This window comes from Podarcis melisellensis, assembly GCF_964234715.1.
Source record: "Podarcis melisellensis genome assembly, chromosome: 14".
In the NCBI taxonomy this organism is placed as follows: Eukaryota; Metazoa; Chordata; class Lepidosauria; order Squamata; family Lacertidae; genus Podarcis; species Podarcis melisellensis.
In genome coordinates this window covers 28822619-28966797 of record NC_138546.1, presented here as the reverse complement: position 1 = coordinate 28966797, position 144179 = coordinate 28822619, and the positions used below count along the sequence as shown (strand labels likewise).

Here is a 144179-nt window from a genome sequence, read left to right as displayed (position 1 = left end):
ATCTGTCCTTCCAGTGAGCACTCAGGGCTGATTTCCTTCAGAATGGATAGGTTTGATCTTCTTGCAGTCCATGGGACTCTCAAGAGTCTCCTCCAGCACCATAATTCAAAAGCATCAATTCTTCGGCGATCAGCCATCTTTATGGTCCAGCTCTCACTTCCATACATCACTACTGGGAAAACCATAGCTTTAACTACTACTGCTACTAATAAATTATTTATACCCCACCCATCTGGCTGGGTTTCCCCAGAGACTCTGGGTGGCTCCCAACAGAATATTAAAAACAGGATAAAACATCAAACATTAAAAACTTCCCTAAACAGGACTGCCTTCAGTTGTCTTCTGGGAAGAGGGATTGATGGTTAAACCACTCTGGGACTTGTAATTTTCTGCAGAGAATGAGGGGTCTCCTCACAGCACCCTTAACAAACTACAGTTCCCATGATATTATTTTTTTTTTGGGGGGGGGAGCCATGACTGTTTAAAGTGATACCACAGTACTTTAAATGTATGGTGGAACCTCCTTGAAAACAAATCAGAATGAATGCTCGATAATCTGAAAGCAAACATAGATGCATCTTCTCCTTTATTCAGGGTGGGAGAGTGAAGTGAAGTGGTGGCGAAGAGGAGGAGAAAGAGGGAAGGATTTAGCTGGCTGGTCACACAAGAGGTTCATTTCTTCCAGTCCTGTCATCTGTGAGCTGATCATCAAACATTCAAGTGGGAGAGGTGAGCCGAGGCCAAGCTATCCTCCCGCAATCCCTGTCTCCGTCCAAATGAGCTAAAGGTTGGCAAAGGTAACAGTGAGCTATTTGGCAGCAGGACCTGCCCTCTCCACAAAGTGGAAAGCAGCTTTGGTGTCAGGGAGAGAGGTTGTCACTGTCTTGTTGCTCCTTGCCTATCTAAAAAGCACGCACTTTAAACTTCAGCGGGAGGTACCATTAAGCCAAATATGTGTCTGTGTATCCTGAATTAGAGGATGCCAGCTTGCTGTCAGCCAGATTTCCTCCTTCCCCTTTTTGCATTAGATCATGAGATTAAATGTGCTTGAAACCATTTCTTCTTTCCTGCCATGGGAGATGGATGTGTGATGTTCAGCATGGTTACAAGCAAAGGGAAAGTGCCAGAGGGGAGTTGGAGGGACAAAAACAAACTTTTGGCCAATTGGATGATTACCACTAAGTCCCCTACTCTCTTGTGTGGGGCAGCTTTTGTTAACTTCTTAAATTTCCTGCACAGTTCTCCAATTTTTAGAGCACATAAAATCTGAATTCGGGATGAAATGGAGCAGTAACACCTTCCCCACAAGTGTATATTTGAAGCACCTGGTGGGGTGTAGTAGTAGCTGTCCTGCCATTTCCTGAGGTTGCAGCAAAATTCCTGATGGGGAGATCAGTCCCTTTCTGTTTCTTTCAGTGTCTCATGTTCCCAATCCTGAGTTCAGTTCTCATTTCCACATTGGTTTGCAGACTTAAGTTTGTGAAAATCCACCAGCATTTTAGTGCATTTTTTTCCTTGTATACACTTTTCTTTGGCATGCAATTTTGCCCAACATGCACATTTTGGGAAAACAATTGTATATTATTTCACTAATATGTGATTTTTTTTTAAAAAAATGCACATTTAACTGTATAGATTTCTGTAGACCTTCCTTGCTTGGAGAACTGCACTGTAAATTTAGGGGAAGTGTGAATCTCAAGGGACGGCTGTGTTTCAGTTCACACATTGCTTCCGAAAGTGTGAATTAGATAGGTTCACTTCTAAATGAACACTAAGTCAAATATCTCCCTCATCTTTAGCTGTGTGACTCTGCAACAGTCTTGTCCTTCCTTACTTTCCAGGTCAGCTGGGGACCCTCTGAGCAGACTGTGTCTAAAAAAAAGGTGTTCCTTTGGAAATGTCAGAGGCATTGGGAGCATTTGAGGCAGAGGCCCAGAGACTCCAAATTGCATAAAAGTTGCAAATGCTAATCTATACGTGGAGATACACATCTATAGACTTCAAACCAAGCCTTATGAGGGACGGTTGATGGAGTTGGGTATGTTTAGCCTGGAAAAGAGGAGACTGAGAGGAGATATGATAACCATATTCAAATATCTAAAGAGCAATCACAAGGAAGATGATGAAGAAGAAGAGAAGAAGAGTTTGGATTTGATATCCCGCTTTATCACTACCCGAAGGAGTCTCAAAGCGGCTAACATTCTCCTTTCCCTTCCTCCCCCACAACAAACACTCTGTGAGGTGAGTGAGGCTGATAGACTTCAGAGAAGTGTGACTGGCCCAAGGTCACCCAGCAGCTGCATGTGGAGGAGCGGGGAATTTAACCTGGTTCACCAGATTACAAGTCCACAAGTCTACATCATGCTGGTGGAGCAAGCTTGTTTTCTCCTCCTCCGGAAGCTAGGACCTGAACCAATGGATTCTAATAACAACAAAGGAGATTCTGACAAAACATCAGGAAGACCTTTCTGGCCCTAAGAGCTGTTCCACAGTGAAATGGACTGCCTTGGAAGCTGGTGGACATTCCTTCACTGGAGGTTTTTAAGCAGAGGTTGAATGGCCACCTGGCCATATGCTTTAGCTGTGATTCCTGCATTTCAGGGGCTTGGACTGGATGACCCTAGGAGGTCTCTGCCAACTCTGCAATTCTGTTTCTATGAAATGTCACAGGAGGCAAGCCAAGAAATCCCCCACTCCAAATTCATTTGTGGTGCAAATGAATTAAAGAACCCACATACCTGTAGGTTCTTTAATTCATTTGCGCCTCAAGCGTGGTCACCCCAAATCACTCCTTCAATTCATTTACCTCCCATTTAATCGATCAGATCTGCTCAAGTTAATTCCATTCTCTCATTTCCCTCAAATCACCTCTGGTTGTAGTAATTGTAAATTAATTTATTTTCACAAATTAATAACTTCTCCAGGAACTCAGTTCATCCCTGAGTTCAATCTCATCCTTCATCGCCCAGCCCAAAGTATCCAGGGTACTCAGAAAAAGGCTGCCCAGAAGTACTGGGGGCAATCCATGTCCCCACAGGACCACCCCTAGCAATCTTTCTCTCCCTCTCACTGATTAAGCCTGTGAACAATCTTATCCTGGCTCCAGAAATCACATTCATTGGTTGTGGTCTCCTGTTGCCCTGTACATGTAAGTAGGAGGAGAATTTGCTTTCTTCTGCACATTCTGTTAACCCAGAGTCCAATCCCATGCATGCTTTCTCTGAAGTAACCTCCAACTAAATTCAGTGGGGCATCTGGTCCCATGCAAACCTAAAAAGGTAAAGGTAAAGGACCCCTGGACAGTTAAGTGCAGTCAAAGGCAACTATAGGGTGCAGCACTCATCTCTCTTTCAGGCTGAAGGAGCCGGCATTTGTCCACAGACAGCTTTCAGGTCATTTGGCCATCATGACTAAACTGCTACTGGTGCAACTGAACACTGTGACAGAAGCCAGAGCGCATGGAAACACCATTTACCTTCCCACCACAGTGGTACCTATTTATCCACTTGCACTGACGTGCTTTTGAACTGCTAGGTTGGCAGGAGCTGGACAGAGCAACAGGAGCTCACTCCGTTGTGGGGATTTGAACCGCCAACTTTCTAATCAGCAAGCCAAGAGGCTCAGTGGTTTAGACCACAGTGCCACCCACGTCCCTACAAATGTGCAGTATGCTGGTAGGGTGGAATTCAGGGAGATGCACAGCAGGGGGCGCCAGAGTCAATGAGAGGCAGAGCCAACCAATTTGAGGTTTGCCTCCACCCACTCCCTGCTGAGTTCTAGAAGGGCAACACTTGGGATTAAGAAAGGGAAGGACTTAATTATGCATCTTATAACTGCAACTCCTCTTGCTGTTGCTAGGCACTGCAGGACACTGAATGCAAATTTATATGGCATGCTCATGTTTGGGACTTAAGCGTGATTGAAGAGTCGACAGAAAAGGTACAAGAGAGAAGATAACGCAGTATCTTGGAATGGTTGAGTTGGAAGGGAACGCAAGAGTCATTTAGTCCAACCTCCTGCAATGTAGGAATCACAGCTCAAGAATCCCTGACAGATGCCCCCGTCCCCCAACAGATGGCCCCCTATTTAAGTGAATTTACAAAAGGCTTTACAAAATGTGGTCCACTTTGGTAAATTTTTGGAAGAAGGCGATAGAAAGAATTAATGTGATTGTACTGAAAAATCTTAAATATGCAGAGGAAAATATCCTCTTGAATTATATTCCCAATACATGGAATCTAACTAAGGGATAGTATGAATGGATTCTCCATGCCCTTACTAGCACAAAAAAGACTGGTACTGATGAACTGGAAGAATATAAATGTGGCTCCCTTCAACGGGAGGATAGAAGATATGCATAAATTTGCAACACATGAACAAGTTGCATATAAATGTAGACTTGCCATGGACAAATTCAACAATATTTGGAAATCATTTGTATAAACACTGTATTAGGTAAAGTTTAGAATAAGTACAATAACAATATTGCAAGTTTATAAGTTTGGAAAAGAGTCTAAAGGATGGGACAGCTACGATATGAGAGTTGCTCTGTCCTAGCCTCTGCCAACCTAGCAGCTAGAAAGCACACCAGTGCAAGTAGACAAATAGGTACTGCTGCGACAGGAAGATACCTAAATGGCATTTCCGTGTGTTCTGGTTTCCGTCATGGTGTTCTGTTGTGCCAGAAGTGGTTCAGTCATGCTGGCCACATGAACTGGAAAGCTGACTGCAGACAAACACCGGCTCTCTCGGCCTGAAAGCAAGATGAGCACCGCAAGCCCATAGTCGCCTTTGACTGAACTTAACCATCCACAGGTCCTTTACCTTTACCTTTACCATCAGACCTTTTACTTTGGGGCAGATGTCAGGACCGTCAAATGCAGCAGGGCTGGCTGACCACACTTTGCACTAATGCACATTGCCATTTGAAGGTGGTGCATGTATCTCTGAGACCATTAAAGTACCAAGTTTAAAAATATCTAATTGCCCCATTGCCCTTCCAGATCCAATTAAGTCCAGTGCCGCCTAGTGACTAGACTGCAATGGCATTTTCCCTGCAGAAGGAAAATCCCCGCATTGAAAAGTGTCTACTTTGAAGCAGGCAATGATCTGATGCCATTAAGGATCAAAGTAGCAGTTCACCGAAGAGACAGAGACAAGGTAACCAAACAGAGACTTCCCTCGGCAGGGCACACAAGAAGCATTTGTGTAGCCAAGGGTCTTCTCAGGTTCCCTCCCGCCTCTCCCAGCCTTTGAATCAGCTTTAATAAATCTGTCAACCTTGGTGAATGCAAACCCATTTTTGCAGTGCGGCTTGGGACAGTTGGGTGTGTTGCGTTGGATGTGAAGAGCAGGTCTGGCTGATGATGGCAGCAGCTGCGCTCTGCTGCAGGATCCCACAGTGTTGCTTTCTGCAAACAACTTTCAGTCAAACCTTCAAGCCTTTATTTTTTTTTTTTTTTGCAAATCCCCCAAAATCTCTCTAGGGGCAGAAAAGAACTTCTCTCCTGGAGAAATTCGTTAGAAGGATTCAGTAATGCTAATCTGAGCAAAGCCCTCCATCTTCTTTAGGGAATGCTCTTGACAATAAGATAGCCCCCGCCTAGGAATCTGACCAATGCTGCAACTCTTGCAGGACGAACCTTCTCTCCCCTGCCTGCACCATTGCATGGATATTTCCTGAGCAATTCTATTCGCCTGCCAGAAGTGCAAAAAGAGCAGGAAGCACAAGACTTTTGTCACTAATCTGTTTCCACAAAGGGCAGACATTTATCTAAAGACTGCATTTTTTAAAAAACACATCCTTAGCAAGGCTTGTGAGAAAACAGGCAAGCTTATGCAGAAGACTGTTGAATTTAAACAGAATGCTAATCCTTAAATCTGGGGCACAGAATGTCTTGGGCCATTGCGTACTGAAGGGCAAACTATAAAAATAGTTAATTGTCGTAAGTCAGTGTAACCCAAAAACGGGGAATCGGTTTCTCATCTCTGAGCCCACACCCTCCTCCAAGGCTGACATCTGACCTCCTTGTCATGTACCCAACCCGGTTTTCTTCATGGATGTCACAAAGTGTTAATTGATCCTGTGAGAATTCCAGGACATGTGCTTCAATGAGCTAAAAAACCAGGATTCCATTATGTAACATAGGAACGTAGGAAGCTGTCTTATACTCAGATCATGGGTCCATCTAGCACAGTGCCTTTTACTCTGACTGGCAGCAGCCCTCCAGGGTTTCAGCAGGGGACAGTCTGGAGATGTCAAGAATTAGAGCTAGGACTTTCTGCCTGCAATGGAGTTGCTCTACTATGGAGCCGCAACCTTCCCCTGTAAATGAGATGATGTTTCATGGTTATATATACACTGATGATGCAAAATCACTGACTGTGAGGAAGCAATTCTATGCCACCATTGTCTACAGAATGAAATATTGTAATGACATATGATGCTCCAACTGCATGGCATGATTCAAATATTTAACTGAAGATGCACGAGAAGATGTGGTTATGCGCCACTAGGATCTCTGAGCGGTTAGTGGTACCAGACGTGCCTGCACTGTACCCCGGGTGCAGTTTCCTTGTAACGAGGGTCAGCAGAGATACACCCTGAGCATAAATGTAAAAGGTAAAGGACCCCTGGACGGTTAAGTCCAGTCAAAGGCAACTATGGGGTTGCGACACTCATCTCGCCTTCAGGCCAAGGGAGCTGGCGTTTGTCCACAGACAGCTTTCCGGGTCATGTGGCCACCATGACTAAACTGCTTCTGGCCCAACAGGACACCGTGACGGAAGCCAGAGCGCACGGAAACGCCATTTACCTTCCCGCCACAGTGGTACCTGTTTATCTACTTGCACTGGCATGCTTTCGAACTGCTAGGTTGGCAGGAGCTGGGACAGAGCAACGGGAGCTCACCCCATCATGGGGATTTGAACTGCTGACTTCTGTTTGGCAAGCCCAAGAAGTTCAGTGGTTTAGACCACAGCACCACCCACTGAGCATAGGGTGGAGGGGCTCACAGCATTGACACTCCCGTAGATCTTTCTTATCCTTTAGGTTTACAGTTAAACTCTAAAGTCCAGCACAGATCAGCATATAGAGCAAGATATGCCCCTGTCTCTCCAGCTCCCAACATCCAGCTTCCTTCTCTCTCACACAGTAATGCTGGCTATCCTTATTTTACGCAGGATCATGTGGCCTCCAGCCAGGTGAGAGGGTTTGGGGAAGATGCCTATCCAATTTCCTAGAGAGCAGCATCACCCAGCTCATTCTTTGAAATGCGGGAGGAGCAGTTAACTGGCCATTTGAAACCATTACCTAGACAAAGGGATCAGTTTGACATGGACACTAGTTTCCCTGATGTTGATGATTCTTTAACATCAACTTTGTTGGACTGGTCATGTTGTGCAGATGCCTGATTATCGTCTTCCAAAGCAACTACTCTATTCCGAACTTAAAAATGGAAAGCATAATGCTGGTGGTCAACAAAAGAAGTTTAAAGACTCTATCAAGGCAAATCTAAAAAAATGTAGCATAAACACTGACAACTGGGAAACATTGGTCTGTGAGAGCTCCAGTTGAAGAACAGCCTTACCCAAAGGTGTCATGGGCTTTGAAGATGCTCAATCTCAGAATGAAAGCAAGAAATGTGCTAAGAGGAAGGCACGTTCAGCAAACCCTCACCATTATCAACTCCCACCCAGAAACCTATGTCCCCACTGTGGAAGGATGTGTGGATCCATAACTGGTCTCTACAGTCACTTATGGACCCACTGTTAAAACCATGTTTATGGAAGATAATCTTACTCAGCTACGAGTGGTCACCAGCTTCCCTCTTCTACATTATAGCCTCACAGATACAGGGTCACAAGAACTGGAAGACACCCAGGATATCATCCAGACAGATACCGCCCCCCACCCCCACATAACACTATGTAAGGATGCTGAAGATGGAGAGCTTGATTATGCGGGAGTTTCAAGGAAAGGCAACACCTACTATTAGGTACAGAACAAAGAGTTGGGACATTGAAAATCATCTGGACCAACCCAAAAGCAGGAACTTGCAACAGTAACATCTCTGATAGGCGCCCACCCAGCACCTGATTAAATGCTTCCATCACAGGAGAACCCGCTATCTTCTGAGGCTTACTTCCCCACATCCAAATAGCTCTCACCATTGGAGGTTTGTCTGAGGACTCCTCCTGATGACCTGTTGATTCAGCATCCGTACTATTGGAGTTAACCTGCAACAGGGCCTTCTCAGTGGTGGCTCCTCATTTTTTGGAATGAGCAAAGAGTGAATACAGAGTGGAACTAGGGGTGAAATTTTCTGAAGATCTCAATCTGCACAGATTCCACACACCCACACACCCCGATTTCACAGTTGTATTAAAAATATGAACAATTCTAGCATATTATATGCATTATTCTATGCATATTCTATACACATAATATTCCATGCATTGTTATACATATGTGCATATACACTCTGGCTTACTCAGCACACAGATACCTACAACAACATATATACCTGTATGAAAATACATATGTTCCTCCCTCGGAATCATCCATGTATGATTGGTAGGGAAGGTCCTGTTCTTTAGCCTGTAGCTAAAGGAAAGGAAAACAAGAAACTACAAGCTGCTGCCTGTCAGTGTGAACAATACTGAGTTAGATGGATACAAAATCTGATGCAGTCAAAGGCAGCCTCCAATTCTCCTAACATATCCACTGTTGGGAATTGGGAGCCAACAGCCATCACATCATCTAGGATGAACCTTGCACAAAAAGATAGAACAAAATTGAATTATACAAAAAAAGATAAGAATCAATCAGTAGGGAATAAGATTCTACTTCTCAGGCACTAGGAGAGAATTACAAATGAAAGCGGGGGGGGGGGAGGGACCCGCTTTTTTAGAAAATGCACCAATTTTCCTTTCATTGGAGAAAAGGAGAAATTAAGCAGGCTGTATAAACAGCCAATTGACTTCCATTTGGGATGAATGCACAATTACAATAATCACCTGTTTTCCCTTCTTTCTCCCAGTGTAGCATGTTGCAAAATAGGATGCTCCACTTTGGATAGCCAAAGGTTTTTATTTTTATTTTTATTTTTATGTGTGTTTATTCTGCATCGTGCCATTGATGCAATAGCAGTGCATTTAGTGGTGGAGTTCTATTGGGGTGGCCACACATTTATTAGTTGTTTCGCAATGGTTCTGCGATGTTGCCGCGTTGCTGCCAACTGGAAAGGGCCTCTTGCCCCACAGAGCGCAGCAAAAGCAGGACCTGGATCATTCGGAATATGAAAAAGTACAGGAATTCAGCAGGAAGTTATGGGACGTGCACTCACTGGAAACCAGGCAGTACTTTTGCCCCTAAATCATTACCCCTGAAACAGTATTGAAAGCGGGATCATGGTAACTGTCCCAATATCACAATGAGCACAAATCAACATGAATGCACAAATGACCCTTGGTTGTACGCAGCTTGCCTTTTCTGGAGCACAATGTTTGCTCTAAAATGGCAACAATTTTTTCTCATCTCCCCACTCTTGAAATTCTGTTTGTTTGCTTGTTTGTTTGGCTTTTTGCTCCGAGTCCCTGCCTTCATTAATGGAAACCTTTCCTTACACAAATATGCATTTCACATGTGAAAAAATCCCAACTGGTTCAAAATATGAAGCCTTCCCCATCTTTCCTGACACTTCTTGTCCAGACCGATAAGGTGGATTTGCCTCTTGTTTCACAATTAGCTTAAACACTGACAAAATTAGGAAAGTAGAGGGGAAAGGGGCTCTAACCACCTGTCGTCCAGGATTAGTGCAAATGCATTGGCATTGCTGTTCATTTGTCTGGCACTAGACCAGGGTTATTATGGCATGGGCGCTATTACTGGGCACCTCCAGTTTAAAAAGGTAAAGGGACCCCTGACTGTTAGGTCCAGTCATGGCTGACTCTAGGGTTGCGGCGCTCATCTCGCTTTATTGGCTGAGGGAGCCGGCGTACAGCTTCTGGCTCATGTGGCCAGCATGACTAAGCCACTTCTGGCAAACCAGAGCAGCGCACGGAAAAGCCGTTTACCTTCCCTATTTATCTACTTGCACTTTGAGGTGCTTTCGAACTGCTAGGTTGGCAGGAGCAGGGACCGAGTAATGGGAGCTCACTCTGTCACGGGGATTCGAACCGCCGACCCTCTGGTTGGCAGGTCCTAGGCTCTGTGGTTTAGACCACAGCGCCACCCACATCCCACCTCCAGTTTAGGAAGGCAGAATTTATTTCAGTGAGGTGAGGGTTGTGGCATTGCCTTCTGCTGCAAGTGGGAATGGATGGGGCTGTCTGTTTTGGTTCCACGTTTCTCCAATCTTAAATTCAGTTTACGACATTTCCAAATCGGGCTTTTCAGACCCTGCCCTACCTGGAGATGCAGGGGGTTCAACCTTCTACAGATGCTGCACCACTGAGACACAGCCCTTAACCCCTCCGCCCCTGGTCTTGATCTCCAATATCAGGTGGGGGTGGGGTGAAATCATGTGCATGGTCAAGTACAGATATCCTCAGCTGCTCTGTAACCTTTCTGTGGACCACTCAAAAGCAGTTTATGGACCACAGTTTGAGAATATCAGTTTTGGGGATTTCCCCCCATGGGAAAGTGTTCAGGCATATAACCTAGCTAGCCCACAGCGGACCTACCGCCTGCAAAAAAAGAAAAGGAGAAAGAAATTAATTATTCCATGAATACCAGCAGAGTGCTTCCTTTCCCCCCGTCATTCTGATATAAGTGGCAGGTGTAAACCCACACAAACTGCCTCATCTGCTGGTTTAATCCCAGGAAATGTGCCTTTCCTCTCTCAGATCACATCAGGACAAGGAAGGTGGGGATGCTCAGACTGTCTCACCCTGGAAGTCTGATTCTAACCTCAGGCACTCCCGTGAAAAGACAGCAATGAATGTCTGCAGATGTCAGTTAATTGACACAACATTTTCCCAGGAGAAAACAAGGCCATTCTGATGCAATTTTGAAACATGATGTAGCTTATTATATTTGAATTCCCTGGCACTCTGTAAGGCAGCAAGCTGACTGCAGAGGAAGAGGTCACTTTTGGGGGTGGGTGTGTATGTATGTATGTATGTATGTGCAAGGATTCCCAGATCTAGAATCTGGGATTCACAACCTGAATTTGCACCTGCTAAATAATAACAGTCTGTAAGTGGCCTTAGTATTATTGAGCCTGAAATTACTTATACCAGTAAAAAGAAAAAGTCTTGAAATGACTACAAATGCAACCTCTTTTTACCTTCATCTCTCATATTGAATAAGTCTCTCTCTCACCTCTGCAGACTTCTGAGTACAGTGATACCTCAGGTTAAGAACTTAATTCCGTTCTTAACCTGAAACTGTTCTTAACCTGAAGCACCACTTAAGCTAATTGGGCCTCCCGCTGCCGCCATGCCGCCATCGTGCGATTTCTGTTCTCATCCTGAAGCAAAGTTCTTAACCTGAGGTACTATTTCTGGGTTAACAGAGTCTGTAACCTGAAGTGTCTGTAACCTGAAGCATCTGTAACCTGAGATACTACTGTATATGCAGAGGTTCTTGCAGCTTACTAGTAAGTAACCAAAGCTGTCTCCCACAGACACCTGGGATAGATTGCTGGACCCCTGTCCCTTTGAATCACAGCCCCTGCCTTAAAGCCCTGATCTGTTGGCCTCTGGGTTTTCTAAAACCATCACCACAATCATTTGTTACTTTCAGTTCAGGCCTTTGGTGAAAGTCAAAAGAGTGATCTCTGTTTCTGGCAGGCCCAATAAATTCTTTATTCTTCTTTCATGTACCAAAAAGTTCAATTGCCATGTAACATAATAACTCTCACTAGTCAATTAGCTCGCAATTAAGTTGCCTTTAACATACATGCTGAACATTTCCTGTGGCAATTAAGGACACCTAATGAACTCGCGGCAGTGATGAGATTTACACAGATAACTTGTAGGAAAATCCTTTTGTGCAACTCCAGAGCACATTAAAATCAGCACATGCTCTGATGAACATTTAGTTACCTTTCCGGAGCTGTTATTACTTCAGAGACTGCAGAGGTTTTCTCTGACATGCAATGCATACACACAGTAAAATATGGAAGGCACAAAATGTTCATGTAGGATGAATAGACACCTGTTCAGATCTTCTCTTCCATGGAAACCTTTGGCATCTGATTGCCTGATCCATTCAGAGGTCCAGAATTCTCTTCCAGTTTCCAAACAACACCAGAAAACTGCCAGTCTAGGTCTCCCACTCCATGGTACCTCTGCCCATTACAGCAGGGATAAACAGCATTCAACTGGTTGGCATTTGGCTGGTTGCAACTGAAAATAGAATAATCCCAACAAGGCAATTCTTGCGCTCTTAGGTGTGCACTGTGTATTGTGTTTCTGAAGCTAACTTGACCAGATTTATTTAGTTAGTTCATAAAATTTGTATACAGCCTTTTATCCGAGGATTACAGGGTGGTTCACAAAAAATAAAATACAAAAATACAAAATACAAAATGAGAACATAGAATACAAGATACCAAAGAGAACAACTGGGTACTGTCCTTTTCCACACCTGTGCGGAAGTGAGAAAAGCTGCCAACTGCCTGAAGTTCCTGTTTGGTCTTAGTGCCTCAAATTAAATTAAATTTGTTTTAGTGGTTTATAGAGTGTTGCTTTTCTAACAGCTCAAAGTGGAAAAACAAAACAAAACCAGACCACTAAGCAACAACAATAATTTAAAACTTAAGAACGGAAATAAATAATATGAATTAGTAAAAGAAACAATTCAGAAAGTGAATAACTCCCTTTCCATGGAGGTGCAGATTGCAGCTATAACAAAGGCGGCATTTTTCCATCTCTGCCAAGCTAAGCAGTTGGCTCCTTACCTCTCTCGCCCTGACCTACCACTGTGATCCACGCGACGGTCACCTCCAGACTGGATTATTGTAACTCGCTCTACGTGGGGCTGCCCTTGAGACTGACCCAGAAACTCCAGTGGGTGTAGAATGCTGCAGCGAGACTCCTTATGGGGTCTTCACTGCGAGATCACATTCACCCGGTGCTATACCAGCTGCACTGGCTCCTGGTGGAGTACAGGATCAGGTTTAAGGTGCTGGTTTTAACCTTTAAAGCCCTATACGGCCTAGGACCCTTGTACTTACGGGACCGCCTCTCCTGGTATGTCCCACAGAGAAACTTACGGTCTTCAAATAAAAACATCTTGAAGGTCCCAGGCCACAGAGAGGTTAGGCTGGCCTCAACTAGAGCCAGGGCTTTCTCGGCTGTGGCTCCAATCTGGTGGAACGCTCTGCCACAAGAGACTAGGGCCCTGCGGGACTTGACATCTTTCCTCAGGGCCTGCAAGACAGAGCTGTTCCACCAGGCCTTTGGCCAGGGCACAGCCTGACTCCCTTCCTCGGCAATCTTCGTGGAGCTTTGGCTCAATGGTTGCCAGTGGCTTGATTTGAATTAATTTTATAATGAATATTTTAGAGTGTTGTTTGTGTTGTACTTTTGTACTGTTTTATTGTTGTTAGCCGCCCTGAGCCCGGCTTCGGCTGGGGAGGGTGGGATATAAATAAAATTTATTATTATTATTATTATAACTTCAGGACACTGCAATAAGAACTTAACATAATTCTATTGAATTAGACTGTACCAGAGGTGCCTCTAGTTTCCCTCCCTCCCATTCCTCCCAGTGTCCACTTTACTCCTAGCCAGTTTCACCTGGCCCTCTCCAATTCCTTCACAGTCCTTGCTGCCAGTCACCAGAGGACTCAAGGTAAAGGTACCCTGACTGTAAGACCCAGTCACGGATGACTCAGGGGTTGTGCACTCATCTCACTCTATAGGCTGAGGGAGCTGGCGTTTGTCCACAGACAGCTTCTGGCTCATGTGGCCAGCATGACGAAACTGCTTCTAGCAAACCAGAACAGCTCATGGAAATGCCGTTTACCTTCCTGCCAGAGCGCTACCTATTCATATACTTGCACTTAAAAAATATATATATATACTTGCATTTTGACATGCTTTCGAACTGCTAGGTGGGCAGGAGCTGGGACCGAACAACGGGAGCTCACCCTGTCATGGGGATTCAAACTTCTGACCTTCCGATCAGCAAGCCCTAGGCTCTGTGGTTTAGACCACAGCGCCACCCGCGTCCCTGTCATACTAACCAGCCCTTTCTCATTTACCTACCCTCACCACCACACTGTTTTGCCAGAGCAACCTCACCCTGCCCCTGCCTTTAAACCTTGGAAAACAGCAAACGAAAACAGAGTGATGACACCCTTACAACTCTATTATATGCTAAGATAGCTAAGAAATGCTTAAGCTGTTTTTTAAACTTATAATTTAAAAAAGAAGCAATAGAAATGCAAAGAGTAAATCAAACAAGAGTCTTTCCTGTGATATGTGGAGAAAAGCATGTTTGAACTTGGGTTGTCAACAGGTCAGAAAAAAGCCCCAACACCTGGTCTTGTCTCCTGGCCTGGTCTCCTTCTCTGTTTGTAACAGCTGTTTGATCTATGAGGCAGATACCACCCTGTATTTAAAGCACACCCAATGCATACTGAAAGCATATGACTTCCCCCCAAGAAACACCCCCTCTACAATCCCCAGCACTCTTAGCAAACTACAGTTCCCAGGATCCTTTGGGAGAAGTCATGTGCTTTACATGTGCATTGAATGTGCTTTGAATGTATAGTGTGGATGTGCCTAAAGACACCAGGAGGCAAACCTTGTCCAGCATGATGATAATCTAATTTCTGTGGGGAAAAGCTGAAGCTAAAGACACAAGAGCACAGAGACTGGTAGAGAAGTTGGCAACCTTAGCTGTAATCAGCTGCAAAAGCAAAGGCAGCTTGAGGGAAGGCAAAAGATTTTAAAGATTTATTTAGCGTTTTGTCTGTCGATGGAAAGAAGGAGACACCCTCCCCTCACTGTTTCCTTGGTGCTATGAGTTTGCCTCTTGCTCCCATCAGTGATTAAAGATGCCACGCTGAGGTAGGGGAGGGGAGAATTGCGAGCTGATTTGCATTTTAATGAATTTTTAATTGAACCGAAATCTGTTGTTTCTCTTTAAAAGATGCGCTGTTGACTTGGCGCTCCGCACAGCCGAGAGACAAGGGATGGGGGGGCGTAATGTGATAGAAACAGTGATAACGTCAAGCTTAATTAGGTTTGGAAGCCTGTGTGGTGCAGCCGTCATGAGGAACGGTGGGATGGAAACGACTCTTTGGGATTGATGTGGGGTTGAAATGCAAACTTTTAGGGGGCACTCTTTGATTTCTCCAAACAATAGTTGTATGCTTCTTGACTGGCAGCTCAATGTCTGAACTGACTCCATTGGACGGAGATGATATGAATGATGTGTCAGCCTCATTCACACATGCACGAAAGAGCCAGTTTGGCCTAGTGGTTAGTTGGATTGCAACCCCAGAGGTCAGGGTTCAAATCCTTGCCTGGCCATGAAGTTCTTTGTGTGACTTTAGCCTGACCCACCTACTTCATAGATTTGTTGTGAGGATAAGATGGGTAGGGGGAAGAAACATTTATACTTTGGAGGGAAGGTGTGAAATAAAGGCAATCATATATTCAGTAAAATAAATAAGCATGTCAGTCTGATCCTGCTTTATGTAGTGCCCTCAGTGGACATCAAGCTTCCCCTGAATTTCACAGTCAAACCCAGAGAGATCTGCACACTGTTTAAACCAGACCTGGCATGGACAGGCCTGAGATAAAGGATATTTATTCTGACAGCCCTGCAAAATGGAGGATCGTCATCTGTAAAACAGGACACAGGGCCACCCTCCTTGTCTATCTGCTTGTCAGGAGCAGGCGCCAGGAGGTCAGCAATAAATCACACAGCATCTGTGAAGTTAACTCTTTAGTCAAGAAAACAAGATTGACTCAGGATGCCAGGCCTAGTGAACAGAGCAACTCGTCCCAGTACCTCGTCCACCGGGTCCTTCCCAAGCAATCTGACACCCTCTCGCCATGCCTGTTTTTGCTCCTCCCTCTTCATACCACTTCTGGTTCTGGGAGGCCAGGAGGGAGGAGAGCTGGTCGCAGCAGGAGGGGGAGACACCCTGGTTTCTTCAGCAGCCTGCTTCATCTCTGCCCCTTCATCTCTACCTCTCCTCTCGTCTCCAAGCTCCGCTTCTGCCTCTGATTCTGGACTGCCCTCTGCCCCAGCCTCTTCCTGCTCACTAAACCCTGTTACCTCTCCAGTTTCTGACACTTCCTCCTCCCAGCCTGCTCCCTCTTCTCCCTCTGACCACTCATCACCATCCCATCACCATGTTAGTTTCTGTTCTTATCACTGTTCAGCTGCGTGGAGTCACAGGACTCTGTTTACATTCCTGGGATTCCATACTATTGGAGTCTCACGGGAAAGGAGACGGGATGTGACGTTAGTGGTTTCCTGTTTCCTTTGTTCCTTTGTTTCAGTTGCTCTCTGCTTCCATAGAGAGAGGATGTCTTTTTTGTTCTGCGTAGCTAGAAAATAAAACTATTTACAATGTAGCTCATACTGTCTCATCCTTCCCTGTGCTGGGAACTCTGCTGATTGAAGAATGTGCCTTGGAGCCTTATCAATGGCTCAAGGTCATTAAACATGTCGGAGGCGATTTCAAAGGCTTGGTCAAACGGAGTTCCGACACACCAACCCCCTGGCTCTGAGCCTTCTTCCCTTGGGGTTTCCCTTGCAGGTTCCCTAGCTGGCACCTCCCACCACTCCTCAGCATGTAGCCAAGTCCCTATACTGCTGCACCACCCAAGTTCTAGGAACAGAGGAAACTGTTTTACATGGAGTCAGACCATCTTCTTCTTTGGTGATCCCTTGTAGCCAAGCCAAGTCTCTCATAAACACAGTCTTAGCAGTGAGTCCGTAAGTGACTGTGGAGGCCAGTTCTAGATCCACACGTCCTTCCACAGTGGGGACATAGGTTTCCGGGCAGGAGTTGATCATGTTGAGGGTTTGCCAAATGTTTCTTCCTGAGTTCAAGCCTCTTCAGAGTCCATGACACCTTTGGTAAAGGCTGTTCTCCATTTAGAGCATTTCCAGGCCAGTGTTTCCCAGTTGTCAGTATCCAGGTCTATCTAGCTCAGTGTTGTCTACCTTGACTGACAGTGGCTCTCCAGGATCTCAGTCAGGACTCTTTCTCTCCCAGCCCTACTTCTCTCATAGCTAGTAGCCATTAGAACCATAGAATTGTAGAGTTGGGAGGGTGTCCACACCCTGCAATGCAGGAATATGCAGCTGTCCTATATGGGGAATCGAACCTGCAACCTTGGCATTATCAGCACCATGCTCTAACCAGCCAAGCCATTGATGGCCTTGTCCCCCATAAATTTGTCCAAGACTCTTCTAAAGCCATCAGGTCTGTAATGCAAAGTACTTTGATACTTGAAGACTTGAAAGGTGCAATTTGAGTTGCCAAGCATCATTATTGTTAAGCTGACGGCGGCCTCTGTAGGGGCTCATGTCTGTCAAAATCCTGCAAATGGGATTGAGGAGGAGCGCTGCCTCACTTAGCCCTCTTCACCTTCACGTCCTCCTCAAACACAACACCCTTTTGAAGGGCAGGAGTCTCTCTCTCTCTCTCTCTCTCTCTCTCTCTCTCTCTCTCTCTCTCTCTCTCTCTCTCTGTGTGTGTGTGTGTGTGTGTGTGTGGCAAGAGAGAGAGACTAAGATGAAGCGGCTCAGTCTTTTCGTGTAACATTCTTCTTTCTCCCCCAAAGGTGCCTGGTTGCTCAAACAGTGAAGTGGGCAAGCAAGCTGGTCGCGCTGCCCGCCCTCAGAAACCTCTAATTCAAACGTGTCACAGCCGAGACAGGGCATGTTATGCTTGTGGAGAGATCAGCTCGATAAAGTGGGGTGGGGGTGGGGAAACAAGACCAAATTACCCTTCAGAGGCACGTCGTGGCTCTTTCCGTTCAAGAGGGAAGGCTTCCATTTGCAAAACATTTATTCCAGGCTTAATTGCACATAAATCTGCGCATTGGAGACTCTCTTTGTGGAGAGATCACTCAGTGCAGAGGAATAAGGACAGGGTTGTGTGTGTGTGTGTGTGTGTGTGTGTGTGTGTTCTGAAGCAACAGCTTCCCTGGCAAATTAATCAGCAGGTAATATAAAGGTTGGGGCAACTGGTGGGTGTTGCAAACACCCACTGCTGGTGGGTCAAGCTGTCCCACTTCCTCCCCGCCTTCCTCTTTGCCACGAATTAGATGTTCAGATCTAATTACTATCAGTAGCAGTTGCCCAGAGAGAGAGATACCTACCCAGGCTCCGTTTGCACTGCCCATTTAAAGCACTATCATACCACTTTAAAGAGCTATGGGTTGCATTCGGGGGGGGGGACTGTGTCAGTTTCCCCAGTTATAATGCTAGCTTTCTGTCCCATTTTCTAATGTTCCTTTCACACTACGGTAGTACCTGTCGTGTAATGGAATGGGGTCTTTCTGACCAATGGCGTAGTGTGGGGGGTGCAGGGGGAGCTGGCCGCACCGGGCGCAACATCTGGGGGTTAGGGTTAGGGGGCGCAAATCCATGGATTAGGGGGTGCAAATTACTTGCCTTGCCCCGGGTGCTGACAACCCACGCTACGCCACTGTTTCTGACTGATATACAGATTACATACGCTTCAGGTTACATATGCTTCAGGTTACAGACTCTGCTAACCCAGAAATTGTGCTTCAGGTTAAGAACTTTGCTTCAGGATAAGAACAGAAATCGTGCGGCAGCGGCGCAGTGGCAGCAGGAGGCCCCATTAGCTAAAGTGGTGCTTCAGGTTAAGAACAGTTTCAGGTTAAGAACGGACCTCCGGAACGAATTAAGTACTTAAGCCGAGGTACCACTGTACTGGAGCGTCTCACTAAATTTCATTTGCACCAGTGGGCACAGTGTGGCCCAGCAAGGAATGCCATTGGACAATGGCGCAACTCCCCCAGCCATTCTGCACATGTGTGTTTGATTCCTCAGTGAAAGTGGCAGGAAGGAACTGTATGCCAGTAAAATGCCCCCAATTCTGTCACTTTACTCCCTCAATTATCTGGGTCAAGGGAACTGCAAACAGAATTCTTTTTCTCCCCCACCCCCCACAATAAAATAACGCAGAAATGAGCGTTGAACATGTACTATATTCCACGTGTTTTCCAGAAGTGGCTTTTATTCATGTGAAAATTCGAACAGAGTGGGGAACTAACTAACTGTTAACAGGCAGGGAAACGTCGGGGAACTGGAATAAACCATCATATGAATGCAGTCTTAGGGCTTGTCCAAACTTAACATTCAAGGCACTTATAGGCACAGATTCAGGATTTCCAGATTGGCCTTTGAGTGCTTCTCCCCCCCTTATTTTTTCGCCTTCCCACTTTCCCCATGAAAACCTGCTCTTTACTGCTGAATTGGAGCAAATGGCAACCTGCAGAAAACCTGAACTGCTGTTTGCTCTGATTCAGCGTTAAAGAGTGGGTTTTCCTGGGGAAAGCAGTGGGGCAAATTAAAAGGGCACTCAGGCATGGACCGGGAAAGGGCATAACTGTGCCTAGAAAGCATGGGGATAAAAAAAATAAGTGTGGATAAACCCTTATTCAGGTCCCATCTGCACTATACATTTAAAGCACTATGATTGAACTTAAAGCCTTTGTGGCTCCCCTGGAACAATAATAGGAACTGTGGCTTGTTAAGGATGCTGGGAGTTGTGAGGAGTTCTTCCATTCCACTCCCAGAGCTGCAATTCGGAGTTCCCCAGGAAAAGGGATTGAATATTAGAGTTGCTGGATGTCCCCTTTTTCATGAGTAGAGTCGTCGTAGTGATCCATAGTTAAAAGTAGAAGTCAGCAAATATGTCCTCTTTTTTTGCTCGTCAAACTTTGACAACCAGTGATGGCCAAACTTGGCCCTCCAGCTGTTTTGAGACCACAACTCCCATCATCCCTAGCTAACAGGACCAGTGGTCAGGGATAATGGGAATTGTAGTCCCAAAACAGCTGGAGGGCCAAGTTTGGCCATCACTGCCCTAAGCTACTGAAGGTAATGGGGCCCTTTATATGTTCAACTGTCCTTTGTCAACAATAGATTGTCACTGTTTTTTGTGTTGAATATATGCTATATAGTGATTTAGATAATAAGTATCTAAAGCCATTTTATTTGTTTTGTTTTTTTTGTTTTTGTTGTTGTTTTTTGTTTTTGTTTTGTATTTGTTTTGTTTTTATTTGTTTTATTTGTTTTGTTTTTTATCTTACATTTTGGAAATGTACATCCAGGTGTTTTTTTTGGGGGGGGCCAAGAGAGTGGGGGTCCTGAGCTATAGCTTGTTTAGCTTATACGTAAATCCGGCACTGCCTGTCACTGAGAATTGTCTGTGGTTTTTGTACATGCAATAGTGGTGAAAGGCATCTTATATGTCACCTCAGCGGGGCCTTGTTTTTCAGTCAGAGCTCACCAGAACTCAGTTCTGGCTTCTCTCAGGTGGGCACCGTTGCCATTATAAGAGAATGAGGGAGGTGTTCATGATAAGTTCCAGCAGTTCTTTTTCTAGAAAAATAGCACTGCACCTTAGGCAGCAAAATGTCTGGACCGTCAATGAACAGATCTTTCCTTTATGATCCTCTAGTTTGGAGTTTGTTGTTATTTCAAACGAAAGGAAGACGCACGAGCATCTCAGGACACATCTTCTCCTCAGCTGGGCCTCATCAGAAGTCATGCACAAAACCCTCTGTGTACCCACAACGGGGAGGAATGCGGTACAGACACTCCTCTTCTCTCTGTTTCTCTAGTCTAGTGTGAAGCAAAGCCAGGATAGCATGTGACTGAACAAAGCTGCTGTAGAAGCCTTGGAATGGAGCACTCCAAAAGGGCCAACTGGAGCTGGCAAGGCCTCTAAATGCCTTGGATAACTTAATTAGAGAAGACGTTTGTCGGAAGGAAAAGGCTGCATTCTGCATAGATGTCAGAATATGCTTCTGTTGTAGTGTGTGGGCCCACCTGAATATGTGGGTAGGGTTATACCCTGGTGTTTTTGCTGGGATTCAATCCATAGGTTCCTTGCAAGGTTCAACCCCCTTAACTCCAGGTTTTGTTCCCAGCATCTCCAGGTAGGGATGGGAATGTCTCCTGTCTGAAACCCTGGAGAGATGCTGCTGGTGAGACTGAGCTAGATGGACTCACAAACTGATTCAATAAAAGGCTGCTTCCTGTGTTCAAAGAACTAGGATGGCATGGCAGATGGATAAACTGGTCAAAGGGAACTACATTGCCTCCTTTCCTTCTTTCAGGACCCTCTCCCCTTTGTCCATATGTGAAAAATCACCTGAAATATACTCGGAGTCGCGAGTGGATTTCATGCTCTTTATTCAGCTCATAGTGGTGAGGAGGAATGGAAGTTCCCCCAGAATGTCTGCTTTATATACATTATTTACACACAATGGGCCCCACGTGATTGGCTAATTCTGAGATTCTCCTGTAGGCCAATCAGGTTGCGGATTCACTTCCACCTGGAGCTGGATTGGGTGGCTCCTGTAGACCAATCAGACTGCTGCATTCTGGATCCTATTGTTCTAGGACCAATCAGACTGCTGCATTCTGGATCCTATTGTTGTAGGACCAATCAGACTACTGCATTCTGAATCGTATTGTTCTAGGACCAATCAGACTGCTGCATTTTGGATCCTATTCAACTCAATACATAACACCACCCCACCTCACTACAGATACTATCTTATCAGGTAGTCCATTCTGCACAATGTAGGAGTGGGACCTTTAGTGTTATGACTCGTGTCCTTTGGAATTCCCTCCCATTGCACAGCAGACAGCCCCCATCTTGGTTCTCTTTTTGGTGCCTGCTGAATTCACCTTCCAATGAAACCTTTTAAGTAATGTTCTTTTCCAGCCTGCATTTGGATTGTTTGAAAGATGTTTGGAAGATGCTTCTTTGTTTTACCACTTGTTGATTGCTGCCCCGGGCTCCTTTGGGAGGAAGGATGGGGTATAGAATTAATAATAAAACAACACATGGAATTTTGCTCCACCAGAGCCAGATCGGTGTTTCTGTCCTCCATCGGCTTCAGACTGCAACTCCCACCAGACCCAGCATCATACAACCATGCTTGCTTGTTCAATCCTCTTTTGAGGCAATCCTGTGGCAGTGAGTTCCACAGTTTAACTATGCGCCGCATGAAGAAGGACTTCCTTTTATTTCATTTGCAGAGGGTGTGGTGTTGCATGAATGCATTCTTTGGTCTGTTCTAAATCTTCCAGCTTCACTGGGTGTACGTGAGTTCTAGTGTAATGTGAGGGGTGAGAAAACATTTTCTCTGTCCATTTTCTCCATGCTGTGCATAATTTCATACATTTCTATCATGCCACCTCTTAACTTGCCTTTTCTCTAACCTAAAAAGTCCCAAATCATGCAGCCTTTCCTCATCAGGGATTTGCTCCACCCCTTGATCAGTTTGTTCCTGCTATTCTAAACCCTTTCTAACTAAGCCAGCTCCAGAGAAAGGGCTTCTGGAGCAAAGGCTGTTATTTTCAGACAAAATTTCTAACTCAAGAGGTATATAGAATTTATCCCTGCAGGTGACGTCCAACAAAAGAGCCTTTTTGCTAGTGTGGATGGGCATCAGATACCTCACGCCTCTACGTAGCAAGAGAGCATTTAGCAGTGGGGATTGGAGGCAGTTGGCTCCTCCGCAGTCTTCAGGTCTCATCGAATGCTCAACCACGGATGGTAGCAGCTATGTCGCTATCCACGAAGCAGCTCCATTTGCCCCCCAGCAAGGTAGTCAGTCACTGCTCGGCTGGAGGGGGCATCAGCAAGGCGCCTCCATCAACACACAGCCTCCAACCAATTGCTTATTAAGCAGAATGATTCATGACGGCAGCCCCTGGAATGACACAGCACGGCTTCCGGCCCAGAATGATCACTGCTGGCTACGGGCAGCGAACTCTGGAAATGATGCCATATGCTCTGTAATAAAGGCTGAGCTTTCATGGCATGACTTTGATGCAAAACAGCAAAACCGGGAAAGAAAAGTGAGAGAAACTTCCTATTTAATCTTGGGGGTAGGGGGGTGTACTCAATAATAATATTATTATAATTTATTATTTATACCCCGCCCATCTGGCTGGGTTTCCCCAGCCACTCTGGGTGGCTTCCCACAGAATATTAAAAACAATACAGCATCAGACGTTAAAAACTTCCCTAAACAGGGCCACCTTCAGTTGGCTTTTAAAAGTAAAATAGTTGTTTATTGCCTTGACATCTGATGGGAGGCATTCCACAGGGCAGGCGCCACCACCAAGAAGGCCCTCTGCCTGGTTCCCTGTAACCTCACTTCTAGCAGCGAGGGATCCGCCAGAAGGCCCTCGGTGATGGGGGTGGAGACGCTCCTTCAGGTATACAGGGCCAAGGCTCTTTAATGGTTATAGAAGTATATGAAACTACCTTATACCATTGGGCCACCTTGCTCAGTATTGTCTACACTGACTGGCAGTGGCCCGCCATGGTTTCAGACAGGAATCTCTCCTAGCTCCAACTGGAGATGCTGGGGATTGAACTCAGGACCTTCTGTAAGCAAAGTGAATGCTTTACCATTGAGCTATGGCCCTCCTCTGCTGCAACAGTTGGATAAAATATGCTGATGTGAGCCGTCATACATTCCCATATATTTGTATTTCAGAAATCCGCTCCACTTCCCCGTGGGGAGGAGTTGCAGTGGACTGCGTGGCCACCCACTCTCCTCTGGGGGCGGGGGGCGTATTCCCGCATTGCCCGGGGGATCCCGGCTGCGTCAGCGACCGGCCAGCCAATCCACTGGCCAGGACCATTAAAGCAGAGGCGCGAGCCGGAGGGCTTCCTCTTTGGCTCGCTCCTTCAATCTCCCTCCCTCCCTATTTTGCAGGTTTTAGTCATTGGCCTTGCTATGGACCTTGGTTGGTCGCTGTTGAGGGGCCTGGTAGGAATTTTTCCACTTGGCAAATTGGCACAGGTCATTTGGTTTTCGCCTACCTCGTAGCAATCATCACAACTTTGTTAGGGTTGCGGTTAGGCATTGTTTGGCCTTATGATGGGGGAGGTGAGGTGTGGCCATTATCTGCCCCTCCGAGCTTAAGGGTATTCTGTTAAAGGAATCTGGGGGTGTGGATCTTAGGAATAGGAATACAAGCAATACCCAAGTGGGGTTTTTTTTGGCGGGGGGGGGGAGGGTAGAGCAGGCTGGAATTGTGTGTAATTGTAGGGAATGCATTATATTGTCTGTTCCCTGAGATCCAGCATAGATAGGTAAGAATCTATTGGTTTTCAGTGAAGGCTGCAACAAGGTAGACAATAAGCTGCTTTGTTAAATATAGGTTTTGTAAATGATCAAACTCTTCTTTCTCTAGGGGAAATAAAGGAGGGGTGGCTTTCTTTTTGGAAACAAATAGTTGTTTAAAACTCTCTGGGGAGATAGTTCCCTTTCCTTCAAAGCAGAAATGTTGCAGTGAAGCTGGCAACTGCGTTCCCTTTCCCCGTCTTCAACTACAGAGGGCAGAGAGAACAATAATTAGATAAGATTGTTCTGCTGCCTCCCTTTGAAGGCGACAGAATGTGCTGTGCTGCCATTTCCCAGTTTTGTTTGCTCTTAGGTGAATTCAAGGTGGTGGGAAACAGAGCACCATGTGACAGAGACCCATGGAACCAAACTTCAGCATGTCTTCCAGAATCCTTGGCTGATGAATGATGTTTCTCTTACGTTTTGGATGAAGGTGGTTGTGTGGCCTCTTAACTTTCTTTACCACTCCCTCAGCTCTAGGTACCAGTGACAAAAGGAACTGGAAACTGGGTCTTATTTCAGCACTGGCGAAGGGACAGCAACCTCCACATCTGATAGCTTGGCTGGTATATTATACATGCAGCTTTGTTCTCCGAGACCTCAACTTTGCTGCCTACACTCCCGGCATCTGCCACCCGAGGCAGCTGCCTCACTCTGTCTAATGGTAGGGTCAACCCTGCTCTATGTTACAAATCAAAATAAGCACAATATAATATTCTCAGGAGGTGCTACATCCTTCTTTGAGGCTTTTGCCTAGTGCATCTACACGGTAGCCAGTGTTGTTGGAAAAGGTGGGCACAGGTTGATCTATACTTTTGCCTTTGGTGGGAATATTCCTGTATGGAAGTTCTGGAATAATGTTTCTGGTCACTGTCAGGGATTTCTCTGCATTAGAACCAAACAACTCCAGAGATACATGCACGGTGATCCTCTTATGCAATGATATAAAACAGCAAAGTGACATGGAACATGTTAACAGGAAATCTCCCAAGCAACCTTTTAAAACAAAGTGAAGTGGTAAACACTAGGTGACCATTATTGTGAATGAACAAGTGAAGCTAGGAATTCCAACTTTAGAAGAGGTGCTATGGGATGCATAATCTGTTTATTTCTAGTGTGGGAGCCTTTCAAATCACTGACATTTGGATGAAACACAGAAGCTGGGTTTTTTTTATATATTTTGGCTGTGCTTCCCTGCCCAAACCTATACATGTCTACTCAAAGGTCCCCTTGAATTCAGTGGAACTTACTTCCAAGTAAGTGGGAGCAGGATTGCAACCCTTTCAGCAGTTAGTGATCATCTCCTTAGGGTAAGGATAGCCCATGTGATGCTCTCTAGGTATTTTGGACTACAATTCCCATCAGCCCCAGCCAACACAGGCAGTGCTCAGGGGTGATGGGTGGCTGTGGCTGTCTTAGGCAATTTTTCTCCAACTATCTCACACAACAACTCTGATTGGCTTGATCAATTCCTCTTTCCTTATTCTATAATCTGGTTCTATTGCTAATGTCCTTCCATGTTACTGATTTTCAGCTGTACTTCAGAATACAATTTCATGTTAGATACAAAACCAACTTTTGCCATACAATCCACCGAGAGCAAAAATTCATTTAAATGATCCTGAGGGTAGATATGTGCAGTTGTCGTTTGATGTTGTAAACATCAAGTGACCAGTGTACAGATATGGCCACTTACTCATCCAACTTTCTGTCTGTCAGCTTATTTCATGGCTTCACTTTGCTTTCTATGTTTCCTGAAGATATGAATCAGGTCAGTCATAAAAACTTGGTCTTGTTTCTTTTAGCAATGACCAAAATAGAAACTGTGCATTGTGAGTGGTGTAAAATTTGGAAATCGGATCTGCAAGAGCAGGGGTGCCAACTTGAATAAAATATTGGGGGTGGGGTGGTAAGTCCCGCCCCACATAATCAATCACATGACACCCCTCCACTTGAATGGCAATGCCCATCAGATATTTTAGGCAGGGCTGAAGACCCTCGGCCCCTAGGAGTTGGCTCCTATGTGCAAGAGAAATTGACTCACCCCCTCACATGCCCCCCCCAGCCCAGCAAAGGAACAATAAAAAAGGATTAATCTGAGGCATCTTGAGGGCTTTTCCTAAAATTTCAAACCCAACCTGAATGTACAAGACATCCACCAAATGACCATATTTCCTTTTGGTAAAACCATCTATATTTAGTTTTATATATCTTCATGAATCCTGTCCTATCACTTTCTTCTTTTGCCCAGAAGGTTTTGCTTTCCATTTTGTTCTGGCTCTCAGAAGTAATCCTTGTTTTTTGGCACACTTGTAATTTCTATTGTCTTTTCCCTTGTTTATTTCTTTTGATTATAACTGTTATGCTAATGTTGAACATTAATAAAAAATGCAAATAAAGAATAGCTCACCCGAGGACACCAGTGATGAATGAAAATAGTGCTTTTAATATCATTTACAGCAAACTTACAGTACGTTATTTCACATCATCACATATTTCTAAACTCATCTGGAAAATATAAGCTTGCAAAAATACAGAATGCGGTACTCAAAATATACTGAGCACGACGCTTCTCTTTCCCGTTTTTCTCCCTTTCGATCAGACGTACAGCGAGATCTTTCTCGTTTTTTTAAATAAATCTCTTTCCCCTCCAAAAAAAAAAAGGATTAACATATTAAATTTCTGAAGTCCTGCTTGAACTCCCCCACCCACCCAAATGATAAACCAGCCAAGGCAACAACAACAAAAGAAACCTCACAAAAAAGATTATCATTAGTATCTTTGGAACAAACCCTCCTTTGGGGGCATGATCGATCCAAAAGCATCAGCATGCTGTCCAACTGAAATGGGGGGACAGGGGCAACTAAGCGTCAAATGGGATCCGTTTTAGGCCCCAGAAAGGAAACGCTGAGGAAGGAGGCTGGGTATTAATGCTAGTCTTGGGCGGGTGGGCGGGAGGAATCATTGCATTTGGAAGTGCCTTTACATGTGATTTATAGGTCAGTAGGTTAGAGTGTGGTGCTGATAAATGCCAAGGTTGCAAGTTCGATCCCCGAACGGGACAGCTGCATTTTCCTGCACTGCAGGGAGTTGGACTGGATGGTTCTCAGGGTCCTTTCCAACTGTACAATTCTATGTGGATTCTGGATAAAAAGGGACTCTGCCATCCAATACCCACCATTCCATCGCCAAAGGAATTGCCACTGCAGATTTCACAACTTGCATTGACTCGTCACCCGTTGAATCAGGTCAAAGGCCCACCTAGTCTAGCATCCTGATCTCACTGCGGATAGCCAGGTGCTCGTGGGAAGCCCTCTCCACACTTGTGATTCCCAGAAAACAGTACTCGAATCCTGAGCTTGGATGGACCAATGGTCTGGCTCAGGATAAGGCAGTTTTCTATGTTCTAAATCTGCCTCTCTCCCCCACCCCAGGAGTCTAAGAAGACCCCTCTTGCTGGATTAGGCCAATGGCCTAATCTAGTTCAGCATCCTGTTCTCACAGTGCACAACCTGGGAGGAAAACCCACAAGGAGGCCACAGACACAACAGCCCTCCCCTCACTTGTGATCTCCTGAAACTTGGTATTAACTGCAACTGGTATGTTGCGCTTCTGGAAACAAGATCATATTTGTTTTCCTGCTTGGATTCAGAATGGATCAGGTCGTTTTCAGACACATGTCCCCCCCCCCCCAAAGAACCTGGGGTTTATAAGGATTCTGCCTGCCTTTGCTTTTTGAGAGAGGCCCCAATGCCAGGAATCGAGAGTCTTGAAGCTCCAGGTGGCTCACCCCTTAAGTGCCCCTCAAGAATTAGACGGGGTATAATCGTGGCTGCATGGACCCTGCTGCAGATTCTTTTAAAAGCTGAACTTGTGCAGCAAGGAAATACAGATTCGGTGCTGACCAAACCCCCAGTTCTGCAAACTGCATAAATTATGCAAATTTGCACAATGTCTAGTATTTTTTTTCTGTCATCTTCTGCCATTCCCTCTATTTTTCATAATTCGGTTTGGCTTGGGAGTGGGGAAGGCAAGGAGTTCTGTTGGCTCTTGAGCTGGGCGGCCACTTATGCAAACCCCCACTCCCAAAGAATAAAGAGGAAACAGATTGCATCGACTTTGCATGGGCTAATTCTTATGCACAGATGCTAATTTACGATCATTCACTATCATTTGAACTACAATACATTCCATCCTGGAGGGGAACAAAACTGTGATAGGTGACCCATATGTACCTGCTTGATCTGATGTAGGTGCTCCTAATCACCAATGGGCAACGTCAAGGCCTCCCTCTCTCCTTCTTATGCTTGTTTGTCTTTAAACCACACTTAGACTGGACAGCCCTTCAAATGGAAGACACCTTCAAACGGAGGATTGTCCTCTGACAACACATAAGCTACCCTACCATCCCTGAAGCTAGGAACTTTGGGTCAGTCACCTTGTCCACTTCAGAGATTGCTGTCAGCATTCCCCACACGTGTCCCATGTGGACTAGAAACTTGCTCTTCTACTGATGAAAGCTGGATTCTGGGCCCATAACCGCATGTTGTGCGTTTCCCTTGCTGCATGCACCAAGGAGGCAGTGACTGCGCCCAAGACTGGCTCCTACATTTTTTTCAATACCCTAGTCCTCATGAAATATCTGCATGGCGCCGAACAATGTGATGAGAAGTTTTGAGGAAACTTTTTGAAAATGATTATTTCCTCTCTTTCAGATGGGAAAAAAATTGTTACAATCAAACCTGTTCTTAGTAAATTATTTGCTCTAGCTTTGCTGGCTATACCTGATACTTTTCTTATTGCTTATGGCCGTTTCGTAACGGCACTCAAGATGCATGGATTTTTCTTTTTCCTGCACAAGACATGGCTGGAAATGGGTATATATGCTTTTTGTCTTTCCATTATAAACAACATCACAACAAACAACAACAAAAATTGGTATACATTGCATGGTGCTATGGACAATCTCGGTCCATAAAGCAGCCTGAACATTTTCCATAGAATTTTGAAAGAGATGCTGGATAGGAATGAGAGCAGATAAGATCTTTCCTATTGCGGTGAGACTCCAGCAGATGTATCATTTTGTATAGGATATCCCTGCTTTACCTGGCAGCTCATAAAATGCTAAAACAAAGTATGTACAAACTGTTGCTAATTTTCATTCTGGGAATCCTTTTATCGCTTCCTTCTGCCTTGTTTTGGAAATAAGGTGGGCTCTGAAAACACACATCCCAGGTGGCAAAGACCAGGTTGAAGAGGTGTGTTTTTAGCATTCTCCCAAAGCTGTATAGTGAAGAAGATAGATTCACCATCTTTGCAATAACCTTTGATCTTCAACTAATAAAACTGTCTGACTGCCACCATGCAGAGAGAGAGAACTTGCCAATATTATCCCCAAGTTAGGCTGCAGTCCTAAGTAAATAGTGCTGGGCTGGGAGTGGGGAGATCTGGGTTCAAATTCTAGTGCAAGTCCCTGGATCTCACCCTGCCTTGGCTCGTGGTGATATTTGGGTGGGTAAAATTGGAGTACTCCATGAATGCTGCCTTGAGCAACTTGGAGGAACACACAAAAGGGATGAATAAGAATACATTTTAAACAGAGGACCAGCCAAGAGGAAGAATTGCTCACAAATATCTCAGGAAGACACAAGATCACATTTGTAGCCCTCTTGGGGGAAACAGCAGATCAGATTTCAGGGCTCTGCTTCTGTTTCACTTTTCTGGGAAAGGGACTTTCCAACCTCATTTTTGTTCTCCAGATTTCTCCATGGTCCAAACAAGGGAAACCCAGTTGTCTGGAAATTCCAGAACAGCCAAACCCCAGAGATGGGGTGCTGGCACTATTCACGAAGGCAGCTTTCTCCAACCTGGTGCCCCTCCCCTGATTTTTTTGGACTAGAACTTCAAGCCAGCACAGCCAGGCAGTAGTCCAACACATCTGGAGGGCACCAGGTGGATGAAGACTATGCTAAGAAAAGCCACATTCTGCATTTCAAGCAATATTATGACACTGGAACAGGCCAACCTTTTGCAGGTGACGATGACACACATTTCTTGTTTCCCTGTATATGGCAGTAGGCAAAATTACCTTATTTTTCGCTCTATAAGATACACCAGACCACAAGACGCACCTAGTTTTTGGAGGAGGAAAACAAGAAAAAAAATATTCTGAATCTCAGAAGCCAGAACAGCAAGAGGGATCGCTGCGCAGTGAAAGCAGCAATCCCTTTTGCTCTTCTGGCTTCTGGGATAGCTGTGCAGCCTGCATTCGCTCCATAAGATGCACACACATTTCCCCTTACTTTTTAGGAGGGAAAAAGTGAGTCTTATAGAGCAAAAAATACGGTAAGTTAACGTTCAAATTAGTGCCGAAGCTCCCCCATTGGACCTACATTTTCAACAGATCAAGGATGAAGCATGGCAGAAGAGACCTTAAGTAGGAGAAAGGTTATATCTCTTTAGCCTGTGGGGTAGGGAATGGTTTTGGATTATTGAAATAACGCCCCACCCTCCTGCAAGTCAATTTTAGTGGGATCTGATTGCAGTGCCCTTTTAGTGGAACCCTCAAGTGAAATGCAATGGCAGTGTTGCATGCTGGGTGAAAAACTAGTCCCCTGCGAATATCTGGGGTATGAAATGGCGAAGCGTAAGGGGCACAGTTAGGCTCTTATACTCCTTTTTGGAAGCTGTCTGAAGTGTGAATGAGACCAAAAGAATGTATCATGCAGATGGATAAGAGAACCTGGACTGGCCGTGACTCCTTGTTGAACCTGCAATACATGGCAAGGTCAGGTTTGCTGTTGGATAACAGCTGTGGGGAAACTTTGGCCCTGCAGATGTTACTGAACTACAACTCCCACCATTGCTGACTCCGGCTGTGCTTGCTGGGACTGTATTAAATATATTAAATATATTAGTTTTAATCAATTTGGATTTACAAGTTCTGAAGAAGAGAAAAACAATGACTAATAATAATAATAATAATAGACCCTGCACCTGTTTTAGCCTCTGCTGTATTTCTACACCAGAGTGGCTGTTGTGTAGGGTCACATTCATGTTTGGCTACCCCTCCGAGGATCTCATGCTAGTGGTGAGTGTGGCCAAAACTGGCTGTGGCCAGCCCACATTCTTCCTCTTACACAGTTGCACAGCCCCCTGTCCTCTGATGACTTGTGGGTGTTATTGGCCACCATCTTGCTCATCAGAAGATTGATCTGATCATCAGAAGGTGATTTGCCTCCTGTAATTTTCTCTCTATATATGCTACTGTCAAAATTGGTGATGGGACCCCACCCATGATAACTTCACTTGAGGGGGGAGATTAACCCCCCCAGGCCAAGGGTTAAACTACTCCGGTCCCAAAACAATATTTTGTGATCCTTCCTTTCTTTACTACTGGTACAGATATCTATCTACACTGGGAAATTCTCTGTTGCAGTTAAGAGTCATGGGGCATCTAGAAGTGAGGAAGACTAAAATGTATTGGAAAATATTCATAGAGAGTTTAAAAAAGAAGGAGCAGGGGATGATTGCTGTTTAAAAACACACATACACACACTTCTGCTTTTGGAATAAGCAAGAAATTTAACATAGGCCTAAAATGCATAGAAGTGTGTGATGTGTGTGCAATGGCAAGTTTGGTGCAGGTAGAGCAAAGAGATGCACATCACATCCTGGGGGCACTCACAACGGTTCTCTTCCTTGCAGTGTGATTTTGGGCACTCCTGGGCTGTCGCTGTATTTGCGGGTGGGATTTAATTACAGGCCGGCAAATTCAGGTCACTTTTGCAAAACAATCTGTTCCCTCTCTCCCCAAATCAGCCTTTTTGCAATGGAAAAAGTGTGTGTGGGGGGGGGGGAAGAAATGCACTAGAAAGTGTTGGCTAATACTTACTTTGAGGCAAGGCCACCTCCCTCCGAGCAAATCAGAATGAACGCTCATTAAATAGCCAACATAATCTAATCACCCGACAAACAAATCAGGATGAATGCTCAATAAAAACAGGTCACCTAGCAGTGACCAAGGAACGGCTGTTCCGCATTGGTGAGAGAGGCACTGTAGTTTTCCCCAAGCTAGTGGCCTGCAGGTGTTTTTGGACTGCAACTCCCATCAACCCCAGTCAACTAGTTTGGGGAAAGGTGCCATAGGTAGAAAAAGGGTGGTTGCCCTTTGAGCTGCACACCTGCAGAGAAACAGTGTCACCTTAGGCAGAGGGTTGAACCAAGAGAATTCCCACAGGTGAAAGCCAGTTGTTTGCCAAAATCTACCAATGTTGCAGCAGGCATTCTGGGATAAAATCATGGTGGCTGGTAGCCATCAGTCTCCCTCCCTCCCTCTCTTCCTGTCTTGCTTGTCACCGCAGAGAAAGAGAGGTTTTTACAGGTTTAAGAGACAGATGAGATAAATGTAGCAAAAGGAAGGTGTCCCTGAAAGGGTTTGATTTCATTGCTCACTTCCTACACCATTTCCTCACAAATGAAGAGAGGGGACAAAATGGCAGGCATTTCCCCTTGGCCCTAAGGGGATAAACAAAATGCTTCCCATATGAGGGTGAGTAATTTGCCCTTGAGTATCAGGATTTGTATCTAAAAACAAACAAACAAACCCACCACCCATATATATATTCTCACTATACAGTGGTACCTCGGGTTACAAACACCTCGGGTTACAAACACTTCGGGTTACAGACTCGCTAACCCGGAAGTAGTACCTCGGGTTAAGAACTTTGCCTCAGGATGAGAACAGGCCCCATTAGCTAAAGTGGTATCTCAGGTTAAGAACGGCTTCAGGTTAAGAACGGACCTCCGGAACGAATTAAGTTCGTAACCAGAGGTACCACTGTGTGTGTGTGTGTGTGTATATATATATATATATATATATATATATATATATATATATTCATTCGCCATACCCCTACCAAAAAAAAAAAAAAATCACAAATCTTGTACAAATGGATGAACATTTGCAGTGGGGAGAGGTGCTACCCTCAACCAAGCCCAGTCCAACCACGTTCCAACTTTTCACCTGGCTCAACCCAAATTGCACTGAAAATATGGGTTTTTTCCCCAGAGCTTATGACAGAATACAAAAATGCACAGTGGTATACAGGAAGGGCAAGCATATCACCTCTGCCACTTTTAAACTGTAACATCTCTCTTCACCCTTAAACATCTTCTTCATCTGTATGTACTTTAAAAAAAAGTTCCAGCAGCCTTCCTCAGCTGGGTGCCCTCCAGATGTTTTGCACTGGAATTCCCATCAGCCCAAGCTGTTGCTTCCTGGGACGGATGGGAGTTGTAGTGCAACGCATCTGGAGGGATCCCAGGTTGGAAAATGGCCAGCTTACCGCACGTTCGGCATGGATCATCCAACGCCCCCCTTCCCACCTTATTCTGGCACAGCCAGGTTCAAACCCTACCCCCCCCAATACCAAAATGGAAAGAGAGATGTCAACTGAATGATGCTGGTGCGTTTTGAGTGGTGATGCGTCACGGGCTGGCTTGGGGCATTTCAACAGCTGCCTAGATATGTCTTCTGGGATTGTGGTTATCGTGATGGTGAAGTTGGATCAGCTGAGGAATTCCGATGTGGCTCCCTCTTTGATGACAAAGACAGAGACGGTAAGAGGAGAATGCTGGGACTAAACAGCAGCCAAGTTTGCATCCTTTTAGCTCTTATTGCAAAGGTTACCCCCAGCGGTACTTGAGATCCAAATGGCGCTTATTCTGGAAAAAAGGCTTCTTTCTTCCGTTCTTTCCTTCTTTCTTTCTCTTTGTCTTTATGCCAAAAGGCAGACAGCTCTCTACTGAAATTCTGGATCCCAAAATGATGTGAGCTTTGCCCATCCATAATGTCACCACCAGCCAACATGTTTGGTACAGCTCCACACCTCCATTTCTGATGCCAAATTTTAAGAACGTTCCTGTTCTCTTGAACCTTGTCTAGCCCTGCTTCTCAGAAAAGGACAGAGTTTCCTCCTCTGTCAGTCTAACTATGTATGAGAGTGTTCTGGAACATCACAGTAGATTTTGAGATATAGTGGTGGCTGCCATTTTGCAAAAGATCCTTGTATATTATATTACATTTTTTCCCATATATCTTATCTATCTTTTTTTTTAACTTTAAAAAGGAACTTTGGGTTAGCAATCCACCCTCATAATCACTATAAAACAGACTCCATGTTCTCACACCACTCGTGGTCTTCAAGGTTATAGATAAATTTTGTCCTATGTGATGGATTCTGGCCAATGGGGTCCCGGCCTAGGTTGTCCAGGGTCAAAGTGGAGGCAAAGAACTCAGTAGTGCTTAGTCCACCTTCATGGTTTTTGATATATTTCTTATAGTTCTTCCTTAAGCACTGCCAAGTGGTGGTGTACAGGATGAACGCCAACGATTTCAGGGTTATTGCGATGCTCACGTACAGGTACCTGTAGACAACGTTGTCATACAGAGCACATGCTCCTTGCTCTCCACAGAACGTGCTCCAGAACAGGCATGTGGAATCAATCCCTGCTCCAAAGATCAGGGGAGGTGGGATAAAACCTGTGAAAGCAGAAGATAAGAATGTGAGAAAACGACAGAAGGGATATTTTTTTCCATGTGTGGTGGACTTGCAAAAAAGTGAAGGACGATTGGGAAATCATTTATAATGAGATAAAGAAGATTTATAAGATGATGTTTCCCAAGAAACCTGAAGCTTCTCTCTTAAGGTGATAGAAACAAATATGCTGAAAAATTTGGTTAATTTATTTATGTACGCAACAAACATTGTATGCTCAAAAATGGAAAAAGGATGAGGTTCCAACGAAGGAAGAATGGCTTATTAAAATGATGGAGTATGCGGAACTGGCCAAGCTAAGAGCAAAAATTAGAGACCAAAAAGACGAAACATTCTATGAGGATTGGAAACCCTTTGTAGAATATCTAAAGAACTATTATAATTCTATGAAAACACAAGGAGGATTTGAAATATGAGCAACAGTAGAAAGACATCAAGGCTAATAATTCAGGATGTATATATGGAATAAGTTAAAATATGTAGCATTAAGGATAAACATAGAACATAATGGGGGGGATGGAAAGTCAATGGATAAATTAAACGTACTGTTGATGGTAAAGTATGTAAACATTTGAAAACAAAATTAACAAAATTTATATATAAGAAAAGAAATCAAAAAAAGCCATGCTGAATCAGGCCAACACTCCACCATCTTGTTCTCACAGTGGCCAACCAGATGCCTATGCCTTTGTGGTTACAAAGCATCATCTCAGAAGAGATATCATTATATCTGCTGGGGTCCCTAGAACATCCTTAGCATCTTCATCAGCTCTGCTAGAAGAGCTCTCTTAACTGCCATCTACAGCAGCCCATTCCATCAAGCTACACAGGAGAGAAATGGAACATCCAGATCTTTCTATCAGTTCTCCTGAAAGACCAGCAACTTTTGGCTCCTCCTCTGCAAGATGTTCCAGTCCTCGCTGAAGCAACACCAGAGCTCTGTTCTTATGGAGTCTCCCCCTTGAGCTCTCCATGGTGCTGACCTGGTCTAGTCTTTGCTCTTGCTGAAGCCATTGCCTGAAGCAGCAGAGCAGCAAGAAAGAAGATGAAAAGAAAGCTTCAGTTTTACTTACCCAACAACCGGAGGAGAAGGAAGAGAACCCCCAAAGCGTAAGACTTCAGCTCTGGGCTCACTGTTCTGTACAGGAGAAATTCAAACAAACAAGATATATGTATATACAATATGTTTGTGTGTATAAAAATGGTTCCTTGCTCCAGGCTTTAATTAATGTACGTGCACACCACTACCTCATTTATATTTTTCTGTCAACCAAGATGGTCCCATCTTCAGAAATTAAATCATTAATGTGCTCCCTTCCCTACCACTCCACTTCTAGGTGCCTTCAGATTAGAAAAAAGTTGCAGCTGCCTGGTAAGTTAAGAAATCTAGCAGCATTGTAGACTTTCCCATCCACCGCCTGCAAATCACAACCCCTTGTGAACCATCACATAAGGAATTCACATTTTTTATATGCTGGATATGACAGGAAACCTTTAGATTGGACCCTCTAGTCCAGTGACTTGCTTCCAACAGTGGAAGCCTCCAGAAAGGCCGCAAAAAGGACCATCCTGTTTTCTGCAGCCCCCTCCCCAACCTGCTCCCAGCACCAGTAGGTACTGAATTTTTGAAAGCAAGAAGGAAAAACTTTTTTTAAAAAAGTTAGAACGTCACAAGGAGGACAGGCAGTGTGAATGTGCAGGGAGAGGCGATAAAAAATAATAATCTATAGGCCTTGGGTCAAAAGTGTGAACATAAAAACTTAAGACGAGTTTGATGGATCAGGTCAGCGGCCCACCTCTTCCAGCATCTTGGGCTGTTTATGAAGCAGTCCTGGCTCTTCTCGTATCTGCTATAGCAGCTGTGCTGGGCAGGTCTCATGACAAGAGTAAGAATAATTGCCTTCCTACAGGAGCTGAGTTTCTGGCGGCCTCATCAGTCACCTAGCTTTCCGCTTTGATGAGGAACCTCTTTCCCATAGTTACATGTTTGGATTGGGATTGGCTGAGTGGTGCAGACAGTTGATTGGCCAGAGAATGGTAGATTGACAGAGATGTTTGCAGAGCTTTCTCTAACATCAAACAGAAGTATAAAATGCGCTGAGAACAGACACAGGAAAGAGTGTGTGGCTTTGAGATTTGAGGGCTTAAAAAAAAATTATTGACATTCTCCTTGGGAGGGCTGTGCACCAGTTTCCCCAGCGGAATAGTCTCCACTGTGAGCCATGAAAGGGATGCTAAGTTTTGACGCAGCTTCAAACTGGGGAATAGGATATCCAGATATAACCAGAGCCCTCTGCATTTGAAGTGCTATCATAACACCTCAGTCATTCATGGCTTAATTCTTAAGAATTCTGGATGCTGTGTTCTGTTACGGCTCCTGAGAGTTGTTAGGATGCCCCTATTCCCCTCATAGGGACGCGGGTGGCGCTGTGGGTTAAACCACAGAGCCTAGGACTTGCCGATCAGAAGGTCGGTGGTTCGAATCCCCATGACAGAGTGAGCTCCTGTTGCTCGGTCCCTGCTCCTGCCAACCTAGCAGTTCGAAATGACGTCAAAGTGCAAGTAGATAAATAGGTACTGCTCTAGCGGGAAGGTAAACAGTGTTTCTGTGCACTGCTCTGGTTCGCCAGAAGCAGCTTTGTCATGCTGGCCACATGACCCAGAAGCTGTACACCGGCTCTCTCGGCCAATAAAGCGAGAGGAGCGCCAAAACCCCAGAGTCGGCCACGACTGGACCTAATGGTCAGGGGTCCCTCTACCTTTATTCCCCTCACAGAATGGTTTAATTATCAATCCCTCTTCATAGTGAACTCTGGGAACTGTAGGTCTCTGAGGGGAATAAAGGCCTCCTAACAACCCTTAGCACATGTAGCAAACCATAGCTCCCATGATTCTTAGGGGGAAGCCATGGCTGTTTAAAGCACCACAGCTCTTTAAATGTATGGTACGGATGCGGCCTTCAGCAAGCCACACTTTCAGATCAAGCTCTGCTTAGCTCCAGCGGCCCCCTTTTCTGTCACCACAGTCCCCAAACGCTCGAAGGCTCTCACCTGATGAGGATGATGACGGAGGGCGTCTGAGCCATGGCTCCGATCATGCTGCAGACACATATCACACAGAGGAATGTCAGAAAGGCTTCTTGGCATCCTGGGGTTGGGCACTTCCCAGGAACGACCGTGGCATTCTCCGCAGGGACCAGACCGAGGCACGTGCAACCCGTGAGGTTCTGGAAGAGAAAGCCCAACTAAGGAGGCTCAGTTGACAAAATACAGAGCAGCGGATTTGTGCAGATAGATCCCGGGCGCCCCCCCCCCCGTCATGTGGAATAACGACTCAAGACAACGTGCTATGGGATTAAAATGGCCACAGCTTTATTACCGTATTTTTCGCTTTATAAGACGCACCAGACTACAAGACGCACTTAGTTTTTGGAGGAGGAAAACAAGAAAAAAAAATACTCTGAATCAGTGAAAGCAGCAATCCCTCTTGCTGTTCTGGCTTCTGGGATAGCTGCGCAGCCTGCATTCGATCCATAAGACGCACACACATTTCCACTTACTTTTTAGGACGGAAAAAGTGAGTCTTATAGAGCAAAAAATACGGTATATTTCAGATGTGGGTGGACCTTGGCTCAGGCATTGGGCGTTATCCCTCCCCAGTCCCCAGCCAGGGACCTAGGCAACATCAGGGTTATCTAGTGTGTGTGTGTGGGGGGCTGGGCCGGCTCTGGAGAACATATGTTCAAGCAGAGATAGCCGCCCCCGTTATGCCACTGCCACAGGTGAGAGCAATGACGACCTCTCGGCTTACGGTCAAAGCCTCCCCTTAGAAACCCCTTTGTATCGCTGCTGCAAAGGGGAAGATAGACTAAAGGATTCCGCCCTGGAGCCAAGTGAGGATTCCCAGGTAAGATCCTCCCTCTATTGTGTGGGCAGGTAGTCCCTCCCCCTATCTGGCCTGGTCTCCTTGGCAACGCTTCCCCCAGGCAGGATTGGACAACTGACTGAGGTAGGCGGAGACCTCCAGGTATCCCACCTGGGGGGAAGGCGAAGCCAAGCCTGTGTTGATGGAGCCGCTCCAGATCCAGGGGCTGTGCGCGTCCACGCAAAGGGCGCCCCCCCCATTTTATGCGGGGAGCGGTCATTTCTGCTACAGGGTGTGGATATGCCACTCATTCTAGTTTGGGAGCCATGGAAAGGCAAGAGGGAACCTGTAGCCTGCTTGCAAACTGTATTTAACTATGCCCTGGCTTCCGAGAGGCACTGGCAACACACCATCACATACCCTTCAACATTTCTTCGATGTAAATAGGGATGTCATATTTAACAACAACAACAATTTTACTATTTGTATCCCATCCGTTTGACTGGGTTGCTCCAGCCACTCTAGGCAGCTTCCAACATATATAAAAACACAATAGAACATTAAATTAGGATTGCCATGGAAAACACAAGAAGTCCCAACAGTGGAGGAATGGCAGATGAAGACGATGGACTTTTTGGAGCTAGCCGACCTGACTGGAAGAGTCCGCAATCAGAAGGAGGAGGAGTACTGGAAGGAATGGATGAAATTTAAAGACTATTTAGTTAAATATGCTAAGATAACTTAATTGGAAAAACTTGCAAATACCAGATAGGCTTAGGATTTAAATAGGTGATGTTAGAGAATAAAATGTTTAAAGTTAAAATGAAAAGAAAGAATGATGTTAAGTGATTAAGTTAATTTTATGAGAAATTTGGTTTTGGAAAACTGTTACAACGATATACATTGAAATTCAGCCAGGGGGATTAGAGGAAGTCACCTAACAATGTTATGAAGATTGGATTAATTACAGTTAAGATTTATGTTTGTTTGTTTTAAAAATTTTGGAAAATCAATTATTATTTTTTGAAAATAAAATAAACTAGGATTGCCATACCATGAGGTCTTTTTGGTTGTTGAGCTGTGTTTTTTTTTGGGGGGGGGGAATCTCCTCAAGAAGATCATTGCCATACATCTCAATTTTTGGAAATTCCACCCAGACTTTATTTCAAATGGACAAATCCCTGATATGTCCAGGAAAACTCAGATGTATGGCAGCCCTACATTAAACATAAAAAAAAAATCTCTATACAGAGCTTCTTTTGGATGGCTTGGGGGTTGGATAACTGAAGTATTCCTTTTTCAACCTTTTGCACTATGGTCCTGGGTTTCGCTATCATTATTAAAAAGCAAAATTCTGCGACTGTGTCCATAAAGAGATCCTGCACTCAGGATTGTGCTCTGCGAGGATCACAGTGGGCCTGAGTGTCAACTCTGCCACTGCAATATTGGCTGTAAAAGTCAAACAAGAGGCAGGAAAATGGGAGGTACACACACACACACACACACACACACACACACACACCCCCTGCATCTGTCAGTCTGAAGAGAGCCAAGGGGCAGAATACAGCCATCTTTGCTCTAGTGGTGTGCCATTCCTTTCCCCTTTGTGGTTCTCCCTTTGGCTCTTTCAAGTCTTTCAAATAAGCACGACTGTGAGAAAATTACCATTAAAAAAAGAAAAGAAAATTACCATGGGTTGGGACCCCTCGTGAATACAGGGATAAAAGGAAGACGCTGTGTCCCTGCATTAGGCTAAAGCATTTTCAAATTAAAGCTTCTAATTACTTTCTGATTTACTCCCCCCCCCTTTTCACCCACTGCTTCTAATTATGCCAGAGTGCATTAAAAAGAGTAAATTTGCCCAGCCCTTTGCAGCCTCATTTCAGAACCTCAGAACAATGAAGAGGCAAAAGATACTGGTTTGTGATGTTAACTCTGTCTCTTGCAGAAAATCAGGAATCAGCAGCAGTAGGGATAATAACAGAGGTGCTTCCCTCTGTCTGTCTGTCTGTCTGTCTGTCTGTCTCTCTCTCTCTCTCTCTCTCACACACACACACACACCTTAGAAGGGGAACAGACAGTCTCAGGTTTACAGGGGATTTGTTCAGGGTCTGAAAGCCAGAGACAGGCAAGATAAGCTTTATCAACGTGCAATCAGAAAGGGAAGAAAGTGGCTGTATTCCCTTTGATCTCCCAGCCAGCTGCAAATATCACGAAGGGCTTATGTTGCACACAGATCTCACTCCTGGTCCCCTGCTTATGTTCTTCAGCCCCACCCCATTCTTATTATTTATTAAATTTCCGAGGATCACAGGGAAGTGTAAAGTATTAAAACAGAAAAATCCATACCCTAGCAACAAAAATAAAATAAATAAATACCCCCCCCAGCTTAAAAGGCCATAGATGGCATAATTAGCCAAAGACCTGGGAGAAGAGAAATGTTTTTGCCTGGTGCCTAAAGACGTGTAATGAAGGCACCAAGCCAGCCTCCCTAGAGAAAGCATTCTACACATGAGGAGCCACCACAAAAAGGCCTGTTCTCGTGTTGCTACCCTCTGGTGGTTCCCTCCCTGTGAGAAGTGAGTTTACAGGGAACCAGGCAGAGGGCCTTCTCAGTAGTGGCCCCCTCCCTGTGGAACGCCCTCCCATCAGAGGTCAAGGAGATAAGCAACTATATAACCTTTAGAAGACACCTGAAGGGAGCCCTGTATAGGGAAGTTTTAAATGTTGGGTGTTTTACTGTGCTCAATGTTTTAATTTGCTGGAGGGTCGGCATATAAATACTACCACTACTACTAATAAAAATAATAATTGAGGGCACCAGGTTAGGGAAGGCTGCCTTAAGAGAACTGGTGCATCTTTTGCTATTCAAAACCCTTGTCTGACAGGTTGTAGCAGTTCACACAGCAGAGCTTTGGGGGTCCCAAGTACAGGGGCATAGCTAGCAGCTTGGGCACCTGGAGGCAGGGCGAGCCACCCATGGAGGTGGCCCCTGCGGTGTAACGCCCAGCGTGCCCCTCCAGCTATGCCTCTGTCCGAGTGGTGAGGTTCCCATCTGCCCTCAGAGCGTACTAATAAGCCCCTATTATGTAGGAAGGCATAAAAGAAAACACAAAGTCTTTGCTTCCTAGTTTTTAAAAGTCTTTCTAGTTATTCTGGGAAGGCGGCTGGCTCCAATATGCCTTGTTCCGCTGTGCCTTGAAGCTTACAATCTTCTGCTTTTCCAGAAAGTTTGCATGTGGCCCCCCCTCCACCATGCTTTCACTTTTCTGGCCCCAAGAGCAGTGTAGTGGCTAGAGGCAAGCTCCCCGCGCCTATTATTCATGCAACAACAACAACAACAAAAGAGGTGTCTGTCAAACACTGCCAAAAAGTGACAATGCTGTGGTTCCCCACTGGTGTGTCTGAAGAGGGACTCTGGCTCTCTGATGCGTGCTTGCCGAAGGAAAGAGTGAGGAAGGCTTTTGATGATATCAGTGGCCCAGGAAAATGCCACACAATGGCGTAGTGTGATAAAGGAGGAGCAGAGGAGAATGGGGATAATTGGATCTGTGAGCTTTCAGCTGCACAGAAAATCTGCTGTGCTTTTCTTCCACTTTTTGTGCGTGCATTTAGTAAGATCCCCAGAAGAACTGAACAACATTTTCTGAATGTGTCGCAATCATGGCTGTTGCTCCCTGAGGATGCTGGGAGATACAGAATCACTTTATTTCCTGCTAGGAGGATTTATTCTAACTGACTCGCCTCGAACTGTTAAGTTATTGAAATATCTAGGTCTAGATACACACACACACACACACACACACACACACACACACACTTCTTAGTCCTTAGATATCAACTCTGCCTTGTCCACACACATCAGTCATCTTCTTTCTATCAAAATATCAGGCTTTGGAGAACAAAGAGAAATTATTCTCTTTGTCAAGCTTTTAGAGATTTGCTGAATTCACAACCTGTCATTGTCTCTCTCCCTCTCTCCAGAGAAACGTTGAGAGAGGATATGAAAGGGGTTTGGGGTGGGAAGGAGGATGAAGGAGATGCAGCTGAGGAAGCAATTATATCTGGGCACAATGAGCCTCCGGAAGAAGAACAGGCTCCCTTTGCCAGCAATGGCTAGCAAGCTCTTCCACGGCCACCTGCTCCCCTCCACCCTGAGGGCCTTGCCTGGCGTTTTGGCAAAGGAGAATTTCCCACCTGCTCATGCCACTGATGTTCACCAGCACCTCTCTGTTGGCTCCATTCTCCCTTTCTTTGTTTGCAGGGTTGGGCCACTAGATGAGGCTCCGTCCATTTTGTTTAAGGGAAGAGCGGGGAGTGAGGGCCACATTCCTTGCTGGGCAGGGCTTTGTGCAAGCAATAGGCGGGGCAAGAGTATAAAGAGGTGGTGCCACGAATGTCAATTTTACATTTGTATAGTTTGTTAGTTTTTATGCACCCTCACACGCCCTTCTCTGTATCCTCCATGTGGACAAGCAAGAGGCATCGCCAGAGCACAAAGACACACATACCCCTCAAGTGTCCTGATAAAACCGGGACATCCCACTTTTTTTGTCTGAGAGCACGGCGGCCATTTTGAGTGCCACAATCACACCCTGATAAAAAGTACTTTTTGGGGGGTGGGGGGCATGATCTTGCACAGTGCCCCAAATGCATTTTGTTTTATTTTTTTGTAACCAAATGTTGCAATCCACACGGGGACCTTACGGTGAAAGGTAGGTAAGAAATCCAATCAATCAATGAAGGAAATATGGATTACCATGGTACTGCATCCAGCAAAACAGGCAGATAAGTACGTGATCCCGTCTGCCCCACAGACCGGAGTGAAGGAATCAGTTTGGCATTTACAGTTGTTATTGCAGGCGGAATATGGTGCCAGGATGGACGATGGTCCTGATCTGGAAGAAAGTGGGTGGGGGGTCAGGGGAGGGCAGCAGTTGGTCAGAAGGAAGCGTGACTCCAAAGCATTTCTTTCCTAGTGAACCTTTCCTCCCCAAAAGTTACACCAAGTTACAAAAGTTACAAAAGTTCACACCATAATTTTAAGCAGTGCTATTTTTCTAGAGAAAGACATGTTGAAACTCATCATGGTGCCTACCTGAGAGGTGGTGGAACTGAGTTCAGGTGAGTCTGGAAAAAGGCCTCACTTTTAAGGCCCCTCCCTGAAAAGGATCCTGTGAGGTGTAGTTTGTTAAGCGTGCCAAGACCCCTATTCCCCTCCCAGAGCTGCAATTTGCAGAATTCCCCATGAAGAGGGACTGATTGTTAAACCACTCTGGAAACTGTAGCTCGGTGTGTGTGTGTGTGTGTGTGTCAGGAAATAAGGGTCTCTTCACAACACTCACCCAGCTTCACAAACTACACTTCCCAGGACTCTTTGGGGGAAGCATCATTGTGCATGGTATGATACCATGGTATTATGGTCTCAGACTCTTCCTTGGCTACTGATTGCATGGAAGACAACAAAGAGAACAGAAGGAGCTTAAGGTCCCAAAGGTTAGGGATAGTCATACTGATCAGTCAGAGGCAGATTTAGGGCAGGTTGACTGGTTCCCCCTCACAGAATGCAGGGGCCAAGCGAGTGCCTTCTGGCTGGTGTGAGGGCTCTGACAGGGTCCAAAACCCAGCTTTGGGAAGGAGTAGGGAAGGCTCTAGATTCCTCATGCCTCCTTTCCAAAACCTGGCTTTGGGGCTCTAGGGCTGGCTGTGTGTGTGTCAAATTTTGGACTCGCACAGGGCACCATATTACCAAGGTCTACATCAGCAGTCATCTTGTCTCTTAAATGGGACAGGTGCATGCTGGGAAATCCAGGAGCAGCTAAAGGCTCTGTTGGAAGCCAGCCCAAAGCCAACCCTACATGCATCTAGGCTTCCTAACTATATGAAATATACCCAGAGTTGAGTGTGAATTTCATGCTTTTTATTCAGTTTGTAGTAGCAATGAATGAAACTTTCCCCAAAACGTCTAGTTATATATACATTATTTACACGATGGGCCCTGCGTGATTGGCTCATTCCGGGCTGCTCCTGTAGGCCAATCAGGTTGTGGATTCACCTCCTCCAGAAACCTGATTGGCTGCTCCTTCAGGCCAATCAGGTCACTGATTCACTTCCACCTGGAGCTGGATTAGGTGGCTCCTGTGGACCAATCAGACTGCTGCATTCTGGATCCTATTGTTCTCGAATTCAGCTCAGTACATAACACCATACCTTCAGGATTGCTGAAGGAAACCCCACCCCACTGGATTAGACCTCTCTAGTTAAGATGACCAAATGAAAGAATTCCAGCAGAGATTCTGCTCTTAAAGATGCTGGCCACCCAAGGCCTTCCTCTCATCCTCAAGGAGCAGCTCAGTCACAACCTGACCTATTGGACGCAGCCCTTCCTTCCAGGTCGGTGGGACTTTTTAACATCCGGACCAATCACAGGGGCTTATCCATCTGGTAATCTGAAAATTCTGATGGGCAGCGGGTTGGCCATGGAGGAATAAATCCCAGGAGCATTTCTGGCTCAAAGTCTGCTTCACAGGTCATACTCACTTGTTTCCATAGGGAACAGTGACCCCGGCCACCGGTCCTGTGTCACAACCCAGGAACAGGAATGAGACGTAGCAGCCCGTGGACACCAGGTTGACCAGCATAGCCATACGGATGGCTCCGAGAGCAGACAGGCTCAGCTTCTTGACTAAGAGGCCCCCTAGGAAGATGCCCAGACATGCACAGGGAATAGCTGTCATGCCTGCACAAAGAGAAAAAGGGGTTCATAGCTTCCATTTCAATTTGCCTTATTCCCTGTGAATGCAGGTGGGAAAACCTACTTCCTGAAACATTAGGAACCCCTAAGAAAACAAAGCACTTACAGTGGTACTTTTGTTGTCGAATGGCTTAGTTGTCGAATAAATTGGCTCCAGAATGCCGCAAACCTGGAAGTGAGTGTTCTGGTCTGCGAACATTTTTTGGAAGCCAAACGTCCAGCACAGCTTACGCGGCTTCTGATTGGCTGCAGGAAGCTCCTGCAGCCTTTCAGAAGCTGCGCCTTGGTTTTCCAACCATTCCGGGAATCGAACAGACTCCCAGAACGGATTAAGTTCAACAACCAAGGTACCACTGTATTTATATATATATACTTTATACTATTAGAGAGACAATGTGGTGTAGTGGTTAGAATGTCAGACGTGTGGGGGTTAAATGGGGAGGGTGAACCATGAGCTCCTTGGAGAAGAAGGTGGGTCAGAAATGTAGGGAAATAAATATAATTTTAAGTTCTTTTGAAAATAAAAAACCAAGTTTCTAGATGCAGAACTCAGAGGTCAGTTTTGTGAGATCCTTGGTTGTCTTTTTTAAAAAACAGCAAGATCCCAGACCTTACACTTTTCAGAGATATGCTTGAAAAACTGGCAGCAAGACTTGCTGAGACCTCTGCAGTCAGACGGGTTGCTGAACAGCATTTCCAGGGCTAAGAGTGTGGATGAATTGTGGAGAGAAAAAATATTAAAAATTGCAGGGTACATTAAGCAAAGTGAGAGCAACCTCGCCGTTTGGTCTCATGTGCTTAATTTATGCAGGTCTCAGGCTTTGGCAATTTCTTGTTTCGGAGGTTGGGTTCCTTTGGCACAAAACTGAAAGGCTAGCACCTGATTAAAGAAACCAGAGTTGACAAATGGCATGAGTTTGGGTCAATTAATTTAATCTGCATATGTATTTGCATATGAATAAAAAGGAACACAAAAAGCATAGCTTACTATGAGAGTTGGTGTGGAAGAATGTTTTGGAAAGGATGGGGTGGGACTGCTTCAAATCCCTGCTCAGCCAAAGAGCTGATGGGATGAAATGGGGGCAGTTCCTAAGCATAGCCTTCCTCACAGGGCTGTTTGGAGTATATTTGAAGAGGCAGATGTTTTATTTATTTACCTATTCACTCTTTCTCCTGAAGGAGCCCAGGGTGCCAAACACATCAATAATAAAACTACTTCTTTTTAAGAACATTTTAAAAAGTTGTTTAAAATATTCCAAAACAGTTAAAAGCATCTTCTCAAACAATGACAAGTTGCCAGGAAGTGTTTTCCAGCCATAAAATGACAGGAATTCCCCTCTATTCTTCCTGAAAGTCAGCAATGAGGGAGACAAGTGCACCTCACCAAGGGAGGGCGTTCCACAAGTGGGGAACCACCACCGAAAAGGCCCTGTCATGGGTCAATACCAACCAGGCAGCCCCAGTTAAATTAGGACTTGTAACTGACAGGCAGCAAGCACGGAGCTTTCAGGACTGGTGGCACATGGTCCCAACAAGCAGACCCATTCTGCAATAACAGCAGCCTCTGGGCCATCTTCAAGGGCAGCCCCATGTACACTGCATTGCAGTAGTCCAGATGGGAGGACACCAGAGCATAAGCAACTGGGGTCAAGCTATCCCAGTCCATTACACATACAATTTACAGTATTTAATTTTTCACAGTCCTCTTGACTCAGAGAGAGCCACCTACGTTCTGAACTTGAGTACAGTAGTACCTTGGTTTTCAAACACCTTGGTACTCAAATGCCTTGGTTCCCAAACACCGAGAACCCAGAAGTACCGGTAAGTGTTCTGGTTTCTGAATGTTTTTTGGAAGCCAAACGTCCAATGCGGCTGTGGGCTATTTCCGGGGTGCCTCCACCAATCAGAAGCTGCGCCTTGGTTTTTGAACATTTCAGAAGTCAAACAGACTTCCAGAATGGATAAAGTTTGGTGCTTTTGTTTTTGCTATTTATTTTGCATTTTTGTTTTTGAGGCTTTTTCTGTTAATTTGTTTTTGTGACTGTGTGGAACCCAGTTCAGCTACTGATGGATTGATTGTGTGACTGAGGAAATGGATAAAAGCCCCCCATCCAAACAATGACTACCATCAGTGCAGGTAAGAAAAAAATAATTTTAATTTTCATCATATACAATGCTGTGTTATTGCTTTCATTTTATGGATCAATGGTCTCATCAGATAGTAAAATTCATGTTAAATTACTGTTTAAGGGGTTGTTTTTAAAAGTCTGGAACAGATTAATATGTTTTGCATTACTTTCTATGGGAAAGCACGCCTTGGTTTTGGAACGCTTTGGTTTTGGAACAGACTTCCGGAACGGATTAAGTTTGAGAACCAAGGTACCACTGTATTAATACCAGAGTGAAAAGGGTTATGCGAGCATCAACCATCTATGAAGGCCATGAGACTGGTCCGGCATGACTTGTGAGCTGCTAAGCCTTTGTTGCAAGCCTGGGATGGCAAAGGCAAGGGGTGCGTGTGGGCATGGGTGTAAGCAGCACAACATCTGGCACCCCATGATATACCCCGAAAAGAACTATGGCCCAACCGATGGCCTGCTCTGGCTACTCACCCAATAACTGGTTGGCGGACGACGTTGTGAGATTGAATTGCTGCTCCAGGTATTTCCCCAGGAAAGCCGCAAAACCAGCAACCACGGCAATCTCCATGCACGCCGCAAGGACAATGCAGGTGAAGACCGGATTGGAGAGCAAGTGCTTGGTTACTTTAGGGATCACTGAAGAAGAGGAAAGAGAGGAAAGGGGTCTTCAGATAGTGGGATACCTTCTGAGCTTCCCCAGATGCCTTCAAGAAGGTCTCCCCCAGCTTCTAGGCATCTTGGTTCACTTGCTGAACACCTTGCTGAATGGAGATAATTGGTCTTATGCTGCTAGATCCACGTGACTGAGCCTCGGCACATGTGGTTGGCTTTCCCAAGCCACAGGTCTATAGTTAACTGCCTCTGTCCATGGTCAGAGGCAGTCATGCTTCTGAATACATGTGGCTGGAAACTGCGGACAGGGAGCATGCTCTTGTGCTTGGGTCCTCCTAGCAGGTTTCCCGTTAGCATTTGGGTGGCCAGTTTGAGAACAGGGTGCTGGACTAGATGACAAGGTCTTCTGGTGTGCCTATGCTCTCATGGAAATGAACTCAAGGCCAGGGTTGGACAGACTTCAGGCTTGTGGGGTGTACAGTGGTACCTCTGGATGCGAACAGGATCCGTTCCAGAGCCCCATTTGCATCCAGAAGCGAACGCAACCCGCGCCCGCACGTCGAGATTTGCCACTTCTGCGCATGTGCCTGATGTCATTTTAACTGTCTGCGCATGTGTGAGCGGTGAAACCCAGAAGTAACGCGCTCTGTTACTTCCGGGTCGCCGCAGCAACACGCAACCCAAAAATACTTATCCGGAAGCTACTTCAACCCGAGGTATGACTGTGCCATGTTTCCTATGTTTTTAAACTGTGACTCCAAGAACCATTAGCTCAGCCTTCCGCAAAGCAGGCACCCATGATATCTGCTTTCTCCTTCCACAATCAGGCAATGGCTTGACTTGCCACAGGGCGCCTTTTCTAAAGTCGAGGCATTTCCCATTCTGTGCATTCTTTATTCCGACTTTGAATCAGATTCTTTGTAAGATTCTCATCTTTATTCTTACGACTTTGTATTGATTTAGCCTAATGGCTTTATGCAGCGTTGGCTTGGCTAGCCCCTTTGGGGATGTTCAACAGAAAAATCGACACAAGCAGACATGAGTTCCCTAAGAATACCATTGCCATCCAACCATACCTGGACTGCTTTGAGGCTCATGGGGCCATCTAGGGGCTACAGAGTATATTACACAGGAAATCAATTACTGTATGAGTAGCGCTAAACTTCTGGGTGTTTAGATTTGAGGCTTTGGTTCTGCCCCAAATGTTGTACTAACTACTGGGTTTCTGGATAAGGGGTACTTGCCTTTCTCTAAAGCAATCTTTCCCAAACTTGGGTCTCCAGCTGTTTTTGGACAACAACTCCCATCATCCCTGACCATTGGTCCTGCTAGCTAGGGATGATGGGAGTTGTAGTCCAAAAACAGCTGGAGACCCAAGCCTGGGAAACATTGCTCTAAAAATCAGTGACAGGTCATCTATCCAATGGAGGCAAACAGGGTTACCTCTTGATGCTTCTAAACTGGGGCTTATTTCTAAGAAGTTAACTGAGGTACCCCAATGGGTTGCTGGTAACAGGTTTTTTGTGTGTGTGCTGCAGAGGTCTAGCCCAGTGGGTCTGACCTGTATGCCTTACCTCATTCCATGGGCCAATGTGGCAGGGCCACTCACTTGTCAATCATCCAATGCTATGATGACAGGTGAGTTGAACCACAGGGGTGGCAGGGAGAGGTCTCCTCTGTCGGCACATCCCCCTCAGGGAAGGCACTCACGAAGCAGGACTGAACTCCCTGTGAGGAACTGGTGGGCCCAGCATGCTGAGAAATGAACTCTTGCCAGTTATGTCAGCTGATTGACAGGTGGACATGGTTTGGGGGGAAATGGTCATCCAAAATCAAAGAATTATAGAGTTGGAAGGGACCACGGAGATCATCTGGTCCCATCCCCTGCAGTACAGAAATCTTTTACCCAACATGGGGCTCGAACCTATGAAGATGAGATTAAGAGTACCATGCTCCACCAGCTGAGCTATGTCAGGGCAAGCTGGCAGGCTAAGACTTCCTGGATTTCCCCCAGAAAGGGTGAATCTACAGTTAATACTGGCTGGCATTAGGGCTGGGCAATATCTGGTTTTCAACATCACAATATACCGTATTCTTCGCTCTATAAAGCGCACCAGACCATAAGGCGCACCTAGTTTTTGGAAGAGGAAAACAAGAAAAAAAATATTCTGAATCCCAGAAGCCAGGACAGCAAGCGGGATCACTGCACAGCGATCTCGCTTGCTGTTCTGGCCCCGGCCTGGGAGGCTGCGCGCGGCTAAACAAGAGCTTGTCGGGGCTGGAGGGGGAAGCCCCGGCTGCTCTGCCGGCACTCCGGCAATTTAGCTCCAGGGACCACACATTCACTCCATAAGATGCACAGACATTTCCCCTTAGTTTTTAAGAGGAAAAAAGTGCGTCTTATAGAGTGAAAAATACGGTATTACCAGCTAAGCATCACTGGTATATTATGAAATAAGTAGAGGCAAACAGTAGGGCTGGGTGATAGCTGGATCTGGAAATGTGGAGACCTGAAACTAAGACTGAAAAAAAGAGAAACTGAATTTGACAGATCCAGTCATCCCTTTGTTGAATATGTCAAGAGTTGCATCCGGTATTACTCCATTCTGCCTATGTGAGTATGTGAAATCCCCATTTTCATTTTCAATTAACCTTCTCTAAGCCCCAACTCTCCCCCTGCGAAGCTCATGCAGGAGTTTCTCTTTGTTTCTAAGAAGGAGAGAAAGACTTTGGTTGCAAAGCGTTTCTTAAGCTAATGAATCAGGCAGAGCCTGTTCTGCTTGGGTGAGTATTTTAATTATTCCAGAGATAACCCTGCTTGAGCAAGATGGAGTGTACTGAGGTTCTGCGAAGAACCTCGCCTTGCCTTGATACCTGGCAACTAACTCCTCTGCGAGTCCTACATGTGAAAAATCAGGACGTTTGAAAAATTATCTCTCTGAAGTGCAGCTGAAGCCTCAGCGGGGCCTGTCTGCGTTTTGCAAATCCCATCCTCTTTCACTGTGCTTTCTGTTTCTTGGGTCTGAAAAACAATTGTCATATCCTCCTGGGTTGACTGCCGTCTCTTCCTTTAGATGCTCAAAGTTTTATAATGCAGGAGCAAGAACTGGTGGCAAGACATGACTATGGGCAAAACAGCCCCCTGGCAAGGAAGGTTGTTAGACTCACCTGCCCCATACCACACTGGTTTAGGATGTATAGACACTAGGTGCAGAGAAACATTCAGATATTTGACCCTCCCTGTAGTCAGAAATGGTGCAGCCCAGCAAGACATCACCAGGGGGCTTTTGCTTGTCTAGTTCTAGCCAACCAATTTTTTTTTTGGGGGGGGGGGGATGGAAGACACTGGCTGTTCTGTCATCAAGATAAGCCCAACATCAAGGAGCAGCCGCTTCCTTTGATTTCTTTATCTGCATCTGTGCTTCAAATGAATCTTTTTTTTTTTGCCCCATCACAGATTTTACACTAACCTCACTGCTTGGAAGCTCAAAGCTGACTGTTCCCCTCCACCCATCTCATTAGACTGAGCAGGGCCAATGCTGGCACCTAGTAACTGTGGGCATGTGCTGGAACCCCCAGGCATCAATAGGGCCCAAAATTAATGCCATCCCCTCCCCCAAAATGTCTCCCCCCCCGGGCCTGGCTCTGTCATTCAGGGCCCCCACAACACTCCAAGCAACACTATATTACGGCATTGCTGGGAATTAACATGGTAAAAAGGTTAAGGTAAAGGACCCCTGGATGGTTAAGTCTGGCCAAAGGCGACTATGGGGCTGTGTGGCGCTCATCTCGCTTTCAGGCCAATGGAGCTGGCATTTGTCCACAGACAGCTTTCCAGGTCATGTGGCCAGCATGACTAAACCGTTTCTGGTGAAACGGGACGCTGTGACAGAAACTAGAGTGCACGGAAACACTGTTTACCTTCCCGCCACAGTGGTACCTATTTATTTACTTGCACTGGCGTGTTTTCGAACTGCTAGGTTGGTTGGCAGGAGCTGGGACAGAGCAACGGGAGCTCACCCCATCACGGGGATTTGAACTGCCGACCTTCTGATCGGCAAGCCCAAGAGGCTCAGACCACAGAGCCACCCGCATCCCAAGCAACACTATATCAGGGAATTGCTGGGAATTATCCTGGCTTGGCCCCCTGGGGCTGCTCATGGTGCAGATGTTACAGTGACTGCTCATCTCTGGTTCCCCAGCAGGGCCCACCAGCAGAGGACGGGGGTCTCCTAGAGCTTTGAGCTGGCCTCACGCCTCACAATGCTTTGATACGCATTCCTGATATTTCTTTATGGTTCTTCATCTCACTGTCTCTTCCAGCAAAGCTCCTAATGACTGCAAGCTTACAGACCTTTTTTTTTTGGTCACAGCACTTTCCCCAAGGAAACCCATGTCCTACCACTGAATTGCAGCAAATGGATTTTCAGTGGATTGCCATTTGCTCCAATTTGGCAGTGAATTTCCCATGGAAAGTACCAGGACAAGAACAATGACAACAGATGGGACAAACAATGACAGTGTGGACTTGTGCCTGTAAATTGCAGGGCAAAAGGAAGTCTGGGTTCCTCTAGGGAATCTCAGTTTTCAATCTGAGCAGGGGTTAGCTGAGCTCCATTTTTTTTAAAAAAGCCCTGCTGTAGCACACAATAGTCCACTTAAATCTGCAGTCATGGCCGGCTCTACCATGAAGCAGAGTGAGACAGGTGGCTCAAGTGGCAGATATTGAGGGGTGGTAACTGGGCAGAGCTGAGAGCTTGGCTGCTGCATCACATCAGGAGTCCGTCTATTTCAGCATCCTGTTTTCAAGGTGGCTATCCAAATGCCTCTAGGACCTGAGGGCATCAACATGTCTCCCTACTGGTATTAAGAAGCACTGCCATCTCCAACAGTGGAGGTTGAACACAGCCTTCTCCTCCATGAATTTGTCCAACCCTCTTTGAAGGCCATTCTAGTTGATGTCCATCACTGCCTCCTGTGGGAGTGCCATAGTTTTAACTACGTGCTGTGTGAAACAAGTGCTTCTTTACGTGTCTGTCTTGCGTGTGCATCTGCCACGCAGCCTGCTTTGTGTCTCTTCCTTTTGAGCTAGTCTCCTGCCCTCTAGTGCAGTAAAGTAAGAAAGATAAAGGACCCCTGGATGGTTAAGTCCAGTCAAAGGCAACTATGGGGTGTAGCACTCATCTTGCTTTTCAGGCATTTGTTCACAGACAGTTTTCTGGGTCATGTGGCCAGCATGACTAAACCGCTTTTGGCACAACGGGACACCATGACGGAAACCAGAGCACACGGAAACGCCATTTACCTTCCCGCCACCTATTTATCTATTTGCACTGGTGTGCTTTTGAACTGCTAGGTTGGCAGGAGCTGGGACAGAGCAATGGGAGCTCATTCCATCGCAGGGATTCGAACCACCGACCTTCTGATCGGCAAGCCCTAGGCTCTGTGGTTTAACCCACAGTGCCACCCACATCCCTAGTGCAGTGGAGGATGTGGGAGGGAGAGTCAGCGGCCAAAATGCTCAGTGTTTGCCCACTGGTTCAAGAAAGACACAATGAAGGACTTCACGCAGCACATTGTTAAACTATGGAACTCACTCCCACAGGAGGCAGTGGCTCAAATTCAGGATGGGGAACCACCAGTCTGGGGGGCAAACACAGCCCTCCTGACCTCTCAATCCTGCCCTTGCTTTCCTGGATAGAGAGGTCAGAGCAGGGCATGCAGAAACTAGCCTACTGCTTAAATGTAGAATCTGCATTAATGGCTCCACTCACTGGCCTCTGGCCCCATGCACCATGGCCCCTGGAAGGTTCCCCATAAAGGAACACGGCCCTCAGGATCCCCCACTTCTGATCTAACCAGTCATTGACCTGTCACCTCCCGCAGACGCCAGGCGAGCTACGAGGGGATAGTGTCACCTCTCAGCTGCTGGAAGCAGGAGACATCATCTGGGGCTTCCAAGGTGTTTCGCGGGAGGACCCCGTTGCTGGGCTTTGGCCTCTCGTAGTCCCTGTCTGGCAGCATGGCCTGCTCGACCTCTGCCAAGAGCTCTGGCCGGCGGGTCAGGGACTGTGGGAATCCAAACATCGGGAGAGACGAGAAGAAAAGTAAGGCACCGCAGAGCAAGAAGCCCGCCCACCATGCGCCAATCCACCTGGGGTCATCGGGGGTGATGTCCAGCTTACCTGCAAAGGACAGAAAGACAAGGCTGTTGAGGATCATGACAGGAGATAAGAAGGAAACCCCAACCAGGGACTGAAGGGGTGTGTCATGGGGTGGTCTACCCTACACGAGGAGACCTGGGGCTACCCCAAACCTCAGCCACCACTCATGGAGCACCAACCCAAGCTCCCTGGAAAAAACACCTGTTCTGCATGCAGAAGGCATCAGGATAAGTCTTTGGCATCTGCAGGTGGCCACCTGGCATGGATGCTTTAATTGAGATTCCTGCATCCAAAAGACCAGAAAAGACTGTTTATGTATGTGACAACAGCTGCAAGGATGCTACTAGCCCAAAGATGGAAAGAACCAACAGTTCCGACCAAGGAAGAATGGCAAGCCATACTGCTGGACTATGCAGAAATGACAAAAGTGACTGGGAGACTCAGGAATCAAGGAGATAATGACTTTAAGAAAGAATGGGGGAACTTTGGCGACCATTGTAAACAAATAAAAACATTAGCTGGACTTTAAAAATGACTTGTGGGATTGGTGGAAGTCAATGTTTGTTTTTCTTTTTAGTGCTTATATTATTAACTTGTAAAATATGGATTTTTTTGTTTTTTGAATGTTGGTTTTTGTGTTTTGTGTATTGTTATTTTTCGATATTTTTTGTGTTGCTGTTGTTGTGTGGAAATTCTAATAAAATTTATATTATTTAAAAAAATGACTTGTAAAGAAACGATAAATATGGATAATTTAGAGAGATGAAAACTGTGGAGAACGTAGTTTTAGAAAAATTATTTAAGGACCCATGCAGGGGAGGGGGAAGTCGTGAGATTCAGAAGGTCTCAAATATGGATACGGTAAAAAAATTTTTCTCTTTATTATTTTGATTTTTTTTGTAAAAACCAATAAAATATTTATTTTTTAAAAATGAGATTACTGCATTGCAGGGGGCTGGACTAGATGACCCTTGGGGTCCCTTCCAACTCTACAGTTCTATAATTCTATAGGTAGCGTTTGGAATATTCCCTGCCTGAAGCCCAGGACAGACACTGCCAGTCTCTATAGACAATACTGAGCAATATTGGGTCTCCAGCTGTTTTGGACTACAACTCCCATTATCCGTAGCTAGCAAGACAAGTGGTCAGGGATGATGGGAATTGTAGTCCAAAGACAGACCCAAGTTTGGGAAACAGTGAGCTAATGAACCAATGGTCTGACGAGGTTCATACGCCCCTGTTTTAATCATTTTTTTCTTCCAATAGCTCAGCTGGTTGGAGCACGGTACTGAAAACGCCAAGGTTGCAATCCCCTGATTCTATGATTCTTCAGAGCCCTGAGGACTGGTGTCTTATTATGACATTTGAGGGAAATGTCACAGCTCACAAGTTTTGCATGCAGAAGGCCTCAAGTTCAATTCTCAGCATCTCCAGGTGGGACTGAAAAAGATTCTGGGTCTGAAAATCCGGAGAGCCACTGCCAAGTAGTGCAGACAGTACTGAGCTAGAGGAACCAATGGTTTGGCTCAAGAGAAGTCACCTTCCTATGTTTCTAGGAGCCTAGAATTGTACACCACAACTCGAGGACAGAAATGCTATGGCCACATCTGAGTAGCACCTTGGAGTCTATGTTGCATATGCCGCAGTCTTTACAATGACTTTGCAAAGTAGGCCAGTATTATAATTCTCCTACTCCAGGAGGAGGGGACGCAGGTGGCGCTGTGGGTAAAACCTCAGCGCCTAGGACTTGCCAATCGTATTGGCGGCGGTTCGAATCCCCACGGCGGGGTGAGCTCCCGTCGTTCGGTCCCAGCTCCTGCCCACCTAGCAGTTCAAAAGCACTCTTAAGTGCAAGTAGATAAATAGGGACCGCTTTATAGCGGGAAGGTAAACAGCGTTTCTGTGTGTTGCGCTGGTGCTGGCTCGCCAGAGCAGCTTCGTCACACTGGCCACGTGACCCGGAAGTGTCTTTGGACAGCGCTGGCCCCCCGGCCTCTTAAGTGAGATGGGCGCACAACCCCAGAGTCGGACACGACTGGCCCGTACGGGCAGGACTACCTTTACCTTTACCTTTTACTCCAGGAGGAAAGAATGACTCTAGCCGAGGGCTTCCCTGCTGGCCAAGTGCCGAGTGCCTTGGTGGCGCAAGATAAAACAAAGATCAGAGGGAAAACAAGGAGGCAGGTCCTTGCTGCAAGGAGCTTATAATTTGAAATGCAACTGGAATGTGTCTGGAATTGTGGCAATGCTTCTGAGCATCAGGGTGTATAACCGCTGCCTTTTGTGTGGCTGGAATGTAGCCTTTATTCGTTGCTCCTCCCACTTTTGCCTTTGGCCCAGCCCACCTGTGGCCCCCCAGATGGTTCCCCATGAAGGAAAGTGGCCCTCTTCTCTTGTCTTAGCCATTGAGCTACACCAGCTGTTATGTCAGTAAGAAAATTTACACATGGTAGTGGTGGTGGGGTGCTAACTACACCTTCCATTAACGTGATTAGCAATATATATTGCTAATATATTAGCAACCACATTGGAGTTTTTTTAAAAAAATAAAATAAATTCCAGGCACAAGTGGTGGGGTTTATGGTTATTACGGTCACAGCAAGCTGGGGGTGTCTAGACATCTATGGAAACTTCAGAAATGCCATTTAAAACGAGGCAGCAAAGCGAGGCAAGGAAGGATGAAAGGATGAGGAAACCAGGTGGAGATGGAGAAACAGCTACTTTATAGCTCCCTCTGCTGGCCACAGGGGTCTCCTTTAAAAAAGAAAATAAATTGCAAGTTTTTCGCAGCTGCATCAGCTGCTCCCGAATAAGCAGCAAAAGCAACTGATATTTTTAAATTGTTTATTTTTGGCAAGCCTCCCAGAACTGCACTGTGAGAACATAAGAAGAGTACTGCAGGATCGGGGTATAGCCCACCTAAACCCAGCATCCTGTTCTCACAGTGGCCAACCAGTGTTAGCATTCCTGCTCCATGATTGCAGTCATGGGATTTATGTCTATCACATGACGGTATATGTTTTGACTCCACAGAGTGGGAAGTGACGGAGGCAGGATGTTTGTGTTACTGTGTTCCATGAAGTGGGACTATTTTCCTTTGTTCTTTTTCTTTTTGCTGTCTGATGCTAGAGAGAGAAGGAGCCATGTTGCAGTGCTCCATGTGTGTTTATATGTAAATAAAGTAGATTAGCCAGAATGCTGAGTTGCTGAGGTCTGTCACGCATGATGCGCAAACTCTGCGGATCCCTAAGTGTGCTGGTGTCGGTTAGCATTGGTCGCTGTGATGCTCGGGCTGAAGAAAGCTTTTGAAACTCCCAAACGATCGAGCAGGAGGGAGAGAACATGCCATTCGGGGATGTGTCTCTGCCAGAGTCCTACTCGAGTGTAGGCTGAACTTCTGACAACCGGATGCCCCCAAAGGAAAACCTGCAAGCAGGACCTGAGCAGAAGAGCCCTCGCCCCTCCTGAGGTTTCCACCAACTGGGATTCAGAAACATTATTGCCTCCAGCTATGGAGGCAGAGCATAGTCCTCACGGCTGGCAGCCACAGATAGACTTGTCCAGAAGTGAGGCTGTGCCCCTATTCCCACAGCCAACTCCCCTCTTAGAGGAGGAGGGAGATCTTCTTGAGAGGGGGCGTAGGAAGGGGATTGGGGGGTTGGTCCACCCTGGGTGTCATCTTGAGGTGGGGGGACAAAATGGCGGCCGGTCAAGGGCTACACTCACTGAAGGGCGGCTGAGGGTGCATGTGTGCCGTCGTTATGGGCACCGCTCGAGCACTGTCCATATGGGCACTCCAGTGGCGCAGTTGATATTGGTACCGTGCATGTGTCATTGGTATCAGTGCCGCGCATGCGTCGTCTGTATCGGCACCACGCATGCACCGCTGGGTGGTTTCCCCCGCCCCTTGACACCCCACACCAGGTACTGTAGCGCCTTCCTTCACCACTGCTTCTTGACAACACTCCTTAGCCTCTTACTCCCAGTTTGGGAGGATAGAGAATGCGGTGCCTTCCAGTTTTTGTTGTCACCATGCATTATCTTTGACCAGTGGCCATTCTGGCTGAGGGGAGTTGTGATCTATCCCCATGTGAGAGCATCTTGTTACTCAGTGGAAGAGCATCTGCTGGGTGTGCAGAAGGCCCCAGGGTCAATGCTCAACATTTCCAGGTAGGACTCGGAAAAACTCCCGCTTGAAACCCTGAAGAATGATAGAACTGTAGAGCTGGAAGGGACCCCAAGGGCTTCCTAGTTCAACCCCTTGTGATGCGGGAATCTCAGCTAAAGCATCCATGACAGGTGACCATCCAACCTCTGCTTAAAAGGCTCCAAGGAAGGAGAGTTCACAACCTTTCGTAGGACTTTGTTTCACTGTTGGAACAGCTCTTAATGTCAGAAAGCTCTCCCTGATGGTTTCCATGAATCTCTTTTCTCGTCATTTGAATACATTGGTTCGGGTCCTCCCCTCCAGAGCAGGAGAAAACAAGCTTGCTCCATCCTCCATGTGACAGTCTTTGAGATAGTTGAAGATGGCTATCATATCTTTTCTAAGTCTCCTCTTATCCAGGCTAACACACCCAACTCCCTCCTCTGCACATGTTTCAGCTTGTCAATACCCTCCATAAATTGTGGCACCCAAAACTGGACACAAGACTCCAGGTGGGGTCTGCCCAAGGCAGAATAGAGACTAGCCCAATATTTCCCTTGACCTTGAATGAACCAGTGCTATTGTGCAGATTCAGATGCTGTGGCTTAAATCAACACAGTGAGTTTTGCAGCTATTGTGAAAGTTGCAAAAACAAAGAAGCATGGGGCTGAGTGAGGGAGAAATTTTTGGAATGCATTGGGATATCAGCTCCGCTCAAGGTATGACGGATAGCAGCAAAAGTTAGGCATAACAATTTACAAGGACGGGAAGAAACGATACGGACAGAATAAATGTCACACGCAGGAACAACAATGATATAGTATGAGATCTTCACTTGTAGTCTTATAAATTATTTAACGTGTCAACACGAATAGAAGTTATAAATATTGCAGCTGTTGTATAAGGGATTAATGTCAGTAAGATTTTGGAATGCAGAAATAAAGAAAATCATCAGAATAATCAATTCTAGCATGTGGGGGGGGGCAACCTTATCTAAATTATATAATTTGGTATTTGAATGATTGACAGTAGTAATTGTATTTTAAATTGGCATTGTTATAATGGGGCTATCATTGGATTATAACTGGAAAGTGTGTGTGTGTGTGTGTGTGTGTGTGTACAATCAACACTTTCCCCCCTCTGCCAAAAAATGGGGTCTGGGGTCTTAAGTTATTTTCAGGGGGAAAGCTCAGTGGTTGAGTATATGCTTTAGGTAAAAAGCTGACCTTTGCCAGGTCAAACCCTTGTCTGCCCAACCTGCTATTGCCTACACCGACTGGCAGCGGCTCTCCAGGATTTCAGGCAGGGCTCTCTCCTAGCCCTTCCTGGAGATGCTGCCAGAGGTCCACCTCTGGTTGAACCCGCAACCTTCTGCATGCAAAGCAGATGCTCTACCACTGAGCCATGGCCCTTCCCCAACATAAGATGCTGCCTTATATGGAGCCAAACAGTTGCTCCATCTAACCCAATATTTCCTACACTGACCGGAAGCAGCTCTCCAGGATTTCAGGCAGGATTTCCAGTGCCACCTGGGGATTGAAGCTTCTGCATGCAAAACTTGTGAGCCACCCTGAGCTACAATCCTTGCTCAATGTGCCTAAAATGCTTGCAAGTTTTTTTGTTTTTTGTTTTGCAATTATGCAAGCCAGCCTCTTCCCATTCTCCACCTTCCAAAATGCAAGTGGTCCCCCCCTGCCATACACAGACCCATCACCTGTAACTAAGTGCCTCCTTACTTGTGTCGATGAAGACGGCGTCCACATAGATTTTGGTACAGAAGGAACCCAAGATAAATCCACAGGCTGGTCCGAACACAAGCATTGTAAACAAGATCCCTGTAGGGAACACAGAAAAACAACGACACAGTGAGAGGCGCGTCCTGGAACAAGGATCTAGTCCTCAGTGAGGTGCTTGATACGTGGATGGGTTTTAGCACTCTGAGTTGCCGCTGGGGAGCAGTGAGGGAAGAAAAGTTCTCTGGTGATTGAAGTTTCCTCTAGACCATTTCCCATCACCACCCCTCACCCTTTGTGTTAGACTTCCAATCTAAAAGGAAAAGGAATTATCTGTGGGATTGAACGTAGGTATGTTTGAAAATTTTTAAGGATTGTATAAAATGTATGTTTGCATGCTTGCATATTTGAAATATGTGTGTATTAATGCTGAATTATTTTAACAATAAAAAACTTTTTAAAATAAGAAGTTTCCTCCAGACCAAAGCATTCCCTTCACACAGAAAGCTAGCAGCTCATGGGAGAAGAACTCTATGCGAAGCCTTCTCCTGACTTGATGGTTTTCTTAGGTAGGGGAGTCCGTTCCACTAATCACTGCCTTTCAGCTTGCCCTACCTCACAGGGTTGTTGTATTGATTTAATGAGAATGGTGGAGACCCATGCATGCCACCTTAAGCTCCTTGGAGAAAAAGATGGGATGCAATTATTTGCAATAATAATAATAATAACTAAGCAGAACAGTCTTATGCCACTTTCACAATCATGGCCACTTTCAAATCATCCTGGGAACTGCAGTTTGCTATGGGGTGCTGAGCTGAGAGAGCTACAATTCCCAGCACCCTTAGCAAACCACAGGATCCTCCATGTCTGTTGAAGTGCTTTAAATGTATGGTGTTGGACATGACCGATGCCGGCTGAACCTCTGTTGGAAGATAAATCCACAGCATGGGACCAGCGGGACTAAATCCCCGAATTCTGGATGAAGTCAGACAGGTTCTCTTTGTTCTCCTTCCGATAAAAAAAAAACAACGCCTCTAGGCACTTTCCCTTCCGACAAGTCTGCTAACAGAACTGCAAAGATTGCCCTCCAGAAACTGAGCCAAAAGCAAAGTTTGTACGTGACCAGACTAAACTCGACAGTTCTATGAGTCTAAACATCTGAGAGAGTACTGGGGCGTTTTTTTCTTTTATTTCTCGCTTCCTCCAGTCTGAGATTTCACCACTAGAGTATGCTGTATGCTAAAGCACTAAACATGGAAAGTAGACAGAGGGCTTCTTTTCTTTTTTAAAAAGAGAAAGGATATTAACTGAACAAAATACAGTTTTCCAACACGGGTTAAATACTCCGAGCCCCGCCCAAAAGAGTTTAATGTTTTATTACGTCTTTATTGGAAGCTGCCCAGAGTGGCTGGGGCAACCCAGTAAGATGTGTGGGGTATAAATAGTAAAATCATCATTATGGAATGGTATGTCTCTGTTTTCATCGGAGAAATGTTGGAGGGTATGCAAACCTGTTTAAAAAGAACAGAAGCTGGCCGGGGGGGGGGGGCATCTCCATAGCAGATTGTTCCTCTTGCAGACTGCTTTTTCAACCTCAGAAAAAATGTGATTGCCTTCGTCCAGCCAACACGACCGGCTGCCTCTTTAAAGCCCACGTTAATCTCAAAAGCCTGCTTGCCCCACATTTTCCCACTGATAGTAAAGGGGCGTGTCTCCCCCATGGAGAGATTACTGGGATATATTTAACCGAGGTGCCTACATGTGCGGCTTGGAGTGGGGTGGGAGAGAGGAAAATGGACGGAGCACACGTGAACGTTCGACTGCCTAATGGCATCCGTGTCACCCAGGAGACCACACCCACAGACATAAGAAAAGAAAAGTATTTCTGTTGCCTGAAGAGGTCACTTCCTGGTTCGCATGGAGAAGCTGTTTTCAATGTGACGGAAGAGTGCAACTGTACTGAGGCAGCACCAAATGTTGAAATTTTGCACCCCTAACAACAGTTGCATGCTTTTGAATTATGGTGCTGGAGGAGACTCTTGAGAGTCCCGTGGACTGCAAGAAGATCAAACCTATCCATTCTGAAGGAAATCAGCCCTGAATGCTCACTGGAAGGACAGATTGTGAAGCTGAGGCTCCAATACTTTGGCCACCTCATGAGAAGAGAAGACTCCCTGGAAAAGACCCTGATGTTGGGAAAGATGGAGGGCACAAGGAGAAGGGGAAGACAGAGGATGAGAGGATGGCTAGATAGTGTTCTCGAAGCTACCAGCATGAGTTTGACTAAACTGTGGGAGGCGGTGGAAGACAGGAGTGCCTGGTGTGCTCTGGTCCATGGGGTCCTGAAGAGTCAGACACAACTAAACGACTAAACAACTAAACAACAACAAACAGCTTTGTGCCTGGGGCAACTGGCCCCATGACCCCCCCACACTACCCCACTGAGTCCACCACTCCTTTATCACACCCTAGACCTGTTCTCTGCATGTGGAGTGCAAGTTTTCTTCCTCCCCTAAGAACGTAAAAAGGGTGCTACTCAATCAGGCCAATGGAAGGGATGTTGGCTGCTGAAAAAGCCAAACCTCGAATCTGCCTGAACACATGAATTTGCCTGATCTGTGAACACACATCAATAGGATAGTGGCAAATTCAGGATCCCTTCATGATAGTCACAGCCACACCCCTCATAGCCAGGCCCACCTTTAAGATAATATAGCCACCTAAAATCACACAATAATATGTTAATTGTACACTAATAATAATTACGGGTGCATGGCATTGATCAGTGCCAATCTCCATGTGTTGTCTTTCAGCTAGAGCTACTACGGTATTTTCAGTGCACAGGTGTGGGTAAATTATTTGCAGTTGCTCCAGTGAGAAGTGGTTTAATGCTTAGCTTTGGAGCATACAGAACAACAACTCCTCACTGTTCTTCCTGAGTACCTTCTCCAGAGTGAGAGTAGCAGCCAATCCTCAATGGCTGACTCACCTTCTTTCGCTCTGATTGGCTCCAGTCAACACAACGGGTGAGGAGAATGGTCTTTGAGCCACTGCAACCTTGTTTCGTCATTTAGTCATCTCCGACTCTTCATGGCCCCATGGACCAGAGCACGCCAAGCACTCCTGTCTTCCACTGCCTCCCGCAGTTTGGCCAAACTCATGCTGGTAGCTTTGAGAACACTGTCCAACCATCTCGTCCTCTGTCGTCCCCTTCTTCTTGCGCCCTCCATCTTTCCCAACATCAGGGTCTTTTCCAGGGAGTCTTCTCTTCTCATGAGGTGGCCAAAGTATTGGAGCCTCAGCTTCATGATCTGTCCTTCCAGTGAGCACTCAGGGCTGATTTCCTTAAGAATGGAGAGGTTTGGTCTTCTTGCAGTCCATGGGACTCTCAAGAGTCTCCTCCAGCACCATAATTCAAGAGCATCAATCCATTCAGAGCACATGGCTTCCCACAAATAACCATGGGAACTGTAGTTCCTCTCCACAGAGCGACAGTTCCTGTCACCCTTAACAAACTATGGTTCCCAGGATTCCTCGAGGGAAGCTGTGTGCTTTGAATGGATTACGTATATGCGAGCTCAGCGACAGTTCAGCAGGATACATAATTCATTTCTAAAGAAGAAACCTTTAGCCAAGGCAACGGGGAGTTAGCTAATGATCCATGGCCAACCAATGGCCTTTTAAATCTCTAGTGAGAACAGAGAGGCAGTAACTAACAGGCCAGATATTAGCAGGGCTGTAACCTGGCCCTGCATTTCAGCTCAAGAGAGCACCAGCAAGTCTTTGCATGCAGAAGGTCCCAGGTTTCAATTCCTAGCATCTCAAGGCAGGACTGGAAGAGACCCCTGTCTGAAGCCCTGGAAAGCTGCTGCCTGTCAGTGTAGACAAATATTGATCTGGATGTACCAGTGGTCTAACCTGCTATAAGACAACTTCCTAGGTTTCTGTGATTTCTGTATCAAGGAGAAGGGCCACAGTTCAGTGGCAGAGCATTCTGTCTATCACGTAGAAGGTCCCAGCTAGGGATGGGAGAGATCCCTCTCTGAAACCCTGGAGAGCTGCTGCCAGTCAGTGTAGGCAATTCTGCTCTGGATGAACCAGTGGACTGACTTGGGATAAGGCAGAATTTCAATGTTCTTTGAAGGCAGTTCTTAGTCATGATGTACAAGTGCAAGGCCACAGGAACATTTCCTTGATTGATCCACAACCTTTCCGAAAAACTACAGGGTCCACAGTTTGAGACTCTGTGATCTACACTGGCTTTGGGAAGCAGCCCTCCAGGGTTCAAGAGGAGAGGCTTTCCTACGTCTACATGAGTCTGTTTGGAGGCAAGTCTGAGTCGCTCCAGGCATGTGGGCGGGTGGCTTTTAGTAAGCCTGGCAGAGAAATCTAATACGAAAAGGTACACACAGCCCCTGCCTCCTGGCTGGCTGAAGCGGTTCCCGTCTGCTGCAAAATCTCACTTGCCAGGTGAAACCTGCTCTCCATTATTCATGGGTGTGCTGCTGCGGCGATTACAAGAACATTGTTATTTTAAAAATTAAATAATAAAAACCTTCTCTCCCTCCTCCCTGGCTCTTATCTCTCTGCTCTCCTCCCTCCCTGCCCTGCCAAGATGCTGGCGCTGTCAGACTCCATCACCCCACTTGGTACAAGCGCCTGGCTGGAACTGCTTTGATCCCCACCAGAATAAAAGGAGAACATTAAAGCAAGTCATCCTGGCATTGCCTCTCATTAATTAACAGCTGCAGGCTTTTTAAACATCTGTCAGGGTTACTTTAACATTCCCTTTACTCTCATGGCTACGTCGAGAAGGCGAATAAATCAAGAGCAGACTCTGCCTTGGCAGGACTTGGGGTTTTCCGCTTCTGCCATGTTTTCACAGCAACAGCAACCCAAAGCTGGACGCAAAATCGGGTGTACTGATCAAGGCGGCCGCCCAGCCCTCACCAAACTTGTGTGCTCCAGATGTTTTGGATCGCAATGTCCATCAGCCCCACCCAGTGCAAATGGTATGATGTTGGAAGCTGATGGCAGCCTGTGCTGACTGAAATGAAGCAGACCTTTCTCAGGAACAAGCAGTAATGAAAGCAGGAACTCGTGTGACCACCCTGATAGCAAATCATCACGAATTCATGATAATAATAATAATAATAATAATAATAATAATAATAATAATAATAATAATAGGATATCTGGAGAGGCCCCAAATATGCCCATGGGGCCAAGAGGGTTGGAAACCAAAGTAGATGTCAGGCTTCGAGGAATTGGCTTCCTCCCCCCCGTGGCAGTCGATAAGGAGATCAAAGAAAGGAACTTCTTACCAGTTAGAAACTTTAATAATCACAGTGAGAGAACAAAGAACACATCTCTTAGAAATGGCGGTGCTCCCAATTAAGGATTGCACCTCCTTCCATCCCTATTAATCTACGTCACTCCTATGTTTTGTAATCTGAGTTTGTAACCTCTGTGCTTTCTGTTCTGAGACTTTCTGAGCTCTTCGGGACTTTGGGGAGATTGTAGGAATGCTGTCCAACAACTGTGAATCTGTTAACCCTCTCTCTTCCAGTGTTTCTTCACCTAGCTGTTCCCCATCCAGTATTTCCCAGCTTCTGCCTCCTGAACTATGCCCCTCTGCAAACCACTTTTCAAAATCTATACTGTCCTCCTGCCCCTGGGAAGATTCAGGATCAGGGAGAGGGGGTGGTTCCCACCATTCTTCCTCAGTGCCTTCCTCCTCAGCAAGGTCCCTGACAGTAGATTCCTATGTTTCACCCTCAGAAGCTTGGAGGTTAACAGCCCTTTTCGAGCTTCAAATTGTAGAGTCAGGAAAGGTTTTGGGCAACCAAAATAATCAAGGGGATGGAGCAAGACCCCCATGAAGAAAGTTTGCAGTGCTTGGTACTTTATAATTTAGAGAAAAGGCAATGAGGCATGAAGAAAGTGGTGTGCTTTAGGCAGATTCACCTTTAAATGTGAACTGAATCGAAATTCTCCCCCATCCCTAGTCCTATGGAAGGCTTTAAGAAGCATCCAAACATTTTCTTGTTCTTCTGGACATTTGAACGGTACAGCTTTATAATCGGCCAAATTCACATTGGCTTCCCACTGTCGTTCTGTTTACTGTGAAAGGATGTTGTTGTTGGTGAGCATTTAATAAAATCCAATATTTCCAGTGTGAGTTGAAAAGGCATTGTGTCCTCTTCTATCCTCCTCTCTTTTATTTAGATAAATATTGCCATTGTCTGCTCCTCCAGGGGCCTCCAAACTGGGAACCAAAGGTGGAATAAAAATGTAAAGAGAACTACGCAAATAAACAGAGGGAGAATTTGACAGCTATTCATATGGCAACATGTTCCAGGCATGCTGGCTGCTAAAACATAGCTGCCAGTGCCTTCCAATTATCTTTTCTCTTAGCAAGCAGCTTTAAAATAATCTTTTTTTAAAAAAATGAAAAAAATGAGACAAACAAATGGGCAAAAAGGCAGGATTTTAAGAGATTGTTGTACTGGCAAATTATGCATAAATGCCATGCAATTTAATTTCCAGGGCCTTCACTGGGAATAATACCATCCCGCTGTGTCGTCTTCATCTGCCTCCTAATAAACTGATTACAGGCTAACACGCCAAAGCCCTGAGCACCATTATCCATTATTTAGGTCCCGGAAAAGATGATAATTAACCCACAGGTCCTGAGATGCTCCATTGTCACACAGACAATAGGAGGCTGCGTGGCAGAAGAACAGCACGCGTTGCTCCTTCCCGTCAACTTAATTACTTGGGCAAAGCGCCAGCCCCCCCCCCCGCCCGCAATCGCACACCAGCTTGTTGCAACTGCAGCAAGCGCAAGATAAAAAAAGATTTCAGGTACTGCAGGTGTTGTGCAGGTTGTGGTATCTCTGGGCCACCCACAAATCCAAGCTCATGAGAATGGGAAGGACTACCTTGCCGGGTCGGAAACCAAAGGTCCATCCAGACCAGCACTCTCTTTTCTAGCCCTGCTGCAGCCAGGCAGATGCCTCTAGGAAGATCACTCAGATCCACGGAACTCACTGCCACAGGACATAATGATGGCCACCAACTTGGGTGGATGTAAGGAAAGGTTGGATGGATTCATGGAGGATAAGGCTATCCATGCCTACTAGCCATTATAGCTCTGCTCTGCTTCCGTAGTTGGAGGGAATACCAGTTTCTGGAAATTACAGCAGGGGGCAGTATTCTTGTGGCCCGGGTCCTGATTGCAGGTTTCCTCAAGGCATCTGGTTGGCCACTGTGAGAACAGGATGCCGGACTAGATGTTCTTCAGTTCTTCTTCCCAGAATGCGGCAGCTAGACTGGTGACTGGGAGCGGCCACCGAGACCACATAACACAGGTCTTGAAAGACCTACAATGGCTCCCAGTACGTTTCCGAGCACAATTCAAGTGTTGGTGCTGACCTTTAAAGCCCTAAACGGCCTTGGCCCAGTATACCTGAAGGAGCGTCTCCACCTCCATTGTTCTGCCTGGATGCTGAGGTCCAGCTCCGAGGGCCTTCTGGCGGTTCCCTCATTGCGAGAAGCAAAGCCACAGGGAACCAGGGAGAGGGCCTTCTCGGTAGTGGCACCCATCCGGTGGAACGCCCTCCCACCAGATGTCAAAGAGAAAAACAACTACCTGACATTTAGAAGACATCTGAAGGCAGCCCTGTTCAGGGAAGTTTTTAATGTGTGACATTTTAATGTATTTTTAATCTTTGTTGGAAGCCGCCCAGAGTGGCTGGGGATACCCAGCCAGATGGGCGGGGTACAAATAATAAATTATTATTATTATTATATTCCTATAATTGCATCCTCCATCAGGAATGGGGTACCCATAGCACCCTTCCTATGTTGTTGGACTCACACTCCCATCATCCTAACCATTGGCCATGCTGGCTGGGGCTGATGGGAACTGGAGTCCAACAACATCTGAGTGGCCACAAATTAAGCATCTACTGGGCTTCACTGACTGGGGACATTCCCAGCCCTACCTGGGAGTGAACCTGGAACCTTTTGCATGCAAAGTAGATGCTCTACCATTGAGCTGTCACCTCTGTCTGGTTGTAAATTAAGATCAGTAAAGAGGCTGGTACATTCAGAGAAATGCAGCACTGGCCTGTGAACCTCAGTCTGCCTGCATCTAGCCCCCACCTGCTCGTCTTCTTACTTATGAGCAGTCCAGAGGGTGTCACTGGCCGTCAGCTGCCTCCCCCTTCATTTCAAGCGTTGCCCTTGCAAAACTCAGCAGGGAGGAGGATGGGGGCAAAACTAGGATTAGCTGGAACTGCTTGCCATTGGCTCTGGCGCCACCTACTGTTGCCCTCCCTGCCTTATGCCCCAATAAGCAATAGTCCCAATTGGCACCAACCATCACTGTTGCGACTCTCACTGCAATATCTATGAAGGATAAACCAGCAGCATTCACTTCTCAGGAGGAAAAGGAATGGGAGGATGAAGTGTCCAGGGAAGCGTGTCAGCCCTTTGCTTCCACACAAACCGACTTTGAGCTCCGATTCAATTCTTTTGTGGTGCTTAATAGCACTTCATGCAATCCATTAAGTAACTCAGGAGACCTTTGTGAAAATGCTCTCGTGTTTCTCTCTGGAGGGAATTCTGAAGCTCTAAAAGTAATTTGCTGTGGGCTCGACAAAGCACAAGCAAAGGAGTTTCTCGTCACATGCACAGGAGGCAAAGAGCAAAACCATCTGCCTTAGAGAGCCTGCAATGCGCCGGGATTAAATGGGGAAAGGGCCAATTAGCTCAGGCCGACACTTTCATCTGTCTCAGATTACCGTAATCAAGCGCAAAAGCAGTTTGTGATCTCTCCCTCCCCGAACCTTCCTCTGGAAACTCACGAGAAGCACATTGGCTCTGCTGGTGTCATGCAGCGTCAAAGAGAACGAGGTTGTGATGTCGGAAGTTGCCAGTTCAAATCTCACCACCACTGCAATTTCAATAGGTAGCCTTAAGCAAGTTACACTCCCTGTCAGCCTCAATCTCTGTCACTACCTGCCTCGCAATATAGGGACAATGACACTGGCCTACCCTACTGGGTTTCGGCAAGGACTTCTGCAATATTCAACTTTCATTCTGAACGTTCAAATGCACCCGATAAAGCTTCTGCATGCAGGAATCCCCAGCATCTCTAGTTGAAAGGACTGAGAAGGAGGAAACGGGAAAGAACTCTCTCTTTACTGGGCTCAGGCCTCATTTGGGTTAAACCACAGAGCCTAGGACTTGCCGATCAGAAGGTCGGCAGTTCAAATCCCCATGACCGGTTGAGCTCCCGTTGCTTGTTCCCTGCTCCTGCCAACCTAGCAGTTCAAAAGCACTTCAAAGTGCAAGTAGATAAATAGGTACCGCTCCGGCAGGAAGGTAAACGGCATTTCCGGGCGCTGCTCTGGTTTGCCAGAAGCGGCTTAGTTATGCTGACCACATGATCTGGAAGCTGTACATTGGCCAATAAAGCAAGATGAGCGCTGCAACCCCAGAGTCATCTGCGACTGGACCTAATGGTCAGGGGTCCCTTTACCTATGCTACTTTAACAGTCAAGGCTTCCCCCAAGAATCCTGGGAATGGTAGTTTGTTAGGGATGCAAAAGGTTTTTGAGTGTGGAAGTCATGATAGCAGTTTTCCTACCTAAATGCATTGGCAAGTAATTGCATAATTAATTATGTTAGCTTTGGCCATAGCGGATAGTGAATAAACCCTATTTCTCCCAAGAATGACGTCCACCAATTCATGGAAATAACACCCAGACTATGCTGAATCATAGGCAGCTAAAATAAGCAGTTTAGCTTCTGAATTGCAGTTGGCTCTCTCTGTCCAGTGCTGGAGACATTGTCCATCTTTCACGCAAACTCAAGGGACTCTGTGACACAGTTGCTTTTAAAAATAGCACCACGAATGGTAGAAGTGGAATTAGCAGCTTCTAAAAATAATCTCTCCACTGAGGCCCCCCTTTGCTCCCTTCAGATGGGCTATGTACTTTACACCATTGCCCATAAGCGGCTGTCTGCAGGATTTCTCACACTGCAGAAACATCAGCAAAAGAGATGGAGAAGATCCCTGAACAACCACTCAGGTGTAAAGGTTGGTCAGCCCCCTTCCAGAAAAATGTGTGCCCTGGTGTGAGTCCCACACTGAGCTCCTTTCTCAGTGAGAATAGAACAGGTCTTAAAACATTGCTTCGGTTTAGCAAGCAAGCTGCCAGATCTTTGTTCACTTTCTCCCACTGCAAGAAAGAGAATTGCATGCCAAAAAGTACAGCTCAGTAACCAAACAAATTCACTGCAGGGAAAAGGGGGTGCCAGACTCCATCCCCAGTATCTTCAGATTGGAAAGATTCCTGTCTGAAAGAGTGAAGAGCCATGACCAGTCACTGTTGACAATACTAGGCTAGACAGATCAATGATCTGAACCTCATATAAGGCAGTTTCTTCTGTTCCTTATTCTATTTAAATTCAGATCAAAGTGGAAGTTTGGGAAGCACTTTGCAACTGTTCTTAAAAAAAGTTGGTGAATGTACTTTTAAAGATTATAAACCACTCTCAGTTCCACCCTGATAATTGCCACCTGCCTGGATTTTAACTTGTCTGAATTAATTTTAAGATGCATTTTAATTAACTGATGTCTGTTCTCATGTTTATTGCGTTGTTTTTATGATGTTAGCTGCTCTGAGCTTGGCCTCGGCTGGGGAGGGTGGGATACAAATAAATCATCATCATCATCATCATTTGCCTTTGGCATTCCAGCAATTATCTCTTAAGTAGTCTCTAACAGTATAGCTCCCCATGTGAATGGGTGGCCCAGCAGTATTCTGTTTTCTCAAGCTTTAGAAACATCTTACCCCTCCCTCGTCCTCCTCCATAAGGAAGCTTCCTTTCTGTTGCTCAAGGAAAGGCTGTAGCTCACTGGTAGAGCATCTGCTTTGCATACAGAAGGTCCCAGGTTCAAACCCCGCCATCTCCAGGTAGGGTTGTGAGAGACCCCCTTGCCTGAAACCTGGAAAGCCAAACCCATTTAGTGGAGAAGAGTGGAGTGAAGCCTGTGGACATCCAGTTGTTGTTGGACTCCATATCCCATCTCCCCTAGCTATTGGCCATGCTGGCTGTGGCTGATGGGAGCTGGAGTCCAACAGCATCTTAAGCACCCCTGAGTTAGATGCTCATCATTGATATTAGGTCATCTTCCTATGTTGCCATCCCTGGAAGTTTATTAGAGGTTCCCGAATGTACAGGTTGGTAATGATGAATGTGTCAGTTTGCATTTCTTAGTACAGAAAGTATTGATCTGATGTGCAGAGATCTTTCCTATTCTAATTAATTCAATAGGGTTCTGGAAGCTTCTTCTTCAATAGGGTTCTGGAAGCTTTTCTTTGTGTGAAAGAAGCAGGCAAGATGTTCATGACTGTTTGGGTTATTCCTTCTGAGAAGCTGAGTACAGCTGGTTTAAACTGGTTCTGTTATCCCTTCTGTCAAGGGATAATAGTCAGACCAGAAGGAGCCTGGGTTTCACACTTACTCTTTCTATCTCTTTTTTCCTCTGCACGACAGAATGCACTTTGACACACCATTGCCGAAATGTGCAGTCACATGAGTGGAAGTTTCAGGACCAACCAAAGGGATTACTGTCTTCACACAGTGCAGTTAAACTATGGAGTTCACTTCCACAAAAGGCAGTGACGGTCACCAATTTGGATGGTTTTAAAAGAGGCAGAGACAAACTCATGGAGGTGGCTGTCAGGCCCAGCTTGCAGACATCTGGTTGGCTTCTGTGAGAACAGCATGGGCCACTGAGCTGATCCAGGAGGCCTAGTTTCAAGTTCTTCTGGCCATGCTCTAGGTCCCACATTCTGTTTATATAAAGTGACAATGGGGCCCAACAGCTCTGGCCAGAAACCGCCATGAATTGAGTATGCCTTAGGACAGAGGTCAGCAGATTTCAGGCTTGATGGATCCACCAACCAGAGCCAGATCAAAATGGCTCCACTTAGCATTATGGCTCAGGGTGCCTGTGAGCAGATACTCAGCCAGGAAAATTGTTTTTAGGCTCAGAACCGATCTCATAGAGCCCTCGCACACACAGATCCACTCCTGGTTCCACAAACCACAAGCTTTCTTCATTTCAGCAAACTAATTTAGAAAAAAACAACCCTTTCCCCAAAACTCTGCCTATCGACTGAAAATTGCCCTGAAATCTACCTGCAGATACCAATCTCCCTTCTGCACACCCCCAGAATCCTCTGTTACAGGTAGACAATGCCAAGATCACAAAAACATTTGTGAATGGTCACTGTGCTGTAATACCTTACATCTAAATTTCATCTGAATTATCACAGGGTGTAGTTTTATTTTTGCAATTCATTGCAATTTGACTCCACGGTATACTTCGCCGCCACCCTGCACTCAAGTGTCTGTATATTCCCAAACGGAGGATAGAACTTCATTCATCAGATGCAACCGGACTCTGGCCCACAGACGTTTTATGTGCCATAGAAATATTGCCGCTCTTAAAGGAGCTATAGAACTCTCTGTGTTGCCTTTCCTGGGGCGTTTGGGGTCCCAGGGCAGGTGCGTTCCGTGGCAAGGGCTCTCCTGGAGGGCAGAACATTTGAGCATTGCCGTCCTTCAGGACAGCCTGCTGATTTCTAAAACGACAAAGCAGCTGGTGGGATGCTGCTCTGAAATGTCACGGAACAATAGTTGCAAACATGCTTGGGGAAGTCAACGATTGCTATGATACTCTGGCAATTTAACACCCGGCTGTTGCTGCGGCAACTGCCTCACAGGGATGCAACAAGCACCCAGAAGACCAAAGGGCTCTCCAACCACTTATTTGCTCAGCCTTCCTCCCCACCTCTTACGGGGGCCGGAGGAATGTTTACTTTCCACCATCTGTCTCCCGGCTTTGCTTTCAATAGGCCAAGTGACCTTCAGGAGGTCATGGCACCCTTGGGCTACTCAAGAAAACGCTGCGGTGAATTTTGCATTCTTGGAACAGAAGAAGGGGCTCCCTTTGAAGAGGTGCTGGGACTTGAACTTGGGACATTCTTGAGTATGTGCTCTCCAGGGTTTCCTCTCCCCCACCCCTACCCCCACCTTGATCTGGAAATGCTGCAAATCTTATGCCTGCAGAGTACGGGCTCTGTCACTAACCTCTGCCTCTTTCCTTAACTAGTACTAGCATCTGAATTGCAGATTTTTGTCCAGGCCTCCCCCCTTCTTATGCCTTGAGAAGAGTCTGGCTTCTGGTTCAGGCCAAAGGCTCATCTAAGCTCCCTCTTAGCACACTTCAAACACCCTCTACTCCTGATAGGGCAAAGACAGAGCGCCAGTTAAGAGTGATGCAGTGGTTTGAGTGTTGGACCAGGCCTGTAAGACCAGGGTTCAAATCCCCACACAGCCATAAAATGCACAGGCCAATCCCAGTCTCTTAGCCTAAGCTACTTCACACAGCTGCTGTGAGGGCAAATTGCAGGGGAAGAATTTGAGGTCCTTGCAGGAAAGCTGAGATATAAATAAATGTAAGAAATAAATAAAATAATAGGAGGCATAAAAGTTGCAGAAAGGTGACGTTTTCCTCTTGCACACTCTAGTCATTTTCCTAATTAAGGCCTTGCTGGTGTTTCTCCAAATATTATTCATGATTTCACCTGCACAAGACTCTGCCTGTAATGGGTTTAGAAGAGAGGAAGGAGGCTTAGGAGTGGGGCAGGCTGAACACACTTGATTCAGTGACCTACAGCCAGAATGATAACTCAACTGACCACAAAATTTGAAGTTAATGACAGCCTTTGAGCTGCGCAGCCATGAAACTCCGGGTCAGTGGATGATGAGAAAACAAGGAGGACCAGAGAAATGTCAAAAGCTGAGAACTGCCGGGGAAAAGCAAATAATGTCAGAAACAATATACTTTGATTTCTCCCCTCCCTTTCCCTCCTGATGGCTCTGTCTGCAAAACATAGCACAGCATCATTTTTACACAACACAGGCCAGCAAAATCCTCTCCAACAGCATAAGGCAGCACAGCAGGAACAGAGGTGGCAGCCTTATCCTGAGCTACACCAATGGTCTAACTAGCTCAGCATTGTCAACACGGGTTGGCAGCTGCTCTTGGGGGTTTCAGACAGGTCGTTTTTCCTAGCCCTACCTGGGGACGCCAGGGACTGAACCAGGGACCTTCTGCATGCATAACTGGTGGTTTATTCCAGCACTATGGCACTTTCCCTAAAAACAAAATAAGATACTAGTCCCCATGGACTGCTTTAAATAGGAAACTGCCTTATACTGAATTGGACCACTGATCCATCCAGCTCACTGACTGACAGTGGTTCTCAGTTTCAGGTAGGAGTTTTCTGTCCAGAGATGTTGAGCCTCAACAGCAGAGTTATTGTTGCCTGGTGTAAACAGAATTATCGAACCTAGAGCATATGCATAAGAACATAAGAAGAGCCCCAATGGATCAGGCCAAAGGGGGGCCCATCTAGGGTTAGTATCCTGTTCTCACATTGCCACAACGGGAAGCCTGCAAGCAGGAGCTGAGCAAAACATCAGTCTCCCCTATTGCAGCTGATAGCTTTCTCCCCCATGAAGTTGTCTAATTCTCTTTTGAAGCCATCCAAGCCAGTGGCTATCACAGTCTACTGTGGGACTGAATCTGACAGTTCAACTCTGCACTGAATAGGTACTTTCCTTTGTCTGTCCTGAATCTTCCACCCAGTAGTCTTGTGTGACTTCACATTTCAGGAATGGTTGTGCCAACTGCCTTTTATCAAAGGGCTTTCATCGTTACAGGTCCCTACACTGAGGACCCCCTAATAAACTTCCAAGGAAGAACTGGAAACGTAAGAAGCTGCCATACTAAGAAGTATGACCATTGACTCATCTAGCTCAGGGGTGATTAACCTGTGGTCCTCCAGATGCTATTGGACTCCAACTCCCATCAGCCCCACGCAGCATGGCCAACAGTCAGGGGTGATGGGATCCAGAGTCCAAAAACCTCTGAATGGCCACCGGCTTCCTCCCTACGCACCCTGCGCTACACCAAATAGGATTTGCTGTCCAGGTTTGCAGATCTATCAGGCTTCCTCTGCAGGAAAGATGGGAAGTGGGGCTAAAAGACCACCTTCATGGGGCACCTTGTGCCCCTGGGCTGTTTCTATGGTCATTATAAGAACCACCATTTAAGAATTGGCCCCCAAAGTTTGCTTCCTCCCTCTTCCCCCCATCCCTTTCCCCTTGTGTGCCATGATGTTTTTAAGCCTGTAGGCAGGGACTGTATGGGAGCCTTTTGGGCTGAAGAGAGGGCTGAAAATGTTGTAAATAAATAATAATAATAACCATATTACTAATGTTGGGCATTGAACCTGGAACTTTCAGAATTCAAAGCAGGCACACAACCCTTCCCGCTTTATATAAGCTTCCTTCCTCTCAAATCTCAAGAACCTGTTCTGTTTTGCTGATGGCTTTTCAAGTTGCAATAGCTTGGAATTGGTATGAATGAGAGAGGGAGTCAGATGGGCAGAAAAACAACCTTCTCTCACTCTTATTTGCTTTCATGAACTGTATCAGTGGATTTCAAAACCTGCCAGGAACCCTTCTAGATATGCATCTGGCCTAACAATATGGAACCATATTTATTTACCCTTCTAAATGCATGAGAAATCATCCCCACTCTCCCTGTCAACGGTGTTAAAATTTTTGCAGGTGAGCAGATATCATGAAATCCTCTTATCCCCGCCGGATACAGCAGCCAAACTGGGGGTGGTACGAGTCATTAAAAACAGCACATTGATCTAAGTCAGATATAATCCAAGGGACTTTTTCTTTTTTTTATTAGATTTCATATAATTTTACCAAGCTAAAAATGAAAACAACAAATAAGGCATAACAGCAGAAAAGGAACACTCGATATTCCCCACCCTCCTACCTCCCTAGCCCTCAGTGGTGCAGTTGGGACTTTTTGAAGACACCCTGCTGCATGGATTTTTAAAAAGAGGAATCTAAATATCCCCAAGGCTGCGAATCGGGAAAGCTTTGTATTGCATTGAGCCCAAGAACCATGAGTTATGTGGCCAGTGGTAGTATTTATCACTTCTTTTTCACTTTAATATTTCAATAATTTGCTTTTGTTTTGGGGTCAATAAATAAAACCTAATAAAAGGAAAAGGAACACTTCTTCCCTGGGTAGGAAACAGCAGTCCATGCTCATCTCCAGCAAAGGCAACAAATCTCTCTTCCTTCCTTCCCTGCCTCCCATCTTTTGCTTTGCAATATGGATCAGGAGGAGTAGGGGGCAAAAAAATTACCTGTGAGGTTCCCTAGTAGTGAAGTTGGCCAGGGTACCATGGAGAAAGTGGACTTATGAAGATAAAAGGCCCCAGTCACACCACACATTTAAAGCACTATGGTGCCTCTTTAAACCAAGAATTCTGGGAACTCTGGTGCTTCCTTCCCAGAGCTGCATTTCCCAGGGTTCCCCGGGAAGAGAGATTGAGTGTTAAACCACTCTGAAATTGCAGCACTATGAAGGGGATGTGGTGGTGGCGGCGGTGGCAGTTTTTTGTGTGTTGGTCTTCTGACAACTCCCAGCACCCTTAACAGGCTACAGCTCCCAGAATTCTTTGGGGGAAGCCATGACTGTTTAAAGTGATACCATAGTGCTTTAAATGCATGGTGTTCATGTGTGCAACGTCACATAAAGAAAAAGAAGGAAGCCCCTCCGGAAAAAAAATCCCAAATAAACCTACAGCTGAATGGAAACTTTTCTTAGGACCAACCCAAACATTTCAGAAACAGAGCATAAGCTTTGGAGATCTTCAGAATTCTTCACCAGGATACTAAAATCAGGTTTTGGATCAGGCATACATCCAAGTAATATTGACAGTCGTTATGTTAGCGAACCCAGAAATTATTTTTGCAAAGCGTACTAGGGTTAGAGAGTCAGTCAAAGCCAAATTACTTAGCACTGAAGCAGTATTACTTAGCAGTTAGAGGGTCAGTAACCCTCATATTTAAAGCATTTCAGAACTGCAACTCCTCACAACATTTACAATTCTCACATTTCCCATATCAGTTTCTAGCTGGGGACTTGAAGGGAGCAAATTTACGATGCCACCTGCCACGGGACTAACCCATCCAAGGTCCCAAGGCCTCATCCAATTTGCAGTTTACTGATGCACGCCTCGATGTCAGGATGCGAAGTGCTCAGTGAAGCATCCAAACCGGTATGCTGACCTCCATCACTCCAGCAACTGGGACATTTCCACGGCTGAGATTCCAACCATTAGATGTTGGAGAGAAACACTGCCTGCTTCTATTTATAAAGTCTACAGATTTGCACTTGACAAGCAAGGAACAGCTGCCTTGCTTGTCATAGTTTGGATAGAAATCAGAGTTCCTGAAAGGGGAGAGACGGCTTTATGTTCAAGGCGGTGATCCATTGCCCCTCAACCTTCCTGCCTGATAACGCAAACATGGAGAAGATTTTCCTTTTGGTTGGCTTCTGCTAATTGATCGCCCCAATCATGGAAAAGTCAAGCCTTCTTCTTTCGCTCCAGAGAAGAAATGAGTTTTGCACAAGTGGCGAAGCAAGGTCTCCTATCTGTCTGTGACTGTAGAGGAAAACTGTATTATAAGCTGGGCAAACGAACCTTTTTCTCTTACAGCTATGAAAGAGGACAAGTTAAACCACTTGGTACAGCTAGGCCTGGAGTTCAGGTCTACGGCAGTGTTAGAAACTCAGATATACATGCTAGGTGTCAAATGGCTCCTTAATCCAAGGTTGCAGTCGCCAATATGAAATGCCTAGTTGCCATTTTGGGGTTAGATGGCTCGAAAGTCATATTGAAAAATGGTTCCTGAAATTCATTCTGATTGTGCAGATAAAATATAACTGGTAGAATTCTACAGGATGTGTTGCTAGTGTGTGAAAACAGGCAAGATCCAACGATCCCCAGGCAGGTACCTCCAGATGTGGAGATGTCAGGTGCCATCCGGATACCCAGATATCTTCACTTGGTTGCAAGTGGCCGATAGCCAGGTGCAAAATCCACCTGGCAAATTTTGAATACTGGCTATGGTCCAGAGGCCCCCAGATGACCATTTAGAGGACATAAGATGATGGGGATGCTGGCAAACAAGTCTCAGATCAGCATCTGGGATGCAAACCAGAGTCCATCAGAGCTAAAGATGGTCTCAGCATCCTTTCATACACACACACACACACACACACACAGAGAGAGAGAGAGAGAGAGAGAGAGAGAGAGAGAGAGCCAGCCAGCCCTTGGTTTTCAAACAGCTTAATTCTGGAATGTCTTGGCTCCCAATTGCTGCAAACTCAGAAGGGACTGTTGTGGTTTGCAAACTATTTTTGAAACTCAAACATCTGAAGGTGCTTCCACAGCTTCTGATTGGCTGCAGGAGCTTCCTGCAGCCAATCAGAAGCTGCGCTTTGGTTTCTGAACATTTTGGAAGTCGAATGGACTTCCGGAACAGATTCCGTTTGACTTCCAAGGTACAACTGTATAGGGGTTGGGTAGCCACATACATGGTACATTTTTATCTATTTCATTTATTTCGTAAGCTCTGAGAACACAAAAGCAGGATTGACAGGATCAAGCATCCTGTCCTCACAGGGGCCAAGCAGATCGCTTGTGGGAAACCTGCAAGCAGGATTCAAGTACAAGAGCATTCTCTGCTCCTGTGACTTTCAGCAACTGCTATTCAGAAGAACTTACTGCCTTTGACTGTGGAGACAGAACAAAGCCATCAGGGCTAGAAGGCATTGATAACCTTCTCCCCCATCAATATATATACCTCTCCATTCAAAAATACTCAGTGGTATAAAATATTCATTTTAAAAAGCAGTAAGAACAGACTTTAAATACTGATAATAGCAAAATTATCAAGCTATAGATGCTCAAGAAACAAATATATACAATAAAATTACAGGACTGGATAGGCTTTCCTAAAGAAATAAGTTTTTAGCAGGCACTGAGAACAGTACAGTAAAGGCACTTTCCTAATACCAACTGCATTGCAAAATTCGGAAAAGTGAGAATTTCAAGGGATAGCAGTTTTGCGTCACATCTTACCTCAGAAAGTGCACATTTGAATTTGGCTTTAAATATGAACCAAATCATTTTTTTCCTCCATCCCCAGTCCTAAGCGTTTCACATCAAGACAGCCAAAGCAGACACTCTTTGATTCCTGTAGTCACGATGTTATTACTGTCAGAGTTTTTAAAATGAGAAACTGCACATGCTCAGAGTACTTCTTTTCTTTTCTTTTCTTTTCTTTTCTTTTCTTTTCTTTTCTTTTCTTTTCTTTTCTTTTCTTTAAGCATTGGAAAAGCACTTTTTGCCTGGTTATTTCTCGATCAAATAAGGAATGTAGTAAGTCAGGGCAGTGAGAAGATGAAATGTTCATTGTCTGCTTCACCACTGGAGCAATACACATGACCGTCCCAAATGGCAGCACCCTCCCCCCCCCCGCCGCCCCCACCGAAATAAAGCCATTAAATCCAAGGTCCAAAACCAACCCAGCTGCACCACTGAGATAAATGTTCTTTCGGGAACTCCGTCTGTACAGAAATTTTGCCATTCGCTCAGGATGCAATTTTACACATAGGTTTAAAAGTTCCTTTCCCTCCCACAACCCTGAAGTTTGGAATATAAAGCCATCAGTCTGTTTTAAACATCCACACACACACATCTCTATGAAGGACTGTCGCCATTTGAAATGGCCTTAGTGGTTTGACGGACCACTCAATCTGTTCACGCTCATGTCCTTGGCAAATGGACCCTGAGGCTCAGAAGCAACTGTGGAGAAGAATTTGTGTTTGCACCGTGGGATCTTCCTAATTTGTTCAGAGCAGAGCTTGCGTAGAGTTAGATTACATCTGGTTTTTACTGAGCATTCATTTGGATTTGTTTATGGGGCAGTTATCTCAAACCCTCCAACATTTCTCTGATGAAAATAGGAATGTCTTATTCAATAAATAATAATAATAATGTTTATAACTCACCCATCTGACAGGGTTGTCCCTGCCACTCTGGGTGGCTTCCAACATATATAAAAACATAATACTGTACAGTGGTACCTTGGTTTTCAAACTTAATCCATTCCAGAAGTCCATTCGATTCCCAAAACCATTCAAAAAGCAAGGCACGGCTTCTGATTGGCTGCAGGAGCTTCCTGCACTCAAGCAGAAGCCGCATCAGACGTTCGACTTCTGAAAAATGTTCAAAAACTGGAACACTTACTTTTGGGTTTGCGGCATTCAGAAGCTGATTTGTTCGACAACTAAGCTGTTTGAGAACCAAGGTACCACTGTAAAGCATTACAAAACTTCCCTAAACAGGGCTGCCTTCAGATGTCTTCTAAAGGTTGTATAGTTACTTATCTCATGGGCTTGGGGGTCACATAACTCCATATCCTCCAACATTTCTCCAATAAAAACAGGGATGTCCTAAGGAAAAGCGGGACATTCCGGGATCAAATCAGAAACCGAGATAGCTTCTGTAATTCTGGGACTGTCCCTGGAAAATAGGAACACTTGGAGAGTCTGTTTTCTTGCAGTGATGATTCATTCTAATTTGCTATTAGGCTACATACCTGTCTTCATGTTAATCACTTGTTCACGCCGCATGTTTCTTTGCATTTCCCCATTGCTTTCCTAAGTGCAAAAGGTCAATTTGTGCAAACCTAGATTTCTGTATTTGACTGAATCTCTCTTGCAAAATACTGATAGCCGGCAGGCAACTGGAGAGCTGTGGACTTGGGACTCAGGATGCACAGTTCCTTATACAAGGAAATCATCTGAGATTCCTGGATCAATTCTAAATCAGACCTCTCATGTGGAAGTATCTAAGCTCCAAAAAAATGGGGCCTGTAATGGGGGTGGCTAAAGGCTAAAGGCTCTCAAGGCTCCAGTAAAACTGAAAAGTTACAGAATTTCAGCTGGAAGCTACGGAACAGGCACTGATTGGAAACTAAATAATACGGTATATTCTTCCTGGAAAATGAGCGAAGTCCCAACTAAAGAAGAATGGCAACTTAAACTGATGGAATATGTGCAGCTTGTGGATTTAACATATAGATTAAGAGAACAAGAAGAACACACGTTTAAAGAAGACTGGATATTGAATATATGGGGGGGAATTGTGTACATTCGAAAACACTGGCAGCATTAAGATAAATTCAACAGTGTAAATAAGTTTGGATGGATGTAATGGAATACTGAATGGTTAGTTTATATAAAATACGCAGGGACTTATGTTACGCAAAATGAGCCATGGAAAGAGAAGAAGGGAAGCCATTGATATTTTAAGGATGTTTAAATGGATATTCTAAAATGTAATATAGAAAATTGAATAAAAATTATGAAAAAAGTAATATATTCTTCCTGAAATGTTGCAGGTGCAAACAGCATTGAATGCAGGATCACATACAACCTACCTGATACCATCAAGAGCACAAATCAATATGAATGCATTTTTTAAAAAATGAATAGACAGTGGCAAGGATTGGCAAAGAGGTGGACTTGTTCAAATGTGTGTGGGGGGGGCTCACTGAGAGACTGTTGTCCAAGCCCCACCCACCCCAAAATATGTAGCTGACATTTCTAGAGGTCTCTCAATCTCTTTTCGATATCTGGCAACTTTAACTGGGCATCCAAAATAAGTCCAAAGTCCCCAGATCCCTTGCCGGCAGCCTTGCACAGTAGATTGAATACTGTTAACCAAATCACAGCAGGGAAATGGCTGGCAACAGATAAGAGGAAAGCGTCCCACTGAGCATCTCAGCTGTGCACAAGGAGCCGATGTTGAACTCCTAAGCTGATAACAGAAAGCCTTTCATCGGTGGACAAAGGAGGGCATGAGCAGCTTGGCATTTTTCTGGAGAAGTGCAAAGCTGAAATCTGTCTGGCACCAATGCAACACACTTCGTGATCTCAAGGACACTTCCTTTCCTATCGGCACCGTTCCAAATGTCTGGGGATCTTCCAGTTTCTCTTAGGGGAACAGGAGCCCCAACCCAACAAGGGAGCTGAAATTAATGGAGGAGGGGACCATTGAAGGCTTCTAGCCATGGTGGCTATCCACAGATAGAGACAGCAATGCCTCTGAAAACCAGTTGCTGGTAACCAAAGGATGGGAAAGGGCTCTTGCGCACAAATCCTGCTTGCCAGTGTCCCGCAGGCATCTGGTTTGCCACAGGATGCTGGACCAGATGGGCCATTGGCTTGATCCAGCAGGCTCTTCTTATGCTATTAAATTTGTATTGCATTGTAAGTGGGGATTTGAACCCTGGTCTCCCAGGACCTAGTGCAACACTTTAACCACTACACCACACTGGCACTCCAAATAGGTGGGGGACCTGGTAGGCACTCAAGAGCCCGACATGGGCAATCAACTACAAGACCTCCAACAAAATATTGCAATGTGGAATGATCCTGTTTAGAAGTCGAGTTAGCCACGCTCCCTTCCAGGATACTCTGTTCCATTTCCCTGTCCCCATTCCACCACCCTCCAAAAATGTTTGTCACTTCCCATGTCCTGGGATTCTATCACAAACCAGCTTTAAACCAAGCAATGGAATTCTAGGTGGGCTGAAGGTGGGCAAGTTATCAACAGTTCATATTCAGTTCTTGGGGTCAAGGGAAACAAGCTGAGATGTGGAACGCAAATGAAAGGATTATAAAACCTGATTTTCAGCCCCAGTTCTGCAGTTACCCTCAACAACAAGGATTGGCTTCAACCATATTGCAGTATCTGGGGTGAGGATGAGGATAAAATAGGGTTGCCACACATATGGAATTTCCCTGACATGCCCAGAATATTGCAGTCAGAAGCAGTTTCTGGGAAAATCTGGACATATGGCAATCCATGTCAGCAGTGTTGCTTTTGCAGATTTTCCTCAAAAATAGCTCCGAAATGTCTTTTTTCTTTTTGCGATTTTGCCAAAAAAAAAAAAAAGCTCAAAAACATTTGTGTCCAGATTTTCACTTTTTGAAAGATGGCAACCCTAGGACAAAACTTTCCATGGAACTTTTTAGCAGAAGCTGTGCAGGGTGATGTGGATAGATGATTCCATGAGGCATCATTGAAACAGATGTTGAATGATTCTATGAACTGCTGGATGATTTGACCCAGGTGTAGATTCCTTACCTCCCAAATTATATTTTGTTAGCAAATAATTCTTCCGAACTAGAAGTCTGGGATTATATAAGATTAAAACTGCACATACAAGCAAAACACCTTCCAAATTCCTACAGTTATGAAACTAACCACCCCTGACAGATATAATAGGATCCTTTTGCTGTTTTGCAGCTGTGATTGTCTCATGCATATGTTTTTCAGCTGCAAGTCACCTTGAAGGCCCTTTCAGCAGAGAGGCAGGAGGTGAAATGCTTTAACTCTTTAAAGCAAATATTCTTATTAAGATGGCAAGAAGAATTCATGCAAAACACTTGCACACATGCTGTAAATGTATGTCTTTGAAAGGTCACCCCAAAAGCTGGGCCTATCGTAGAAAATCACATCTATTTCCTTGTATAGAACATATAGTCTCTCTCTCTCTCTCTCTCTCTCTCTCTCTCTCTCTCTCTCTCTCTCTCTCTCTCTCCCTCCCTCCCTCCCCCTCCCTCCCTCCCTCCCTCCCTCTCTCATATACCCCTAACTACATGAAATGCTCTATATTCAAGGTGCTTCCTTCTTTATACTGAAAGCACTTAAAAGGAAACACAGTTATCAATGGTACTTTCTAAAGGTGATTCACACTGAGTTTTAGCCATCCATCTCCTGCTCATCTTAATTGGAACCTCATAGCAGCAGCAGATGATGACACTTCACAAAAATGATTGGGCTGCAGTGGGTTTATTCTTTATTTCAATGGGCTAGGAGAGAGAAAAAAAATAGACAGACAGATCCACTTGCCTCACTGTGTTCCTGAGTGTACAGGTGTTTGTACGGGAGAAACAGAAAGTTATCATTTAACACCCATGAACTGCCAAAAGTTTCTGAATGCTGTGCTTCCAATGAAAGGTAACATCATCCCTACCTGAAATCTAATAAGCGCAGCACGAAAGGAAAGATGAATAGGGAGGGCAGAAGAAAGAGAGCATTGGAGAAGGTGCTCCTTCACTGGCTGATGGCTGGAGCCAGGTCGGTCTCTCCCTTGCCATGGTGTTCTTCCAGGAGAAAGCCTCCAAGTGGCCAGAGTTCATGTGGCCAGTAGCAAAGGCCAGAGTATGTGATGCTCAGAAAGCGTCTGCAGGGCCAATGGAAGCAGGGAGAAGGAACCTCCCCACTTTGTCAGTGGGCCCCTGAAGGTCCCAAACAGGCACGTGATGGTTCTGACTCCTGAAGCCAGGTATATGGCTGGTCACTGGAGCTACCATGCAGGACTAGAGAGCCCTCCTTCACCTGACCTAGTAAGGCAAGTCTGACATTGAAGGCCAACACATGACTGAACTGGAATTAGCAGCAGCCAAGCAGCTGATCAGACTAAAGGTGGAAAAGCAGGCAGAAGAGAGAGTTCAGCTGAAATTAAGACAGGCTGCAAGGATTAACAAAGGATTGCTTGTTAGCCTTGACCTGCGAGTAACTTCTCCAACGCAGAGTGCCCTCAGAGCTTGGTATGTAGGTCAGTCTTTGCCAGCCCGGTTCCCTCCAGATGCTTAGGACTACAACTCCTGTCATCTTGCATGGGAGTTGCAGTCCAATATCTCTGAAGGGATTTACTGACCTTTGGGTCCTGGATTTGGGTCAGGAGGTGATTGGAGTTGTGGGGGCCTTTGGATTTGGAGGAACTTTGAAACATGTTCTGAAATATTATATGGACCTTAGTTTTAACTATGGAGAGTTGGCTAACCTGTCAAGAAGGAATAAAAGCATTGTTAGGTCGGAGTCTCCCCAAGATCTGCACTTCAGCATCAAAGAATATGAAGAAGACCTGCAGAAGGGACTTGGAAAAGAGTTAAGAGCCTCGGACAGAAGATCTCCAGGTTGATGAACTATATGGAATTGATGGAAATGACTGGCAGAATCCGAGACCAGGGAGAAGAGATGGTGGAAGAAGATTGGAAAAGTTTAAAGTTTATATATAGAAATATTGTAAAATTAATGAGTGTTAGAAAAATGTTGGAATGAAATTTTATGGCTTTAGTAGAAATGTTATAAGGAGTTAAGCATAAATAAGTACTTTAGCATTAATGGAAAATAAGGTTAAAAATATGTTAAGATATTTATATGACAAAAAATAGAGAAAGATGGAAAGGAATTGCTGAAACAATTAACAGAAGTGGAATACAAAAAGGGAGGTGAGAGGAGGTCGATGAAACAAGGGAATGAAAGATAGAGTAATGAAATGGTATGATGTATGTTTTTAAATTGTTGTTGTTTTGTTTTGTTTAATGTGTTAAGGTTGTGTTTTGTATTGTTTATATATTGTATTGTCTTTTTTTCTCTCTCTTGTTTTTTCTTCTCGTCTTTTTTCTTCTCTTTTTTTTCTTGTAAGCCTTAAAAGTAATAAATATTATTTTTTAAAAAAACCAATATCTCTGAAGGCCGTTGGGTTGGCAAAGGCAGGTGCAGATAAACTGAAGTGCTGCTTCAGTCCTGTCTCAGTTGAGAGAGTGAGAAGCAGGCTGGGAGTGCAGATGAAGTGAGCTTCTTCTGAAGTGGAATGTTCCCCTCCGGGGAATAATGTGTAGTGCAAAATGCAATTAAGATTATTCAATTTTTCAGGAGTCTATTCCTGCAGCTCCAAATAAAACAGGAGAAAAACCAGCTCCGGAAAGGCTTCCATGGCGCAGCAAGTCCTGTACTCAAAACACACAGCTTCCAACAAATAGTCTCTCAAACGGGACTCCTGGACCAGGCATCTCTGAGAAGCTCTCAGCTGCTCCAGAATATGCTTCTATCCTTGCTTTGCATGACCCACAGAGAGAGAGAGACAGAGAGATATTGTAGCCAAACCTAAAAAGAGCCCTGCTTTCACTGTGACCAACCAAATCCCCCAATGAGCAGCCCACTAGCAAAATTCTGAATGCAAGAGCACTCCCCCCATCTGTGGTTTCCAACAACTAGTATTCAAGAAGCATTACTGCCTCCAACTGTGAAAGTGGAAGATTGGCTTCATGGCCAGTGACCACCAATAGCTTCATCCTCCATGAATTTGTCCAATCCTCTTTTAGAGCCATTAAAAGGAAGAGAGGAAACTGCTTTACAGATGAGTAGAACCATTGGTTGGTCTAGCTCAGTACAGTACTTGCCTGCTCTGGGGTAGCCAACCTAGTGGTCTCCAGATATTGTGGACTACCTCTCACCTCACCCTTGGTCCATGGCCATAATGTCTAGGGCTGATAGGAGTGGGAGTCCAGAACATATAGAGGGATCCATGCTGTTTACGTCTGGCCCACATTGACTGGCAGCAGCTCTTTAGGGTTCCAGAATGGAGGTCTTGACCAGCTCTACCTGGAGATGATGGATATTGACCCTTGGATTTTCTACAAGTAAAGGAGCTGCTCTACCATTGAAATTCAGCCTATGCAGCAGGGGGTGGGGAGCCTTGATCAGTCTAAAGGGCCACATTTCCTTCTCAGAAACCTTTCTGCAGAAATCACCAGTTAGAGAAACATCAAGGAAAGGGAATACACTGCCATTTGAATGCAGCCTAAATCATCCCAATTTCAGTTCCAATGATGAAATCACCCACATACCATATCTCTGCAAAAGGCTCTCCTCCTCACTCCTGGGCACTTTGTGAAGTTGACTCAGCTGCCCAGGAAGGGGGCTCAGGCTAGTGAATGAAAAGGAATCAATAACATGACAATGAGCACCACTGCACTCAATAATTGCATGAGGTTTCCGCTGCTGAGCTGGATCTCAGCATTGATTCTTTTTTTAAAAAAAAAAAACCCAACCCTGTATAAAAAACACAGATGAAATGCTCAACAGGCTTTGCTGCCTTGACAGTGCACTGATTTTAAAATAAAATAGCCACATCAACTGTAGCCAGACTTGTAAATAGGTTAGATCACCAACAGAGTCAGCCTCTCCTTTGGTCTTCTGCAGGTTTTAATGGCTGCAGGAGCCATGAAAGAGATACCAGAAAACAAGGTATGGATGCCACATTCCATGATTCCCATTCTGTTTGTATGCCATGGTCCTCACCTTCAGGGAAGGTCCTCAGCCCAGTGGCAGGGCAACTGCTGCGCATACAGAGGGCCAAAGGTTCAAATTCCGGACTGGGAATATTCCCTGGAGAGCCACTCCCAGTCAGGGTAGATGGTGCCCAACGATCTCACTCGATGCACGGTAACGTCTGGTGTTCTTTTGGAGAATCCATGGTTCAGTGGCAGAGCAGAGCTATGCAGAAGGTCCCAACATCTTCTGGATGAAACCCCGGAGAATCTGGTCCTCCAGGCATCTCTGAATGGCCCCTCTGGACTCTCCCCTGCCCAGGCCACACCCCTCACTGGACCTGCTCCATGACCCTTTTGAGTTCTACTGTTTGGGTGGCAGGCCTGCTTGAGCTGTGACAATGTCCCTTGCTTGTCTAGACGGAGAACAGAGAGGTGTGGTGTGACTTCTGTACAAAGGTAACAGTCACAACTGCTGCTCTGACCACTTTTGCTTCTGCTGCCTGCCCAATGTGGACATTAGCTCCACCTGGAGGTCCCCCAAGAGGCAATGTGGCCCTGAAACATTGGGAAATGAGGCACATCAGGAAAGGAAGGCTGGCTTTCACTCCCTTTTCCTCTGAGATGGCATGAATGCTATTAATATACGTCCCCATTTTATAAGCAAGGCTCAGGTTTTTCCCTAATTACCTTGCAGGAGTGCTAATGCTTACATTTTAATCTGAGAAGGATTTTCATCTTGACGCGCAAGAGAAAAGATGGCCCATCTCCTCTGGGTTTGGCTGGAGCTGTGCTCTGAAAAAGGCAAGCTTTTAGGTAACTTGTGGAGGACCAGGTTCATGATTACCCTTAGGGCATTGCAGCATCTATGGGAGGTTGTTGTTCCTCATATTCTGGCTGGCCTTGGTAGCCAGGCCAAAACGTCTGCTCAATAGGATGCTGCACCTTTACCTTCAGACCGATCCTGTGCATCCCTCAGACCACGGGTCCATCTAGCTCACCACACGACACTGACTGGCAGCAGCTCTCCAGGGTTGCAGGCAGAGGGTTCTCTCCCAGTCCTGCCTGAAGACGCTGCTGAGATTGAACCTCGGAACTTATGTGTGCAAAGCAGAAAGCTTTGCCCTTGAGCTACGGCTCTTCCGAAAGTTGCCTTGTAGCAAGTCAGAACACGGGTTCTAGTCTAGTACTATCTACAGTGACTGGCAGAAGCTCTCCTAGATTTCAGACAGGGGATTTTCACAGCCCTAGTTGGAGATGTCATGGATTGAACCTAGGCCATTTTTTCATGCAAAACAAGTATTCCATCACTTAGATACAGCCTCTCCATATATATATCTATATTGTGTGTGAACACACACACACACATTCTAGAAAAAGAGGTGCCAGAACACACCATGAACGCCTCTTGTAATGGCAATGGTGCCCACCTGAGAGGTGCCAGAACTGAGTTCCAAAAAAAACCTGGTGTGTGTGTGTGTGTGTGTGTGTGTAAACTTATATTTAAATGCAAAATAGAAAAAAATGACTTTGAAAAAACCTTCAATAAATTATAGCGTACGCTACAAAAGGCCTCTTCTTTAAGGTCAACAACAACTGGAGAAAAGAAAGGATTTGGAAATTAAAAGTTAAAGGGAATTGCCACAGTAACCCAAATATCCTTGAATACGTTTATATTTCAGGATGACCTCAAATGGTCCAGATCTGCTAGTCCACATGAAAGTCAATAGGAAGTACGATAATAAACAGCCATGGACAAAAGTGCTTGCTAGAAAGTCCAGAGACCAGGTGATTTTGCATCGTGAGGCTTGCAGCCCCAATCCCAGGCCGACTAATGTATGGGAAATCAATGGGTTTAGATGTACCTAATTATCCACAGGATCCATGTTACTGTCTATTTAGCACAGCAGCAGGACATAAGGGTTGGAGGCAGGAGGAAAGAGAGAGGATCCATTCCTGGAGCATTTTCACATCCTGTTGTTCTCCAGTTGCAATTGCACTGCGACTCCCATCACCACTGCCCTGCTGGCTGGCAGAGGGGAGTAGAGTCATCGCCCAAAACAGCTGGAGGGGTTTCAAAAAAGGAAAAATCTCTTTCAAGAGGCACCCTTGCAAGCCTCCTCTGTTTAGCACTTACTCCAAATGAACAAAGGCACTCCCTGTCCTTTATCAAGAGCTTTCCTGAAGCGTACAACATTTTAAAAGCTGTGTGGAGCTGCAGTTACAATTTAAATTATTTTAATAGTACAGGCTCGTACTCCCAGGCTTTTGGCGGCACTCAAATTCGGCTGGCGATTATAACTCTGCCCTAGTTTATCGGTTTATTTAATTCTGCACGCAAAGTGGTGGGTATATAGACTTTCTTTTTTAAAAAAGTGTTCTGCACAAGCTCGGGACTTTCCGTAGAAGGCAGTGTCGGAGATTTAAAAAAATAATAATAATCTAAGGCCCCTGCCTCTTGTTTTTGCACTGAAACAGGAATTCTTCCCAATGAAGAATGATGAGAATAGGGTTATTGTGCATATACCGGTAGCTGCCCTCTTCTACCATTAGGTAAGCGGGTAAGGGTCATAGTTCAGTGGCAAAGCATCTGCCTGGAATGTAGAAGATCCCAGGTGTGATTCCATTCTAGCATCTCCAGGAAGGGCTGGGAGAGACCCCCTGCCTGAAATCCTGGATTGCTGCTGCCATTCAGGGTAGCTGGTACTGAGGACCAATGGACCAACTCAGTGTAAGGTGGTTTTCTGGGTACATGGGGAATCATATCATATATGAAGCTGCTTTCAGACCCTCCAAGTGTCTCTATTTTCCAGGACAGTCCTGGATTTACAGAAGCTGTCCCGGTTTCTGATTTGATCTGGAATGAACCGCTTTCCCTTGGGATGTCCCTATTTCCATCAGAGAAATGTTGGATGGTATGCAGTTATGCAACTTCCAAGCAAAGGAGATAAGCACAACCTTTAAAAGATACAGTTGTACCTCGGGTTACATACGCTTCAGGTTACATATGCTTCAGGCTACAGGCTCCGCTAACCCAGAAATAGTACCTCAGGTTAAGAACTTTGCTTCAGGATGAGAACAGAAATAGTGCTCCGGCGGCACAGCGGCAGTAGGAGGCCCCATTAGCTAAAGTGGTGCTTCAGGCTAAGAACCGTTTCAGGTTAAGAACAGACCTCCGGAACGAATTAAGTACTTAACCCGAGGTACCACTGTATCTGAAGGCACTGTATAGGGAAGTTTTTAATGTTTTGTTACATATTTTTTATATGTTGGAAGCTGACCAGAATGGCAAGGACAACCCTGTCAGATGGGCAGGGTAATAATAATAATAATAATAATAATAATAATAATAATAATAATAATGGAATAGGACATCCCTATTTTCATCAGAGAAATGTTGGGGATATGATATCATATAGTGATCATGAAGCTGCTTCATATTCAGAGCTGTGTGGATGGCATGCTATTTTTTTTTAACAAAATCCTCTGCAAAACAATCAGAATTATGCAACTTATACACATTGGTCCAGGAGTGAGGGACCATCCAAGGGCCACATGGCAGTGATGGCTGGAGCCACAGACAGTGGTGACATTTGCCTTTGTGCACACCTGCACCGATATGCCTCCATCATCCCTCCAACAAGGAAAAAGACCATCACAGTTCTAGGATGAATTGTACTGAGGCAAAAAATAAAATAAAAATAAAGCTTGGAGGTGTGAAGTCCGACCAGTGGGGAGGGGGTGGCAGCCTGGGGAGAGTTCCAAGGGCCAGGTAGAGAGCCCTGGAGGACTACATCCAGATTGGCACTACCAACTGAGGCTCCCCTTCCAATTGTAAGGCCTTAGATGGCTGATATTGAGGAAGGTGCTCTTTTAGCAACTTGGGTCTCAAGTCCTTTAGGGCCTTGTACAAACACCTTGAATTGGTGCCAGTAGCGCGCTGGGCTGTCCCTCCCTCCCTGCCCAATAAGGGGTTGAGCATCTTGGTCCTTTGCTACTGACAAAGGACAATATTGGTTGTCTCTGTGTGCAGACCCAGCTCTGAGACCCAGCTCTGAATTTGAGCTTCCACAGCTGCCACCTGCCATGAACAGCCACTGGCAGGCTTGGCAGCAGCAACAGCAACAGAGATGCTCTGTGCTTGTGGTAATATTTTATTCTCTTGCTAATTACGCTGTTTTGAATGTGCTTTTTATATTTGAATTTATTCGGTAATTTTTTTAAAAAAAATGTTTTTTTTGTTAACTTTGCTGCATTAAATGTGTGTCCTGTAGTTGACCTCCTTTATAATGTTTTATTCTGAAGTCTTTAAGATAATATTTTTAGTTTCCTGTTCCTTATGTTGCTTTGAATGTATACTTTATACCTGGCTTTCTTCAGTAATGTTTTATTTGATGCTTTATTGTAGGCTGTAAACCACTTTGAGATTTTTTTCCTTTAAAAATATAAAGTGGTATAGAATTTAAAGCAATTATGAAGAAGAAGAAGAATGATTTACAAATGCCCACCCTGCCTGGTCCCCAGAGTCCATCAACCTCCCACATTGCTCAACCACAAACTCATAACTCTCTTTGGAGTCCTCTGCCTACTGTTTTTATTCTTCTGATGTCTAGACTGATTAAATAACAAGCCTGCGTGTAGTTAGCCAACTGCTAACAAGATCCAGGTGGTCTTGATTGCAGAGTAATTGCAACACACACTAATTACAAATAGCAGTCACAAGCATAAAATGAGGCTTGTTTGCATTAACTTTCTATGTTAAATAACTTCCCCCTTCCCCCCCAAAATCCACATTAATATTAATCATTCGTGTTCCTGCTGTGCTTATCACTGCCCTGGGTATGTTTTTAAATGGAGAACATTAGAAGTCATAAGCTTATGAATCAAGAAAGAAAGAAAACCCGGTGGAGGGGCGGAGGAGACCCACAGTCTTCAAATGTCATCAAAAATGATTGCCTGTCAGATGGAGCTCAAAATACAGAGATCAAGCATCACGAGGTGTCAAATTTATAGATATCATTGAAAATATTAGAACAACCCCATTAGATCAGAACCAATGTCCACCTAGTGTGAGAGGGGCTGGAGTCAGCACTAAATTAATAAGTCACTAATGTGCTCACTGGAAGGACAGATCGAGAAGCTGAGGCTCCAATACTTTGGCCACCTGATGAGAAGAGAAGACTCCCTGGAAAAAACCCTGATGTTGGGAAAGATTAGGTCACAAGGAGAAGGGGACGACAGAGGACGAGGTGGTTGGACAATGTTCTTGAAGCAACCAGCATGAGTTTGACCAAACTGTAGGAGGCAGTGGAAGACAGGAGTGCCTGGCGTGCTCTGGTCCATGGGGTCACAAAGAGTCGGACACGACTAAACGATTAAACAACAACAACAACGCCTGTGAAGTTCTCTATTCAAGGGGGGGGGGAGGAATGCTCAGGTCTAGTGGTCTCAGCAAGTCTTCCTAGGAGGTCTTGGCCCAATAACACAGTTGTGAGGACTGAAGGTCCCTGCTTTCCCTCAGCTGTCTAAGGCTCCTCCTGTCCAGGGTCCCACCCCCATAGTCTCAAACTGCATCTGTGCACAACCAATCTCTGTCCTGCTCTTTTCATTTCTCTGTGCGTTTTCTGAGATTAGGAGAGAGGGGAGCTGGATGCAGCAGGAGGGGGAGACTTCCTGGATTCTTCAGCAGCTTCTTGACACCCCCTCCTTTTCTCCTGCCTCTGTTTCAGCCTCAGAGTCTGAACTGCACTCTGCCACAGACTCCTCCTGCTCACTAAACCCTGTTTCTGACATAGCCTCCCCCTCTAACCACTCACAGTCGTCCCGGCACCTTGGCTCTGAGCCTTCCTCCCCCGGGAGTTCCCCAGCTGGTGCCTCCCACCACTCCTCTGCATCCAGCCAATCCATGACGCCTAGGTTGGCATCATGGTCAACCAGGAACAGCCAGTGCTTCTAAGATCCCATCTCCCCCACATGTTGAAAACAGTTGCTCTTATTTGGGGGAAGTGCGTGGCGCTGTGGGTTAAACCACAGAGCCTAGGACTTGCCAATCAGAAGTTCAGCGGTTCGAATCCCTGCAACGGGGTGAGCTCCAGTTGCTCGGTCCCTGCTCCTGCCAACCTAGCAGTTCGAAAGCACGTCAAAGTGCAAGTAGATAAATAGGTACCGCTCCGGCAAGAAGGTAAACGGCGTTTCCGTGCGCTGCTCTGGTTCGTCAGAAGCGGCTTAGTCATGCTGGCCACATGACCCGGAAGCTATACGCCGGCTCCCTCGGCCAATAAAGTGAGATGAGCACTGCAACCCCAGTCGGCCACGACTGGACCTAATGGTCAGGGGTCCCTTTACTATGTACTTTAAATATACACAGTCTTGAGTATGGATTTGTCATCTGTACCAGGGGGCATGTTTGTAACATGAGTTCTATTTGGCACTCTTCAAGCTGGCATCCAACAGGGGAAAGGTCGTAACAGAAGTCCACTGTGTTACAAGGCCTATGGAAGGCAGCCAAGCTGATACGTCTGGGTTTGGTGAGGCTTAGCACGATCCTATTAATCGCCAGAGCCACAAGATCTTGCAGGTGGGAGGTTGTGTGTGTGTGTGTATGTGAGAGAGAATGGATAAAAAGTCCATTGTTCTGGAACAAAGGACAGTGAAAAGGGTTGCTACGTCTGCAACCAGATGCTGTGACAACAAGCTCTTTATGAACAAGCTACAAAAGTTTCTACAAAGCACTCCTTGATTACATGTAGTAAAATATTTGTTATCTAAGCAGCCCAGACTCAACATCCCTCCGACAGATCCAAAGGTAGTAGCCCTGTGAGTTTCATAAAGCAAACACACAAAGGGAGAGAATTTCTTGCGGCACCTTGAAGGCTAACGGATTTCTCGTTAGTGTTATCTGGAAATCTGATAAGACTTTGTGCACCCCTGCTCAGGATATAATTAATGTGTTCTTTGTCCATGAGATTCAATGTAACTTTGCCTGGAAATCTCTCTGTTATGGAGAAAGCTCAGCTCATTTTCAAGTAAAAATATTATTATTATTATTATTATTATTATTATTATTATTATTATTATTATTATTATTATTATGCCATCCATCTGGCTGGGTTGCCCCAGCCATCTTGGGTGGCTTCCAGCAAAATATAAAAACACAATAAACCATAAAACAGCAAAAACTTTCCTCTACCGGGCTGCCTTCAGATGTCTTCTGAAAGTCAGATAGTTGTTTATCTGACTCAGTGTGCCACGACTGAGAAGGCCCTCTGCCTGGTTCCCTGCAACCTTACATCTTCCAGTGAGGAAACTGTCAAAAGCCCCCCAAAGCTGGATTTAAATGTCTGGGCTGAACAATGGGGGTGGAGACACTCCTTCAGGTATACAGGGCTAAGGCCATTTAGGGTCTTAAAGGTCAACACCAGGGGGTCAGCAAACTTTTTCAGCAGGGGGCTGGTCCACTGTCCCTCAGACCTTGTGAGGGGGGGCAGACTATTTCTTATTATTTTAAAAAAGAATGGATTCCTACGCCCCACAAATAACCCAGAGATGCATTTTAAGTAAAAGGACACATTCTACCTATGTAAAAGCACGCTGATTCCTGGACTGTCCACGGGCCAGATTAGAAGGCGATTGGGCCGCATCTGGCCCCCAGGCCTTAGTTTGCCTAACCATGGTTAACACCAACACTTTGCATTGTGCTCGGAGACGTACTTGGAGCCACTGTAGATCCTTAGGGACTGGTGTCATATGGTCCCAGTGGCAGCTCCCAGTCACCAGTCTAGCTGCCGCATTCTGGATTAGTTTTAGTTTCTGAGTCGCCTTCAAAGGTACCCCCATATAGAGGGCATTGCAGTAGTCCAAGCGGGAGATAACCAGAGCATGCACCACTCTGGAGAGGCCATCACCACTTTTGGAACCTGCCCTTTATTCAGCATCTGCCATGAACAGAAGAGAAGCAGCAGGCTGTATTTAGGACAGGAAGTTGTTGTTGAGAATGGGAAGAAGAGCCAACTCATGCGTCCCATTATTGGGCTGCAAGGCAATTTTCAAGGGAAAGAAGGAGAAAGGGTGCTGCTCAGTGGCACAGCATCTGTGTTGCATAGAGAAGAACCTGGGTTCAACCCTCAACTTCTCTTGTCTGAAATGCCAGTCATTGTAGACAATGCCAAGTTAAATGCATTGCGTGCAAAACGTCGCAAATTCAATCCCCAGCATCTCCAGTTAAGGCTGGGAAGGACTCCCTGCTGGACAACCCAGAGAGCTGCTGCCAGTCAGTGTAAGCACTACTGAGCTAGACCAACCAATGGCCTGATTTGGTATAAGGCAATGTCCTATGCTGTGAACAAATAACACTTCTGGGCAATGTCCAAACCATACATTCAAGGAACTAGGATACCACGTTAAAGTCATGGCTTTCCTCAAAGAATTGTGGTAGTTTGTTAAGGGTGCTGGGGGACCATTATTCCCCTCCCAAACAATTCCCAGAATTCCCTGGGTAGAGGGGCTGGCTGCATCAAGCTCCCTGAATCTGCTGGCACTGAATCCCACCCGAAACTAGCGAGAGCCTGGAAGAGCCCCAAATTCAATCATAATCCAGCCGCACGAGCTACTTAGTGATTAAGGCAGTGGTTTTCTGCAAACATTATGTCCTGCATCACTCAGCATATTGCTCAGCTCTCCGTGGAAGGTGAAAAGGGCATCGCTGAATTCTTCAGAGCTCCGTCTTGCTCATTTAGCTGAGGGCAGCCGGAATAATCTTCCCCGACAGGCCTTGAAAATATATTGCAACACCCACTTCTTCCTCTGCTACTATTACTGCTGGGGCAGCGTGGTGAGTGAGGGGTGTGTGGGGGGGGGGGCAGAGGCCTTTAAAGGCTGGAGGAAAAGCCGAGAGAACGGTGAACGGATTCCAGGGTTTGAGCAAACAAACAGAAAAAGCTGATTCTACAAGCCTAAAGTCTACCCTTCCCTACTTTCGGGCAGACTCTGCCAGCACTTCTGCTACCCGTGCAGCTACCTCAGGGCTTGGGGGACCATGTGGAGCCAGAGGGCCAGATTCCTTTGCAGGCATCTTTCTGGGGGCCGGATGCAAGTGGTAGGCAGGGCCAGAAGCAAAGGTAGGTGGAGCAACAGTTGCAACACTTCCTTTTCGTCCAATGGAGAAAAGCCTTTACGGTGGTACCTCGGGTTACATACGCTTCAGGTTACATACGCTTCAGGTCACACACTCCGCTAACCCAGAAATAGTGCTTCAGGTTAAGAACTTTGCTTCAGGATAAGAACAGAAATCGTGCTCTGGCGGCGCAGCGGCAACAGGAGGCCCCATTAGCTAAAGTGGTGCATCAAGTTAAGAACAGTTTCAGGTTAAGAACAGACCTCTGGAACGAATTAAGTACTTAACCCGAGGTACCACTGTATAGCTCTGTGGTTCCAGTCTCTGTAATTCATTCTGTAATGCCTGTTTATTCTGCTTCCATGTCACCTGAAATGTCTTCCACATTTTCCTCTGCTGCAATGAACCTTTTTTTTTCAAAGGAAGCCTTAAAAACCTCTTTCTGCCCTTAGTCCTATAGGACAACAGCAACTGAATGACCTGTCAGTGGTGTGCAAACATCATGCAAAATGGAGAAGGTCACAGTTCAGGGGTAGAGCATCTGCTTTGCATGCAGAAAGTCTCAGGATTCAGTCCCTGATGGCATCTCCAGGTAGGGATGGGAGAGGGAGATCGCCCCCCCCCGAAACCCTGGAGTGCAACGGACAGTCAGTGTAGACAATACAGATCTAGACAGACCAGTATTTATATACCCTCCTTCATCCGTAGATCTCAGGGTGGTTCGCAACATAAAAACAAAAGTTAAAAACACAAAATACATAATAAAAGCAGGAAGTAGGAACCACAAGGGACACGGGTGTCACTGTGGGTTAAACCGCAGAGCCTAGGACTTGCCGATCAGAAGGTTGGCGGTTCAAATCCCTGCAACGGGGTGAGCTCCTGTTGCTCAGTCCCTGCTCCTGCCAACCTAGCAGTTCGAAAGCACGTCAAAAGTGCAATTAGATAAATAGGTACCACTCCAGCAGGAAGGTAAACAGCGTTTCCATGCGCTGCTCTGGTTCGCCAGAAGCGGCTTAGTCATGCTGGCCACATGACCTGGAAGCTGTATGCTGGCTCCCTCGGCCAATAAAGTGAGATGAGCGCCACAACCCCAGAGTCGGTCACGACTGGACCTAATGGTCAGGGGTCCCTTTACCTTTTAGGAACCACAAATCAGCAACCCCACTCCCCACATCCAGTGCTCCTTTCCTCTGCTCCTGGAATGAACAGAACCCAGAAAAGGAGAAGATACGCAGAGAAAGGCAGGCCTTTTGCGTGCCTCTTACAAGATGCTTTGCACTTCGGCACCAAGCAGACGGTACGTGCCTAGTACTTTAGATCAGTGTTTCCCAAACGTTTTTGGGCAACGGCACACCTGTTTACTGAAAAAAAATCTCGCGGCACACCACCATTAAAGCCCCGCCCCGTGACGTCAGCGCGCAGCGTCACGCCGGGAGGGACGCACAAAAGTGAAAGTTTTTTCCCTCCCCCTTGCTGGGGAACCTCCAAGCTTTGGGGGTGGGAGGAGGCAGCAGAGCGAGGGACTGAGGGACGGCGGCAACTGAGGCGGCGGCGGCTGAGGCAGAGCTGGGAAGGGGGTTTCCAGGGGACACGGCAGCTCCTCGAAAGGCTTCTCTCAGCTGCGCTCAATCCGCCTCGGAGAGGATTTCCCCTCCGGTCCCATGCGTTCGTTTGGGGCATCGCTCCGGCTGCTCCCTCTCCCGCCGCGCAGGAGCGATGCCTCTCTCTGGCTCTCCCTCCGCGCAGGCTGAGGGAGGGAGGGAGGGGCGCGTGTGACCCGTCTCTGCTGGGAGACCAAACCCAGCGAGGCAGAGTCGCGCGGAGGCGCCCAGGCAGCGCTGCCGGCTGCGAGGAGGAGCGCCAGGCAGCAGCAGGAGGCGCGGCCTCTCCTCGCCGCCGCCGCCCCGCCTCTCGCCGCCCGACTCGCCCGCCTCCCTCCAGGCATCTCGCGGCACACGAGGCAACGTCTCACGGCACACTCGTGTGCCGCGGAACACCGGTTGGGAAACACTGCTTTAGATCATAGCTATACCACTTTGAAAATAAACATAAGACTGCTTCTGATGGGCCTGCAAAATTAAGCACACAGACCTGCTGCATTCTGGAAAGGGTGAAGCTTTCAGCAGCCTCTCATGATGCAGTCTATTTGACTAGTCAGAAACTGTTACGACCAGCTGGCTTCAACCAATCTCATGCAAACCAGGCAGCTGATCTGACTGTATTGCTCTCGTTTGCCTCCCTGACTTGCCCGCTGCGTTCAGACCTCCGATAGCTATTAGCAAAATGACATGAAGTGGAGCAATTGCCAAAGACCCAGAGCGACGGTGCTGCAGTAAACGTTTTTCTCCCCCCCCCCTTTGTAATTTAATAAATACATCCGCTTAAGTGCCCCCGCAAAGCATAGACGGTGTTTCCATTAATTGATTACAGCCATGACTCTAAGTGAACTGTAACAATATTTATGTTTTCATTTAATTTTCTGGGTTAATGCTGCCACAAACAGAGATGTGGGCAACCTGAGCCCGGTCTACTAAGGAGCAGATATTCGGAAACAATGACTCCAGAGGAAGGGCAATGATTTAAAAGGCTTCAGGTTTTTCCTGGATCAATGACAGTGCGGCTGATACCACAACATCCTTGTCGATTTTTTGCCATTTAATCTTAAGAGGAATCGGTCTGAGATGGACAGAACACCTGCTGTTAAGAATATATATGGCACTTCTGGGAACAGTTCCTGGATGGCTAGTATTAATAACTCATTCATTTCTCACTAGTACATCCCTTTGTAGGGGCGGCATGGGGTAGGCAGGGAATGGAAGATGTAAGGCTTTACTAAATGACTCTCGTCTGGGATTAGTGAAAAATGTTGTTGAGTACTTTCCATGGAAAATAGATAAGGCTGTAACCAACTAAGGGGACGTTCAGATGTGGGGAATATTGTGTTGGTTTTCCTGACTATAAAGCTAATGTTTCTGTCCTGATTTCTAATGTTCCTTTCACAATGCGGCATCCGTTGTGTTGACAACCCTCCAGATCAACACAGGAAATTAAAAGGGAGACCCACCCTCTTCTCTTATTGAACTACAGTGGTACCTCAGGTTACATACACTTCAGGTTACAGACTCTGCTAACACAGAAATAGTACCTCGGGTTAAGAACTTTGCTTCAGGATGAGAACAGAAATCGCGTGGCGGTGGCGCGGCAGGCCCCATTAGCGAAAGTGGTGCTTCAGGTTAAGAACAGTTTCAGGTTAAGAACGGACCTCGGGAACAAATTAAGTACGTAACCAGAGGTACCACTGTGCAAATCATCCACCTGACATTACCAACACAGGGAAGATTGGACCAGGAACAGCTTGGCCACAATTCATGCATCGGTTACGTCAAGACTGGATTCCTGCATTGCACTCTGCATGGCGCTCCCCTTGCACTAGATCCGGAAGCTGCACTGGTTGGCAAGTTGCTACTGGGCTACCATTGGAACATAAAGCCCTTACCAACTGAGGACCAGTTTACCTGCAAGATCACCTTGCCCCATATTCTCCAGCTTGACCGCTTCAATCTAAGGAACTGACACTGTCACAAGTGCCACACAATACCCATTCTGTACTCGGGAGACCTTGGTCTTTTAAGTGTGGCAGCACAGACTTTGGAACTCCCTGCTTATTGACACCAGGTAGGTCCCTTCATTTTACTCATTTCGGCACCTGCTAAAAGATACTTTAGCTTAGGGAAGCCTATCAAGACACGTAGAGAATGCTGACATGTGTTGCAATCTGGTTTTTACCTTATTGTTGGTTTAAATTATTATTTTTCAATGTTTTACATAGTTGTTTTTAATTGTTTTTACTGATAATTTCATTGCTTTATTCTTTCTGTAAACAGCTTTGAGGGCTTTTTTCTTTTCTTTTACAATCAAGCTGCATATGAATTGTATGATATAAATAAATAAACCTCGACAGCATCTTAAAAAGCAGAGACATCACCTTGCGAACAAAGGTCCGTATAGTTAAAGCCATGGTTTTCCCAGTAGTGATGCATGGAAGTGAGAGCTGGACCATAAAGAAGGCTGATCGCCGAAGAATTGATGCTTTTGAATTATGGTGCTGGAGGAGACTCTTGAGAGTCCCATGGACTGCAAGAAGATCAAACCTATCCATTCTTAAGGAAATCAGCCCTGAGTGCTCACTGGAAGGGCAGATCGTGAAGCTGAGGCTCCAATATTTTGGCCACCTCATGAGAAGAGAAGACTCCCTGGGAAAGACCCTGATGCTGGGAAAGATCGAGGGCACAAGGAGAAGGGGATGACAGAGGACGAGATGGCTGGACAGTGTTCTCGAAGCTACCAGCATGAGTTTGACCAAACTGTGGGAGGCAGTGGAAGAGAGGAAAGCCTGGCGTGCTCTGGTCCATGGGGTCACGAAGAGTTGGACACGACTAAACGACTAAACAACAACAACAAATAAATAAACACAGGGCTTTGACAACCTGCATTGAGGGCTATGCTACTAGCCACAATGGCTGTGCTCTGCCTCCACAGCTGGAGGCAGCAGTGCTTCCAGATACCAGGAGGGGAGAGGGCTCTTGTGCTTTGTCCTGCTTGGGGCATCTGGTTGGCTCCTGTGAAAACAGCATGCTGGACTAGATTGTCTATTGGCCTGATCCAGCAGGCTCTTCTTGCGCTCTTGAAAAGAGACAAAATGATCCACGAGAAGTGCCAGGAAGCTGGGAGCTGCAGAGAGCTGAGGAATCACATACTGGTTTGAAACAAGCAGTCAAATCTCTGGTTTCAAGCCTTTTGTTTTCGTTTGGTGCTAAGGAAGATGTAGTGCCCATCAACAGCCGGAAAGGATGGCGCCTGCAAAAATCTGAATGTTCTGGCAGTTTGAACATCCTCTTCTGAGCTCGGAGAGGGAGGGGGGAATTTGGATTTGGTTTGACTCCAAAGCACTCCCCCACCCTTCCTTCCTGCTATTCCTATAAACAGTTGCTACAGCAACACTCTCTTGTGGCTGTCTCACAACGTTTACAGCACGTACTACAGAGCTTTCTACAGGGCCTGGCATCAATCCTTCTAATAGCAAACTCAGGTGGCGAGTGCTGACAGGACTGCCACAAAAATGGGGCCACGGAGGAACAAGCGGGAGGTATCTGCATGCCCAAGGGAACCCAAAGTTTTCAGAAGTAATTTTTTTTTTAATGTGGTAGCCAAATACCCCTGCCCCCCAAAAAAAACTCCACAGTCCAATGAGGACTGAGCATGCACCGTAGCCTTGGAACGTTGTGACAATTGGGGCAGGGGACAAAACAGCAGGGGGGAGACTGGTATATCCTGTTTGGAGGGCTGTAATATCTGAGCAGATCCATCCCTTGACCCAGACCAGGATTCTAGAATGCTCTGGGAATTCTGGAAGCAGGGACTCCAGTCTGTACTGTGAGCAATGAAAGCAATCTGAAATAAAGCTCTCCATTCAGCAAACATGGCCTCCGTCTATGTTCTGTGTCCCAGATGCCAAAAATCAATGGAGAGAATGGACCACAGAATGGATGGCTGGAGCCCTGAACTTTGTTTAGGAGGTAAAGATACATTGCCCCACCTTGACTCATCCAATGCAAAACAGGAAAGCCCTGGAACAAAATATACATTAGAAAGAAGGAACCAAAAAAAGACAGACAGACAGAAGGAACAAGGTGATGTGAAGGTCCTGTTCCCTGCAGGTGTCAATGTGCCAGCAAGTTCCCCATGGAGACCTTAGTCAGACTCCTGGAATCACATAGGATGGAAGTGATAAAGGTGATGCACAGCGAGCTCAATCTTGTTTTCCGACCCAGCCGTGTTCCTACTTGACCCACACATGTCATCACATATGGCAACAGGTGTGGGCAAATGGGCATGGAATGTGAGAAACGGTCTGTCAGGCCGTTCCTGAGCCCTGACCAAAAAGATAATCACACCCTTATATACTGCACACATCCCCGGCACTCTGTAGGAGAGGGCCCCCTGAAGACACCATCTCATCAGGAGGTCTGTTCCACACAATGTAGGAACTAGGCCTTTGGAGTTGTGGAACTTTTCTGTGCTGGAACCTCCTTTTCCTTATCTATCAGGCATCAGAGAATTGTAGAGTTGGAATGAGCCCCATGGGTCATCTAGTCCAACCCCCTGCAATGCAGGTATCACAGCTCAAGAATCCCTGGTCATCTAGTCTCTATTTAAAACCCTCCAGTGAAGGAGAATCCACCATCTTCTGAAGTAGCCTGTTCCACTTTTTTCTTCAGGCAAGCCTATTCGGACATGCAGGATACTGACACGTATCTTAATCTGGTTTTAGTTTATTGCTGATATTAATTACGGTATGCTTTGAATCCTTTAAATACTTGTTTTTAACAGTTCCCCTCACTCCCCGATAATTTCATTGCTTTAGTCTTCTTATAAACAGCTTTGAGGGTGCTGGGATCGTCTTCTCTTTTTTTTGTAAGCAATCAAGTGGTATATAAATTTTGTCAAATAATTAAAACAAATTAGAGGGACCACAAAGGCCAGCCAGTAGAGGCATTCTGTCTCTGATACTTCACCTAAGGTGAGATTGCAGTGCAGAAAGTTAAAAGGCAGAAACAGGGGAACAATCCAAGGGTTGCCAAGTCATCATCTGAGCCAACTGTGTTTTGGGACAAGAGGTATCATAGCTACCAGAAAGGACTAGTCGACAGAGGCTTCCCTTCCTGGCAGCCAGTCGCGATGGAGATCAAGGGAGAAAAGGGCAGGGCTGTGTATGCTGGCTGAACAATGAGGAGCTAGGCTGGGTTTATGTGAGGCCTTTGAGTGAGGCAGACAGAGCGCAAAAAAAAAAAAAAAAAAAAAAAACCCTTCTCCACTACCCCAGTGGTGAGAAAGGAAGCATTTCCCACAAATGAAAATGACAGTGGGAGCCCTTTTCCTGGATCCACGGTGCTCTAGGGGGATAACATTTGTTTTTAATTGTGTGTTGTTGTTTCCATCACAGAAGTGTTTGCTACCCTAGGCTCCTTTTAAGGGAAAGGTGGCATCTAGATTTAATTGAGTAGAATGAATGAATAAGTTGGCTGTCTGTGCCTGCCACTCACTCTGTCTCCAGCCTCTGCTGGGCTCCCTTGCTTTCTGCCCCACAAATCCCAAATGGGCCCCCAGCCACCATTGATGGAAAAGTTTAAGGCTGAACATGTCGAACCATCGTAAAGGATTCATCTTTGTTTTCCAAAGGTATGCCCCGCGGAGGACCTTAAGGTCCACAAATAACAACGAGGTCCCAAGCCACAAGGTGGTTAGATTGGTCTCAACTAGGGCCAGGGCCTTTTCAGTATTGGCCCCAACATGGTGTCACAAGAGACTAGGGCCCTGCGGGACTTGACATCTTTCTGCAGGGCCTGCAAGACAGAGCTGTTCCACCTGGCCTTTGGTTTGGCCTCAGTCTGATCCTTATGTTTCTCTCCTCTTATAGTTTTGATTTATGGGCTACTATTAAAATGAGGCTGCATTTTAAATTGCATTTTAACCCATATTTTAATAAACTGGTTTTTTGTTTGTTTGTTTGTCCCCTCCCCCCCCCATTATGTTTTATTGTAATTTTATTGGTGTTAGCCACCCTGAGCCCGGCTCTGACCGGGGAGGGCAGGGTATAAATAAAATTTTATTATTTATTATTATTATTATAAAGTGTCTGAGAAGGGCAGCCCAGCCTTCAAGATGCCCACTCTACCATATGACCCCCAGCCCTGACCACCTTCCCACAGGGGTCTTCTAATAGGTATGCATCCATGACTGCAGTTCAGGGTTTCATATACCTGTTTTCCAGCTCAGCCTTTAGTGAAGGTGGCTTATCCCTTCTGCTGTCAATTATTGGTGGCTTTGGGGCAGCAGTGGGATGTACTGTAAGTAGGGATAAGGGAGAAATCAGACTCAGTTTGCACTGAGAATGAAACCGACCTAATTTGCACTTTATGAAACCATACGGTAACCAAAGCACGACCATCTTTTGTAATCCTCCAAATCTGGCAATGCAGTTCTCAAGCGATGTGTATACAAAATGCACATACCGGGGTAAAGTGTCCAAAGAAATGGATATATTGAAAATAACATAGAAAAAAATGTTATAGTAGGGGAGATCACTTTGCAAAATATGTGGCTACTACAGCATTTACAGAAAATTATGCTAAAATGCAATTTTTTTATGAGGACTTTTGAAAAGAAATCACAAACTGATGTGAAAATACGGTCTAAAAGTTAAGATTGGAAACAAGAGGAACAGGGAAACTGAAATTGGCAGATTTTCTCATCGTTAAAGGTAGGCAGCCACCTATTCCTCAGTTTGATGAAAGATGCCAGGCAAAGCAACCTTCCCTATCTTAGCTCCTTGTAAATCATTGTTGACCTCTTATGATGTCCAGTTGGTGCTTCTGAATCTTTTGAATGACATTGGTACAAGCATCTGTGAAAAGTGTTGGTGTCTTCCTCTGTTATTTTACACAAGGACAACTTACAAGTCTTGGCTTGTGATCCCAAGGGCATATGGAAAACATATTACTTCCCACTAGGCAGAAACTAAACCTGAATATTCCAGCAACTGACTTAAGGCAATGAAAAGTGGGAGGAGGGAACCTTACTGCCTAGATAAGAAAGCCATAATTGGTAACTTTGAAGTAAAAAAAAAAAGGATCCATAAAAAAGTTAAGGGTGCTTTAGAGATTTCACTTGCAGAAAACATTAGAAAACATTAGGAGAATATCTTCCTAATTAACCACTCTCTCATTACACTTGTTAGCCCAAAAGGATTATTAACAGATCATCAGCTTTCTCTAATGCCAACAACCATGAATAAATAGAATGGTTATCTCTTTTCTGCCATTCTAATTACAAAAAAAATCATCAAATAGACGAGGCAAGAGGAGCTATTCATAATCTTTTTTCCTCTGCCACACCCTTAACTTCCCTATCCACCCACCAGTGGGGGACTTGGGTCCTAGGGTACCCTGTGCAAGGCCAAAATTTGCCCCACCATCCTCTCAAAGCCTTTCCAAAGGCAGGTAAGGAGGCACCCAGCTTTGGGAAAGAGATATGAGAGCCCTGTCTGGGTCCTAGAGCCCTCCCACCTCCTTCCCAAAGCTGGAAAAGTACTAACTAGACTTTAGGAACAAGAGGGAGGACTCCAGGACCCTGACGGAGCTTCATGCCTCCTTCTCAAAGTCCGGGACCTTGTTTTCTGGGCTTTGAGACAGCAGCTCCATGGCTCGGCACCCATTGCACAGCCCTAATCTGCTCCTACAGTCACTCACCATAGATACCCGCAAAATCCATCTGGTTTCAAGATGCCTTTATTTCCCCATCATAAATATTTTGCCATTGTGTTCCAAGATAACTAATTTTCAGAGCAACGAGCCAAGAGGCACAAACGTTTCTGCTGTGGGAATGGCAACTATTTCCTGGGGAAAGGTGAATGAAAACGGAGACCTAAGAAAAGACTATTTATGTATGTGACCACGGCTGCGCAGATGTTATTGGCCCAGAGATGGAAAGAAGATAAAGTCCCTACCAGAGAAGAATGGCAGATCAAGTTAATGGATTATGCCGAAATGGCTAAAATGACCGGAAGAATCAGAAACCAGGAAGACCAAAATTTATCTTAAAAACCATTGTAAACAGTTAAAATCATTAGTAGGACTGGAATATATCATTTGTAGTTTAATGGTGAATTTTGGATACAATGGAGAGGTAAAAGATTTGGATTATTATAAAAGATGCAGGAGGAAATGATTAACAATAGGACCCACAAAGGGGAATCCAGGAGATTTCTTTGGACTCTTGTTTGTATGTTGGATACATGACTGTAAAATTTTAATCTGAAAAACCAAATAAATAAATTTATTTAAAAAAAGAAAATTGAGATCTAAACTAGTCATCAGGAAAGAGGAAGGTGCTGTAGAGGTTTATTCTTAAGAACGTAAGAATAGCCCTGTTGCATCAGGGCCCTCTGGCCCAGAACCCCATTCTCATGGTGGCCCACCCAGTTACCTGTGGGAAACCTGTAAGAAGGGCCCATGAACAAGACACCTCCTCCTCCTGTAGCCTCCAGCAACTGGAACCCAGAAGCATTACTGCCTCTGAACATGGAGGCAGAGCATGGCCATCATGGGTAGTCCCCATAGATAGCCTTCTCCTCCACAAATCTGTTCAACCCTCTCTTAAAGCCATCCAAGTTGGTGGCCTTCACTGTCTTCTGTGGGACTGAGTTACATATTTTATGTGCTGTGTGAAGAAGTTCATTCTTTTATAGATCCTCAGTCCTCCAACATTGGATGTCCATCAAATAATAATATAATGAGGAGGAGGATTCCCACCCAATGAACAAGAATTCAGAAGCAAGAAGGCACAATTCCAGATCTACCGAGAACAAAGTTAGTAAAGAGGACAAGAAACAGCCAAAAACGATACTCTGGAAAGCTCCACCACTTACCTATATACAGGGAAGAGTCTTTCCTTCTCACGTGGTCGTCGATGTAGGAAACTCCTAAAGGCTGTACAGGGGTGGCCCCAATCCCTAGGAGGACTTGAGCTCCAATGAGAAGCAAATACATCATGTTGGTGGCAGTTCTGTTCCTGCAGATAAGCTCCGGGTCTGGTCCCTCATCGCTGGCAGAGCCATTGACCACGCAAACATCCCTCCCTTCTGCGCCCCACCGAATCTCCCCGGATTCATATTCGTACTGATGGGTCAGGAATTCGGGCAGCGCTGAGAGGAGAGCCCCGAGAGCCATGACGATCCCTCCGCATCCTATCAAGCGAGGCCGGTGGCCCCGGGCACCAAAATAGCTGACAAAGAGGATGAGAGCCAAGTTCCCAATCTCAAAGCTGCTGGCGATCACACCCACGTCGGCACTCTGAAGGTTGAATCTCCGCTCCAAGGTGGTCAACACACTCACCTGTGAGGAAAGACAATGAGATTTAGCGTGCTTGTGTCCTGTTTTCTAACGTTCCTTTTGCATTGCAGTACCTGTTCAAATATGGAAAGGTGGTGTTTTTTACTCATATACTCACATGCCATGCTAATTTTCATTCACACCAGTGTGACACAACAACAAACATTGTTGGACAATGTGTTGGTGCTGACCTTTAAAGCCCTAAATGGCCTCGGCCCTGTATACCTGAAGGATTGTCTTCACCCACATCGTTCAGCCCAGACTCTGAGGTCCAGCTCTGAGGGCCTTCTGGTGGTTCCCTCACTGCGAGAAGTGAGGTTGCAGGGAACCAGGCAGAGGGCCTTCTTGGTAGTGGCGCCCACCCTGTGGAACTCCCTCCCATCAGATGTCAAGGAGATAAATAACTATACAACTTTTAGAAAACATCTGAAGGCTACGCTGTATCGGGAAGCTTTTAATGTCTGATATTTTATTATGTTTTTATATGTGTTGGAAACCACCAATAATAATAATAATAATAATAATAATAATAATAATAATAATACAACAATAGTAGCTCCCTCACACTTTCCACACATGCATGTTTCCGCTCCCCTGTGATTTCCCCATGAAAATGGCAGAAAAGAACCATATGCTGTTATAGCGCTCTGAATTTTGTCATTTCTGTGATTTTCCGTGGTAAGGGGGCTGCAAACAGGGTTTTTTTCCTGGAATCAAATAAAATGGGAATGGGCGCAAAAAATTGACAACATTCCATTAGTTTTCTGGAAGTGGCTTTTATGGCATGTGGAAGCTCAAATACAATGCAGAAACTGACAAGGAAACACGAGGGAAATGGAGTAAACGGCTGAGGGAATGCAGTTTCGGGGTCATCTTACTTAACACCTGACCCACCATATTCTGTTGCTGACAGGGGATAAGCTCTTTCGGCAGCTTTATTAGATTAATAGGCACACAGAAAATTGTTGCTCCTGAAAGGAGCAAATGCAGAAACTGTTCTGGAGAGAAATGTATATTCTGCAGCAAGCCTTTAAAAACATCCACACCAAAGACTTAAAACACACACACACGTACACCCCAAATAGTAAAGACCTTAAAAACAAAAAAGGACAGCCTTAGGAGAAAGGCAAAAAATAGTTAGGACCAGAGGCGATCAGAACCTCCTCAAAAAGCAGATGATGTTCTCTGTAGCTGGATTCTAAGAGATTCTGGCAGCCTCTGTCCTCTTAGATATGCCCTCAGTGAACATCAGAATGCTGAGAGGACATTAAAAGATCACTGGGCAGAAGAGAGAATAAGTATTACTGGACTCATATGGAAAAATTAAAGGGAAAAGCAATTTCTTGTATTCCTGAAGCCAGACAAAGCCAATGTAGTGACATACAGATGTTGTCATGTACAATTCCCATCATCCCTGACAATTGGCCACATTAGTTTGGTCCAACAGGAACAGCAGTCCAGAACCTCACCTGGGTGCCACCCCGGCTACTCTTGCCTCAAAGTAACTAAAATAAGCACCTCTATATTTCTCTTCCCACTAGCCGCCCCAGAGTGATTTACAATCCAATGAAAACATACACCCAAAATAGCAGCTGTTTGTTTATTCAAGTTTATATCCCTCCCTCCCAAAGGAGCCTAAGGTGGCCACTACAACATTTGCATATATAAAGAGCTAAAGCTTTTGCATATAAAAAACAGTATTAAAACAATGAGGTGTATACATAAATGACTTCTACATCTTGCTCAGCACTGTCTTCTCTGAACAGCTGTGAGTCTCCAAGGTCATAGGAAAAGAGAGGCCTTTATACACAACAGCTCCTTATTTCTTTTAACTGAAGGTGCTGAGAGTATAACCTGAGGCCTTCTGTGTGCCAAGCAGGTGTGCCACCACTGAGCCACGGGCGAGACATAGGAACATAAGAAACCGTGAGAATCTTGGTCCATCTAGCTCAGTCTTGCGGCGTGCAGTCAGTGGACTTGGGGGAACTAGGCTAGTTCCCTAAATGTTCCTGGAGAGCCAGTGTGGTGTAGTGGTTAAGAGCGGTGGACTCGTAATCTGGTGAACCGGGTTTGCTTCCCCACTCCTCCATATGCAGCTGCTGGGTGACCTTGGGCCAGTCACACTTCTTTGAAGTCTCTCAGCCCCACTCACCTCACAGAGTGTTTGTTGTGGGAGAGGAAGGGAAAGGAGAATGTTAGCCGCTTTGAGACTCCTTAGGGTAGTGATAAAGCGGGATATCTAATCCAAACTCTTCTTCTTCTTCTTCTTCTTGGTAAATTAGAGTATTAAAGTGTGTCCAACTCATTTGTATACGTTCATGTTTATATCACGATATTTATCACTCTGACGTGATAAATACTCTGTTCGAGAGATGTTCCCTTGGTTCATTTCCTGCGTGCAAATGCATTTTGTACAGCCCTGCTTTGGCTTCCACTTACGACAGATGAGTCATCAGCGGGAGCGGCTGGAGCCGAGGAACAGGAATAGTCTGTTGGACAAAATAACTACACGTGGTGTTTGGTGCTTTGCGTTTAACGTGTCTCCTTTTGTTCTGAAGGCAACACAGCACAGGTTTGTTTGTTTTTCCCCTGTAGCAACTAAAAGCGTGCAGTTTCAAGCATTCAAGTGAAGTGTGAAGTGACCAGAAAGACCATACCGTGTGTCTATACAGTGGTACCTCAGGTTACATATGCTTCAGGTTACATACGCTTCAGGTTACAGACTCCACTAACCCAGAAATAGTATATCGGGTTAAGAACTTTGCTTCAGGATGAGAAAAGAAATCGTGCAGTGGCAGTGCAGCGGCAGCAGGAGGCCCCATTAGCTAAAGTGGTGCTTCAGGTTAAGAACAGTTTCAGGTTAAGACCTCCAGAAGGAATTAAGTCCTTAACCCGAGGTACCACTGTACTTTAGTTAGAAAGTATGGAGAGGGACTCAGTTAAAGAAACATTTCCCTGCTTAGAGAATGCATCTGCGCATGTTCAGTCAGGCTGCAAGACTGTGCCAAGGCCAGCGCAACTTGGTGAAATGTGCATGCTCCCACAATGTTGTGCTTTGGACCTTCTTTGCGGCACATCTGTTCCCCTATGAAAAATTTCACCGCATGCCACCAGTGTACATCAAGTTCCTGGAGGGTAAGTCACCTTGAAAGAGCCAGGGATTTAATCTGGAACCTCTTGTATGCAAAGCAGGGTAAAGGGTATTAGGACTCCTCAAGGTCCTTAGAAGATTTCAGGGATGTTAGTTGTAAAGCTCTCATAGCATCATACGGAACTACCTTAGACCAAGTCAGAATATTGGTCTGTCTGGTTCAATATTGTCTACACTGACTGGCAATAGCTCCCCAGGATTTTGCAGGGTTATCTCCTAATTGGAGATGCTATGGATGTAAACTGGGACCTCCTGCATAGAAAGCAGATATTCTCTCAGTGGGCCATGGCCACTTCCCTGACTTCTCACCTCCAGTAGTTTGGCAGCAATTAAAACCTTCCTTCAGGTGAACTTGACAAAAAGGGATCTGCCAATTCTGACCTGTTTGTGGTTTCCTTATACAGTCCTAATACACCCCTCACTGGAAAATGATGAGGTTCGGTGTAATGCTTAGCCATTTTTCACTAGTGTAATAGTAGTGTTTCTGCCACTACAGTTTCCATTTAAAACAGCAGGCAGTGCAGAATAAGAAACATGTGAGCAAGAACTCTTGCTGTGCAGGGGACGAGGGGAACAAGACGACGTTTGTCTGGCTCACATTTTAATGTGGGTGCACCTAATTCCTGTAAAAATGCATTGAATGGAAACACAGTTATCCTCCAGAATTTGCACTCATCTGATTTTTGCGACGCAGTTCTCGAGATTTCAGAGTGAAACAGGTTTGGAAATAACGAAAAAAGTGAAATATCTGGGGGTGAACTTAACATCTAAGAATGTGAATTTATTTAAGGACAATTATGAAAAGTGTTGGACAGAAGTAAAGAAAGATCTAGAAATATGGTCTAGGTTGAGACTTTCCTTGTTAGGCCGAATTGCTGTTATTAAGATGAATGTATTGCCTAGAATGTTATTCTTATTTCAGACTTTACAGATTTTGGACAAGATGGACTGTTTCAAGAAGTGGCAGAAAGACATATCTAAATTTGTCTGGCAGGGCAAAAAGCCCAGAATAAAATTTAAGATTTTAACTGATGCAAAAGATAGAGGGGGCTTTGCCCTGCCAGACTTAAGACTCTACTATGAATCAGCAGCTTTTTGCTGGTTGGAACGCTGGTTACTTCTTGAAGACACAGACATTTTGGATTTGGAAGGGTATGATAATAACTTCGGTTGGCATGCATATTTATGGTATGACAAGGCAAAGGTGTATAAAAGTTTTAAAAACCATATTGTCAGGAAAGCATTATACAATGTTTGGATTCGATATAAAGATTTGTTGGAAAGTAAAACTCCCAGGTGGTTGTCACCAATGGAAGCTAAGGCGGTGAAAAAACTTAATATGGACTCTAAATGGCCAAAATACTGTGAAATCCTAGAACAAGATGGTGAGAAGCTTAAACTTCAGAGTTATGAGAAATTAAAGTTCAAAGTTCGAGATTGGTTACATTACCATCAGATAAATGAGACATTTAAGCAGGACAGGAAAATAGGATTTCAGAAGGAGAGGTCAAAATTAGAAACAGAATTGTTAGAACCCAATACTAAGAATTTGTCAAGAAAGTATAACTTGCTGTTGAAATGGAATACACAGGATGAAACGGTGAAATCAGCTATGATTAAATGGGCACAAGATATCGGTCATGACGTTATGTTTGCTGACTGGGAACAGTTATGGACCACTGGTGTTAAATTTACGGCATGTAATGCCTTAAAAGAAAACATAATGAAAATGATTTATAGGTGGTACATGACCCCAGTCAAGCTTGCAAAAATTTATCATTTGCCCAATAATAAATGCTGGAAATGTAATGAGACTGAAGGTACCTTTTACCACCTTTGGTGGACCTGCCCAAAGATTAAAGCCTTTTGGGAAATGATCTATAATGAAATTAAGAAAGTCCTTAAGTGGACTTTTCCTAAGAAACCTGAGGCTTTTCTCCTGGGCATGGTTGGCCAATTGGTGTCTAAGAAGGATAGGACATTTTTTATGTATGCTACCACAGCAGCAAGAATTCTTCTGGCAAAGTATTGGAAGATGCAAGAACTACCTACTCTGGAAGAATGGCAGACAAAGGTGACAGACTTCATGGGATTGGCAGAGATGACCGGCAGAATCCGCGACCAGGGGAAAGAGACAGTGGAAGAGGACTGGAAGTAATTTAAAATATATCTTAAAAATTGTTGTAAAATTGAGGAGTGTTGAGATGTCAAGGGGTAAGAAGCAGAGAATTACAGCTGTAACTAATAAGTTTAAGGAAATTTAATGAAAGGGATCTAATAGACAAATTGACTAAAGGGTTGCTAAAGAACTGCAAAATAAGGATGCAGCGAAAGGGAGGTATGGGGAAGTCGGAGGAAAGAAGGTGTATGAAAATAAGATTATGAAACTATATATGTTTAAATGTTTTGTATGTTTTTGTTTTGTGTCTTGTTTGTTTTTTATTATGTGTTTGAAAAATGAATAAAAATTATTATAAAAAAAAAGATTTTTGCGATGCAGTTCTCCAACACACACAGAGAGGTAGGTAGGTAGGTAGATAGAGATGATAGATAGATAGATGATAGATGATAGATAGATAGATGATAGATAGATAGATAGATAGATAGATAGATAGATAGATAGATAGATGATAGATAGATAGATAGATATAGATAGATGATAGATGATAGATAGATAGATGATGATAGATTAGATAGATAGATAGATAGATAGATAGATAGATAGATAGATAGATAGATAGATGATAGATAGATAGATAGATGATAGATGATAGATGATAGATAGATAGATGATAGATAGATAGATAGATAGATGATAGATAGATAGATATAGATAGATGATGATAGATAGATGATAGATAGATAGCTAGATAGATAGATAGATAGATAGATGATAGATAGATAGATAGATAGATGATAGATAGATAGATGATAGATGATAGATAGATAGATAGAGAGAGATAGATGATAGATAAAGATAGAGACAGCCTTGAATGTCTTTCTTCTTGTGAGACATTTGAGAATACAGAAAAGCCATACTTGAAAGCATCACTGCAAAATGCCTTCCTAGTACTTTGGAACACCCGGGATTGTCTTACATGACACAACCTACTCCTGAGTTTGTCTTTGCTCCATATCTCCTTGGAGACACTTCTTGGCAAGTAGAGAACACCAGTAATAACACTTCATACACAAAGAGCCTTGCGGTTTCTTCTGTGAGTGAGTGAAGGAGGGATGGCTTGCAAGTCAGGCAAGGGGAGGGATGAAGGTGCAAGGAGCATCCACTGCGAGGGTTCATCCACACGTCTGCTTGTTCCGTGCCTAGAAAGCAAGGGGCTGAGCAGTTTCCCACTTGTCCCACACTTTGAAGGCAGGAGTTCCAGCGGTTTTGCCCTTACCCTTCTGCTTTCCCCTGGGAAACCTGCTCTTTGGGGCTAAATTGGAACAGATCGCAATCCATGGAAAACCTGATGGCCATTCGTCCTGATTCAGCACCAAATCACAGGTTTTCTTGGGGGGAAAGCAGAGGGGTAAATGGAAGTGTGAAAAAGCCCTGAGGTTCAATGGCCCTCAGATCCATGCAGAACAGGCCACGTTTTTGCTGGCAGCATTTCTAGAGATGCAAGCAAGGACAGATGTGCAGCAATCCAGTTCAGAAAGCAGTGCAAAGGGGTTGAGAATAATTAGAAAAACAAACATTTCCCAGGGGTCTAACGTCAGAAATACTGTTTGTTTTGTAATGCAACTCCTTACAGAAAAGGAAAAGAAGGCACCTCTGAATCCAAACATCATCACAGCTATTTTTGAAAAAAACATATAATAGGGAACCATTTTCATTTATCGTTTTGCAAAGCGATTATGTATTTAGGAGATCTGCTTTAGGATCCTATCCCCCCAAAAAATTGTTCTCATTTTAACAAGCTTTGAGCACTGATTCTGTGAGAAGACCCCATCTCCCCTCCGCCGCCGCCCTCCCCAGTCCAGTTAAAGGAAACTGTGATATATTCCCTGCTAATGTCACAAACACTGACTTCCAATGTCAAAAGATAACTGTGCTCATCATCATCCCCACAGAAACAGCCTGATGGGTGAAAAGCTGCTGACCTCAGCATCCACCCAAAATATCCGCCTGTCACACAAAAATGGGATTTACCAAGTAAGAGACAGGGAAAGCCATGAAAGATTCAGACTCCAGACTCTTAGCTGACAGATTTGCAGAGAGCCAGTGTGGTACAGTGGTTAGAGTGTTGGACTAGGACCCAGGAGAGAGGGGTTCAAATCCTAATTTGCCCACAAAGCTCATTAAATGAGCTCAGGCCAGTTATTGCCTTCTTAACTTAACTTACCTTACAGGATTGTTGTGGGGATTAAATGAGGAGGGTTTGCCACATGGTTGGCAAAGGCTGATCTAGGGCGTCTCACAAAGGTCCAATCAATTTGTTGGATGGGGACAAGTGGTGGCACCACAGCTATGAAATGACCTGCTCCTGGAAGCATGCCTGGCACAGATAAGGCTGATATTTCGGTGGCATTTAAAACCTGCGTGATTAGTAATTTATTACTAATTAATGAGATTTATCATTAGATTTACAGCCCACCCTTCCCCAGGAATGGGTCGCAGCAATATGAAATACAGCATTTGAAACAGTTTAAACCAAAATACAAAACAGAGCGGGTTCTAAAATCTCTGTCTCTCTCGAATGTCCAGGGCCAGGGCATAAGGCAAAAGCTATATCATCATCATCATCAATAAAAAAAATGTACTGCCCTTCACCTGAAGATCACAGGGTTGGTCACAACGTAAAAATACAAAATGAAAACACAAATTACATAATAAAGTAAAATCAAAACAATAACCTCCCCCCCCAGACAGATTTAAAAGGCCATAGAATGTTAATCAGCCAAATGCCTGGTTGAAGAGAAATGTTTTTGCCTGACACCTAAATATATGTGCCAGGTGAGCCTCCCTGGGGAGGGCATTCCACAAATGGGGAGCCACCACTAAAAAGGCCTGTTCCCATGTGGCCACCCTGCAGACCTCTAGTGGGGGAAGCACCCAAAGAAGGACCTCAGATGATGGTCACACAGTATGGGTCAGTTCATATAGGGAGAGGCGGTCCTTGAGGTATATGCTGAAGATGCCAGGCCCACTGCTGTTGGGAAGGAACCCCACAACTTAGGGCCTGCCACTGAGAATGCCTTCTCCTGGGACGTCACTACCACTGAACTTCTGCCAATCTGAGCACCCGAGAAGGTCTGCAGGGAAGTTCGCCTGCAGCGGCTGCAATTCCTGTGCTGGAGTTTGCTCTTCTGTTTTCAGCTTATATCAGGAGTGCCTCTTGTTTTGTCTAGATTACCGTCTCAATTGCCATTTTAGATTGTTTTAAAATGATGGTGTAACCCAGCCTGGGGATCCATTAATGAAGGGCAGGTTAACAATGCCCTTAATAAAAACAAATATAAACAATGCGGGCAAGGAAGGAGGAGCTCAGCTGCAAGGAGGCAGCAACATGGAAAGGAGGTGCTGCTGCTGCCCCAGGATGCTTGATTAGTCTCCTCTGTTGCGAATAATTTGTAAAATAAATCCCCTCGGCAAATTAAGGTTCCATTTTGGAGCTAACAAACAACACCAATTTGCATCCGGAGTGCTTCTGACACATTTTAATTGCCAGATGTAAGAAAAGTTCATTCTCACTTGCTCCATATTTCCTGAAGATGAGCCTTTGTTCCCTAGAGTGCTGGGAATTCAAACTCCTGGGAACCAAATTTTGTACTTACAAGCATTATATAAGTTCTCTCTCTCTCTCTCCCTCTCTCTCTCTGACACACACAGACTTACCTGCCAAGCTGTTAAAAACACCACAAGTAATCTCTCTCTCCCACACATCTCACAGGCACACAGAGATGTAGGTGGTAAGAACAAAAGCTGCATCTTATTGAGAAGAAGATGAATTGGAATTCATTAACCCACCTGACATAGTTTTTAAAAGCCTAAGGAAGGAACATAGATGGTTTTAATAGACTAACCAATGTAAGAAGGGCACTATAGGGCAAGGCAAAAGGCCCATCTTATCCAGCCTCTGGTTCTCTCACTGGCCAACCAGACACCCCAATGGGAAGCCAAAAAACAGGACCCAAGAACAACAGCTTGCTCCCCTCCTGCGGTTTCCAGCAACTGATATTCAGATGTATAATGCCTCCAAAAGTGGAGGAAGAATACTGCCCTCGTGCCTAGCAGCCATTGATAGCCCTCAACTCTGTGAATATGGCTAATCCTCTTTTAAAGCCATCTATCTAGGTTGGTTGTCGGGACGTGGGTGGCGCTGTGGGTTAAACCACAGAGCCTAGAACTTGCCGATCAGAAGGTTGGCAGTTTGAATCCCTGTGATGGGGTGATCTTGGTCCCTGCTCCTGCCCACCTAGCAGTTTGAAAGCACATCAAAGTGCAAGTAGATAAATAGGTACCGCTCCGGCGGGAAGGTAAATGGTGTTTCCGTGTGCTGCTCTGGTTCGTCAGAAGCGGCTTAGTCATGCTGGCCTCATGACCCGGAAGCTGTACGCTGGCTCCCTTGGCCAATAAAGCGAGATGAGCGACATCCCCAGAGTTGGTCACAACTGGAGCTAATGGTCAGGGGTCCCTTTACCTTTACAGGTTGGCGGTCATCACTGACTCCTGAAGAATCAAGTTCCATAGTTTAACTATGCACAGAATGAAGGCAGGCTTTCCTTTATCCAACATTCAGCGACACCAGATGTCCTCAAGTTCTAATATTTGAACAAGAAATACTTTAACTCCACTGGATCTTTTGAATTCAGTGCAGGATCTAAGATGAAACCAGTCTAATACAGGCAAGAGAGGCATACGCTTCTTGCAATCTTAAAAAAAATTAAAATGCAACCACTTGATGGATTATTGCCAGATCTGCCTAGAATTCTTTACACATGTTTAGTTCTTTCTGGAGAGCCAGGAGGATCACCTACATCAAATCCCAAGCCAAGCAAGCAAACCCAGTATCTGCCAACAGAGAATAACACCCCGAGCATATGATATAGTCGGCTTTGGTCCACAAAAGCTTTTGCCACAGTAAATCTGTTACCACAAGGGATTGTGTGTTTGCTGTAACTGACTAGCACAGCTTCCCCGTCAGCATTTCTCCTCAGTGTTTTAAGATGTTGCAGCTTGTATTGAGAGGAGAAAGCCTGAATGTCAGAGACGGAAATGCAGTACAATCGGATCTTACGCACATTCAATTTGTGAGATTTCAACCTTATGCGGCTGAAGGCTGGCAAGCTGAAATCTCACAAATTAAATGTATGGAAGGCAGAAAGTGTAAAAGCGCTTTCTTTCTTTCTTTCTTTCTTTCTTTCTTTCTTTCTTTCTTTCTTTCTTTCTTTCTGGGTTTTCTCAGTACAGCACAGAGCCTTGATCTGCCCAACTGACACCTGACATGGAATCCCGTGCGATGGGCACACAGTGTGTGAACCAAGCCTGAGAGAAACAGGCATGACAACACACACACACACACACACACAAGATGGGAGGGGGTGAAGCTGGATATAATCGACAAATAGATGCAATTTCATCAGGCTGCAGCAGGAGAGAAGGCAAGCAAGGCTGTTTCATTGGCTTTGCTGCCTTTGGCTTTCCTTCGGCTGTCACCTAGCTGCAACCATTCCATCAGGATGCAAGAGAGAAAGAGAGAGAAGGAAAGCAGTGCTGTGCCATCAGGATCTTACCTTTCTGCTCCTTCAACTGTCTCTGAGAATTTCATCAGGCTACCTAAGCCTTTTCCATCCCAGCTAGCTGTTATAAGAACACTAACCTGAACTGGGGAATGAGCTTGCTTTTTTCTTCCTCCCTCTTCCTCCCTTCTTCCTTTTATGCTGTGTCTTCTAGACTGCAAATCTGAGGATAGAGATGGCCTTGTTTTTCAGCCCAAACTGGCCCAGCTCCCCCTCACTTTCCCAGTTAGTATGCTTTTCCTTGACACCACAGCTCTTCTCTTTCCCAGTCTCCTTCCCACCACGAGGTCTTTTTACCATAAGTGGCCCCAGGTCCAGTCCTCAGCATCTCTAGGTAGGGTTAAGAAAGAATCCCTGTCTTAAACTCTGGACAGCTGCTGACAGTCAGTGGGAGCAATACTGAGTGAAGTGTGGCAAGGGTCCGATTCATGCAATTTCCTATGTTCACCCAGCCAGCCACATTCAGAGCCAGGACTGGTGAGCAATAATCAAGTTCTCCAAAGGCCTCGGTTTAAACAGCCAGCCCAAAGCAGGCATGGAACTGCTTTCTTCAGCAACACATCCCCCAGATGGACAGTCTTTTATCTGAAGCACCCCCTGACTCTGGCAGATGTTGGGTCCTTGCAACTAGGTCAGCCTGAACTGGAGCTCTCTGGCACTCTCGAAGGCTAAAGACCGAGGAGAGAAAATTAAATCAGGCTCTTTGCTCTGCAAAAAAAATGAAAAAAGCAACCCTGGAAGCTGTCAGACCTGAAAGCTTTGCTTCTTGCTGCAAAAAAGAATAATTCTGTTTCAAGATAAGCCACAATATCAGCTTCAGGGTGGGGAATATTATTATTATTATTATTATTAGGCACAAACATTCTCTGTTAGACAGAAGGAAAAAGGTATGCAACACTCTCCTAAGAAGGATGGGGGCTTTATAAGATTGAAATGTGGGGTAGGGGGCAAGCAGAGAAGAGAAATCCAATTGCAGGGCATAGTTTTATTTCCTTTTTCAAAACCAAGCTTTTTGGCTTGCTCTGCTCCACCAAACCTCTCACAACACCAACATCATTGAGGATTTGGCTATTTGCAAATTGACCAGTTTAAAATAATAATAATTAAATTGAAGGATAAATTGATTACTGGTTAAAAGGGGACTAACCAACTGAAATGCCACTAACCGTCTGACAGGCCTCATAATAATAACACTTAGCACCTGCAGTTCAAGCGCTCAACATGTGCCCAAGAAATCCTACAACAGCCTTGGAAGGTTCTAAGGGGTTGCTCATGCGTAAGTTGCCGCCACTCCTGGCTAGGTTACCTGGTTGAACCCTTTTTGTCTGGACAGCCCTTCACTTTGTGGCTGTCTCAGTCGCTGGCAGAATCCGTCAGTGGGCGTTTCTTGAACTTCTTCCAGCAAAGAAGTTCTTTGACGCCAAGTCTCCTCCTACTCTCCCTGCGCGGAAGTCTTCTGCGCAGGGAGGGTGTGGGCAGCGGAGGACCCGTGCTCTCCCCGCTGGTCTCCGGTGAAGAGTCCTGGAGCCTCCTCTCCGATTCCCCCATCTGCCCCCCTTCTCCACTGGTGTTATGCTGATTTCCTTCCCCAGCAGATGGGCTGCCTCTCTCCCTACTGGGACCCTCTCCGGCATCCCTCTGGAGCCTTCCCTCCGCCTCTAGCTCCGATGGCAGTTCCCTGACATTTCCTAACATCAGTTAGAAGGTGTCCAGAGAGACCAGAAAGCAGCCTATGTCCCCACAGCTCGTGACCTTTATTTTAATATTAAAAAGACACCAGATGTGCCTAGAAGCAATAACACTTGTCCCTCTCCTTTTTCTAATGCCTTTTTGCAGGTCCTAGAACCATCTCAAGTGAGAGGAAATTCAGGACGGGGCCTTTTCTGCTTTGGCACCCCCACCTCTGTAACTCGCCCCAGAGAAGTTCAACTGGTGCTGTCCCCATTGCCTTTTCAGCACGGGGTGAAGGAGGATTCTGATGAGTGACCCAGACTTTTTAAGACGTTCAGCTCAACTATTCTTCCTGTATTCATCTCATTTCTTTCTGTAACTTATAATTTCCATAATGCTGCTTAAGGCCCTACTTTCAAAGCAGTACACAAAAGGAAAACAGCCTAAATCATATTGATCCTGTATGGTTTCCATATATTTTAAAAACAGCGGTGGGTTTGGCTGTGTAATCCAGGGGTCAGCAGACTCTTTCAGCAGGGGGCTGGTCCACTGTCCCTTAGACCTTGTGGGGGGCCGGACTATATTTTGGGGAAAAAAATATGAACAAACTCCTATGCCCCACAAATAACCCAGAGATGCATTTTAAATAAAAGCACACATTCTACTCATGTAAAAACATGCTGATTCCTGGACAGTCCGTGGGCCGGATTTAGAAGGCGATTGGGCCAGATCTGGCCCCCGGGCCTTAGTTTGCCTACCCATGGTGTAACCTAAGAAGCAATATAGAATAGAATAGAAATTATATATTCTATTATATATAATTGCCTAAAAGCAATAATAAATAATAAATTACATAAATATATAAATGCCAGAAGAGTTACAAACCCACCAAGTATCTCGCCTACCTGCCCTCAATATACTGATTTACAGTGCAATGCCTACTCAGAAGTAAACCCAATAGAATTCTGTGGAGGTTGCTTCTAGGTAAGAAGGGTTAGCAGTGCAGTCTTAGTCAGCTGAAGCCTAAATGAACCAAGCTTTATCGGGCCTCCTGGCCTGATCACCTGGAGGGCCTTCTTCCTCGCCAGAGGTGACCAGGGAAAGCCAGTACAGTGCTACCTCGGGTTAAGTACTTAATCCGTTCCGGAGGTCTGTTCTTAACCTGAAGTACCACTTTAGCTAATGGGGCCTCCTGCTGCTGCTGCGTCACCGGAGCACGATTTCTGTTCTTATCCTGAAGCAAAGTTCTTAACCTGAGGTACTATTTCTGGGTTAGCGGAGTCTGTAACCTGAAGCGTATGTAACCTGAGATACCACTATATTGACAAGTCTGCTGGGAATCTGACCACCATGAGCTTGGACTAAACCCGACAGGGCGAAACTCCCAAGCTGAGTGGGGCCTTTGCCGGTGCCATTTCAGTCCACCCTAATTTCTATTTTCGAAGTGCTTATGGGATAATTAGACAGGATCCAAACAAGAACATAAACAGAACATTACGAGAACGTGAAAATAGCAGGGTGCATGCAGCCGCCTCTGAGCAAGCAGCGTGGGTTTGCATTTGCATAAAAGCTATGCAAAGTGGAAGCTGGATGTGGACACAGGGAGGTGCAGGCGGCAGAGCCAAAGCCCTTCATACGTGTCAAATGGCAGCTGAGAGCTCTTGTGAGGCTGCAGAAGAGCCCCCTTTGCTGTGCCATCTTGGCGAATGTTCTGGAAAACATTACCAGGGATATTTTATGTTGGAGGGTGTGGGGGGGGGGAGGGGGGAAGCACAGGGATGTGGACACATGCTCTGAATAAATTAAATAAAGGCTGTTTATATATCACCAGCACTGTGGCAGGTGCCACAAATTGCCAATAAAAATTTATATATAAATAAAGGACCTACCTACGTGATGCCAACACAAAACCCTACACAAACACTATGCAATAGAAGGAAAGAACATTGCCCCACCTCGTCTCTCTGCGTCCCTCCCCTCTCTTACCCCCCCAAACTGTATGATGTCTATGACAATAGTGTCTCACACCGAACATAAGCGAGCTGCGAAAACTACTCTATGAATAGAAAAAGGAGAGGCTATATGTGCTTTTACTTGTTTAATTGTTTGTTTTGTGACACAAGAAAATATCTAATAAAAAATAATTAAGAGAGAGAAATGAGAGAAAAGATGAGAAAGAGAATACACACACACACACACACACACAAATCTGATAGTTTCATTGTTTTCTTTTTGTAAACCACTTTGAGAGTGTGTTTTTTTAAAAAAAACATAATAATCAAGCAGTATATACATATCATGAAACAAATAAATAATCTAGAAAGAAATTTAACCTGCATACAGCACACATTAGTTATTACGGGAATTAGTAATACCGTAATACGAATTGCTAACGAATATTGATATAAATTCCTTCCTCTGACATGCTTCCCCACTCAATGTCGCTCAGCCTCCTGACTCTCAGCCACAATTCCCCCCCTGGCTCTCTCCCTGGGGCCAAACAATCTCACAGATCACCCCCAAAATCTCATGACTAGAAGAGTTTCTGAAACAAATTGACATCACCTTAGTCTCTCCCGCTAGGCTTGTACCCAGGAGTGTGTGTGTGGAGCTTTCTCAGGCTTCTTGCTGCTGTGTCCCTTTCAGACCTCAATCAGCTGTGCTGCACCCATTCAGTTCCAGGCTACAGGTGGTTTTGGTGAGTATCTCAGGGGGTCCCAAGGATGGCAAATAGACTGGTGAGAAGAAGAATGTCCCTTCTCTCCCAGCCGGACACCTCTCCTCTTCCAAAGCTTGCAAGGCAAGGCAGAATTATTCTACCCACAACCGTTTCCAAACGGCCCATTTTCCCACATGCTTGCATTTTTATTTATATTTTGAGCCAGCTCTGATGATTTAATTGTCTGTCTTGCTTCTGCTTTGCTTTTTTTTGCTTTTTAATTGCTTTAATTGTTGTTCTACTGGGTTTTGTTTTTTTTTTTGGAGGGGGGCGTTGGAGCTGTTATCCACGCTGAGCACTATTGTGTTTTCTGGAAAGGCTGGCTATAAGTTATCCTAATGAATAAATTAATAGTTATATCTGCTAAGGAAACGTGCTGCGAATGCCAAAGCAGTCAGGTTTGGTCCCTGGTCTCTCCAGGCAAGCGGGAAAAGTCTCCACTTGGAATATTCAGAGAGCAGCTGCCAGCCAGTGTAGACAACTCTGGAAGAAAAGGACAACCAGACGGATCAAGGAGTTGAGCCACCCAGCTATGAAGAAAGGCGGCAGCATTTGGGACTCTGGTTTAGAGAAAAGGCAAGTAAGAGGGGACATGATCAAAGTTTATTAAACTATGCATGCAGACTCTCCAAGTGTCCCTGTTTTCCAGGGACAGTCCCGGCTTTACAGGAGCTGTCTCGGTTTCTGATTTGATCCCAGAATCAGTGGTGTAGAAGGGGGTGCTGTGGGCGCGGGTCGCCCCGGGTGTCATCACTGAGGGATGTGACAAAATGGCAAAGATGTGTGTTTTTGAAAAAATAACTCCCATACCCACCGCACACCCCTTCTTACACCACTGCAGGAGCACCCTCCCCTCGAGTGATTTCCAGAAACCAGAAGCGTTGCTGCCTCCAACTTTGCAGGGAGAGCACAGTCTTTATGGCTAGTAGTAATAATAATAATAATAATTATTATTTATTATTTGTACCCCACCCATCTGGCTGGGTTTCCCCAGCCACTCTGGGTGGCTTCCAACAAAGATTAAAAATACATTAAAATGTCACACATTAAAGACTTCCCGGAACAGGGCTGCCTTCAGATGTCAGGTAGTTGTTTATCTCTTTGACATCTGATGGGAGGGCGTTCCACAGGGCAGGTGCCACTACCAAGAAGGGCCTCTGCCTGGTTCCCTGTAACCTCTCTTCTTGCCGTGAGGGAACTGCCAGAAGGACCTCGGAGCTGGATCTCTGTGTCTGGGCTGAACGATGGGGGTGGAGATGCTCCTTCAGGTATACTGGGCCGAGGCAGTTTAGGGCTTTAAAGGTCAACACCAATACTTTGAACTGTGCTCGGAAACATAGCCTTCGACAGCCCTCTCCTCCATGAATCTGCCTAATCAGAGGCATAGCTGGGTGAGGAGGTGGGGGGCACTGGGTGTCATACTGCGGGGCCTGCAGCATGCCTGAGCATCTCTCCTGAGAGGGAGGTGGCGGGCGGACTGCCTGCAAGCTCCGCACTGCTTTTTCGAGCAGCTCGGGGCTTGTGTCTGCCCACTGCCTCAGCCGCCCTACAGCTGAGGGGGAGGCTGCAGAGAGGCTCCACGTAGTGGGCCCTGACTTGGCTCACCCCGCCCCCATGGGCAGCTCGCTCCACCCCTGGCTGCAGGGTGTGCGCGCTGCCCCAGGCACCCAAACGGCTAGCTATGCCACTGCCCAGAATGTCCTGTCTTTGCTTAGGATGTCCTTATTTTCATCAGAGAAATGCTGAAGGATATGATGTGGGAGAAATTGGGTATAGAAAAAGGTTTTTCTCTCTCTCTCAGAAGACTAGAACTCGTGGATATCCAGCTGAATGTTGAGATATTCAGGACAGACAAAAGAAAGGACCTCTTCATGCAACCCATAATTAAACTATGGAGCTAACTCTCATGGGACTTAGTGATGGCTACCAGATTGAATGGCTTTCATAGAGGATTGGGCAAAATCATGTAGAAGGCTTCCAATGGCTGCTAGCCATGATGGCTGTGCTCTGATTTCATAGCTGGGTGCATTAATTCTTCTGAATACCAGTTAATGGAAACCACAGGAGGGGAGAGAGCTCTTGTGCATGGGTCCAGGATTCTAACAAGCATCTGGTTGGCCACTGTGAGAACCACATGCTGGACTAGATGGGCCATGGGACTGATCCAGCAGGGTCTTCTTATGTTCTTACAACACTGGGCCCAAAGTCTGAGACTGTCGCTCAATTTTAATGGAGCACCGCTCTGAATGCAGAATGATCCAGTTTCATTCTTTGGCATTTCATATTAGAAAGGATCAGGTCAAAGATAGTGAATGGGACCTCTCTTTGCCTGAGACCCTGGAACGTCACTCGCAGTCAGAGGAGACAATATTGGACCAGACAGGCAAATCAATGTACCTAGAATAAGACAGCTTTCTTTGTCTCCTCTCCCATGAAATCCTTTGCACATTGCAGAAGATACTGGGGTACATTCTTAGTTGCACAAAAGAACATGTTGTGCATTGGCCAGGCCTATGGGGTCTTGTCATCCCAGGACACAGTTTGAGTTTTCCTTTGTGGCTGCACACTGCAAGGAATGGTGGCTGGTGCCTTTCTGAAAAACCTGTCCACTCCTATGATCCTGATGAGCTACAAAAGCAATGTCAAGGTTCCCCAGACTATAATTTTAGAACCACTGTTCTAACCACAATTCACCAAGAAAAACTACTGGTCATTCATTGAGGGATGAGGAACCCGTGGCCCTCCAGATGTTGCTGGCCAATCAGATGATGGGGACTGTAATCTAGCAACATCTGGTAGGCCACAGGTTCCTCATCCCTGGCTTAGATAATGGACCTTGTAGACTTTCTGTAAGGGCCTGTTGGGGATAAGCAGTGTCCAGTGCGCAGCGGAAGCGTGCTGGGCCCATAACCAAATGTTGGGGATAAGCAGTGTCCAGTGCACAGCGGAATGATGAAAAGCACGTGCCAACATGCTCTATACTACTTTATTTACAGTTCAAAGCTGGTAAGTTACAGAAAAACATCTTCCCTCTGCCGGAGCAGAGAAAGCGTCATCTCTCCTCAAAAAGCACGGAGAGAATCACAAACTGAAACTGCAAAGAACAGTGAAAAACAGGAAACCAGTGTACGTCATATCCAGTCTCTAGTTCCCGTGGGAAAACCTCCAACAGTACAGACTCTGTGGAATGTAAACAACCTGTCTCGTGACAAGCACTTCGCTGCACAGAGAAGAAAGCAGAAACCAACAGGGCCTTGTTGCTTTGGTGATGGACCAAATGACACATTACCAACGCAGATTGATAGCCCCTTGAAAATGGTTTCTCCTTGGCTGAATCACATTGCCTTAGTAGCATACGAAGGCTGAAATCAAACAGGTCCGTGTTGCTGTCAGAAATGCCCAGCCTGCTAGAGAGGCTGTTCTGATGCAATCCAGCGCTGACACTTTCTCCAGCAAGCAGCCAGAATGCCTGCAACTATTCCATAACATCCCAGTAACTCATTCAGTGGCTCGGGCAGAAGGCTCCAGCAACAGATGATCGGCCACAGGACATCAAATTTTAAAATATTTAAGCTAAATCTGCAGAAATGAAAAATGGGGAAGGGCGTAACCGTTGGCTTCCTGGCAACCTAAAAATGTTTCTGTGGGTTATGTGATAAATTGCAACTGACCTGTTTCAAGGAGGGTTGAAACTGGATTGTAAAGCATTTGTAAAAGTGATTTATAAACGGCAAACAATTAAAAAAAAATGCTACTTAAGCAGCACAAAACTGAAGCTGGCCTTTGGGATAAAAGAGAAACATAACATCTTAGTGCTTTTCTTCTGTAACAGCATTGTGGGCAGCATAAACATGAGCTTGAAAGAAATCCCACAAAGGAGTCAGCAAAGTTGGTCTCACTGATAAATTCCTTAGGTATACTTGCTGGTTGTCCCGAGCCCCACCTAGGGCTTGTTTTGGCTGGCTCAGTATAATCCTAATAATAGGTTTTGCAGAAGGGAAGAGGGTGGTGTCAAGTAGCAGCAGTGGCATGATAAAGTCTGGCTAGCTCTTAAAGCACTCTGCATTTACATCACCCGACCAGCCTGTTGCGACGTGCAACTGGCTGCTCACTATGGACTGAATGCTCTCGTATGTTCCAACACAGCATAAAGAAAGGACACCCCTTTGGCAAGCTACGTTTAGTGTGGCGGCACTTGCCCTTTGGAACTCCCTCCCACTGCATAACAGACAGGCGCCTTCTTTGCAGGCTTTCTGGTACCTGCTAAACATATTCCCCTTTCAACAAGCCTTCTAAAATATGTATCGCGGTTGATGTGTGTCCTGGTTCTGACCTGACTTTATGTATGTGTTGTTGTTTGAAGTGTTTCAGCGTTTATAGCTGTTGTTTTTCTAATTCTACACACACATACACACATGCATGCATACGTGTCATTATATTGTAACTCAGTTTGACACGCATCATGAGAAGGGATTCATAATTGAATTTACCTTCCAACATTTCTCCAATGAAAATAATAATAATAATAATAAAAATAAATTTTATTTATATCCCGCCCTCCCCAGCCAAAGCCGGGCTCAGGGCGGCTAACAAAAATAAAACAGTACAAAAGTACAGTACAAACAACACTCTAAAATCATTCATTGTAAAATTGATTCAAATCAAGCCACTGGCAACCATTGGGCCAGAGCTCCATGAAGATTGCCGAGGGAGGGAGTCAGGCTGTGCCCTGGCCAAAGGCCTGGTGGAACAGCTCTGTCTTGCAGGCCCTGCGGAAAGATGTCAAGTCCCGCAGGGCCCTAGTCTCTAGTGACAGAGCGTTCCACCAGATCGGAGCCACAGCCGAAAAAGCCCTGGCTCTAGTTGAGGCCAGCCTAACTTCTCTGTGGCCTGGGACCTTCAAGATGTTTTTATTTGAAGACCGTAAGTTTCTCTGTGGGGCATACCAGGAGAGGCGGTCCCGTAGGTACGAGGGTCCTAGGCCGTATAGGGCTTTAAAGGTTAAAACCAGCACCTTAAACCTGATCCTGTACTCCACCGGGAGCCAGTGCAGCTGGTATAGCACCGGGTGAATGTGGTCTCGCAGCGAAGACCCCGTAAGGAGTCTCGCTGCAGCATTCTGCACCCGCTAGAGTTTCTGGGTCAGTCTCAAGGGCAGCCCCACGTAGAGCGAGTTACAATAATCCAGTCTGGAGGTGACCGTCGCATGGATCACAGTGGCTAGGTCAGGGCGAGAGAGGTAAGGAGCCAACTGCTTAGCTTGGCGGAGATGAAAAAATGCCGCCTTTGTTATAGCTGCAATCTGCGCCTCCATGGAAAGGGAGGTGTCGAAGCTTACACCCAAACTCTTAACGGATGGTGCTGGCACTAATTGCACCCCCGCAAGAGATGGGAGTTGCCCCCCCCCCCCGATCCCATATCGTCCCGTCCCAGCCACAGGACCTCTGTCTTCGAAGGATTTAGCTTCAACCGGCTCCCACGTAACCATCCAGCCACAGCTTCCAAACATCTGGTCAGTGTGTCTGGGGCCGAGTCAGGATGGCCATCCATCAACAGATAGAGTTGGGTGTCGTCAGCATACTGATGGCAACCCAGCCCAAAACTCCGGACAAGCTGGGCGAGGGACATCCTATTCAGCAACAATGACAACAACAATGATTTTATTATTTATACCCAACCCATCTGACTGGGTTGCTCCAGCCACTCTGGGCAGCATATAAAACATTTTTAAAAAACCTTCCCTATACAGTAGTACCTTGGGTTACATACGCTTCGGGTTACATACGCTTCAGGTTACAGACTCCGCTAACCCAGAAATAGTACCTCGGGTTAAGAACTTTGTTTCAGGATGAGAACAGAAATTGTGTGGTGGCAGCGGGAGGCCCCATTAGCTAAAGTGGTGCTTCAGGTTAAGAACAGTTTCAGGTTAAGAACGGACCTCTGGAATGAATTAAGTACATAACCCGAGGTACCACTGTACAGGGCTGCTTTCAGATGTCTTCTAAAAGTTGTATAGTTACTTATCTCCTTGTCTCAGGGGTTGCATAACTCCACACCCTCCAACATTTCGCCAATGAAATTAGGGACACCCTAAGGCAAAGCAGGACATTCCAGGATCAAATCAGAAACAGGGACAGCTTCAGTAAATCTGGGACTCTCCTTGGAAAGCAGGAACACTTGGAGGGTCTGTGATAATGATAATGTCTTCATTCAGGAAACCTTTGCAGCCACACCCCGCATTTCCCTCTGCTGTTACCGAACTACTCCTACATCCGTCTCTCAGATGCTTCCCACACCCTTGTCTTGTCTGGCTATTTTTGATTACATCCAGGAATGGACATGCTCTGAAAGCCATTCATTGACCTGTGCTTTACTCAGGTGAATAATTGAAATTGAAATCAATGGGAATGGCTAGCTTAGGTCTCTTAATTTCATAGTAGCGCTATCTACATTTTCACACCTGGGATCTGCCTTTAACATGCTTTTGGGGGGCACATTTTACTTATTTTATGCCATATGTTTGCATGGTGATGGTGCTGCTCTTGAATCAGGTTCCTGAGGACCCAACCCAGTGGTTCCTGAGGACCCAACAATTAAAAACCAAGGGGGTGTAAGCTAAATTTTACTTAGAGTAGATCCACTGAAATGAATGAACCTGACTATGTTAACGCCATTAAGTTCAGTATGTCTGCTCATATATATATATATATATATATATATATATATATATATATATATGCAGGTTTTGGTGTCCTCGGGTGTCTTCCCGTGTAAAAGTTGGGGTGTCTAGGCGACGTTTCGACGAGGTCTCACTCGTCATCTTCAGGCTGGTGCTTTCGGCTTCTTGTTACTGGAACAGAGCAGGATCTCAGTGTTTGAGTTCCTATAAATACTGTTGAGGGGGTGTGGTGTATAGCCTCCAATGTTCTGGGCAGAGAGGAAGTTCCCAGGCTAGTGTGCCTTTTCTTCTTTTGTTCCTTAATTACTTGAGGGATATCTTGAGTGATTTCTTGAGTGATATCCTGAGTACCACTTAGGTGGGTCATTAGGTGTGGATTAGTTGCTAAAGTCTTTGTGTCTTGACCTCTTGAACTTTGTGAAGAGTTTTTCTGAGAAGATGGCTGTACTGCACTTAGTTGTGCTCTGGCTTGGCTTCGTGTATAGGGGCGAGCTGTGGTTTTGTGGCCTGTGTCAGCCAGATCTGTGTAGGGATTGCAGGGGGGTGCAGCATCCGGAGGTGCCACCATGGTTTGGCTACTGGATGATATATATTTTTTTGATATATTTTTGATATATATTTTTACAGACATATTTTTACAGACATACAAATCCAATAGCTTCCTGATAAACATATATGTTTTGACTTCCCTCCACCCCTTTTGCGGTTCCCTTATAATGTTAATTTTTAATACTGCATTTCCTACATTATTTCCATTTATTAGTTACTCCCTGATTTTTCTTTAGCATTACCCTTAAAGTTAAAGGGATCCCTGACCATTAGGTCCTGCCGCGGACGAGTCTGGGGTTGCAGCGCTCATCTCGCTTTATTGGCCGAGGGAACCAGCGTACAGCTTCCGGGTCATGTGGCCAGCACAACTAAGCCGCTTCTAGCAAACCAACTACTTGCTAATCCTGTTACATTAATCCTGCTAATGAACTTAAATGTATACAATTTTTTTCAGATATTCCACAAATTTTCCCCATTCCTTAATGAAATTCATTTCTTCTTGGTTTCTTACTGTTCCAGTAGGTTTTGCTGCTCGCAGTAAAACTTAGTTGAACAGCACGTCAGTGCTCTAATATGCACCATGCAAGGAGTATTTGGGGTTAAATCCATCGCCTGTATTTATTTATTTATTTTATTTCATTATATTTATATGCTGCTTGATTGTAAAAAACAAACAAAAAACAAACAAACCCTAAGCAGCTTACAAAGGGGGAGAAAAACAATGAAATTATCAGTACAAACAATAAAAAATGATTTAAAACATTCAAAATTAATTACAATTAACAATAAGCCAAAATTAAAGCACATAGCACCTGTTTACTGAAGTGTTGTTGTTTCAAAGAAAGAAAATATCCCCATTAGATACATGGATAGCAATGGTTCAACATTTCCCTATATTTCCACATTATTAAATATTATTCTAAATAACAAAGGAAACATCTGCAAACCAGCAATTAATATCAGCCTATGGCAAAGAAAAGAAAAAACCCTTCAAATCATCTCAAATTGACTTAAATGCATGATTCTAAAGGTAACAAAACCTATGGTTGAATACTAACATAAAACTTTTTGAGTTCCAGTAGTTTATAAAGTAACTGCACCTCTCAATATATTTATTGCCAGCCTTTATTTTACACCTTTAGTTTGGATTTTTGGTACACCGTTCGTTCATTGCATCTGGCCTATTGGGAGATTTTCAAATTACCCACAGCTATTAATAATGCCATAGCAAGCTCTAATTCCCCCTTATTAACAATTCTTTGGAAACAACAAAGGAGCATTTGTTTTGGATTTAAAACTACATTACACCCAACTATGCCACTTATATTTATAATCTCTTGTCAAAAAGGCCTTACTTGGGTGCAGTTCTAGAATGTATTCATTACGTCCGTTCCTGGGTTCCTCACATATATCATGCTGAAGATTATAAATTATTTTTAACCTGGTAGGCATCAAATACCATCCATTCAGTGCAGTGTATTGTATAATCAGTGGCGTAGCGTGGGGGGTGCAGGGGGGGCGGCCGTACCGGGCGCAACATCTGGGGGTTAGGGTTAGGGGGCACAAATCCACAGGTTAGAAGGTGCAAATTACTTGCCTTGCCCCGGGTGCTGACAACCCACGCTACGCCACTGTTATAATGGCTTTCTTTTCCCAGTAAGTGGGATTACATTTTTCACTATGCTTTTTGTAAACCCATTTAGAATAATCCCTGGAAATTACATCACCTATGCCTTACGTCGTCCAGCATCATAATTAGTTACCTTTCGGTCTGCGTCCGGTAAGATCTCATAGAGGTGGCATCTGCAGAATACATTTTAAGCACCGAGGTACCAATTTAACAGTCATGGCTGCCACCACCATCCTGCCCAAAATCAGGAAACTATAGTTTAAGGGTGCTGAGAGATATAAAATAATAGAATTGTAGAGATGGAAAGCCCTCTATGGATCATCTGGTCCAACCTGCTGCAATGGAGGAATCACAGTTTAAGAATCCTTGACAGATCCCCCCCTTCTGTCACAGATGAGCATCATCACCATCATCATCATGATTCTACTTAGCTGGTTCCCCTATTTCCCTTGCAGAGCTACCATTCCCAGAGCAGTTGAAGAATCGACCCTACTTCCCTGAGAACTCTGAGAACGGTCACTCCTTGGACTCACCATCACCTGGACCACATCCCTGGTATCCACACCCAGCTGTGGATACATTTTGGGCCCATTCACTGGTCTGACCAACCAACCACATGGCTGCCCACAGAGTCAGCAAGGCAACCACTCCCCGTGCCCCAGATCATAGAATCATAGAATCATAGAGTTGGAAGAGACCACAAGGGCCATCGAGTCCAACCCCCTGCCAAGCAGGAAACACCATCAGAGCACTCCTGACATATGGTTGTCAAGCCTCTGCTTAAAGACCTCCAAAGAAGGAGACTCCACCACACTCCTTGGCAGCAAATTCCACTGTCGAACAGCTGATGAACCCTAATGCCCAGATTCCCAGCTTTCAATAAAAAAAGAGAGAGAGATAGTTATGTTTCTAGTGTTTGTGGAACTTCAGATATGAGGCACAACATTTCAGGCACTGTTCTCCTCATTTGTTTTGCCTGAAGCCTGTCCGTTCCCAGCTTTCAGTTAACTTTGTTTGTTTGTTTGGAGTATCTACTTTGCATGCGCATGCACATACACATAAGAAAAATTCCTGTGGATGCACATGACCAAGCAACATGTTTCAGGATTGGTAAAATAAATTTACAGTGGTACCTTGGGTTAAGAACTTAATTCATTCTGGAGGTCTGTTCTTAACCTGAAACTGTTCTTAACCTGAAGCACCACTTTAGCTAATGGGCCTCCTGCTGCCGCTGCACTGCCACTGCACAATTTCTGTTCTCATCCTGAAGCAAAGTTCTTAACCCAAGGTAATATTTCTGGGTTAGTGGAGTCTGTAACCTGAAGCGTATGTAACCCGAGGTACCACAGTATACCATTTGCCATACAATGCTGCTTTGCTAGTGTTAGGATGAATGTGCCATATATTATATGGATATCCAAGAATAATAAAACACGAGGAGTTTAGAGTTTGTCTCTCCTCCTGGATCAACCAAAAACAACAACAACCTCAATTTGGTTTCTGGGCTGATTAAAAAGGTCTACAAACCCTGACCTAGTAACAGAAGTGTGGTCTATTGACCACTGGTGGCCTATGAGCTCCATTCAGGTGATCTAAAGAAAGGCTGTAGAACAACTGAAAATATGTGTACTTGGGCCTCACTGGAATCTTTTCCCTTCTTCTGATAATGGCTGTTGAAGTTGTTTGGTCTGGGACCAACAATTTTCATAATACTGTTGGTATTGGTACTAACATATTAAGTACCCATACACCTCAGGACCAGGTAACTTGAGAAACCGCCTTATCCCTTATGCACTGCCTGCCGCCGTCTGTGGGAGAGTTTCTCCTGCAAATTCGAAAGATCTCGGAAGCCCTCTCCATATTAACACAGAAGAGCAGGGCCTTTAGTGTGACTGACTCCGTTCTGTGGAATAGCAGTCATGTTGAGATTTGACAGGTGCCCACTACTGCACTTTCTCGAAACGGTTGAAGACATTTTTGTTCTGAAAGGCTTTCCCAGCAGATAAATGGGTCTTTTCCATGAAGGTCCACTTTTAGGATTTTAGTCTTCTACTTGTGGCTTTTGTGGTTTTATCTGCTTTTAATTTTCTTACGTGCAAATCACACTGAAACAGCAGTTTAGAAGGAGATTAATAAATCAGTTGTAATAATGACAATATGGCGCTGGTTCAGCCTACTCATTTTTCTCTAGAAACCTTCCAGTTTTAGCTGCTTTTGTCAGTGGCCTAATTCTGGGTTTGTGGCTTTCATAATATGGTGGTGGTTTTGACACAGCTGGGGGGAGGGGAGGAATGTTTAGGTCTGACAAGCCCCCCTCACAGTTTTCAAGGGGTTCACAAAAACAGCTGGAAAAAGGATGCTTTAAACTAGGCATAGGCAAACTTGGCCCTCCAGATGTTTTGGAACTACAACTCCCATCATCCCTGACCACTGGTCCTGTTGGCTAAGGATGATGTGAGTTGTAGTCCCAAAACATCTGGAGGGCAAAGTTTGCCTATGCCTATCTTAGGCCCACCCATCTGCACTATCCATGTAAAGCTGTATACTAACAAATTTCCCAATCGGTCTCCCCCAAAGAATCCTGGGAACTGTAGTTTGTTTAGGATGCTGAGAGTTCTTAGGAGACCCCAATTCCCCTCACAGGGCTACAGTTCTCAGGGTTCCCTGGGAAGTGGGATTGATTGTTAAACTACTCTAGGAGTTGTAGTTCTGGGAAGAGAATAACGATCTCCTTTAAAAATTCTCAGCGCCCTAAACAAACTACAGTTCCCAGGAATCTTTGGGACAAGTCATGACCGTTAAAGTGGTAAGACACTGCTTTAAAATGTTAGTTCAGCTGGGGCCTTCATTGCAATCAGCACTGTTTCCATTCTGCCACAGTCTGAGTTCTGCTAAGACCTACATTATTTGTCACCACTATCCACGAATGTAATTAATCACATCATTAACTTCAGCGCATTTAGATAGGAAAGCTACTATCATGGCTCCCACTAAAGAATTCTGTAGTTTGTTAAGGGTTGAGAACTGTTAGGAGACCTCTGTTCTTCCCACAGAGCTACAATTCCCCAGGGTTCCCTGGGAAGAGGGATTGGCTGTCAGATCAATCCAGGAGTTGTCAATCAAGAAGTCACCACTTCATAACGCAGCAAGGAAGAGTCAGCATTATAAGCAGTCAAAAAACAAATGCGAAAATCCTCAATGTCGGAAGGTAGACTTAATAATGCCCATTAACGTCAGTGGATCTACTCTGAGGAGGACTGGCACTGACTCTGAGGAGGACTGGCCCATCCTCCAATCCTGAATCCATTCTGTACCACACTTTGCATGCCAGGGGTACATCTAAGCACCTGAAGGTGCCTTGTAAAAGGTGAACCCAGCAGTCCCCACCACGGCTGATAGCACTTCTCCAAGACCTTTTGGCCATAGCCAAATCCAGCAGCTCCAAACTTCACCTCCTCCCTCCCCTGCAACAGTGAATAAAACAAAAGGCACAATGTCCTTTTACTGTGCATTTCTCCACCCTCCTACAACTTTCATTGGCTGCTGCATTCATGGGCGGGGAAACTAGCAGAGCACCGAAGGCACATTGCCTGTCTTGTTTTGCTCAATGTTCTGGGCGGAAGGCAGAGCAGATGTGGGGCAGATTGCTCTCCAGGGCATCCACACTGTGTTTCAGTGTGCAGGCTTAAGGTGGGGCAGGGCGGGGGGTCGTCTCCTGTCCTGCTACCTGAAATGGGATCGCTGAAATGAGAGACAAGAGCACAGGAAACAGTCATATACTGAGTCAAACCACAAGCAGTCCTGCCTACACCGACTGGCAGCAGTGGTTTCAGGAGGGGACATTCCTAGCCCAATCTAGAGATGCAGAGAATTGAACCAGGGACCGTGTTATGGTCCTTAAATAAATGATGCTAGAGAGAAACTTGTAGCCTTCTGTGTGCAGAAGTATTTGACCTTCTGCAGGCAAAGCCAATGCTTTGGCCCTGAGCTCCAGCTCTCCCCCCAGCAAAATCAAAGTGAAGCAGTGGGAGGCATCTACAGATATTTGAAAAGCAAGGTGCAAAACCAGACACCCCATCTGCCTATTTTACTTTCCTGCACAGCCCATCCAGAGTAAAATAGACTCTGCATAAGTGGTAATTTGACAACCAGCCTCCACATACTGTCCTAGGCAAGGAGGGTGGGTAGATTTTAATGCTTTTGGAACAAACTGCCTTGGGCGTGGATCCTAGAATTGTAGAGCTGGAAAGGCTCACGAGGGTCATCGAGTCCAACCCCCTGCAATGCAGGAATCTTTCAGCCAACATGAGGCATGACAGAATACAAATGCTTTAAATGAAGGATTATATCATGCTGTGTCCAAGTAGGCCTTCCAAGCAAGCTCTGAGGCTCAGGCTCTGAGGCTTTGCTGTTGCTTGTCTGTGCTGCTCTGATATCAAAGAATGCTCACAGAGCATTCCAATCACTCAAGGTAAATGTGGTCACAGCTGAGTGTTAAGCGACAACACAGCTTCTCTGAAGCTCTGGACTGGGGGTGGGTCAGGGACTCATAGGTTCAATCGACGGCATTGACGGCAAGATCAAAGAAGAGGTACAACTCCTGCTATTGATATTTTCAATTTCAATTAGAGAACAGTCTCTCTCTCTCTCTCTCTCTCTCTCGTGTGTGTGTGTGCACATACACACACTTTATAACAAGGAAACAGCAAGCCCACTCACACTATTCTAAAGCAATGGAACAACTTGGATTTCAACATCAGCTGCCAAAATAGCAATCTGAATTAGGGGGTGCGTAAAAAGTCCAATTAAGGGAGCGAAAGAACTGCAGAGTGGGAAGGCTCGAAGCACAGTTCCTCAGTTGGACCAGAACCATTTACTATTTACCGGCAATTTTACAACCCACAGCATTTTGAGCAGAATGGTCAAGCCAGCTCACAATGGCGCACTTCTCTCAATGCGCTTGCACCTGGATTTCATTCCTCTGCAGCTATCGGCACCTCTGGATGAAATATTGCCTCCGTGCAAGCCACATCGAAACACCCAGCGCAGGCCTGCATTTCACAGCACACACATCAAACTCTTTCCGCTGCTCGGTTTCCATCTGTTCACAAGAGCCGACCGAGGGAATTTGCTGCCTCTCCCTAACGACACCCACATATTGGGCAGAATCAGCCGACGGCAAATGTGCAGTCTCGCGGCCTTTGCCTGTATCAAACACAGGACAACCCAGACATGAGACGCTCCCCGTGCTTGTGAATGACACGCTGTCACTCCGATCCAGCAAGGTGAAACAGAGCGAGAGGAGGAACAGAGAGATGGTATCCCATTCTTCCCTCTTCCGATTTGCTTTCCTTGGCTCAGGTACCCTGACATCTGATCTCAGGGCAGCACAGCTGGTCCCCCGATCAAACCCATTTGCCTTGCGCTCTCAGATTCCAAACCAACCTTTTATCTCCCCACCAACCCCCGCCACTCAAAAAGTGTGCTTGTTCTCACCCCATCATACAAAGGGAAAGACAGCTGGCAACCCCAGAGCAAATGCTGAGTCACTTAACGAGAAAACCAAGCTTGCTAATAGCCACCCCCTGCTTGCAAGGTGGTCTGCACTGGAGATTTGCAAGCAAGCCAGGTGACTGCAGAAACCTTTCTCCTCTTTTGCTTCTCTCTGTTTCCCTTTCACCTTCAGGGCAAGGAGTCAGGTGAGAAGCTCATGGCTGAACGCAGGCCCTAAATAGAACTGCACTGGCTCATCAGAGAAGAACGTAAGAAGAATCTAGCTGGGTCAGGCCAAAGGCCCATCTTGCCCAGCATCCTGATCTCACAGTGGCAACCAAATGGCCCAATGGGAAGCCCCCAAGCACGACCTGAGTGCAACAGCAGCAGACGCCCCCCCCCCCCAAGTGTCCCTATTTTCCAGGGACAGTCCCAGATTTACAGAAGCCGTCCCGGTTTCTGAGTTGATCCAGGAATGTCCTGCTTTTCCTTAGGATGTCCATATTGTCGTCAGAGAAATGTTGGAGGGTGTGGAGTTATGCGACCCCCTGAGCCAAGGAGATAAGTAACTCTACAACCTTTAGAAGACACCTGAAAGCTGCCCTGCATAGGGAGGTTTTTATATATGTCGGAAGCCACCCAGAGTGGCTGGGCTGCAAATGTTGTTGTTGTTATTAAGTAGGATGTCCCTATTTTCATCAGAGAAATGTTTGAGGGTCTGCAGCAGTTCAGAGGTGGTTTTAGGACAGTGCCACCGATTTGCTTGCACTGAGTGCTCAGCCAAGGTGGGCACCTTCTCAAAGCCCAGTGAGCACTTGCCTGGCTTAGGGAAGGAAGCATGAGGGCTCTGGCAGGGTCCTAGCGTTCTCCTCCCTTCTTCCCAAAGCTGGGCAAGCACTTAGCGGACTTTGGGAAGGAGGTGTGGGGCTCTAGAACTCTGCCAGAGCCCCACACCTCCTTCCCAAAGTCCAGCACTTGTTTACCAGGTTTAAACCAGCACCGTGAGGGCTGCGGGGAGGGCATCATATGTTAGCCTTGCATAGGACAGCATATTCACAAGGTTTACCCCTGACCCATTTTCTGCCTTCACTGTAGGAGGCAGTGTGCCTCTGATTGCCAGTTGTTGGGAATCACAAATGGGGAGAAAGCACTGCTGTGGTTTGGTCCTGCTTGTGGGCTGCCCTTCTGGGAATCTGGTTGGCCGCTATGAGAACATGATGCTAGACTAGAAAGGCCTCCGGCCTGATGCTGCAGGTCCTTAGCATATAGCCATTGCTGCTAGCAACTCCTGATAACCTTTTCCCTTTGCCAGCAAAAGGTGCAGGATGGAGACAATTATGTTCACATGATGGCCTACAGTATATAGCTGTACATTAAATTATTGTTATTATTATTCACAACTACAATTACACCAGTCAACAGGATGATCAGGAAAAAGCCAAGCCCCTGCCCCACAAAGCTTACGATTAGGGTTGCCAGTTTTTATTCTCTTTATTTGCCCAGTCCTTGTGCCTTTAAACAGCACTCTGGTGTGAAAATGCTCGTTTCCATGGTCTTGAAGCACTTCAAGCTGCTGATCACTGCAGATTACAAGGCACAGTTTCAGGATCTTTCCCCCCTTCTGGTCAGCTGGTAACCCACACTTAGAATGTACAACTAAGAGGAGAAAAGGGTAAAGTGGCTTAAGCAAAGCAGTTTTTTGTGCTCTTAGGCCTCATTTCGCAGCATGCATGTAGTTGGGGGAGAAGGGTATAATCATACCCAACGGTGGCTAAATGTCCGGATGTACCTTAACTGGGATACCTTTATGCCAGCCTTGTAAGGCGGGTTAGAATACTAACTGCCCCCTTTATGAATTGGCAAGGGGGAGGCCACAGCCATCATAAAGCAGCAGAGTGCATTCCTAGCCAAGGCGACATTTGAACCAGGGGCTTCCTGGCTGTCAATCACCATGCCAGCTAGATACACAGATGTCACTGCCTCTGTTGGTTCAGCTTCTGTGTGTCAGACCAGAGTGGGTAGAGTTAATCAGGTCACGGAGGGGTTGACCCACAATGGCCTCTGCTTAATTCAAGTTGATGATTACAATTATTAGCATTAGGAATGTATATCCCCTATGGACCCCTCAGCCACAGCATCTCTAGGAAGAGAATACTGCATATGGGATTATTTCTACCCCACACTGAATTACTCCGGAGAAACTACCGCGGCCAGGGCCAGTTACTGAAGGCGATCCCGATGCAGGTGTGTGTGTGTGTGTGTGTTTGGGTATGTGTGAATCCCACATTAACTGCGGGCAGGGGAGGCCACGCTTCCCTCTCTCTCGCTCATCCCAACCGAAGCTCAACGGCAAGGCTCAGGATGCCCGGAGGAAGCCGCCGCGGACAGCTTGCCTGGGCACCAGGAGGGAATCGAGGCTGCTGGCTGTCCATCAAGCCACCTGCACCAAACACGCCCCTCCTCGCATCACCTTCCATCCTGCCGAACCTGGCACGGGACCCGGAGTGAGAGGTGCGGGGGGGGGGAGGTCGGAATAAGAGAGATAGAGCGAGGGTCCCTATTCCTCTCGCCCCCGGACCCTCAATACCGTCCGCAGCCTTGGCTGACGCTACAGCGGAGAGGGGCTAAAGATGCCACCCGCATGCCCGATTCCTCTCTCTTCCTCTCCAAAAGAAGGTGGCACCCACTTTCCCCCTCCGCACTTTCCGCACCCCCTCTCCGGCTCCCCCCGCTCCCCGGCCCCGCTGGCTCACCAGGTAGGCGCCCACCGTGCCCTGCGCCAACATGAGCGCGCACTCGGAGACCAGGAAGATCTGGATGTTGGAGACGCACGGGGAGCTCTTCTTTTTCCTCTTCTTGGCGCGCTGCGACTCGTCCCCTTGCAGCTCCCCGCCGTCCCCGCTGCTGTTGCTCCCGCCGCCGCCGCTTCCTCCTTCTCCCGAGGAGCCGCGGGGCTTCTTGCCCTGCATCCTCCTCCTTGGCCCTCTCCGCGTCCCCACCGGCCGCCCGGGAGCAGCGGCGGCGGCGGCGGCTCCGGGGGCCAATCAGGCGCGCAACGACGGCTGCCCGCGCCCGCCTCGCCTCCTGCGGCGGGCTCCTCCTGCCGCCGCCGCCGCTGCTGCTCGCACCGCTGCCATGGCCGGCCCGCTCCCTCCTTCCTTCCTTCCTTCCTCCGCCCGCTCTGCTCGGCTCCCTCCCTACTGCTTTCCTTCCTTCCCTCTCGCTCCCTCTCTCGGCCGCCGCTCCAGCGCCGGCTCCAGAGCGCGGCGGCTGCTGCTGCTGCTTGCTTGGCCCAACCCGCCTGCGCCTTTGCTGGGCTGGAGCCAAGAGGGGAGAATGGCGCGCCCCGAAGAGGAAGCGGGGCAGGTCGTCGTTGTATTTTCTCTCCCCCCACCCCCCGGGAAATACTGGTTCTGCGCTGTTTCTGGAGGAGGAGGACCTGCCTTGCATGTAGAAGGTCCCAGGTTCAACACTCAGCATCTCCAGGAGGGGCTGAGAGAGACCCCTGTCTGAAACGCTGGAGAGCTGCTGCCAGTCAGTGTAAGCAACACTGAACTAGGTGGGCCATGGTATGAGGCAGCTTAGCCAAGGGCCCTAGCTCAATAGTAAAACATCTGCTTGGCATGCAGAAGCTCGCTGCTTTAACCCCCAGTATCTCCAGTTAGGGCTGGGAGAGACCCCCTGCCTGAAACCTGGGAGAGCTGCTGCCATTCAGTGTAGATGATACTGAGCTAGATGGAACAATGTGTCTGAGTCAGTATTAGGCAGCTTCCTGTGTGGCAAGGTTTTGCCACTCTGGGAAGGAGTTTCCTCTTTGGCCCCTGAGTAGCATTGGAGTCTTCCAGGAGGGTGGAGCAGGGCCAGCTCTGCCATTAGGCAGAGGGAAGATGCAGCTCCAGATATACAAACCTAAGAAGAGCCCACCCAGATCAGGCCCATCTAGTCCAGCATCCTGTTCTCACAGTGGCCAACCAGATGCCCGTGAGAAACTTGCAAGCAGAACCTGAACTCAAGAGCCCTCTCCCCTTTAGTGATTCCCAGCAGCTGGCATTCAGAAGCATTGCTGACTCTGACCATGGAAGCAGAGTATAGCCATGCTGGCTAGTAGCCATAGGTAGCCCTCACTTCCATGAACTGTCCAATCCGCTTCTGAAGCCATCCAAGTAGGTGACCATTGCTGCCTGCCCTGTACTCCACGGTCCTCTCTCCCCTGACTCTTCTGGCAGTCCAGTCAGCTTCTGCACATGGAACAGGGTGGGTGAGATGCCATCTTCTGCTTTGCCCTCATGCAACAAAATGGCTCGGGTGAGGCTGTGGGTTTGGGCAAGGCTGCGAGTTACTGAGGATGGAAAAGGAGGACCATTTTGGGAACCAGATGTGGAGAAGGAAGTGAAGCGAGTGCTGGGCTGGACAGTAGAGGTCAGGATGAGGCTCTGCTGTTTCTGGAAAAATGAGAGGAAGGGTCCAAACCAGGTCTGGCCCACTTTTGAGGCAGGGTGAATGACAACGATAAATGTCTAGCTGTGCTGATAATTTGCCGCCCTGTGACTTAGTAGGGCTCTGCACCAACACCCCCAGGCTAAAAGTTCTGCTCACCACTTCTAGGCATTGATGGACCACTGGTGGCCCCTGACTTGCTCTGCAGACTACCATGCCTTGGTACCACTCAAGAGACCTCAGGCTAACCAATTGCCACTTGTCCAAAATGGACTAACTAATTTGTGGGCACATTTGCTTATTCATACCATAAGCTTTCCATCCCAGCTTCCTGCAGATCGTCCGGTTCCAATTTCCTCGGGCTTCTCGGTGGCCTTTCCCCAACCGACAAGGAGAGAAATTTTCAAGGAGAAACTGTAATTAGCCAGCCAGGATGTTTTGTTCCAACTCTCTAGTCCTCCAGATGGTGCTTTTAGAGTACAAGCTATTGTGAAGCTTAACCTGGGAATTCATTCCAATGGAAGGTGCATCGCCCCTGGAGCAAACACACCTTCCCACCACGCAGGCATGTGTAAAGATCTAAACATTTTGGAATTATTTATTCACAAAAGTTATTTAAAAAAATATATTTTAGGACATAAGCTGCCAGGAAATCCAATAGCCATGCTGTTTGGACTACCTCACAGGGTTTTCCTGAGAGTAAAAGGGGAAAGGGGGAGAACCACAGGCACCAAATCATAGAATTGTAGCATTGTGGAGTTGGAAGGGACCCAAGGGTCAGCTAGTCCAACCCCCTGCAATGCAGGAATCTCAGCTAAAGCATCCAGGACAAATGGTCATCTCACCAAATATGGAGAGGATGGGAAGTCATAGATTCATGTAGAAAACACATAGTCAAAATTGTATGTATCTTTTGTGAGCATTGATATCTTTATTGGCTTGATGGAAATGAATATGATTACATGTTGTATATATATATGGAAAATGAACAATAAAATATCAAAACTGGGAAAGAAAAAAGGAGAGTCCATAACTTGTTCCACTGTTGAACAGCTCTTACTGTCCAAGAATTATTCCTGAATGCAAAAGCCCTACATGGTAGCTATGCATAGGGCTCATTCAAATGCCACTGAATTTGTGGCCGGCATGTGCATTATTATTTAACTACGTTTATTTCAAAGTATTTCTAAACCACTCTCTGTACACACTCCCCAAGTGGCGTACAAAAAGACCACCATAGAACAGTAACATAAAAAACATAATTCAGCATAAGAACATAAGAACAGCCTATTCTGGATCAGACCATTGGCTCGTCTAGTCCAGTATCCCATTCTCACAGCAGCCAACCAAATGCTTGTGGGACCTGAGCACAAGAGCCATCTCCCCTCCTGTAGCTTCCAGCAACTGGTATTCAGAAGCATTGCTGTCTCCTACAAGGAAGGAGGAACACAGACATCATGGCTAAAGGTAAAGATAAAGGGACCCCTGACCATTAGGTCCAGTGGGGCAAGACCGGCATACCTGGTCACCTGAAAACATGCTGCCATTCATGGAAAAAACAACACCTTAAACCAGTGCCTTTTTTCCTAAAAAATGTTTAGGGGTACTCCCATTTTCCTAGGTAAAGGTAAAGGGACCCCTGACCCTTAGGTCCAGTCGTGGCCGACTCTGGGGTTGCGGCGCTCATCTCACTTTATTGGCTGAGGGAGCCGGCGTACAGCTTCCGGGTCATGTGGCCAGCATGACTAAGCCTCTTCTGGCGAACCAGAGCAGCGCATGGAAACGCCTTCCTACCAGAGCGATACCTATTTATCTACTTGTACTTTGATGTGCTTTCAAACTCCTAGGTTGGCAGGAGCTAGGACAGAGCAACGGGAGCTCACCCCGTCACAGGGATTAGAACCACCAACCTTCTGATCGGCAAGCCCTAGGCTCTGTGGTTTAATCAACAGTGCCACCTGCGTCCCACTCATTTTCCTACTTATATTGAAATATTTCCCCTCAATGAAGCCAAACTTAGTTTCACAAAATGTTTAGGGGTATGCGTACCCCCAGAAAAAAGCGCTGTCTTAAACCAACTTTTCCCAACCTGGTGCCTTCCAGTTGTTTCGGACAACCAATCCTATCAGGCCAGCCCACAATTGGGGAAGGTTGCTTTATCTGTACATTTCTTAGCATTACCAACTGGAATTCTGCAAGAGCCTCATTATGAACTATGTTTTCCTGGAAGCCTGATTGGTTACCTGCCCCTTCAGTCCTAGATTGTAGGTGTGCATAGTCATTAAAGTCCATGGTCACCTTGAATTCTTGTTTGCAAAGATCCCATTAATTTCAAATGGGGCCAGGATCCCATTCTGCAGCTGCACTTTACCACTGCGGAAACCATTTCCGGCATATAAACATTTTGCAAAATGATCAGGCCAGAACCAGTGAGAAGGTAATGAGCTGAAATAAAGATGCCAGTCACGTACAACATTCCCCCCTCTGCACTCATAAATACACTCATAACATGATATACCAGCAGAAAGGACACACCAAAGGTCATCCAGCACCACCCTTTGCAT

The 144179-nt window shown here is 45.8% G+C and overlaps 1 protein-coding gene across 2 annotated transcripts; it reads right to left on the bottom strand.

Annotated features, from left to right (window-relative positions):
- Positions 1–26765: 26765 nt before the first annotated feature.
- On the bottom strand, positions 26766–140253 carry SLCO3A1 (solute carrier organic anion transporter family member 3A1). Of its 2 annotated transcripts, XR_014162894.1 has the most exons (11): positions 139932–140253; positions 107081–107546; positions 60317–60415; positions 54188–54454; positions 48129–48293; positions 45303–45501; positions 43522–43660; positions 37949–38124; positions 35972–36036; positions 31479–34882; positions 26766–30874 (listed from the first exon to the last, which is right to left on the bottom strand). XR_014162894.1 is itself a non-coding variant. In XM_081888536.1 (10 exons), exons 1-10 carry the CDS (start codon positions 140145–140147, stop codon positions 34503–34505), a joined length of 2172 nt encoding a protein of 723 aa, XP_081744662.1. In that variant the 5' UTR covers positions 140148–140253; the 3' UTR covers positions 26766–34502. The 2 variants fall into 2 exon arrangements, 1 of the variants encoding a protein (XP_081744662.1); XM_081888536.1 differs by having other exon boundaries at positions 26766–34882.
- Between the last annotated feature and the right edge of the window lie 3926 nt (positions 140254–144179).

What these genes read in the sequence shown, in the direction of transcription:
- SLCO3A1 (XM_081888536.1), bottom strand. Translation starts at nt 140,147, where the DNA reads ATGCAGGGCAAGAAGCCCCGCGGCTCCTCGGGAGAAGGAGGAAGCGGC. An exon ending in AGACTCTTCCCTGTATATAG is followed by an intron (nt 60,416 to 107,080) that starts GTAAGTGGTGGA and finishes TGTTCCCTACAG; the next exon opens with GGATCTTGTTTACAATGCTT. An exon ending in ACTGTTCCCTATGGAAACAA is followed by an intron (nt 43,661 to 45,302) that starts GTGAGTATGACC and finishes ACTTTCTTCCAG; the next exon opens with ATCAGGACCATCGTCCATCC.